This window comes from Mastigoproctus giganteus, chromosome 9, assembly GCF_048544385.1.
Source record: "Mastigoproctus giganteus isolate SK-2022 chromosome 9, ASM4854438v1, whole genome shotgun sequence".
Lineage (NCBI taxonomy): Eukaryota > Metazoa > Arthropoda > Arachnida > Uropygi > Thelyphonidae > Mastigoproctus > Mastigoproctus giganteus.
In genome coordinates, this window is record NC_143583.1 from 71,986,504 (window position 1) to 72,130,682 (window position 144,179).

At 37.3% G+C, this 144,179-nt stretch overlaps 4 protein-coding genes across 6 annotated transcripts; 2 read left to right on the forward strand and 2 right to left on the reverse strand.

The window, feature by feature from the left end:
- Positions 1-3,305: 3,305 nt before the first annotated feature.
- Positions 3,306-45,219, reverse strand: Dera (deoxyribose-phosphate aldolase). Its single transcript, XM_090381144.1, has 7 exons — positions 45,120-45,219; positions 37,681-37,778; positions 35,118-35,262; positions 30,693-30,923; positions 25,262-25,390; positions 11,200-11,312; positions 3,306-3,512 (listed from the first exon to the last, which is right to left on the reverse strand). Exons 1-7 carry the CDS (start codon positions 45,148-45,150, stop codon positions 3,306-3,308), a joined length of 954 nt encoding a protein of 317 aa, XP_090237270.1. The 5' UTR covers positions 45,151-45,219.
- Positions 45,220-45,404: 185 nt separating this feature from the next.
- Positions 45,405-75,719, forward strand: LOC150080442 (transmembrane protein 138). Of its 2 annotated transcripts, none has more exons than XM_090382171.1 (5): positions 45,405-45,691; positions 50,570-50,751; positions 56,194-56,365; positions 66,790-66,865; positions 75,613-75,719. In XM_090382171.1, the coding sequence occupies exons 2-5, from the start codon at positions 50,627-50,629 to the stop codon at positions 75,699-75,701; spliced, it is 462 nt and encodes a 153-aa protein (XP_090238297.1). In that variant the 5' UTR covers positions 45,405-45,691; positions 50,570-50,626; the 3' UTR covers positions 75,702-75,719. The 2 variants fall into 2 exon arrangements, with proteins under 2 accessions (XP_090238297.1, XP_090238296.1); XM_090382170.1 differs by lacking the exon at positions 75,613-75,719 and adding an exon at positions 73,798-73,976.
- A 1,976-nt stretch (positions 75,720-77,695) lies between these two features.
- LOC150080443 (NADH dehydrogenase [ubiquinone] 1 beta subcomplex subunit 2, mitochondrial-like) lies at positions 77,696-92,598 on the reverse strand. 2 transcript variants are annotated; one of them, XM_090382172.1, is made up of 3 exons: positions 92,396-92,598; positions 83,155-83,278; positions 77,696-77,883 (listed from the first exon to the last, which is right to left on the reverse strand). In XM_090382172.1, exons 1-3 carry the CDS (start codon positions 92,473-92,475, stop codon positions 77,809-77,811), a joined length of 279 nt encoding a protein of 92 aa, XP_090238298.1. In that variant the 5' UTR covers positions 92,476-92,598; the 3' UTR covers positions 77,696-77,808. The 2 variants fall into 2 exon arrangements, with proteins under 2 accessions (XP_090238298.1, XP_090238299.1); XM_090382173.1 differs by lacking the exon at positions 83,155-83,278.
- A 40,690-nt stretch (positions 92,599-133,288) lies between these two features.
- On the forward strand, positions 133,289-134,161 carry LOC150080444 (transmembrane protein 45B-like). Its single transcript, XM_090380694.1, has one exon. The coding sequence runs from the start codon at positions 133,289-133,291 to the stop codon at positions 134,159-134,161; it is 873 nt and encodes a 290-aa protein (XP_090236820.1).
- The last annotated feature ends 10,018 nt before the right edge of the window (positions 134,162-144,179 follow it).

Below are 144,179 nucleotides of genomic sequence, written 5' to 3' on the forward strand. Positions count from 1 at the left end.
AAGAGCAAAAGAGACTTCTGAAAGAAATTGGCGTGTAAGCCTTTTCTCAGAGGTGGATCAGCAGATAATTGGCATTTCTGTAGGAGATTTCAGCATTAGGATCAGAAAGAGTACTAATAGTTGGTCTTTAAAAGAGAAGTACTGTGACATATACAGAAACAAAGCCCACAACAGACAAGTGTAGGTCCATAGGTAAACAGTTGTTCAAATTTTGAAGGGCAGAGGTTGACACAATTCAACATGCCCTACAGTCCTGTTAAACACAAGGACAAAAACTATCATATTAAGGCTCTCCAAGAAGGTTCTTATCTACCCATGTGTATTATGTCCATGAATTGTTTGTGTTCTTCTGTCTTTTCTGTGCTACTAGTTACCTAGAAAGGTAACTATGGCAACAGAGTACAACATTAAATATGGAGTGAAATATTCTTAGATAGGTGGAAGAAAGCTGTTCACTTTGATAGAAGTAGAATTTTAGGAGCAGTGCAGAATTTATTAGTGTGAAGCATTCTTATTTTGTTTGCATTTTGCATCAAAGCAACTAAGGCCATGAGGCAGTGTGGTGCATAATATGGATTTTTGTAGAGAACATTTGTATTTATTTTGTCATCTTCAGATTTTTATCTATGGAATGCACCCAAGAATATTGTTTTATATGCAAACAACCCCAAATACTCTGATGAACTGAAACCAAAAAACTGAAAATTTCATTTGCACCACTAATGAACATTCTCATATAGGTGTATCAAACACAAAAATAAGTGAATGTATGCCATGTGGATTATTCAAGCATGTTTTTATTAAATTCCCATTATTTTTTTAATAAAATTTTGTTGTATTGCAAACTGGTTTGCATTTAACTGGATAACCCCATGTATAACTTATCACTCAAGATAAGGCTTTCAATAACTCTACATCTTATTATCTTAGTAGTCAAATATTTCTGGAGAGTAACACACTAGGATAACTCAGAAAATAATGCCTCCTTATTTTTATACAATATGTAAGCCACAACAGTGATGAAGAGTTATTTTCCAATATAGTCCATGTCTTTCTGAGCAGCTCTCTTCCAGTACAGTCAGTCCTCGTATAGCACGATAGTTGTGTTCCTAGAAACCCTCGTGCAATATAAACAACAGGCCCTATGGGAAAAATAGGGTTAGGTGCTGACCACCCAAGATTGAACACACATTTGTAACCAAAACATTACCAAACACAATAAATAATCGTAATAAAATACTTACATATTTTATTACGACTATTACGTAATAAAATATTGCTAATGCTTTTGCTTCTATCGTAAGAAAACTTTTTTGTTTGATTTTATATCTAAACAGATAGCAGCCATTCCATCTCTTCCAATTCTTTGTGTCTTGATCTAATGGATTTTAATTACACTTTGAGTTGTTCCTGCTATGAAAGTTGTTTTTATTTTCTCTGCATTCTTTGTAATTCTCAGCGTTGCCTCATTTAGGCCTGTAGCACATGCAATATCACATGGTCTTTCATTTCGCTCAAAGCGTTTCACAATTTCATATTTTTTCTCTATCGACAGAGGCGGATTGGCCATAAGCCTTTACGGGTGGGCCGGAGGCTGGTGATTTTGACCATAAACACTAGTATGAGGCCACTACAAATTTTCCAGGGGAACAATTTTTGACCTAGTCCGCCTCTGTTTATCAATATTGCTTTTCTTTTTCTCTCTGAATCTGCAGTGTCTTTACCAGGACGCTTCCTTTTCACACCTTTTAAGTATTTTACTCATTTTTAGGGAATAAAGCACAATTACAAAATGAGGAGGCATGCTTGATACACATAAACAAAGCTGTGCACGTGTAGCAACTGAATAAACAACATCGTAAAGGCAAAGACAACTCTACCTCACCAGCTCACATTTTACTAAAGCACATTTCTGGGGTTACTACCATAAAACAATAAAAACAATTTCCAGTTGCATTCCTGCTAGTGGAATCTGTTTTAAACTGGTAGTAAACTCGATCTAATTGCATTTGCGATAATACCGATAGCTGGAATTTTATGTTATTATGGTGAAATGCGTTTCCCCTTCACTGATATAAAAAACATAAATACATTTTCAGAATCTTCTCTTCATTCCTATCTTGTTGCTTTCAGTTGGGGTGATTCTGCGTTCGACTGCCATTTCTTGTAAACACAAAGGCGAATCGTGCATAAGCGAATTCGGTTCGTGTTATATAAGATATCATTCCCCTATTTATAAATCGTGTATGATCGAATTCGTGTAGTGTATATGAGGACTGACTGTACTGAACACGTGCATATATTCCCACCCTGTAAAAGTTTCATTCTTCCTACTGTTCTATTACTGAAATAGAGAATTTTTCAGTATGCTGCCAATATCATAATGATATGCCTACAGACCTTCCTTTCTAGGCCATATAAATTTTGTGATCTTAGTGGTGACTTCATACGTACGTGGGCTCTGGCATTGTCATGGAGGAGCTGCTTCTCATGTGTCTCCACTTTGTTAGCACATTTTGACCAGAGTCACACAGTACTTACATTCACAACTGCATTACCATATAATTTTTTATAGCTATTTGTGTATAGGGCTCCCACTCTCATCTTTGGAAAATAAGGATTCTATCAGTGACTGTTACTTTAACCACACATCAAGTTCCCATATTATCTAATCTACTTCTGTGCTACCATCTTTGAACTGAACTGAAACCAGAAACAAATATGGAATTTTCCAGTACTACACAAATATGACTATCACTTTAAGGCAAAACAGGACAGCACGAATTACTTTTTAATTGTTTGTTGTATGTACAAACTAAAGGCAAAAAAAAAGTAATACAAGGTCTCAAATTTGAGTCCAAACTTATTCTAATTAAAATTAAAAATTTTAATGTTTTAATTTTAAAATTAATCAAATGAAAACAAAAAAAAAAAAAAAAGAAAGCAAAGAAAAGACATGTATCATTGCACTTTTACAAGTATGACAACAACAGTTCAACAGTTCCCTCTTTGCAATTAATTTAACCATGTGTTCCCTCTTTGCAATTAATTTAATCAAATACCAATTTCTCACAATTTCTAATTAAATATAAAAAGTTAAATGCCAATTTCTAAATGCAAATAGAGCACTATCTCAAAATGATCAGTAATTTGTTTTCTATCTATCTCTGTATATATTGTGAAAGTGTGTAATATAAAAATAAATTAATAACAGCAAGGTGATTCTGAAAGTGCTATCTGAAAATTTAATATACACCAAAAAAACTTAAGAAACAACAATTAATATAAGAAAAAAAAATTAAGTTTTAAGAAAGAGGCAGTTCATTTGCAGCTGCAAAACATCCTGTTACAGAATGGTATATCTGTTTCTCAATGTCCCCTAATAATCCACTTGCACCAATACGGAAAAGATTTGGGAACAACCAGTCATTTCCCAATGTTTCTTTCATCAGTGTTTGCCATAAAAGAACATCTCCAGCTGTACGAATTCCACCTGCTGGCTTGAAGCCTACCTAAATTTAGAGAACTAAAATTAAATATCTATCATTACCAAAAATATATAAAAATAGTTAATTCTGTTTCCAACATAATTAACTATTAACCATAGTGAAATCCATTATTAATCATAGTGAAATCTATTATTAACCATATTAACCAATTAAGAATTAACCATAATGAAATACATTGTTAGCTATGGAATAGCTAATAATGGATTTCACTACTGACTATTTCTCATTCTAATACTTTATGTGCTGCTACCACTGAATGCCAGTTTAAGAGAGCAATTCATGGGAAATACTGTACAAATTGGACTCCAATTTGTACAGTAGTCCTCCATGTGCAACAGTATCAAAAGCTTTCCTGATATCCAAGTACATAAAATCAAAATTATTTTTTGCATTCAGTTCCTTTGTGACTACATCACAGTATCTAATCAAATTAGTCAGACAAGACTTTCCCTTAACAAACCCAGGCTGTTTCTGAATTATTACTGTTTGTTTATTTGTTCTTTGGTTTTTAGGAGCATTAGCAACTAGGACCATATTGCTCCGGGGATATGTGGTGGTCATTCCCTGACCTTTCCACATTCTCTGTATTTGGTGGTCACGGGCTCGAACCACAGTCTAATCAAGAAGCATGTGCTACACACTGCTGTTCCTGCCCACCTGGCTACGGAGGCGCCTGAATTATTACTGCAGTCTAGTCTAGATGATTCTGCAATGTTTCTTTAACCAGTGACTCCATTAATTTCCAAACAAAAGCTAAACTAAGTGGTCTGTAATTACTTATGTCACCCTTTGATCCCCCTTTGTGAATTGGGGAAACATTTCCACATCTCCAGTTCATGGAGAGCTCCCCTGAGTCCAAGGATGCTCTCATAATTATTGATAAGGGTTTGCTTACTTCCTTTGCCTCCTCCTTTAATATAAATGGATATATCCCATCCACCCCAGGTGTCTTTTTTATGTTTAACGTCAACAATTTCCCCTCTACTTTGCTCTCCATTATTACAAAATCATTTAGCTTCTTGTTAGAGTTTAATAAGCTTCTATCTTCCACTTCCCTACAGAATTCCTCATGCGTGAATGTAGATGCAAAATACTCATTCAGTTTGTCAGCTATCTGAGCAGGATCATCAACAGTTGAACCTTCACTATAAAGTGGACCAATCCGATTCATCCCCTTTCTTCTAGAGTTTATATAAGTAAAGAAGTCTCTGCTGTTTTTTTTTGCATTCTTTGCCAACGATTTCTTGTAATCTGCTTTCGCTTGCCTAACCTCCTTTGTGACGATTATAGACTAGATTATATCTACCATAGGCTTCTGTGTCACCTGATAATTTATATGCATTCCATGCATGTTTCTTCTCTACCACGAGTCTCATTAGTTTATCTGACATCCATTTAGGCCTAAACAGTACTTCTTAGGTGGCATGAAAAGCCTAGTAGCTTCCAAGATTAATTCCTTGAATGCTTCCCACTTAGAATTTGCTGTTGGTAACATCATCAGTTAGTCCCACTATAGAATTTAAAGACTATCAAAATATGGATGGTTAATAAAGGTGTGTTGTGAAAAAAAAATTATAACCATTCTTTATTGAACAGTCCTCATATTTCTTGTTTTTGGGAGTGAGATGATGTATTCCAAGGATGGTGCATCAACCCAGCAAGTTAGCAGCATAACAAGTGTGGACAGGTTTTTTCTGAGAATAGTGACCATCTGGGGTAATGCCTAAATTGACTAGAAGAATAGATTTTGAGATGGTGAATGGATTCTCTCCAAAACAGTTCTGTTTTGGATAGAAAACCACTGCAGAATCCAATATTCCACTGTTATAAATGCTATGATGAGAGGTAGTGCAGAGGACCAGATTTTGGAGGCATATAAAGGTATAGGTGTGAAATATCTCTCAATGTATTTAACGATCAACTGAATATTGTGATAGCATACAAGTTCATGGCAGTTGGCTCAGAATGCAGCATTCATTATGTGAATCAATGCTCTTATTAGCAAGGTACTGTTTAGTTAGAGTTTTCTTTCTGTGCAAAGTACAGTACTTGTGATAATTATCATTTTGCATTGATTCATTAAATGCTAAAATGTCTGACTTGGTTCAAGCAAGAATGTAAACTTATGTTTACGTGACTGTGCTATCATAATTTGACCTCCACTCTTAATAGTTTGAAAGCTATTAAAAACCTTCTCATTCGAATGTTGTATTTCTTCTGCAGGATGCAGAGTAATAATATTTACTTTAATTTTTTATTTGTTAAATTTCACACAAATGTCTTTTGACCACCATACTTTTGCTTATGTTGTATCAATGATATGTTGTATGATACAATGTATGTTTTATCAACAATATGTTGTTTGATCAACATATTCCTTTCAGCACTATTATTATACATAACTTTTACTTAAAAGTTGAGGTCAGTGATTTTACATTTCTGCTCCTGAATTATTTCACTTTTAAATGATAATTAAAAAAAAAAAAAAAAAAAAATTCTGTACCTGCTTGTTCTAGAGAACTAAATGTCTACATTGAGTTGAGTGTATGTCAGAAGTACACTCAAGCCTTCTGTAGTCAAAATGTTCATAAAGATGCAGCTCACTTTCCTTTCATCAGATGTGAAATTAGGAACTTGTATGCTGATGGTGAAATAACCACTTCCATATGTATACAGCCAATGTGTACACACACACACACACGGTCAATAACATCAATTATCAGTATCTTGGACAGAATTTTTACCATCCTCTTGAATACTGGGCTGCTTCAGGACTGACAGTAATTGGTGGGAACCTACCTGTAATATCAGCTAGTCCTATAACCTGAGCTCAGTAGACGTCAGCTCTGCCAAATATAATTGCCATAAAAGTGAAAGGATTTTATATTAGAAGCATTCTTTCAGGCTGTTTCCTATGTTGTTTGAAACTTCTTTGTGCCAAGACAACTGAGTTTTCAGAAGAATTATACAACACTTCATTGGAACCAACTTTCTTGCCCATGTTGTAAAAATGTCTAAAGGTTTCCTCCCACTGAGACAGGATTTAAATTCCGGCCTTATCCACAGTGTGCTACACGTGAGGGCCAGACTGATTCCACAATTCTAGCTAATGTGTAGTGGAGCAGCACCTTACATAAAGCTTATCTGCTTGAAGATCAAATATTCTCAGAGAACTAATAACAGGACTAAGTAATAGCAATAATGCACATTTGCAACCCATCTGACATTTTCTCACAGAAAAAATTAAGATTTATATCATGACTTTCTCACAGAGAATGGCATTTTGAGCATTCATCATGAATTTGACTTCATCTGGATGACAATTTCAGGTGTTCACACCCCCAAACTGAGTAAATTATACAGTACTTTGCAGCCCAGTGGATGTTTGTCAGCCACTGCTCATTCAAATATGTGCACAACTATGCAAGAAATTGCAGTTCAGACTCATGGTGCTGGTTTAGTACACTATTTTTAAGGATCTGGATTTCAATGTTTCCATACAATAGATACAGGTATCTCAAATTAACAAGGTCCTGCCTGTGGACTACTACCAAGGAAATGGTGTATTGCTCTGAGCAACAGATCTCTGCAATTATTTCTGTTGTGTCATTTTACCTTTAGTCTGTGAAAGATTCAATTCAATGCTTACTGGAGGCTTCAAGTGGTGGAACACATGTTTAGTTTCCAGAGCTAAGTTCCAGTCAACCCTTCCCCATCTCTTCCATCATGCAGTATGACTGATGACTTTTGAGGTTATAATGGACATCATGGCGAGATCCAATCTTCCTTACATTTTGAGGGTACAGCTCGAAATGCTGTTGCCTCAAGACGTTGTGTCAAATTCATCTATTGTCTCTACTGTTCTCCTAACTTCACTAACCACTTGGAGCTCTTTGACTTCTCTTTGCAACTTGACTTTCTCCAGTCCAACTTTCCTGACAGTGAGGTAATTTTTCTTGGTGATTTTAATGGTCACAACTCCAGCTGTGTTCCACTTCTAGTCACACCGACCCAGCTGGTCAAGATGCTGAGGCTTTTGCAATTACTAATGACCTTGCACAGATTGTTCATTTACCTACAAGAATACCGGACAATCCTAACCATACAGCCAACATGCTTGATCTTTTTCTCACAAACAACCCTTCTAAGTACACGGTCGAAGTGAGTGGTCTTTTAGGCTTGTTTGTTTGTTGTTTGGTTTTTAGGAGCATTAGCAACTAAGGCCATATTCCTCTGGGGATATATATATATTTTTTTTGTTTTAGTTAGTTGCTGGAGCTTCTGTGGCCATAATGCCAAGGTTTTTGCAGTACTCTGATCCAAGCCAGAGGTGGGATATGAACCTGCGACCTTTTGCCAGGCAGGCACTTTACCGAGGATATGCGGTGGTCATTCCCTGACCTTTCCGCATCCTCCGTATTTGGTGGTCATGGGCTAGAACCCCAGTCCTTTAGGCACCTCAGATCATAACTTGGTGATTGTCTCTTCTCAAATGGAGCATTTATCTCAAGGCTATTCCCAACATCATGTTGTTTGGCATTACAAGAATGCAAAATGGGATGACATACGAGATTTCTTTTCTTCTTTTCCTTGGTTGGACTACTGTTTCAAAACTTCCGATGTCAATGTTTGCTCAGATCATGTCAGTGAAATTATTCTTGGAGGAATGGAATCCTTTATCCCACACTCCGCTTTAAAATCTCAACCTTTATCTAAACCTTGGTTTTCCAATAAATGTGCTAAGGCTGTTCAGGAGAAGAATGTTGCATATCGTAATTGGCTTGTTTCCAATTCTTCAGTTTCATTTTCTGCCTACACTAAAGCTCGCAAAAATTGTAAAACAGTTATTAATCAGTCCAAACTAGATTTTGAACTGGCTAAGAATAGAAAATTTGCTTCCTGCACTAATGGTAACCAAGCATTCTGGTCTCTTGCCAAAGCTATTGGCCGCAACTTTTGCCCATCTCTGCAAAACCAGATGGTTCTGTTGTCACTTTGGCCAAGGATAAAGCTGACCTGCTAGCATCCATTTTACTTCCAACTCATGTATTAATGATCTTGGTAAAACACCTCCCACCATGCTCCATTCAATGCCTCCTGTACTCTTCCATTAAAAGGATGTCAGAAGGATTTCGATGAATCTTGATGCTAAGAAAGCTCCAGGTCCTGATTTTTTCTCCACTTGTTCTCAAAACCTATGAACTTACTCCTGTTCTTTGCCACCTTTTTTCACTTTCTTATTCTAAAGGTGTTCTTCCTTCTGCTTGGAAATTTGCTCATATCCAGCCAGTTCCTAAAAAGGGTGACAAATCCCCCCCCCATCCAATTATCATCCCACTGCAATTACTTCTACTCTTTCTAATGTAATGAAGAAATCAATTAATTACCAACTCTTAAACTACTAGAAACTTTCCATCTGATCAACAATCGCCAGTATGGATTCTGTTGGTGTTGATATTCTGGCTTATGTTATCCATTTATGGACAAATTCAATGGAAAAGTTCAGAGAAACACAAGAAGTTGCGCTATTCAAAGGCTTTCGATCATTTTGGTATACAGGACTTCAAAACAAGCTTCCATCTTATGGTTTGCCAACTGTGTTTTGTAATTGGTTATCCAGTTTTCTCTCTGATCGCTCTCTGAGGTTGATGGTAGATGGCTCTCTGTCTTCTAACTTCTCCACTAATGCTAGTGTCCCCCAAGGTTCAGTTCTTTCCCCCACTCTTTTCCTCTTGTATATCAATGACCTTCTTCCATTGACTGGAAATCCTATCCATAGTTTTGCCGATGATAGCACATTGCATTCAACTTTCCATTTTGAGAAACCTTGTCCTGCTCAATCAGCTTCAACTTCTCGAAAATCTGCTACCAATTCCTTAAATGCCGATCTTCAGGTAATTCTCCAGTGGGGCAAAGACAACTTAGTTGATTTCAATCCTTCTAAAACTCATTCTTGTCTTATATCTCGCAAAAAGGATTCTTCTGCTCTTATGCTTATCTTTGGTGACACTCCGATTTCTAGGCAAGTTAATATATCTCTTTTGGGATTACCCTAACTTCTAATCTCTCTTGGCAAAAGCACATTACAAATATTGCTTCCTCTGCATCTAAAAAACTTGGTTTTCTCTTTCGCTCTCGGCGGTACTCTTCTTTGAAACAGCTGTTCACTCTGTACAAATCACTAATCCACCCTACCATGGAATATTGTTCCCACAGGACATCTGGAGCGGTGCCCCCAAAACCTCTCTCAGCCTTCTAGATTCCATTCAGAAGAGGGCAGTTAGGTTAATTAATGACTAATCTCTAACAGAGTCTCTCCACTCGCTGTCTCATAGACGTACTGTTTCTACTGATACTTACATACAGATACTTCCATGGGCACTGTTCTTCTGAATTGGCTTCTATAATTCCCGCTCTCTTTTTCAAAACAGTCCGAACACGTGCCGCCACCAGCCAACATCCATTTACTGTCCAACTTGAAAGCCACAGAACCAACTTTTCATCTTCCTCATTTATTCATCCAACTGCCGTTTTCTGGAACAACCTTCCTTCATACATATTTCCTGAAAATTACAGTCTACAGAAGTTCAAGGCTAAAGTCAACAAATATCTTCTTTCGTCTTTTCAACCTCCAACCGAAGCATGGTACTAAGCTATAGGTTATAATACCTCTCGTGTTTGGGGTTTCCATTAAAAAAGAAAAAAAGAAAAAAAAAAGTTATCGTTTCTTTATCAAATCATATACCTTACTGAACTTAGTCCACAGCAGGGATTACGCACCCAGTAAATCTGTATAGTTATGAGTTTGTTGAAGCCTTGAATTTAATGTTTACTAATTTAGCATACTGTATTCATGTCAATTTCAACATGATTGAATGATTGTGTTCCATTTGTCCTTGCTTTTAATTGTATATTTTTTACCACTAAAATGACAATGACCATACAAATTTAACTTCAAAAGAAGCACTTACAGAAATAGCTGAAACACAATAATAGCAAAATTTAAATGATACAATTAAAATACGCACATGAAAGAACTGCAAAATTATAATCAAACTCATCGCGAATTATAATCAAAGCAGGAAAGAACTGGGCAAATCCATTATACATCACGTGTTAATTAACAGGTCAATATTAGTGCCAATTAATGTCTCATTTCTTATAAGGTTGTGTTCTAGATTTTCCCAACCCTATGGACCTCTGAAGCTGTAGAGCTATTGCAAGGAGTCTGTGAATCCATATGTGCACCAAGCATTGTCATTTTGATCTTTATTTAGTTCCAACATGAATAAATAATATATCTTGCACATATCTGTACTACTATTTTTCAAATGTATGTGGATGCTGTTGTGATTAATAAAATACAAATTAATTTATATAAATTAATAAAATATAAATTAAAGCATTACTGAATTCACAGTAGCTTTTTGTCATTATATATTTTCTCAGTCAAGGGGTATTGAAAGCCCGACTATTATCATGTAAGGATCTGTGAAATTTTTTGACTTTAATAAGGGATTCCCATACTACACATGATGGGGAACTACTGTTCTAGATAATTAATTTATTTATTTTTATTGCAAAAGAGCTACTAGAATATGAACTGTATCCTATAGAAATGTCAATAAAAATATCATAAATTATAAGTAATTTTTATTTTAAATATTTCTATTATATTTTATAACCATACCTTGTAACCTGTTTTTTCAAAGTAATCTTGAATTGATCTGGTCATTACTATTCCAATGGGAAGTGTAGCATTTACTGTTTCCTTTCCTGTTGAAGTTTTAATGAAATCAACCCCTATAAAAAACATTGCAAATTTTACAAATATTCAGACAATACAATTTTTATTACAACATATTGTAATAAATGATCATAAAGTAGTATGTAAAAATACTCCATTTGGCTGGGAGTTACAATAAAATAAAATACTTGGATGTGTCCCCAATTGGAAAAGAAAAATAGCTATGATACTGTCAGAGAATCAGGTTTCTCCCTTCACTATCTGTTTCCTTGTCTTGTCATGTGTCTTTATATATGAGTTTTGAATGGAGAGATAAGACATAGTCCTAATATGTTGACTACAACTCAACTCATCCACACAGCAGAAGATAGCCACAACCAGTGCCCTAATAAATCAGACATTCTCACTGTAGCAATGTACACAGATGCAAAGAAGAATTCTGAGTAAAGCAGGACCACTCAAAGTATAGTTTTACAAGCAGTACCTCCATAGCCGAGTCAGGAGTGAGAGTGCAGTAACACACGCTCTTTGAGTAGATCGGGGTTCAAGCCCCTGACTGCTAAATACGGTCGATCTGCCAAACCCGCACTGCACCAGCATGGCATATTATGGTCTATTTTCCCTCAGCATGAATTATTGAGGAAGCTTCCATCCTGCAGTGGGTTGATAATGGCTGTAGTTATTTACCACGGAACAGACCTTACACCTCATCAGTCAAAGTTCACATGGCCTGGATCCATAAAATCCCATCACCACAGTCAATGTTCTTCTTTTCTACCCTACTGTCTCAAAATAATATTGCACAGATTTGTAGAATGAACAAACAGAATGAATGTAGAATAAAATTCATTAAGTAAATATTATTCCCTACTGCAAAGCATAGATTGACCTTTAATGTAAAGATGGCTATCTCACCACTACAGAGCAGAATCATATACAGTATTAATGATTACACTGCATTAATGGTTAAACTCCTTAAGCCAGTCATCTGCATTAATACAGATGACTAGCTTAAGGAGCACAACACTGCCATCAGAGAAATAGACTATGGTATGATTCAGTGATGTCTAGGCATATTTGTGGTGTTAGTCTCTCCAGGAAGGCAGAAATTATTGGTACTTAATATGATATTTCCACAGATGACCAGAAGAATAATTTATCACACAACAACTGTATGATTATTGTAAATATTGGAGAAATGTGATATTCGGGCAACTTACTACTATAGATTGTTGTTATGGAGTTTTATGACACATAGGCTGCCAGGGCCATATTGTGTCTTTCAAACTACTATAGGTAAGGGATAATTAAGGAATAGACAAAAAGTGGTTATAAATGGCCACTACTCATCATGGACTAAGGTGATAAGCAGGACTCCACAGGAAGCAGTGTTGAGCCCTTAATATTTTTAATATTTATTTAATGATATTGATGTAGGTATTTCAAGTTTTATGTCTAAGTTTGCTGATGATAGGTATGGTGGTCATGATTAATGACTAATCAGGGCATGCTACTTTAAGAAGATCTAGATAAAATAAGCAGATAGGCTGGAAAATGAAAACTGAGGTTTAACAGTGATAAACACAATGTACTGCATTTGAGCAGCAGTAATCCCAGAATAACTTAACTTAGTGGAAATATGAAAAAGATTTAGAGATTACCTGTAGTCTGACATAAAATTCTCTGAGTAATGCAAACAAACTGCCAGAACAGCTCATGGAATTCTTTCAATGATATACAGAAACTTTGCTAGCAGAGACGAAAAGGTGATCATCCTGTTGTTTAAGTAGGCTGCAGTAGGCAGTAGTAAGCTGCAGCCTGAAATCTGGAAGCCTCATTTTAGGAAGGATATGGATCTACTGGAATAGGTGCAAGGAAGAGCAACAAGACTAATCATGACAGAAAACAGTACTCTTACCATAAAATACTTCAGTTCTGAAAATTTCATCATCCAGAAACTACGCACCTGCAGGGGGAGGGGGAGACCTGATTTAGGTATTTAAGGCCTTAAATTGATTGAGTAAATTAAATGCAAATAACAACCTCATGTTTGCTGAGATGGCACACATAAGGAGACTTAAATTTAAAAAGGATGGTTGTAGGACTAATGTGAAAAAATTTTATTCCAGCCAGAGAGTGGCTGTCAATCTGGTGTTATGGAGTTTGAATAAATTTAAGGAAGAATTAGAAAAATTGTTAGAAGATTGGACAAATAAGGTGGGTAGTGTTTTATTTATTTTTGATGCTATATAAGCTTGCTTCCATGCATCATTTTATAATACTAATACAAATTTAAATTGGAAAAGGATGACTGCAGAATAAATGTGTGTAAATTTGTACTCAGCCAAGGTGTAATCAATTGTTGGAATAACCTTCCAACTAGTGTTTGTTCTCGGGTGAGCAGTGAAAAAATTAAGCTTCAATTCCTACAATCCTTCCATCCCATGAATATATATAGAGGTAGTTCCCGACTTTACGAGTTAATTCGTTTCTAGTGTGAGCTTATAAAGTGGGAATTACTTTCCCATAGAAGTAATGTTAAAAACCGGGGTTGCGTTCTCAACAATAAAATTTTACCATAGTAATGTTAAATAAAGGTCAACAAACAATAGTTTATGCTTAAACAATGACTTATTTATCCAAAGAAATGAAAACATAGCCTTTAAAATCAAGAACATTATAATAATAAAGAAATTATTTGTGTCATACAAATGTTAAAGAATGTTTATTCTTCATCATCATTGACTAAATCACACTCATTGATGGTTCTTCACTCATTGTTGGCTCGGCACTCATTGGTTGTTGGAAGCACAAGGAGTCGTTTTCTTCTTCGGAAATGCTTCAAGAGTCCTGTGTTTCCAATATAGACTTCTCTTTTCTTTAAAATTTTCATGATAATATGCATAAGCATTGTTTTAAATCTGTAGCAACTTTTCCAGTGCGCTTGAAATTTGAATCTTGTGACTCGAAAATCTTAATTACTTTTTCTGTGTTGAAAAGCATTGTCAAGTCCCTTGAGAGTAAAGGAATGAACAGGACTAGATAATTTGGGCAGATGGGCTAAGAAGTGGCAACTGAAGTTTAACCTTGACAAATGCAAAGTACTGCATATGGGTAGAAGTAACCCCAGAGAAACGTACCAACTGTGTGGTACTACACTTAAGGTGGTAGAAAATGAAAAAGACCTGGGAGTAATTGTGCAGGCAGATATGACGTTTTCTGAGCAATGCAGACAGGCTGCCAGGGCAGGTCATGGGGTTTTGTCAATGATATATAGGAATTTTGCTAGTAGGGAAAAGGAGGTGATTATCCCTCTGTATAAGGCAATGGTCAGGCCACGCCTTGAGTACTGCATACAGGTCTGGAGGCCTCATTTTAGGAAGGATGTAGATTTACTTGAGCGTGTACAGAGAAGGGCAACAAGATTGGTGAGGGGAATGAAGGGATCCTCTTACCAAGAGAGGCTTAAGTTTTGCAAATTGCAGTGGCTGGAGACTAGGCACTGCATACAGGGCTGGAGGCCTCATTTTAGGAAGGATGTAGATTTACTTGAGCATGTACAGAGAAGGGCAACAAGATTGGTGAGGGGAATAAAGGGATCCTCTTACCAAGAGAGGCTTAAGTTCTGCAAATTGCAGTGGCTGGAGACTAGGCACCTGCACGGTGATCTGATTGAGGTATATAAGGCTTTGAATGGGTTGAGCACGCTGAATTCTGATGGGATCCTTCCACTTGTTCAGATTACGAACCTAAGGGGGCATAAATTCAAATTAAGAAAAGACAGATGTAGAATAGATGTGCGGAAATTTGCCTTTAGCCAGCAGGTGGTTAATTGCTGGAACAAACTTCCATCTGTCGTTTGGAAGTTGATAGGTTGAATAAATTTAAGGAGGAACTGGACAGGCATTTGGAGGGAATGGTGTGATTTTTTTTTTTGGCTGATGCTGCATAAGCTCATACACATGCTTTCTTTCATCACATGCCACTACTACTACTACTACTATTTCGTCTATTAAATCTTCTTTTTCCTCAGCCTCTTCACATTTTGCCACTTCAAGGAGGTCTTCATTTGTGAGCTCTCCATTGTGTGTTTGAAACAGATCAGTGAAGTTAGTTGTAGAAGCCTCAAGCTGCAATTGGTTAGCAATATTAACACAATTAGCATCCTCTTGGGTCTAACCCATCTTGAGTTAACCCGATTGCTTCTATTTCATTTTGTACAATCTCTCCTGGTTCTTGAAATCCTTCAAAATTATCAATAAAATGATAACCGAGTTTATTCCAAACACCACGTTCTTCTCTGTAATTTTGTCCCAGGCTTGTTTTATTATTTTGATTGCATCTAAAATATGGAAATTTTTCCAAAATTCTTTAAGAATTGGACCTCCCTTCTTATCTCTGCCAGAACAAATAAACACACACACAGTAGTAATTTATTGTATAGATATGTGCGTGGTTTGAAATGCCATATTTATGAATATTTAGCACATATTTATTGCTATTAATGTTCATATTTTTGATTCTGTTTATACTTGAAAAAAAAGAACTCAGGAACTCATAAAGTGGGAACTACCTGTACACAAAAAAGACAGGCAGATAACTGCTTAATAAGAGAGAGAGCTCAGTTAGCAGAAAACTTTAATAGTTACTTTCTTTCTTTTCTATTTGGAGCTACATCTGTCATCATAAGATGAGATGCTACATCTAAGCATCTCATTTTATGATGACAAGGTATACTGTAAAATGAAAAAAAAAAAAAAACTTTATCAGGTTATATTTTATGCTCAAGTAATCAAGCTCAAGGCTTTTCAAATTATTCTATTGGAGGCTTGTATAAATGGTGCAACATGATTTCTGAGATCCAAACTATTGGTACTCCTCTTCAGTTTATATTTATATTCCCTTGTTTTATGCTCCTCTATGAACAAGAATATGCCATCCTCATTGTTTTACTCATCTCATTTAAAGCTTTATATATCTCAATCAGATCCCCATTTCAAGCATTTAGGTTTCAATCTTTGCAAACATTTTCTGAGTCTTTTCTTATAGGCATTATTTTTTGCAAACATCCCACTAGTCTAGTCACCCTTTTCTGGACCTATTTGAAAAGTCTAATAATCTTTTAGATGCAGCCTCCAGACTTAAACTGTATTGTATTTAGTCTCACAATTTACTTACATAAGAGAACTATAACCTCCATTTACTACATGAAAAGGTCTAGCAAATCACTGAGAAAATATCTTGTATCTTCCACCCAGAGTCCAGATCTCGTTCCATGTGATTTATAGGCATTCTAAATCTTAAACTGTGAGCTAAGAGGACATGAATTTGGTAGTGATATAGAGATGATAAAGCTAGCATTACCATATTGAATAGCATGTTAAAGATCAGCCTGATACAAGTGTGTGAGGACTGATGAACAAAGTATGATATGAATTACATGTGAAAGTGTATATTACGATGTACGGGAAGTTAGTAGTGCTCATGTGTCGTAGTGGATGTCACGTACCTGTTAGCGGATATATGTAAGTATATATATATTGTGGATAACCTGTAACCATATCAGCTGATGAAGGCAGCTGTTGCTGCCGAAAGCTATTGTATAGTGGTTTAAGTGATTTCAACCTTTAAATTTAAAAATTTTAATCAGTGATTTTATATCATCGTAATATACACTTTTATTTTATTTTACTTTATTTCGGTTTTGTTTTAATTATAGTATAATGCAGTTTTGAAGATTTTATTTTATAGTATGTTTTATTGAAAATAAAGTTATATATGCAGTTTTGAGTCAGTGGTCAGTGACATTAAAAATGAATTATCGAATTCCTGACTCCGGAGGCCTCTTTAATGAATTACATGTGAAAGGTTCTTAATGCTCTGGACAGTTGCAATTTTTGTTTCTGATAAACTGAATGAGTACTTTGCATCAATTTTTACAGAAGAAAAACTCACCAGGGCGAAAGGGAACTACATGAGTCATGCCATGCAGTATGAAATTCATGACACTGCAAGTTATGGAAGACTGTTTATAAGAAAAACATCTGAGTTTTTAAAACTCAGTGTTTTCTTATATTGACTTATACAAGAACTATAATCTCCCTTTCTGTACATGGAAAAGTCTGGATTAACCTGTTTAGCTATTTTGAAAGAATCACTCATAAGCTGGATGTAGAAAATAATTTTGAGATGTTTAATTGGATTTCAGTAAAGCGTTTGATTCAGTCCTGCATGACAGGTTACTATATAAGCTAGAAAACATATTGGAATCACAAATAAGATCATTATATGGACTACAGGACAGCTACAGGACAGAAAGGAAAAGTTATGATTAATGATTACTCTTCTGATTGGACTGACATTAGAAGTGGGGTACCTCAAGGACTGGCACATAATTCATCTAGTTCTGATTTTCTTAAGCAACAGTGATGAAACGATTCAGAGTGTGATGTCAAAATTTGTAGAATATGTTAAGATCAGGAGAGTAGTTAGTTACTGATCAGTGTAGCTTCTTCAGGGCAACTTGAATAACCTTCAAAGGTCAGAAAAGGGCAGCTATATTTTAATACAGCAAAATGCAAGATTTTAAATTTGGGGAAAGAGATTTTGAGAAAGAGATTTTGGGGTTATGAAACAGGCAAACACGAAGTTCTCCATGCAGTTTAGACATTTAGTAGAAGGCAGTTGTTCTACTGATGTTTTATCACATATTTGCTTGTAGAGCTTGTAGAGATAACTCAAATCACAATCCCATTGTATACAGACCTAGTGAGATGAACGGAGGGGCAGCTACATAAGGAAAGATTTTGAATATACTGTACAGGCCACAGACTTGGTGACCAGATACCAAGTACTCTCTAAGAGGACATTTGAATGGAGGTCAGGTCTATAAGGCTCTGAGAGGAGATAGTAAAATGTACAAAAGTGAAAATTTTCACAATTATAAATGATACTAGAACCACAGCATATAATACAAATTATGCGGCAAGAGGTTCAGGCTAGGTTGTAGGAAGCTTTCTTAAACCAACAACTTGTTAATCACTGAAATAAGTTATTTACATGGTTAATCGAGGATGATAGCTTGGGGAAATTCAAAGTCAGCTGGATCAGCATCTATGTGAGGATATAAAACATAGGCAGTTATTATATTTTTTTCATTTATTTTTTGACTGGTTCAACAAAAGTTCCTTACAAATCCTTTCATGATAATCACAATATCATTTATTTTACAGTATTTCTTAACCCAAGCACGGTACTAAGTACTATAGGTTCTAATACCTCTCGTGTTTGGGGTTCACATAAAAAAAAAAAAAAAAAAATTCTAGCTCACTGTTATTGGTTCAATCAGTCCTGAATGTAGTACAGGTTGACCATCACTAATCCGGTTCCACCACTAATTCAGACATAATTTCCGCAAACATAATTTCAAATTTCCCTGGTCGGCGCGCCAACCTGCCGCTACTGTTTTGGTGGTGTTGGTTGCAGCATCAGCTGTTGGCGTGAACTCGTAAACACTGGCAAGCCATTCCCACTTGTTTTTCTGCTTTTATTTTTTATTTTTATTATTTTTTTTTTTTTATGTAAACCCCAAACACGAGAGGTATTAGAACCTATAGTACTTAGTACCGTGCTTGGGTTGGAGGTTGAGAAGATGAAAGAAGATATTTGTTGACATTGGACTTGAACTTCTGTAGATTGTAATTTTCAGGAAATACGTATGAAGGAAGGTTGTTCCAGAAAACAGCAGTTGAATGAATAAATGAGGAAGATGAAAAGTTGGTTCTGTGGGTTTGAAGTTGGACAGTAAATGGATGTTGGCTGGTGGCGGCACGTGTTCGGATTGTTTTGAAAGAGAGAGCGGGAATTATAGAAGCCAATTCAGAAGAACAGTGCCCATGGAAGTATCTGTAGAAGAGGCATGCAGCAGAAACAGGTGTGTCTATGAGAAAGCGAGTGGAGAGACTCTCTTAGAGATGAATCATTAATTAACCTAACTCCCCTCTTCTGAATGGAATCAAGAGGCCTGAGAGAGGGTTTTGGGGGCACCACCCCAGATGTGGGAACAATATTCCATGGCAGGGCGGATTTGCGATTTATACAGAGTGAGCAGCTGTTTGGAAGAAAAGTAACGCCGAGAGCGAAAGAGAAAACCAAGTTTTTTAGATGCAGAGGAAGCAATATTTGTAATGTGCTTGTGCCAAGAGAGATTAGAAGTAAGGGTATATCCCCAAAAGAGATATATCATTTTGCCTAGAAATCGGAGTGTCACTAAACATAAGCATTGGAGCAGAAGAATCCTTTTTGCGAGATATAAGACAAGACTGAGTTTTAGAAAGGTTGAAATCAACTAAGTTGTCTTTGCCCCACTGGAGAATTACCTGAAGATCGGCATTTAAGGAATTGGTAGCAGATTTTCGAGAAGTTGAAGCTGATTGAGCAGGACAAGGTTTCTCAAAATGGAAAGTTGAATGCAATGTGCTATCATCGGCAAAACTATGGATAGGATTTCCAGTCAATGGAAGAAGGTCATTGATATACAAGAGGAAAAGAGTGGGGGAAAGAACTGAACCCTGGGGGACACAGGCATTAGTGGAGAAGTTAGAAGACAGAGAGCCATCTACCATCACCCTCAATGAGTGATCAGAGAGAAAACTGGATAACCAATTACTAAAAACAGTTGGCAAACCATAAGATGGAAGCTTGTTTAGAAGACCTTTATGCCAAACATGATCAAAAGCCTTTGAGGTGTCTAGAGCAACTACTTGTGTTTCACTGAACCTTTCCATTGAATTAGTCCATAAATGGGTAACATAAGCCAGAATATCACCAGTGGATCGACACTGACGGAATCCATACTGGCGTCGTTGATCAGATGAAAGGTTTCTAGGTAGGTTAAGAGTTGGCAGTTAATTGATTTCTCCATTACTTTAGAAAGAGTAGAAGTAATTGCAATGGGGCGATAATTGGATGGGAGGGATTTGTCACCCTTTTTAGGAACTCGCTGGATACGAGCAAATTTCCAAGCAGAAGGAAAAGCACCTTTGGAATAAGAAAGTGAGAAAAGGCGGCAAAGAATAGGAGTAAGTTCAGGAGCACAGGTTTTGAGAACAAGTGGAGAAATATCATCAAGACCTGGAGCTTTCTTAGCATCAAGATTCATCAAAATCCTTCTGATATCCTTTTGACGGAAGGAGGCAGGAGGCATTGAATGGAGCGTGTTGGGAATGGTGGGAGGTGTTTTACCAAGATCATTAATACATGAGCTGGAAGAAAAATGGGATGCTAGCAGGTCAGCTTTATCCTTGGCTGAAGTGACAACAGAACCATCTCGTTTGGACAGAGGTGGGAGCAGAGATGGGCAGAAGTTGCGGCCAATAGCTTTGGCAAGAGAAGAGAATGCTCGGCTACCAATCGGGCAAGAAGAAAGTTTTCTACTCTTAGCCTGTTCAAACTCTAGTTTGGACTGATTAATAACTGCTTTACAATTGTTGCGAGCTTTGGTGTAGGCAGAGAATGAAACTGAAGAATTAGAAACAAGCCAATTACGATATGCAACATTCTTCTCTTGGACAGCCTTAGCACATTTATTGGAAAACCAAGGTTTAGATAAAGGATGAGATTTTAAAGTGGAGTGTGGGATAAAGGATTCCATTCCTGCAAGAATAATTTCACTGACACGATCTGAGCAAACGTTGACATCAGAAGTTTTGAAACAGTAATCCGACCAAGGAAAAGAAGAAAAGAAGTCTCGCAGGTCATCCCATTTTGCGTTCTTGTAATGCCAAACAACATGAGGTTGCGAATAGCCATGGGATAAAGGTTCCATTGGAGAAGAGACAATCACCAAGTTGTGATCTGAAGTGCCTAAAGGACCTCTCATTTCGACCGTGTACTTAGAAGGGTTGTTTGTGAGAAAAAGATCAAGCATATTGGCTGTATGATTAGGATTGTCCGGTATTCTTGTAGGTAAATGTACAATCTGTGCTAGGTCATTAGTAATTGCAAAAGCCTCAGCATCTCAACCTGCTGGGTCGGTGTGACTAGAAAACGGAAGCCAGCTGGAGTTGTGAACATTAAAATCACCAAGGAAAATTACGTCACTGTTAGGAAAGTTGGACTGGAGAAAGTCAAGTTGCAAAGAGAGGAAGTCAAAGAGCTCCAAGTGGTTAGTGGAGTTGGGAGAACGGTAGAGACAACAGATGAATTTAACACGAGGTAGAGAGATTTTAAGCCAGAGAAGATCAAAGAGAGGAGATTCCAAATTGCCAAGTCTCTGACAGGGAATATCAGAACGGACATATGCACAAGTACCACCTTTGAGGCGAAAGGAATCATACAGCAAATAATTTGGGCATCTGAGATGAGCAGTAGTTGAATCAACCGATAACTGAGATTCTGTCAGAAAAAGTACATGGGTTTGGCAGACTGCAAGTGGAAATGGACATCGTTGAGATTAGAATTGAGACCACGTATATTTGTGAAATGAATTAGGAAGTCCTTGGGAGGTTTAGATCTTTTCGCAGATAATCTTGCTCTATTAGTTTGACAATTCATGGTGTATTCAATAGAAATAAAAAGTGGGTGGGACATGCTGTATGAAGTAATGAAATTTTTGGATATGGCGTACATGTGGTAAGAATATACTCAGATCCTTGACATATCGTGGCCTCGACAATGCTCCCCACATACACACTACTCGGACTCCCTCCAGTCACTATCTGGCAGAGTAGAGGTAGCAAGATTATACACTAGCTGATCCGGAAGCCTCCTAGAGAGTTACCAATAGGTTCGGTCCGGTGTACTAACTAGCGGCTGGCCTGCAAATACCATTTTAGAGCTGTACCCTCGAAATGTAAGGAATATTGGATCTCGCCGTGACGTTCATCATAACCTCAAAAGTCATCAATCATACTGCATGATGGAAGAGATAGGGAAGGGTTGACCGGAACTTAGCTCTAGAGACTAAACATGGGTTCCACCACTTCAAGCCTCCAATAAGCAAAGTGGTGGTATTTCACTGGTCGATGAGAGTCATCTACCACCTAGTACTGCCTGGTAACATAGAGGGGCGGCATTCCTCCATGTGGTGTGGGCGCCACACCTCGACCCCTGCTTATGTTGGTTCACACCTGTGTGGTCACCCACCATGTACTTGTGCATGGAGGTTATACCCAGGATTACTAACAGTCCCACCATCGTGAAGGTACAAGCAGAGGATTTGGCTGTCACAGACCGTCCGGACTTTGCCGAAATTGGGTCCACTTACTTGAGTGTCACCCGAATATCAGTTCCATTAGCGTTTTAGACTCCCAGGTAGCAAGTACAGCTTGTCTGGCATATCTGAGAGAATGTCTGTGACAACCTCAAGGACCATATTAAGGCCATATTACTTTGTATTATAACCTGCTCGCATTTAGCCCTATCCATAGTTCCAATGCATAAAGGAAGTGCCTCTCTTGGTGTAAAGCGCAAACACCATACATTGTCCATAACAGATAAAGTTGAACTTCTCAAAAAACTCGACAGCGGTGTGTCTGTGAGAAGTTTAACGCTGCTTAGTTGTAAATTCCAGCAATTTCTCTCAGTTCCTCTTATTTTAGCCATTCCTTTTTAGTTTTTTTTTTACAATACTTGTACAAACTTGCGAAAAAACAACACCATATGATGGATAATACAGCTGGTGTGTTATTTGGTTTTTAGGAGCATTAGCAACTAAGGCCATATTGCTCCGGGGATATGCGGTGGTCATTCTCTGACCTTTCTGCATCCTCCGTATTTGGTGGTCACTGGCTCGAACCTCGGTCTAATCAAGAAGCGTGCTACGCACTGCTGCTCCTGTCCACCTGGCTACAGGGGCGCTCAGGATAATACAGTGCGCTAATGAACTTGTTTTCACAAAATCTCTAGCAATACCGACAAACGTATTGTGACATTTTAGAGTTTATTTTATCGCAATTAGTTTTATTGCAGTGCTCACTATGCGTGCAATAAACTAATCACAAATGACCTTTGTATGCCGTAATAGTGTCACACGTATGTGGCCGACATGGCTTCTCAAGAAATAAAGTAACCTACTGGGCCATGTCGGCCACATATATGCGACATAAAAAAAAAGGCTTTTTTTATATTTTAAACAAAAAAATGACAACACTGACACGACAATATTTATTTTAGAATTACTAATCAAATTATTTGCTAAATATTTTTAGCCTTGGGGAATTTTTTTCTTAAACTAGCTTGGCAGTCAACGTGTTAAAGGTAGGATGAGGTGGTTAGCTGTTGGGTAAACTGTATGTGCTAAAGTAACCACCGGTGATCCGGCAAACTCACTAATCTGCCACCTCACGGGTCCCAATGCTGCTGGATTAGTGAGGGTCGACCTGTACTTTCAATTGTAAAGTTCTACATGAAGTACCTGTTCAGCTCATCAGCCAGGCTGTCTATGGGACTACCACTTTCATCTTGTAAGGGACCAATCTGAGTTACTCTTTTCATCTTTGTACAAGTAGAACACTTTGTCTCATATCCATCTCTCTTTGTCATGGACTTCTTGCATTCAGTCTAACCCATTTCTATCTCAATACAGAACAAGTTGTATTTGTTAACTAAATTGGTGTCTCTTGACAAGCTGTCCCATGATTTACTCTTTTGTTGTATTAAACTTATCAGTTACCTTGTAATCCATTTTGGCATCATACTGGTGGTACTTCACTAATAGTAGAGACAGGAATGTAGTAAGAGATAGGAATAATAGTAAGGAATGTAGAGAATAATCCCTCCCCATATCCATTAAGCTTTTTAGACCCCAAACTTTTAATTCTAATGTCCAGCTACAGGACCGAAGAGAATAATCGGTCCATATTTATTTATTAAGCTTTTAGACCTCAAAATTTAATTTTATGTCAATCCACATAATGGTTTCCTTGCTGCCAGAGGTATGGTGTTTGAAGACAGAAGTCTTGAACGCTCAATGTTGAGACCAAGGGGTCTGAACACTAAGGTTCTGACAGTGGGGGAAGTTGTCCCACATTTTTTGTAAAATTGATATCCCCTTCCCAAAAAATTATTAGCGCGTTGGACTAGGAGAGTTGGCTGGAAAAGAAGCTTCCTATATCTAAAATAAAGGTAATCCCTGTTGTTTTCATAATATAATAGAATATAGGAATTATCAAGCCCTTAATAGCTCTCTATTATCAATTCACTAATAGTATAAATGTGCATATGGCTTCCGGGGTGAACCCCTTAAAAATTTCCCATAATTAATTTGCAATCAATGTATATGTATCTCTCCCACTAGAGACAATCCAAGGGAGACTTTGTTTTAATCTCCCCTCACTTGAAGTCGAATCCCTCACAGTTTTCTCTTAATTCTGATCTCTCCTTAGACACAACCCATTTCCAGCTAAATGGATTTGGTATTGCCATATTTATTATGCTGTTCAAAATGATGATATACTCACTACTTGTACACTCTTTAACAAGCTGAAATAAATAACAGTCAGCTGGCTGGTTCAAAAAACTATTGAAATCGGGTGGTGATAAGTCTACTTCCATAACACAACAACAAATGATATTCTGCAACATTAAAATTCCTTTATCCTGGATACTAGATATACAGCTGAATAGAGGAGGCTTGACCCCTCCTTTTTTAGTATGAACTTCATAATGAAAAAAATTATTAAATTGAAATGAGAAAGAACAGGACTTCTATTCTTTTCTGTTTGTGAGGGAGGAACCATGCAAAATTCAACTAGTACAGTGGGCTTGTGCAAGAATGTTATACAGCATGTCTAATAATAAATAAGGATATATTTATCAAAATCATTTCCTACATTTCCAATTCATACATTTCTTAGATATCTATATAAGAGAACCAGCCAAACTATGCTTGCCCATAAAAGATTTCTGCCCCCCCCCCCCACTATGCTTTGACCATGATCAAAAAGATAATAGCAAAAATAATGGGTGAAAAACAAAAAAAAAAAAAAAATTATACTTAACTTACCAGCCATCATACAGACCATGCTTGCTTTATATACATTTGCTAGTGATCCTAGCTCACCTGCAGCCACAATGGCTTTTAAATGTGCTTCTCCACAGGCATCTTTCATAAGTTTCACTTCATAATACAGTTCTGAGGAAAATAAAAACCCATTATAAACAGCAAGTGTTATACAGAATACAAAACAGTTTTAATTGTTTATCATAATTCTTTATTTTTTATAAAAGAACATAGAATATGGAGATCATTCAAGCAGTTGATTCCCAGATTCCTGGGTTGGCCAAAATGGCTGATAGGAATGTTCATGTGAATGCTGGAACTACAGAGAAAAACATTTTTCTGCTAAAGACAATTATTAAAGGAATTTAGAGTACAGAAATTCAGGCAAATGTTTTGTTAGAAGAACTTCCTGTCTCTCCTTTTGAAGCAAAGAAGTCTAACTACATGCATTGATACTTAAAAAGTGATTAAAATTAAGTAATAAACTACTTATAGAGTAAAGCCATTAGTTCTGTTACTGATCTCACTGTGCAAGCTGTGCAACCAAGTTTGGTCCTTGAGGTTGTCAGAGACATTCTCTCAGATATGCCAGACAAGCTGTACTTGCTACCTGGGAGTCTAAAACACTGATGGAACTGATATTCGGGTGACACTCAAGTCAAGTGGACCCAATTTCGGCGAAGTCCGGACAGTCTGTAACAGCCAAATCCTCTGCTTGCACCTTCACAATGGTGGGACTCTTAGTAATCCTGGGTATAACCCCAATGCACAAGCACGCTGTGGGTGACCACCCAGGTGTGAACCAATGTAAGCAGGGGTCGAGGTGTGGTGCCCACATGGAGGAATGCCGCCGCTCTGTGTTACCAGGCAATAGTAGGTGGTGGTAGATGACTTTCATCAACCGGTGCAAAACCACCACTTTGCTTATTGGAGGGTTGAAGTGGTGGAATCCATGTTTAGTCTACAGAGCTAAGTTCCGGTCAATCCTTCTCCATCTCTTCCATCATGCAGTATGACTGATGACTTTTGTGGTTATGATGAACATCGTGGCGAGATCCAATATTCCTTACATTTCGAGGGTACAGCTCTAAAACGGTGTTCGCAGGCCTGCCGCTAGTTAGTACACCGGACTGAAGCTATTGGTAACTCTCTAGGAGGCTTCCGGATCAGCTAGTGTATAATCTTGCTACCTCTACTCTGCCAGATAGTGACTGGAGGGAGTCCGAGCAGTGTGTATACGGGGGGGGGCATTGTCGAGGCCACGTTATGTCAAGGATCTGAGTATATTCTTACCATGTGTATGCCATATCCAAAAATTTTATTACTTCATACATGTCCCCTCCACTTTTTCTTACTATTGAATACCACCATGAATTGTCAAACTAATAGAGTAAGCTAATCTGTGAAAAGATCTAAACCTCCCAAACACTTCCTAGTTCATTTCACAAATATACGTGGTCTCAGTTCTAATCTCAATGATGTCCATTTCCACTTGCCCAAACCCCATGTGCTTTTTCTGACAGAATCTCAGTTATTGATTTATTCAACTACTGTTCATCTTGCTTGCCCAAATTATTCGCTGTATGATTCCTTTTGCCTCAAAGGTGGTAGTTGTGCATATGTCTCCGTTCCAATATTCCCTGTCAGAGACTTGGTAATTTGGAATCTCCACTTTTCGATCTTCTCTGGCTTAAAATCTCTCTACCTCATTCTGTCAAATTCATGTGTTGTCTCTACTGTTCTCCCGACTCCACTAATCACTTTGACTTCCGTCTCTTTGCAATTTGACTTTCAAAAAAATTTGACTTTGAAACTCTACTTTCACAAATAATTGAAATAAAACTTTCAAAATTACTGAAATAAAGAACATTTAAAATTACAGAAATTAAATTTAAAAACATATTATGCAAAAATTTTGTCTACCAGACATCTGATCTTAATCCCCCTTTAGTTAATCCACCAGAGTCAACTTAAAACACACTTTCTCCCTTCAATTGACTACAGTAGAAGGAACATTAAGATCACCAAGAAAAACTGGGAAGTTAACTGAAGGACATTGGGCTTCAAAGAAAGGCAAATTCTTATAGTTCTGAATGATTTGTTAAATTGGATGATCAATATAAATAGCAATAAATTTGACAGATTGAAGTAGGGAAGTTGAACTAAAGGAGATTAAGTAATGGGATTTCAGATTAGGAGGTCTCACCAATGAATATTAGAGCCGACATATGCACCAGTACTGCACAAATACTTTTAAAGGTGAAGGAAAAGTATGAAGTACGAATTTGGACAAATTAGATTGCAGCAGTTAAGAAAACCAATAGTTGAGATTATGCTAGAAAAAGTAAGTGAGGCTTAGACAACTAAATGACAGAATGATCATATACTTGAAAATCTGTACATGGACATCACTAAAATGAAACTGAGATTGCACATATTTGTGAAATCAATTAGCAAGTTTTTGGGAGGTATCAAACTATTTACAGATAAGTTTTTTCCATTAGCTTGCCTATTTGTGATGTAAGATGTAGATGAGGTAAAAGTTGCGAGGAGTAAATATATTATAAAAAGAAATTTTTAGTTAATGTCCAGATGTCCTAGAATGTTACCAATAGGTTCAGTCTAGCAAGTAATTTAGCAGGGTGACCTATTAAACTTGTACCCTTGTAATACAAGAAATGCTGGGTCTTACCATGATGCCCATCATAATTTAAAAGACAAGACTTCAATCTTTCTAGGAGTCAAACTAATTCAAGGATAGCACTTGCTCACACAACCATATATGAATATCATAACTACCAAAAGGATTTAATACAGTTTTTCCCTATATGTCTCATTCTATTTTCCTCACTTTCTGCAGTGATATTAACATCTTAATGGATGTTTTAGGTCACAAGCATAATTCTGAAAACTTGAGACTTTTTCATAAACTGACTGACAAAATGTAGTTTAAAAGTCATGCTGTTGCACAATAGAAATATCTATCCATTCATACCAATTGGACATGCTATCCTTTTGAAGGAAATCTACTCAAAAAACTAATTACACTAGGAATAACTGGAAAATGTGTTATGACCTGAAAATGGTAGAACTTTTACTTGATTTCACAAAATTTTGCTATTTCTTGTGTGAATGGGGACACCATTATATGGAGATAGTATTTGGAGACTTATATATTCTCATCACAATGAGAATATATTCCTGGAGAGAAGAACGTTTGCCATCCGCCAATACTTGATAGAGAAAAGATTTTATTGCTTCCTCTTCGTATAAAATTAAGTGTAATGAAAAACTTTGTAAAAGTGCTGGACAAAGGACATAAAGGAGTTGTAATACCTGAAACAAAAATTTCATTGATTTACTTATATGAAGATAAAAGAGAGAATATTCATTAGTCAACAAATCTAGCAGTTAGTGGAAGACAGCTGATCTTTTTACATCCTGAACATACACAAAAAAGCACTGTAAAATGCCTTCAAGGTACTCTGAAAAACTTTAAGAAATCAAAGATCACAAATTATGAGGAGCTTGCCTACCAATTTCTGCAAGTTACAAAAAACTGGGTTGTAATATCAGCTGAAGAACTTAAAATTTCATTTTCTACATTGGCATCTTAATTCTTCCCTGCCCCCAAACTTGGGTAATGTCAGTGGTAGAAAGATTTAATCAGGGTATTAGAAAACTAGTATGAAAACTAGTATGAAAACAAGTGGAGTCTGAACATTTTTGGAAATTACTTTGGAGACTTATAAGAGAAGCCAGGGAAGCAACATACAAGTGGAAATCAGAACTCAAAACATTTTAAGCTCATAAAAAATCACATTTTGTCCAAGCTTGTTAAGTGATTTGTCAATACACTTTTTATTTTAATAGTCTGAAATGTTAAATTCAATTTTTTTGAGCAAATGTTAATTTTCACAAAAACTATAAATAATAGCAAAATTTTAAGGTCATATTCAAAATGCATAGGGACACATTTTACCATTAGAAAAAACAAAAAAATTTAAATTTTAGTATCAGAGATGTAAAAACTGGATCATTATTAAACACGTGGATGATGTTGTGCTATGAAACAGTGACTTTCAAGAATAGCTTATATGTTAGATAAAGGTTAAAAGAATTTTGAATAGAAATTAGCTGCACAAAAACAAAAATTATAAAGGTTGGGAGAGCCAAGGAAAATTTAATGTAGGCTAAATAACTGAAAACTGGAACATGTTAGTAATTTTGTATAGTAAAAAACAATCTTTAATAAAGATGGAAGATTAGATTTGACACAGAAATAAACAGCAGAATTGGTAAAGAAGGGAGCAGGAAGCCAGCTAAACAAATTCATTTGAAAGAAAAGAGATGTTAGCCAAAAGACAGAATTGGTTGTTTATAACAGTTTTTGAGTAATGGAAATGATCAAAAATATGAATATTCAGAAATGAGAGTTACCAAAAAATAAATAAATGGAACTAAATTTAAAATATAAAGGCCAAAAAGCACTTTGTGATTGCTAGGATCGACAATTTTGGCAATGATAACACTGGACTACATTGGAATTGCATAATTTATATATTTAATGGATACTAACAAATTACATAAAACTATCTTATGTTTCAGAGCTCTGTGGCTCCTTCCACAGAGCTCTGAAATAGGTAGATATACTTCTACATAATAAACAAAAATAAAATTACTATTACATCAATTCAAATTTTTGGTCCTAATCAGTAAAACAATGAAATGAAGATGAACAAAGACAAAGGAGATGTTCAGGAGGAGCTGTATCCTGAGAATTTTAAAGAGGCCTCTAGCTTTGCAGGATTACTTGAACAGATTAGACTGAGGATTGTCCGGTGGAGTATTCCAACACAGAGCATAGCGTCATTACCAAAATAGAACAATACAGTTATCCTGAAAGCAATGGTAAAGTTATATTAAAAATGACAAAAGAATAAAAATATCTTGGGTAACAAATATCTGTGGTCTCCATACTTAGTATTCCAAATGGGGTCTCACAGTTGCTTTATAGAATGGAATTATAAAATCCCTATCTCTATAAGCAAATGTTCAATAAATCATCAACAGGGCACAATGAGCTATTTTTGTTGTCTGCCTATACTATAGACAATACCATTTCTGCTAGGATCTGATATACTCTCAAAATCCCTTTGTTCCTATACTCTTTTTTTTAAATCAGCTGCTGCAATTGTGTGCAAGTTATTCTGGATTCTAATTTCATTGGAAATACCTATCAAGAATGGAGCTATTAACTATAATCAAGCAATTAAATGATTTTTCTAAGAGATTATATAATATTAATTAAGAGTAACAGTATTTTCAGTAAAATATATCACTGAGTTCAAACAGATTCTATGTATATACTGCAACAATGATATTTTATACAAAACAAATAAGAAATTTCATAGTTATAAAATTACTAGCTTGCCTTTCCATTTTCCAGTAAGAACATAGCACCTATTAATAACAATATCAATTTCAGAAGCTCCATTTTTCACAGCATCTCTAATCTCTTCTAATCTGGTCTTAAAGCAATATTGACCACTTGGAAATCCTGCAGCTACAGCAGCAACAGGAATATTGATTCTCAGCTTTTTTAAAGTCTTCACACATTCAGATACCCTTGCTGGATATACACAAACAGCTCCAACAGTAATTCCTTCAAAGGATAAAAAAAAAAAAAAAATCAAAATCAAAATTAAAGATTTAAAAGAGTCAAATGGCAGAAAATGTCATAAAATAATAATTTTAGAAATGAATAAGGTTAATGGTTTTAGAAAAGGCAGCAATACAAATAAGGTTGCTATTCAAAAAATTTGGTGCACATTACTACATGAGGAACTTCCTGCTCAATCAAAAGATTGATGCCAAGAACCTGACACTAAGACTTGGCCTTATGTCCAACTTAGACACAAGTACCATTATTCATGGTACCACGTTGCTAATATCTTTTTAAATTGTAATTTAAAAGTTACTTTTGTAATAATAAAAAAATACATAAGTATAACTTAGTGTTTTTATTTATAAACTTACTAAACTTTTTTTTTTTAGTCTTCAGAACTGTATTTTTGATAAGTTCAAAAATCCAAACAAATCGGAAGTCCGAACTACCCTCAGTCCCAATTAGTTCGGATTATTGACGCTCTACTGTACTGTTCAAGGAATTACCTCACAAAGTGAAGCATGCCAATTAACTCACACTGGCAAATGTGAGTTAATTCATTTCTTTACAAAGATGCAGTGTTTACAGCAGTCACACAATTATTTGAAATCGAAAAAAATAACCCAAAGCATGTGATCATGGAGTATACTATGACCTCAATTTTTAATGACTTTTTTAATACAACAGTTTTAGTATGAACAAATGAAATTTTTTATTTAATCATAGGACAGGTTTTATGGAAGATGCCTAGAAATGGGACAAATTTGTTCATCCATGTTTTATTCCTCATTCCACCATAAACTCTTATGTTTCATTTAAATTGTGCTTTCCCAAAAAAAAAAAATGTCCTAACATTTTTTTTTTTTCAGGATATGAATAAATTATATCATAATTGCATTGCATCAAAATCTGAAAATTCCCTTTACTGCTTAAACTAAAGCATGCAATAGTCATAAATGTGTTATTAATAAATCACATCATTTTTAAAAGTCTATAAAGTAAGAAACTCTACTCTTTTCAAATGGTAGTCAAATATTACTGTCAAAGTCACTGGTTTTAACTTTTCAACTTCTGTCCATTCATGCTTTCACCTTGGTTATTCCCTGTGACTGTGATATTGCATCTTCATCTAAAGATTATGATGACTTCTTACTTTTACACTAACTCTTGCATTGATGACTTTGATAATATCCTCCTGCCATAGCAAACACAACCCACTCAATAATCACTTGGTTTCCTGAGATTAGAAGAATCCTGAACAATCAATGTCAAAAAATCTCCAAGCCCTGATGAAATTTCTCTTCCTGTTCTTAAAATTTGCACTCTAGAGTTAACTCCTATTTTGTGCTGCCTTTGCATACTTTATATCATCGAATTCTTCCTTCTGCGTGGAAATTCGTTCATACCAGCCAATTCCTAAAAAGGGTGACAAATCTCTCCTCCTCTTATTGTCCCAATTCCACTTATTTCAACGCTTTCCAAAGTAATAGGTAAATAAATCAACCGTCACCTTTCATACTATCTTGAAACCTATATGATTTATGACTGCTGATATGGATACCACTAATGCCAATCTAATGGCAATACTGAAACTTGTGTTACTCAGATCTGGAAAAATTATGAAGAAACTTAAGCAATTAAACTTTATACTTCAAATGCTTTTGATCAGGTTTAGCATAAAAGCCCTCTAAGTATAAAAGCATAAAAGCTTTAGCATAAAAGCCCTTTGTTCCATTTACTAATCTTGTTGCCCTTCTCTGTACCCGTTCCAGCAGCTCTACATCCTTCTTGAAATGAGGCCTCCAGACCTGTATACAGTACTCAAGATGTGGCCTTACCATTGCCTTATTCCCTTGTATAAGGCAATGGTAAGGCCACATCTTGAGTACTGTATACAGGTCTGGAGGCCTCATTTCAAGAAGGATGTAGAGCTGCTGGAACGGGTACAGAGAAGGGCAACAAGATTAGTAAATGGAACAAAGGGTTGCTCTTACGAAGAAAGGCTTAAGTTTTGCAAATTACAGAGTTTGGAGACTAGGCACCGGCGAGGTGATCTGATAGAGGTGTATAAGGCTTTGAATGGTTTGAGCATGCTCAATGCCAATGGGATTCTTCATCTTTCTCAGAATAATCACCTCAGAGGGCATGAATTCAAATTGAGGAAGGACGGATGTCGGATAGATGTGCGGAAATTTGCCTTTGGCCAGCGGGTGGTTGGTTGGTGGAACCGACTTCCATCACTTGTTGTTGAAGTTGATAGCCTAAACAAATTTAAAGCTCAACTGGACAGGTATTTCGAACGAACGGAGGGGTGAAATGGGAGTGGGTTTTTTTTTTTTTTTTTTGGCTGATGCTGAATAAGCTTGCTTTCTTGCATCATATGCCTCTGCTAATGCTAATGCTAATGCTAAGTAAGATTCTATCTTATGGTTTCTGCCTTCCAATTTTTCGATTGGTTGGCCAGTTTCCTGTTTGACAACTTGTGTATGATGGTAGATGGCTCTGCCTTCTAACTTCAGGAATGGCTAACTAACATTGGGTTCCCCAAGATTCTATTCTTTCATCATTAATGAACTTCTCCCACTGATTAGGAATAAATTTAACTTCTATCCTTCCTTGGCATACATATATCAAAAATATTGTCCCTCCCCCATCCACCTCAAAACCACAAGAATTTCTTTTTTGTTCTTGTCATTACTTTATTTCTAAATGGCTGCTAATTTTGGACAAACCACAAATTCATCCTGCTTACAACCCTCCCCCTAAATTCAGACTCTATCCAAAAGAGGGCGGTAAGGTTAGTTAATGATCTCTCTCTCTCTCTCTCTCTCTCTCTCTCTCTCTTACAAAAACATCACATGCTCTCCCAAAATGTTTTCAGTTTCTGCAGAGTTTTTCATAAGCACTCTGATTGTGAATTAATGTGCATAATTCTACTTTTTTTTCCAAACCAAACCAAATGCAATAGTTAGTCAACAGCCATTCACTATTCAACTCCAAACTCTTCAAGATAACTTTTCTTCTTTTTCTTCATTTATTCCTTCTGCTTCTGTTATCTGGCATAATCATCTTTTTTATATACTTCCTTATTAGGAAGTCTGTGGAATAATAGTGTACAAATGTGTTGTATATGGATTCAAGTTAAACATCAACAAATATCTGTCTTCTCAGCTCACACATAATACTAGTGCACTATAAGCTCTAATAATGTTTCATGTTTGTAATTTGATCAACAGATGAATTATGTAGCCTGAAAGCACTGCCAACCCACTTCCCCTAGGTTTCTTAATATAATTCAGTGTTAAACTTCTTTTGCAGAATTATGTTAAAGAGCAAGTGCATGTTCCACCTCTTGTCAGTAAATGTTTGGAATTTGAATGACTGCATATGCCATGCCATTTCATTTGTTGAGTGTTACAGCATGAAAGCTATTGAAGAAACCAGAATATTACTTTCAGGTTTGTAAGTGATTTAAGAAGTCCATAATGAACACTTAAACTTCTGAAGTAAAAAAGAAACTGTCAGTAAATGTATAGTGATAGCTAAAAGATTGTGAGTGGGGCTAATAACAACATCTTTTGAGCATGAACCTGCTAGACTGGAACCTAACATCAAGTTAAAACTTGGTGTTATATGCCAGTCTAGCAGAAAGCTAATTTGAATGAACATTTGCTCTTTTTATTTGTGGTGTGTACTGAAAATAAAATTTGAACATGTGAACCCACACTCTCTGGAAATTTTTCACCAACAAAAACATTTCATTCGTGCTGCATCCACCTTATTCAATTGATCTGGCATCATGTGACTTTTGGATGTTCCTAAAATTAAAAGAGGACATGAAAGGAAAATGATGTGAATTGATTCAAGAAATCCAATCAAATATAATGGACAGCCTAAAAGCATTCACAAAAGAAGACTTCCAAAAATGTTTCAATCAATGGTAGGATTGATGGAATAAGTGTGTAGTGGTATATGAAATTTGACCAATGCATAAATAAAAAAGTTCTGCTTGCTATTCTATTAAATAAAGCATTAATAGAACAGAAAACATTATGTTTCCTATTCATTAACATTTTATGTTAATTTTAATAACTGATAATTTATATCTGTGTTATCCATTTTTTATATCACATACAAAGAATCATAATGACAACTAGAGTTCATAGAATATTTAAATTTCACTTAACATACTCTTGTCCAAATTTAAAACTTCAAGTAGGTCATCTCGAATGGGATGTGCTGCTTTGTGACAGAGTCTCTGTACATTACTTGATGTGTCATCACCAGAGAGAGTTGTCAGATCTATACATGTCACAGCTTGCAGAAGCCATGCAACCTATTTAGGATATAGGTATTCATTAACACAGGTTAAATTTCTTGAGTTATTATCAAAGTTTCAATTGTTAACTTTAAAACATATTTAGTATGCAAGATCAGAATTGTTAGAATAAACAATTTCAAACAATTCTGATCTGATTTTCAACTTTATTATATTAATAACATTGGTATACATTTTTTTAAAAAAATTCTGCTTTTTTTAAAAATGTTAATTGGTGAACTTATACAATTTTTAGGTGCCGATTCCAAATCTGTAATTGATTTTGCTCTACTAGGTCAACTTTTTGCACAAAATGAAAAATAAAGAATGTACATCTATAGCAAAATATAAATGTATTTCAAACAGTCAGCAAACTGATTTCAGTAGTTTAGTGCAAGTGGTAATCAAAATTAGTAACCCTGAGAGCTGCACAACATAATCTTTGAAAGCTTGAGAACTACACAAAATAATCTTTGAATAATCTTGAGAGCCATAAGCCTTTGAACTGCATAGCTGACTTTAATTGCTCTGTCACTGCTGAATGCCACTGGAGTGAGCAATGCAACTGTGATCCTCACCATAATGTTCAGATTATTGATGGCTCACGATGGCTCAGAGCACTTCATATTTTTACTACAGGTCCTATTATGACTAGTCCACATCCACCCAATTATGGATTCTGCTATTTTGCAAAATCACAGAATATGCATTATTCTGTGTTAATAAGACACAGAATAATATGCATTATTCTGTGTCTTATTAACATTTTTTTAACACTCTTGTGCTTAGTCATTTATGTTACAGACAACCACATATCATATAAACCTCTGGTTGTACCAGTGTTAAAAAACACTAATTTAATTAAACATAGATATCAAATTTTTATTTAATTTGCATTTTGTTTTATTTAAATGCCTTATTTATATTTATGATTATTAGTAAATTAATAAGAGGAGTTTACCTCAATATAGTACGTGGAACACTTCCGTATGATACCCTCCAGAAATTAAAACGGAAAAAACGAAAAAAATCACAGGAATTCCTGTGATCACGACAGTCGGTCGAAAACCATTGTCAGCTTCAGGAAGGAAAATCGTTTTGGAATATTTTCGTTAGATTCTTTTAATTGCGTTAATTTGATTTTTAATTGTTTTAAATTGATTTTGAATTGTGTTAAATTGATTATTTAATTATTTATATTTTACTTTAATTATTTATATTATTCTTTAATGTACCGGTAAGTTGTCGATTTTTTCGTTTTTTCCGTTTTAATTTCTGGAGGGTATCATACGGAAGTGTTCCACGTACTATATTGAAGTAAACTCCTCTTATTAATTTACTAATATTATTATCAACGTAGAACATATTGAGTATTACAGCTCTGATTCATACTATCTAATTTATGATTATTATATTTTTTATTAAAGCTTTGATTTTAATTCTTGTATATTTGTCAGTCATCATATGAAATCCTTCTTGTCATGTTTTTTGATAACCAAGGCCTTTTTTATAATATTCCTTTGTGCTCATCACACAAATCCCATTTAAAACACCAACAGTAGTCTACCATCATTGTTTCATTCTATTTACTCTAGTACCTATTCCACAGTTAAACTGTTTACTCTGACTAGTCCAGAAAGACTTGGATAAATTAGGCAGGTGGGCTGAAAAGTGGCGGCGGAGGTTTAAGATTGATAAAGAATAACAAAAGAATTGAGTGGTAATACAGACAAGGTAATGAAAAATTAAAAAGAAGAATGAAAATGAGAAAGGCAGCATGAACAAGGCACCGATTATATTATTGTATAAATCATGGTCAGGCTGCATCTTGAGTGTTCCATACAAGTCTGGAAGTCTCATTTTAGGAAGGATGTGGATCTGCTGGAATGGGTACACATAAGAGCAATGAGATTAGTGAGGGGAACAAAAGGGTATTTTTACTAAAAAAAAAGACACAAGATCTGTAGATTTCAGAATCTGGAAACTAGGCCTCTGAGAGGAAACTTGTCTGAAATGTTAATAACTTTATATGGGTTGAGTAAATTAAATGCTGATAGCATCCTTACTCTTCTCTGGATGACACACGCACCCACACAAAATTATACTGGAAAGAATGGTTGCAGGATAAATGAGCAAAAATTACTTTCAGCCAAAAAATAATTGTAAATGAATAGTTTGAATAAATTCAGAGGTTTGTGGGAATTTTTTTTTTTTTTTTGTTTTCGCTGATATTGTTAAAACTTGCTGCTTGTATCATTTTGTCATCACTAATACCGATATAAAATATTAATAATTTCTTCATTTACACGTAGAATATTATAATGAAATATGAATACATTTGAGACATTCTGTATATATTATATATTTTTAAGGAAGGCAGCTTACATATTTTTATAGAAGAATATATTTTAGTAACTATAAAATAATAACACAAACCTGCCATTCACCCGTAATACTTCTTTGTGTAGAGAGCACAGTGGCATAATGTCTGACTGATGGTAGGTTAACAGAAATGGTTTCAAACCAACTTGGATCTACAAGAAAAAGAGATAATTGTGCTATCTTAAAGTTATTTCATATAACTTTATCATATACATATGAAAGGCTTTTAATACTGTTGCACAAATTGGAGCAGTGTGGCATTGGAGGCAAATTGCTGCTATGGATAAAGGGTGGTCGAGGGGGAGAAGACAGAGAGTGGTAATCAATGGACACTGCTCATCGTGGACTAATGTTATTAGTGGAGTCCCTCAGGGTTCAGTGTTGGGTCCATTATTGTTTTCTGTATTTATAAATAATATTGATGATGGTATATCAAGCTTAATGTCCAAGTTTGCAGACGATACAAAGGTTGGCAGGGTTCTACTGACGCTATGCTGCTGCAACAGGATCTGGAAAGGTTGAGCAGATGGGCTGAGAGGTGGCAAATGAAGTTTAACATTGACAAATGTAAAGTACTACATATGGGAAACAGCAACCCCAGAGCAACGTATCAACTCTGTGGTACTACACTGACAGTGGTAGAGAATGAAAAGGACCTGGGGGTTATTGTGCAGGCAGATATGAAGTTCTCTGAGCAGTGCAGACGGGCTGCAAGAGTAGCTCATGGTGTCTTGTCAATGATATACAGGAATTTTTCTAGCAGGGAAAAGGATGTGATTATTCCCTTGTATAAGGCAATGGTCAGGCCACACCTTGAGTACTGTATACAGGTCTGGAGGCCTCATTTCAAGAAGGATGTAGAGCTGCTGGAATGAGTACAGAGAAGGGCAACAAGATTAGTGAATGGAACAAAGGGTTGCTCTTACGAAGAAAGGCTTAAGTTTTGCAAATTACAGTGTCTGGAGACTAGACACCGGCGAGGTGATCTAATAGAGGTGTATAAAGCCTTGAATGGTTTGAGCATGCTCAATGCTGATGGGATTCTTCCTGTTGCTCAGAATAATCACCTGAGAGGGCATAAATTCAAATTGAGGAAAGACAGATGCAGGATAGATGTGTGGAAATTTACCTTTAGCCAGCGGGTAGTTGGTTGGTGGAACAGACTTCCATCCCTTGTTGTGGAAGTTGATAGCTTAAATAAATTTAAGGCTCAGCTGGACAGGTATTGCGAACGAACGGGGGGGGGGGGGGGAGTGAAGTGGAAGTTTTTTTTTTTTTTTTTGGCTGATGCTGCATAAGCTTGCTTTCTTGCATCATATGCCTCTACTAATGCTAATGCTAATATGATCTGAAAAGCAATATAACACGTATTTGCAAAACAATGACTATCAAAAGGCCATCCATTTTTTCCCCATTCATTTCAGAGATGGAAGACCACAGGTCATCTTCCATTTCTAAATGACATGTCGTCTTGAATTTTGAGTGGTTCAGACCAGTCATGGTTGTGCACATGGAAAGGTTAATAATGTGGCATTGTTTTAATGGGGTGTGCATTTTATGTTCTTTGTATTTACCTATCTCAAAGACACAAAGTAAAACAGTATGTTTGCAGTCATGAAATTTTATATTTAATTAATCTATACTGCATCCCTTTTAACATAACATCCCACAAAAAAGTATTTATTTATTTTACTGTGTTTGTCTCTAACTAACTTTGTGTTTGAGCCAAGTCTCAGTTTCCATACTTTAAGATCAGAGGTTTTGATACACTTGGTGTATCATTTGGTATAAATTATCTGTATTGAAAGTTCAATTAAATATAGCATAGAATCTCATAATATCAAAACAATAAAGTATATCTTAGCAACAAAGCAAGATATGAACAAATTTCAGAGCAGTTTGTTTAAGTAAAAAGAGATTAAAACTACTCATAACATTAACTTCTTGATTAAAACTGACTGTTTTACTGTTATAAGCAGTAAAACAATTTAAATAAGTTTCCTATACAGATATAAGAGCTTCAGTTTCTTTCTAAACATTTAGGGTAATTAGCAGATGAATGATGTATTTGTAGCCAATCTGGTGTCTAAAACCATAAGCATAATGTTTAACACACTTTGGCAATTTTTTTTGCTTCAACATAGCAAAAAACAGTCTGATGAAATCAAACATTTAGTTTCAGTTTCTGTTTTAAAGTTACAAGTGGTAGCTACTTTCATTCGAATAAAGTAGTGTTCCATGACTAGGGGTTGCAGGGGGAAATCCTGACAATGGTGCATTTAATAAATAAAGAGCATTATTAAGGACAAAAGCTTTGTCCTCAATAATGCTTTTTAGTTTTCAAACTTTTAATTATGAACCTTTTTTTCTTCAAAGGTAGCAAACAACATGATCCAATTAAAGCATGATGCATTCAAGCTATCCTATCTTTGAATGTTAATTCAGTTTACTAGAGTGACAGAATCTGACAATTGTCTTTTGCTGCTGAATGCTCATTTATGAAAGAATGTAATTTACTTCAAACTCCTATTAAACTACAAGTATTTAGGTTAAAACCTAAATTTAAATCAGCACAAGTTAATGGCTACCACTGCTTCTTTTTAAAACTTTTTACCTTCTTTTTTCATTTTTACAGTAAAAAACGTTGAGTACTCATTAACACTGGCATATCACACACAACATAAGTGTGATGATAAAGGCATTGTTCATAAGACTGCAAAGATATTTAATAAATTTAACTATGGCCTTTTAATACAAGGAAATTATATTAAGATTGAAATACTGTTAGCTTTTATTTATGTATAACAAAGAAAAGTTAGAAAGCTCTATAATTTTCATATATAAAGTTCCTGAGAATAAAAGAAACCTTTTTTTTCAGAAATAAATGACTTTAAATGACTTATCTAACTTCTTATAAGTTAGATAAGTCATTTCTCTCCACAGCATCCAACCATTGTCCCAGATTTAAAGTCTAAATTTAGATCCACTGCTCGTATTGACTTCTAATACTACAGCTGCACAGGCAGACCTACTAAGATTTGTATTGTGTCTGGGCCAATACACATGCATGATATGGGAGGGGGACTTCTGGCACAGTACACAATATTCCTGAAGGAGTGTTCAAATACTTTTAATCCATATATAATGGAAGTAGAATTATAATATTCATGTGATAATTTTGTTTTTATAATTAGCATTAGCATTAGTAGAGGCATATGATGCAAGAAAGCAAGCTTATTCAGCATCAGCCAAAAAAAAAAAAAACCCTCTCCCATTTCACCCCTCCGTTCGTTCGAAATACCTGTCCAGTTGAGCTTTAAATTTGTTTAGGCTATCAACTTCAACAACAAGTGATGGAAGTCGGTTCCACCAACCAACCACCCGCTGGCCAAAGGCAAATTTCCGCACATCTATCCGACATCCGTCCTTTCTCAATTTGAATTTATGCCCTCTGAGGTGATTATTCTGAGAAAGATGAAGAATCCCATTGGCATTGAGCATGCTCAAACCATTCAAAGCCTTATACACCTCTATCAGATCACCTCGCCGGTGCCTAGTCTCCAGACTCTGTAATTTGCAAAACTTAAGCCTTTCTTCGTAAGAGCAACCCTTTGTTCCATTTACTAATCTTGTTGCCCTTCTCTGTACCCGTTCCAGCAGCTCTACATCCTTCTTGAAATGAGGCCTCCAGACCTGTATACAGTACTCAAGATGTGGCCTAACCATTGCCTTATACAAGGGAATAATCACCTCCTTATCCCTGCTAGAAAAATTCCTATATATCATTGACAAGACACCATGAGCTACTCTTGCAGCTCGTCTGCACTGCTCAGAGAACTTCATATCTGCCTGCACAATTACCCCCAGGTCCTTTTCATTCTCCACCACTGTCAGTGTAGTACCGCAGAGTTGATACATTGCTCTGGGGTTACTGTTACCCATATGTAGTACTTTACATTTGTCAATGTTAAACTTCATTTGCCACCTCTCAGCCCATCTGTTCAACCTTTCCAGATCCTGTTGCAGCAGCATAGCGTCAGTAGTGTCCTTAACGACCCTGCCAACCTTTGTATCATCTGCAAACTTAGACATTAAACTTGATATCCCATAATCAATATCATTCATAAACACCGAAAACAACAATGGACCCAACACTGAACCTTGAGGAACTCCACTAATAACATTAGTCCACGTTGAGCAGTGTCCATTGATTACCACTCTCTGTCTTCTGCCACTCAACCATCCCCTTATCCATAGCAGCAATTTGCCTCCAATGCCACACTGCTCCAATTTGTGCAGCAGTCTTCCATGTGCAACAGTATCAAAAGCCTTTATAAGATCCAAATATATAATATCAAAGTTATTCCCTGCATCCAGTTCTTTTGTGACTACATCATAGTATCCAATCAAATTGGTCAGGCAAGACCTGCCCTTAACAAAACCATGCTGCGTCTGAGCTATAACTGAATTCTTGTCTAGATGATCCTGCAGTGCTTCTTTAACCAGTGCCTCCATTAATTTACCTGGAACAGAAGTTAAACTAACAGGTCTATAATTACTTGTGTCAGCCTTTGATCCTCCTTTGTGAATTGGGGTTACATTTGCACATCTCCAGTCTATGGGTACCTCCCCTGAGTCCAAAGAAGCTCTCATAATTATGGCTAGGGGTTTGCATACTTCCTTTGCTGCCTCCTTTAATATAACTGGATAGATCCCATCCACCCCAGGTGCCTTTTTTATGTTTATCCTCAACAATCTCTCCTCCACTTTCCTCTCAGTTATTACAAAATCATCCAGCTCACTGCCAATGTTTACTTTACCTACATCATTCTCCTTCCTGAATAACTCCTCATGCGTGAATGTAGATGCAAAATACTCATTTAGATTGTTAGCCACCTGAGCAGGATCCTCAACTGTTGAACCATCAATATCCAGTGGACCAATCTGATTCATCCCTTTCCTTCTCGAGTTCAAGTATGTAAAGAACTCCTTTCTGTTTTTCTTTGCATCCTTTGCCAAGGATTTTTCGTAGTCTGCCTTTGCCTGCCTAATCTCCTTTGTGACTTGGTTACAGACCAACTTATATCTATCATAGGCTTCCATGTCACCCATTAATTTGTATGTATCCCATGCATTTTTCTTCTCTGCCACATGTCTCATTAGTCCATCTGACAACCATTTAGGCCTAAACCTTGAACAATATTTCTTAGTTGGTATGTAAAGCCTGGTAGCCACCAAGATTAGTTCCTTGAATGCTTCCCATTTTGAGTTTGCTGTTGGTAACATCATCAGTTGGTCCCACTGTATAGAATTTAAATACTGTCTCAGACCATCATAGTCGCCTTTACGAAAACAAAAACCCTTCCCTTTACCTCTGATGGTAGTTACCTCCTTGAGTAAATCCCACTTCAACACACTGTGATCACTGCCACCTAGTGGTTCATTTATCTGCAGGTTCTTAATGCATGAAGAATCACTACTGATAATCAGATCAAGAGTATTGCTCCCTCTTGTTGCCTCACGAACATGCTGATGTAGAAAACAATCATCCAATAAATCCACAAAAGCCTTGCTAGTGTGCGAGTGACCAACCCACAAATTCCAGTCAATATCTGGGAAATTAAAATCCCCCATTATAAGACTCTCTGATTTACTGGCCCACTCTATTTCCCTGTACAATATATTATTATACTCATCAGAGTCATTAGGCCTATAGCACACTCCTACTCTCAATTTTGATTTCCCTATGCTTATGTCACACCAAACTGACTCGACACTGCCCTGTCCATCGATGTCAACTGGCTTCACTTCCTTTGACTTTATGTGTTTCTTAATTAATAGCATAACCCCTCCTCCCCTGTCTATCCTTTCTATATACATTGTATTCCCCAAATTCCAGTTCCGCATTACTTATATCTGTGTGACACCACGTCTCTGATATCCCAACAATATCTGCCTTTGATGTTTTGAGCAATACCTCAAATTCATCAAATTTATTTACCAAACTCCTAGCATTGGTGTACACGCAGGTATACATGCACCTGTTTCTATTCTTAGCTACCCTAACACAACCCATGTGTTTACTTGTAACGCAATGACTACCAGCAGTCTCTGAAATATCCTGCATCTTGTTTTTCAGACTTTTGCTCATTTGAATAGAAGCAGTGCAAGAATCACTTCCACCTCTGCCAGTGGCTACTGTTAATCTATTAGTCCTTGTATCCCCCCCAACTAGCAGTTTTCCAACCCACCTAACACTGCCTCGACAGCATCAGCAAAAATTCTTGCACCCTTTCTATTTAAGTGTATCCCATCCCTGTAGAAGCAATCTCTCCTGTTAACAAGTACAGTCCAGGCTGAAAAAAATTCTACCCCTTGAGCCTTGCACAATCCCTCCAGGGCCGAATTGATCGACAAGGCTCTCATCATATACTCCCTCCTATCGTGTCTGGGCAGAATTGCAGACACTTTCAAGTTCAACCCTAATTCACGGCTTTTTTTCAACAGTGACCTGTACTTGCTAAGTAATTCCGCCGGTCTCCTACTCTTAATATCATTAGTGCCAACGTGTACAACTATATCACCTTTTGTGCCCTTAAAAGATGATATCCGTTAATTAAGTATTAAATGTGTCAATCTGAGTAAAATTAGAAGAAAAATTCCAGATAATCAGAACTTATTGTATCCAGAATTCTTCTGTACTTATCCAAATTTCCATTAAATTTTAATTCATTTACATATATTTAAAAAAAAAAAAAAAAACTTGGGTTATTTTATGAAAGTCATATCCCAATATATATTCTCTGTACAGCATAATGCAGACGCCTGCTATATAGTGTGAGAGAGATTACACTTTTCAATGGCAAAATTATCATAATTAGCTACATGATGCAAGAAAGCCTAAGGCTTTCGCTGCAATACTGCACAGGAAAAAAAAAAAAAAAAAAAATCTGAGGTACCCTGAGTGAGAGAGAGAGAAAAGGAAATTACCAAGAAAGAGAAGAATGATGATTTCCAGCTCAGGACCCTGGGTGTACCAAGCCCATACTCACCAGATGTAAGCCCCTCTAGGTCTATCACCGTTGGATGGGTGGCATGGTAGTTGCGCTACTGTCATTATACACCTAACCATTATAACCATGTTATTATTTATAACCATTAATGCAGGGAAAATGTAACTATCAAAAAGAAGTCGTATGTTGAAGGACCTAATTATGGATCCTGCAAATCTCAGATATGAAATTGTGAGCAATTGATCATACCAAACAAGCCACGATGTAAAAATATAGCTTACGTGATTATTGCAATTATTCTGCTTCTGATATATGAATAATGTTCATAATAAAATTTATAGGACCTCCCCGTCCACTCAAATGCAGCGAAAGAATTAGGTGTACATTAGTAACAGAGGAGTTACACCTCGTAAACTCCTAGCATTGGCTCTAATACCTCAATGAAACATTTTTGAGGATTTCGATATTTATTATACGTACCATAAGCACAACCAAGGTTTCTAAAAGCCATGAAAGCGATTTCCTACTCTGCAGACACAAAACAGATTGATATTTTTTTATTAGCTTTCCTTTCTTGGTTTTTATTATTTTTTTTTCGTTCCTCAAGTATTCACAAAAAAAAAAAAAAAGATAGAAAGGAGACTATCAAAAACCAGATGATATAACTAGACCAATACGGTTAAAACCATCTAGATGTAGGCGGCGTTGGGTGACTGCGCGTTTATGACGTACAACACAAGTACTGTACTAATCTGTGATGTACAAAGTAGTAAGCTGTATCACTAGTTTGTGTTGTGATGTTGGACTGAGTTCTTTATAGCATCGACAAGTTTAGTAGTTACGTATGCGTATTTATGAAGTAATAAATAGCGAGAACGAAATTAATGATTATTATATATCGTTTTAGACTGGTACGAAAAACGGATGCTCGATGCCGCCAGTTTTGATTTTCCGACGATCAAGCAAAATGGAAAATTGCAGCTCTGTAAATAAAAATTTTGAGATTTGGACAGATCATACCAAGTCGTACCTGGTTTACACTGCCAATAGAAGTAATGTTTCTTGTGCTGTTACAGAAATTCATTAATAACTATCGTGCACGAAATGCAAATACATTATTCTGTACTAATTAAGAGCGATAAAGCTCAATATTCCCCACTAATTTTATTATTATAAACTATAAAAGGAAACCTCATACCTTTATGTAGGAACAGAATTCTCTCAACACTCACGTTAAAAGGATTGTGATTATATAATTATACGAATTAATTATATAATTATACGAATAAATGTCCCATATTTAATATTAAATAAAATCAATTACGAAAATTGCATTAAAATTATATAAATAAATACTTATTAAAAGATTGTCTTGCATTCAATGTTCATCCCCAACGTAATGCATCAAGAAAAGCCAGGAGAAGTCGACAGCCACCATACCCCCAAAAGGATAAATTCGACAATTGTTTTTCAGTTCTCATGTTAACATGCGGTATTGGTTTGGTTTTTGGGAGTGTTGATGGCTGTCGACTTCTGGCTTTTCTTGATGCATTATGTTGGGGATGAGAATTGAATGCAAGACAATCTTTTAATAAGCATTTATTTATATAATTTTAATGTAATTTTCGTAATTGATTTTATTTAATATTAAAAATGAGACATTTATTCGTATAATTATATAATCACATAATCCTTTTAAGGTGAGTGTTGAGAGAATTCTGTTCCCACATAAAGGTATGAGATTTCCTTTTATAGTTTAATTATTCTGTACGTATCTTATAAGAATTGATGAGAATTGAATGCAATTTGGTTTGCTATACTATACATAGCAACTTGTTTTCACTACTTTTATCATAATTGTATACTTTCCATAGCTTGAAGTATTATAACTAAACTTATACGCATTCAGTTAAATCATAATATAATAACTTTAACTGTTGCTGCCATCTAAAATGTGATAAAATTTATTCAACATACAAAATCATAATTTATTCCAGAGTTGGTTTTTTTTTTTTTTTAAATGTTTGATTTGCTCGTAGGTTTAAATTCTTCCTTGAATTTATTTAAAACTATGTGAACAGTTTAGTTATTACCAGTGTCATTGTTTATCTATTTATTTATTGTACTATATTTAGTACAATTATACTACTATTATTATGTATTTATTTAGTTTATTTATTGTACATATATTCAAATGAAACAATATACAGCAATACCTCGCTTAGCATGGCTTCAAACAGCACAAGTTTCACTATAACATGGTTTTCAATTAATTTACTGTACATATTAAAACTCATTCAGTAGCCTAGACACGTACTCTAGATATATGCTATGTTGTCGTAGCCTAGGTTTAAAATTTACTGTACATGTAATCTACATGTATGCTGCATTGTTGTAACCTAGGTACACGTACATATATGTTGCAATGCCAACTCTATTGTCTCACATGCACATGTGCCAGTATCTTCAGGCAGACAGTAGCAACATGCAACAATGTTCAGCATTCTTAATTCCATCCTGATGAGACGACGTGACAGCTTTTCATTTCGCAATTTATTTTTTACCTCTTTAAATATGAAATGAGTCAAAAAAGGAAAAGTACTGAAAGTGGTGGAGCTACTAAACGTAAATGGCTTATGTTAGAAAAAAAAACGATATTATCAAGTGCCATGAAGATGGTGCATTGAATGCTAAATTCATGCAGGAAGATGAAATGAATGAAGCATCAGTGCAAACAATTATTCAAAAGAAGGATCAGTATGAAGAACAGGGAATTTTTACAGCATCTTACATGATGAAAGTGATAACTAAACAAAGAAGTTTGCTATTCGTTAATATGGAACATCTTTTATTAATATGGATAGAAGATTGTAATCAAAACAGAATTCCTTTGAGTCAAAACATCATTCAAGTGAAAGCCATGAGCCTTTATAACACACTGAAGAAAAAAGAAGAAAATGAAGAGAAGAGAAGACTAAAGAAATATTACAGCCAGTCGTGGTTGGTTTTTCCGCTTTAAAAACAGTGTTAGGCTTCACAATGTTCATTTCTCAGGTGCAAGTGCAAACAAATGCACTGCTGCAAGATTTCCCAGAGAATTGAAAGATGAAGAAGGTGGCTACAAGGACGAACAAATTTTCAATGTTGACGAAACTGGACTGTTCTGGAAAATTCCCTCAAGAACTTTTTTAGCTTAAACGAAAAGGCCCAACCTTGGATATAAAGCATCAAAAGATCGTTTAACAGTTGGTGGAAACTCATCTGGGGATTTTAAACTGAAGCCTCTACTCTTGTTCAGAGCAGAAAACCCAAGAGCTCTAAAGGGTTATGTAAAAAGCACATTGCCTGTAATTTGGCGATCCAATAAGAAAGCATGGATTACAAGAAAATTGTTTGCAGAATGGTTCACAAATTATTTTTGTTCATTGGTTGAACGTTACTGCAAAGATGAAGGGATGGAGTTCAAAATTTTGTTGCTTTTAGACAATGCACCCACAAGGCCATCCACCTAAAATTTTTGATCTTAATGAAAATGTAAAAATATGCTTTCTTCTACCTAATACAACATCTCTCTTACAACCCATGGATCAAGGTGTAATTACCACATTCAAGGCATATTATTTGCGGTGAACTTTTTCTGAAGTGATTGAAGCTTCAACAGGAGTGGAATCATCATCTTTACCAACATTTTGGGAAAATTATAACATCAGGAATCTGATCGAAAATATATCTGCATCTTGGCTAGAAATCACTGCCAACAACATGCGTTCTGTTTGGCAGCATGTTTATCCCAGTTTGGCAAATGATTTCACTGGTTTTGAATTGCAAGTTCAGACAAATGCCAAAGACATTGTGAAGATCAGAAAAGATTTGGGATTCGAAACTTTGGATACTGCCAATGTATGTGACTGCATTGACTCACCTGCAAATGACTTAGATGATGCAACTTTCCTTCGAATTGATGAGCAAATGGCAAATGAAGAAGAGGAAAACAATTCTCAAGTGGATAACACTGAAGTGCCACCAAAAGAATTTTAAACAGAAGAATTGGAGAAAGTTTTGCAAGGGGGGGGTTGACATGGCCTGCGAGGCAACTATGAATGGAGATGCAAATGTTTAATGTAGCAAATTTTACAAGATGAGATCCGATGCTACAAAGACTTGTATACCAAGAAAAAGAAGAGATTACTTCACCAGACTTCGTTATTGAAATACCTAAATAAACAAAGTTTTTTTCTCATCTCTCATGATGTTACCTTTTCATTAATAAAATTTTTGCAATATTTTTTATTCCAAATCCTTTTAGTTGGCTATCAAGTGCAAATTATTTATTCCAAATCCTTTTAGTTGGCTATCAAGTGCAAATTATTTATAGATTTATTATAATTTGTTTATAGATTGTTTCTCTGGTATGCATTCAATTAAAACCCATTATAATTATACCTCAATGAGCACAGTTTCACATAACATGGAACAGTTTCGGTACCAATTATCAGTGCTGTGCAGGGTAATTCTGTATGTTGTTTCATTCAACTTCGCAACCATGATGGCATGTTTGCATTATCAGGGTACCAGGCGCCTCTGTAGCCAGGTGGGCAGGAGCAGCAGTGCATAGCACACGCTTCTTGATTAGACCGGGGTTCGAGCCCGTGACCACCAAATACGGAGGATGCGGAAAGGTCAGGGAATGATCACCACATATCCCTGGAGCAATATGGCCTTAGTTGCTAATGCTCCTAAAAAAAACCAAATAACAATAACATCAGGGTACCTGCCTGCCCACTGATGAGTGAGCCAACACCCTCCAAAATGCATCTGGGTGGCGGTGCCCACTGACAATAAATAACAGTAGTCTCCTCTACTAGAGAAGCATTATTTATTTGAAGTAGTGCAATACCTGGTATCTTTGAAATGGTTGCTCCAATCCATTTCAAAATTTCAAGATTTATTTAGAATGTTTATAGAGACTTTTGTGTCCAATTTCATGTTGATAGGTCCTTACTTAAGAAGTAGGCCTACACAAAACCCACCACATGCATCTAACCATATGATAAACTTTTGAATGTAATGTAGGAGTTTCTACCTGGGAACGTTATTATTACTGGATTGCTATGGTAGGATGGTAGCAAACATATTAAATATTTATCTGTATACAGGGTATGCCAAAAGTCACAACTATGTATGAAATCAATAACTAATAATGATTGTGTTGATTAATTTCAAGTTCATATGCTAAATAACAACAGGTTTTAAAATATTCCACAGTTTATTTATAAGCATTTCTTGATTTTAAGGATACATGATGTATCCTTAAAATCAAGAATATCCTTTATGCTTGAATCAGTTCTTTTATTGTTATTTCTGTGAGTGATAGGTTGAATTGTTAAATTTTTTCAATTTAACAATTCAACCTAAATATTAACCACGCTGCCTAAGTAAGCCATTGCAGATTAATTCAAGGTGAGTACAGCTTTTTAAGCTTTCGCTATCCTTTACTAGTCTATTAACACGGTACTTGAAGATCTCTGAAAATTTCGTATTGTTATTTCTGCTAATTGTGTATCCTGCATTATGAAAGCAGAAAGTGATTGTAGCTTAATAGTGCCAAAAGGTTTTTTTTTTAAATAAATACCTCAGACATGAAAGGTATTAGAACCTGTTCTGCTTAGCGCTGTGTGTGCTTTGAAGGTTGAGAAGACAGAGGGTATCTGTTGATTTTAGAAATGGAAAAAAAAAAAAATTAAGATGGTCCAAGAACTATCTATAAGTACCTTATCCATAAGTCCCAGTTTATATCCTAATGGTAGCATGCTCTTGCTGTTTTTTTTTTTTTTTTCTCAATTTGTTTTTTTAAAAATCTGGTTGCAGCAATACTGAAATTGTTTTAATATTTCAAAGTTAAATTTTTTTTTTTTTTTTTTTTTTTGTAGGAAGATGATAGATGTGAAGCTATATGAAGTCAAATTAAAGCAGAGAGGGATTTAAATATGAATTCTGGCAATTTCTTTCCAATTTTATGTCTTCAGTACGTTTTACTTTCAATAGATCTTCTCATTAACACATTTAGTGATTTTTTTCGTGTTCCCATAGTGACACAATTAGTTCTGTTTATGTAAGTATATTATTCATTTATCACTTGGTTATTTTATAGTTTATCAAAATGTATGAAATATAAGTAATGTTCAAGAAATTATTCATTAAATCAGTCAACTTATTTACTTAGTTGTGACAGTACTCTGCACATATGCTCATTCAAATAAAAGGAGGCAGGACAGTTGTACAGTAGCAGTATGCTACTGCAACAGGATCTATAAAATTGAGCAGATGGGTTGAGAGGTGGCAACTGAAGTTTAACATTGACAAATGCAAAATGCTGCATATGGGTAGCAGTAACCTTAGAATAACATATCAACTGTGTGGTATTGGAGAATGAAAAAGACCTGGGGTAATTGTGCAGTCAGATTTGAAGTTTTCTGAGCAGTGCTGGCAGTCTGCAAGAGTAGCTCATGGTCATGGTGTCTTGTCAATGATATACAGGAATTTTTCTAGCAGGAATAAGGAGGTGATTATCCCCTTGTATAAGGCAATGGTCAGGCCACACCTTGAGTACTGTATACAGATCTGGAGGCCTCATTTTAAGAAGGATGTAGATGTAGAGCTGCTAGAATGAGTACAGAGAAGGGCAATGAGATTGGTGAATGGAACAAAGGGTTGCTCTTATGAAGAAAGGCTTGAGTTCTGCAAATTGCAGTGTCTGGAGACTAGGCACCTGCAAGGTTATCTGATTGAGGTGTATAAGGCCTTAAATGGTTTGAGCAAGCTCAATGCTGATGGAATTCTTCTTGCCCAGATTAATCACCTGCACAGACATAAATTCAAATTGAAGAAAGACAGTTGTAGAATAGATGTGCAGAAATTTGCCTCTAGCCAGCGGGTGGTTAATTTCTGGAATAAACTTCCATCTGTCATTGTGGAAGTTGACAGCTTAAATAAATTCAAGGCAGAACTAAACAAATATTTGGAGTGAATGGATGGGTGAAATGGGAAGTTTTTTTGGCTGATGCTGTATAAACTTGCTTTCATGTATCATATGCCTCTGCTAATGCTAAACCTTGAGGGTATCTGTGCTTATAACTGTAGTGTACTGTGATGAATTATCTTTAATGACAACCTCCCTCCTCTTCCTCCTCCTCCTCCTGTTCTTCATTCATTCCTCAATCCATTTTAGGACCTTCACTGTAATGCAGTATGCTCCTGCTTGTAAAGCAATTTCCATGTGGGACTGCATCAATTACTTTGGTAAAGCTCAAGTATATAAGGCTAGAATTGTTTCTTGCATCCAATTTTTGTGTGACCATATTATAATAGTTTGAGGTTGGTCACTCAAGATTTTACTTTTACAAAGGCATCTTGTAATCTATTTAGGATATTATACTGAATTAAAATATCCATTTAAACACATAACAGTTATTATGTGTTTAAATGGAACTTTTATTTCCATACATTGCTTGGCTGTTCACTTAGAACAAAATACATTATTCACAGTTTGGCATACACTTTCTAATAGAGATCACCTGCCACCTGATGGAACTCCAGAAAGATTCAAAACAGCTGTCTTGGCATTGCCTCAGATTTTTAAATGCATAATGGATTCGCCTTTTGAGGCGATGTTGTACAATTTAAATAGAGATCAGCAACCCAAGCGGAACTCTGGATAATAGTATTCATCTCTAAGGTGAACATAAGCTAAAGCCTTATGGTTGAGTACTCAGCCTCAATTTTCAGTGGGAATGAAAAGATCCCCTGTGATTAAAATCAAATGCAGTAAATCATGCAAATTTTATTTGATATTATATCAAATGCAGCTGCACTGCATGATGGTCATGCAGTGCAGCTCTGACCATAGCCCCAAGATCTTTTCCATCATGTAAGTTAACTTAACTGGTCTATAGTTGCTCAGCTCTTTATCTCCCCTCCCTAGATTGGTGGGATTCCAGCACTTCTCTAATATAAGGGGGATTAACCCCTGAATCTAACTATGACCTCACAATTAACTTTAACGAATTGGTACCATCCTTGGCAGCCTCTTTCAGTATGACCAGGTAAATGCTATTAGTATCTGGGGGTCTTACCCAGATAAAAACTTAGTGGTTTATCCATTAGGGTAAACCACTAAGTTTGTATCACTCATCTTAGTGTTCAGGTGTACTAGTACAATATCTCCCAACCCAAAAGGGGCTCTCTGCTGCAGAAATAGATAAGTATCTAACCAGTTCACTGGCCACATTGGCTGGATTATTTATGATTTTATCATTTATACTTTTTAAATGCCCTCTGTGTTTTACTCATTTCCTCTTTGTGTTTAATGTCTTTGTATTTAATTTGTTTTATGAATAAAACTCCTTGTCACATCTTTGTGATTTCTTTAATTCAAGCTTAACCTGTCTAACCTCCTCTTTTTTACAAATCAAGTTATAACTCATATAATCCATTATGATCCATATAAGCCCCATAACTTGGTATTTGTTCCATGCTTCCCTTTCTGTTCTATCACGCTTGCTGTATCCATTTTAACTTATCTTAGAATCCTACTTATGTGGTATCTCCTAAATAGAATGAATGCACCTGTGGTTTTAGTGATGAATTATTTCTTACTGTACATTCCTGCTTGTATAGTTTATCCCATTTTGAATTTAAAACCTTTACACCTGACTATTGAAATTTCATTTGTCATTGTCCATTTTAAGATGCCATGGTCACTTTCTGCTGGCAGTTCTTGTGCTATCATATTTTCAGTATTAACTGGTGATGACTACGTCAAGAATATTCATGCTTCTTGTACTCCCCCTGACATGTTGAAGCAGGACCATGAAATTGGCACTCCATGAAAGCAGATGTATGCTGAGGTTTTTGGCATCCTGAACTATCTAGGCTACCTGTATTGATGGAATGTCCGTGGATAAAGATAACCGTCATCAAGTTCATTTAGATAATTTCAGCTATAGGTTGAATTACTAGTCCACAATATCCAATTAAAGAGTGGCAAGTTGAAATCTCCCATAATTAGGCACTCAGGCTTACTTGCCCATTGAAGTTGTATGCAGAGACTCATTGTAATTTCACATAATTCACCAATAACTAATTATGTGTGAATTCCTCACTGCTAGGAATTCTGAGAGTGAAGCTATCTGTCTTGGTCACTAGTCTTGTGAATTTGTGAAAATCAGGTCACTTTTTGTTATAATTTTGAGTTTTTACTTAATTAATGTTATAAATTGTTGTAAAGGATTAATTTTAAATGTCCTAATCACATAGGTTTGCTTATTTTGTATTTATCAAAATATTTAAAAAGTTACAGCTAAATATACATACAACTGTTACTGCTGATAATTTTGACAGTGTCTTCATAAGGCATTCTACTCGGTGTCCCCTGCCTCAATGGTTTTTTTGACAGAAGACTATTAGAATAATTCTGAACAATCTTGATCCAAGGAAGCTTCCTGATGGCATTTTCCCACTTGTTCTCAAACCTGTACATTTAATACAGTGGTTTTCAACCCGGGTGCCGCAACAACATTCCAGGGGTGCCATGTAATTTGGGTTTAAGTTACTTAAACTTTTTAAAAAATTTATATGTTTATTTCATTATAAAAAGGTGTACAGTATCTTTTTAATTTTGTGGTGATCTGTAATTGGTTTACTTAGTACCTCTATATAAAGAATAAAATTATTATATACTCTATATATATATATATAATTTGTATTATGAAATGTAATTTTTATAATTATATTATTGTAATAAATATCGTATAACATATATATATATATTTACTATTATATATATATATATATATATATACATACACACATAGAGAAAATTGGATCTAACAGGCAGAAAATGGAGTAGGGGTGCCGCAAAACAAAATAAATTACTTAGGGGTGCTGTTATTAAAAAAAGGTTGAAAACCACTGATTTAATATATAGAAGTAGCAATTTCCTCTTTATTTTACTTAAATGATGACTTTAAAATCAATAATAAACAAATAGCCAAAATAGCCATACTACAAAAGTAAAATATTTGTTCAAAGATCATTTTGAAAGCATATTGTATATATAAGAAATACTATATCATATCATATATAAAATTTTAATAATGCACACTTTCAGAAATACTGTAGCATAAACAATCGATCATTACTCTGCACACACTTGAATATCTCAGTTTTTGTTTTTAATATTTAACTATTTTTTTTCACACTAATACAATTCAAGTTTAGTGTAGACAAAAATGTGTAGATTCATGTTTTGCTAAGTTAAATTACATTAATAATTGTAAGGTTATTTTTATATGACAAATGAATGAACTGTTTTCTTCAATCTTGATAATTTTCTTTTCTTTTCTGTTGGGAAAATGTAACTAGTAAAGTATTATGTATACCAATTTGTCATATTGGGGGGGGGGGATGAAAAAGTGTTGATACACTAAAAAATTAAATTTGAACATAATCATTCAAAAATCTGGAAATCTTAGATGTTGCAAAAGAACTTCTTTTGCTGCATCTTTTAAAACTTCCATTTTATTTCTTTAATGGAATCCTCCCATAGCTGCATTTAAATATGGGGTAATTTATAATTTTCATATGTGTAAACCAATATGTTTTAGGCACACTTGAATTTCAAAAATAACTCGTATGGAATTTTTTTTTCAGAACCATTCTCTCAAATGACATTTATAAGGCATTATTAATAAGGGAAGTCATCAGGGACCTGGAAATAATTTCAATATAGTGAAATTTTCATTAAATATGTATTTGTTGCAATGAGATTTAATGTAACTACTACTTAGCTCATCATTTACTTAATATTTTTTATTTTAATAGTTGGAGTAAAGTATATTTTTCACAGTATAATCAGTAAACTGGTGTTCATTAAATTATTTCAATAAAGAAATAAATCATGCTTTTTTATTGTCAATTAACACATTTGCTGCTGCCTATATTTAAGAGAGTGTATTCTGTGTGGCATAATTTTTGGAATGTTGAGGAGCAACCCCCTTAATATTTGCCTAAAAATAAATAATGGTTGAAAAGTAAAAGTGTGGAATTCATAGCTAAAAGTCAACATTTACTTTTGGGCTGAGATGTAAATTAGAACAGGCCTCAAAATTTTATGAAAAGTTTATTATTCCATGTATGTAAATTAAGCTTGACACAAGCAAAGAGCATATAAAGCTGTAGCATTTCAATTTTCCGTAGACTGTACAGTTTACAATAAACACAAATCAGGCATTGGTGCAAATAGTACAGACTTCAGTCAGTGTGCTGATGTCGAGAAGTTAATAAATTCACATGCTTTTTCAGTAGTCATTTATCGACCATATAAGAAGGATGCATATATGAATCAGTTGACACATCACTTGGGTACTGTTCGAGATGTATATGTGTCAAGCAGCTGCAAATGTGTTAAATATATTTGAAACTTTTAAAAACTTTAAATTTTTTAAGTACTCTTTAATAATTAAAAAAAATTAAAAATAAATATTTATATTTTCAGAGTTCAAGATATATGTATCATTTTTACTATTATCATTATATTCCTCATGTTCTTCAATACATATGTATTTCAAGCAGGATTAATAGGAATCCTTTTATCCCGATTTCGTTTTACTTTGCTCACAGCACTTTTGTACCTTTCTCTGTCAATAATATATCATGTGTGGAGCTTGGTAAGTTGTTGAAAGTCTTATATTTAAATTAATTTTTAAGATTTATTTCAAATAAATATATTTATGTACAGTTGTCTATTGTGTCATTTATGTATGGGTAAAAATTCACAAAAAAAGCATAACTTGTGCTCTCCAATTTTTCTGTGAAAAATTTATTTAGAAAAAAATTTTTAGATTGTTATTTTTGAACATATCATATACAATAAGAACTCCAGGATTTGAATTCTGCCATCTCTTATTTTAGTTTGAAGTTATAAATACACAACAATATTCTTGCTCCAAATTCTAAAATAAAACTATCTGAAGTCACGGTTTTTTCTATTATTATTATTTTTTTTTTCATGGTAATCATGCTTCAATTGGAACAACATGGTGAAGGTTTGAATGTGGTATCACAAAATTTTCAGGGCATTATTTTTTATGACCATTTTTGGTTAAAAGAATGTGATGCACAGAAATAAATAAATTAATTAATTTCCTTTTATATGCTGTACAGCTGCAATGACCAGAGGAGTTTACAGTGTCATTACTGCTTTATTACTGTTGGTAAATAAATTTGATGAATTTGAGGTGTTGGTCAAAACATTAAAGGCAGATATTGTTGGGATATCAGAGACATGGTGTCACACGGATATAAGGAATGCAGAACTGGAATTTGGGGAGTACAATGTGTACAGGAAGGATAGACAGGATAGGGAGGGAGGAGGGGTTATGCTATTAGTTAAGAAACGCATAAAATCGAAGGAAGTGAAGCCAGTTGATATGGCTGGACAGTGCAGTGTCCAGTCAGTTTGGTGTGACATAAGCACTGGGAAATCAAAATTGAGAGTAGGAGTGTGTTATAGGCCTAATGACTCTGATGAGTATAATAAACAACTGTACAGGGAAATAGTGGGCCAGTAAATCAGAAAATCTTATAATGGGGGATTTTAATTTCCCAGATATTGACTGGAATTTGTGGGTCGGTCACTTGCACACTAGCAAGGCTTTTGTGGGTTTATTGGATGATTGTTTTCTACAGCAGCATGTTCGAGAGGCAATTAGAGGGAGTAATACTCTTGATCTGATTATCGGTAGTGATTCTTCATGCATTAAGAATCTGCAGATAAAGGAACCACTAGGTGGTTCACAGTGATCATAATGTGCTGAAGTGGGATTTACTCAAAGAGGTAACTACCATCAGGGGTAAAAGGAAGGATTTTTTCTTTCTTAAAGGCAACTGCGGAGGTGTGAGACAGTATTAAAATTCTATATGGTGGGACCAACTGATGATATTACCAACAGCAAATTCAAAATGGGAAGCATTCAAAAAATTAAATCTTGGAAGCTACTAGGCTTTTCATACCAACTAAGAAATATTGTTCAAGGTTTAGGCCTAAATGGATGTCAGATGAACTAATGAGACACGTGGCAGAGAAGAAAAATGCATGGGATACATTTAAATTAATGGGTGACACGGAAGCCTATGATAGATATAAGCTGGTCTGTAACCAAGCCACAAAGGAGGTTAGGCAGGCAAAGGCAGATTATGAGACTTTGCATCTTTTTCCAAAGAAATCTTTGGCAAAGGATGTAAAGAAAAACAGCAAAGAGTTTTTTACTTATGAAAACTGTAGAAGGAGGGGGTTGAATCAGATTGGTCCCCTTGATATCAATGGTTCAACTGTTGGTTCATCCTGCTCAGGTAGCTAACAAACTAAATGAGTATTTTGCATCTACATTCACACATGAGGTTATTCAGGGAGGGGAATGCCAGAGGTGAATTAAACTCTGGCAGTGATCTAGATGATTTTGTAATAACTGAGAGCAAAGTGGAGGAGAAATTGTTGAAGATGAACATAAGAAAGGAACCTGGGGTGGATGGGATCTATCCAGTTATATTAAAGGAGGCAGCAAACCCTTAGCCATAATTAGGTAAGCTTCCTTGGACTCAAGGGAAGTATCCATGGACTGGAGAAGTGCAAATGTGACCCCAATTCACAAAGGAGGATTAAAGGGCAACACAAGTAATTACAGACCTGTTAGTTTAACTTCTGTTCCAGGAAAATTAATGGAGGCACTGGTTAAATAAGCACTGCAGGATCAGCTAGACAAGGCTTCAGTTATAGCTCGGACACAGCATGGTTTTGTTAAGGGGAAGTCTTGTCTGACCAATTTGATTGGATACTATGATGTGGTCACAAAGGAACTGGATGCAGTTAATAACTTTGATATCATATATTTGGATCTTAAAATGGCTTTTGATACTGTTGCATGTGGAAGACTGCTGCACAAATTGGAGCACTGTGGCATTGGAGGCAAATTGCTGCTATGGATAAAGGGATGGTTGAGTGGGAGAAGACAGAGTGGTAATTAATGGACGCTGCTCTTCATGGACTAATGTTATTAGTGGAGTCCCTCAGAGTTCAGTGTTGGGTCCATTGTTGTTTTCTGTATTTATTAATGATGTTGATGATGGTATATCAGAATTAATGTCCAAGTTTGCAGACGATATGAAGGTTGGCAAGGTTGTTAATGACAGTACGCTGCCGCAACAGGATCTAGAAAAGTTGAGCAGATGGGCTGAGAGGTGGCAACTGAAGTTTAACATTGACAAATGTAAAGTACTGCATATGGGGAGCAGTAACCCCAGAGTAACATATCAACTGTGTGGTACTACACTGACAGTGGTAGAGAATGAAAAGGACCTGGGGGTAATTGTGCCGGCAGATATATCTTGCAGACTGTCTGCAAGATTAGCTCATGGTGCCTTGTCAATGATATACAGGAATTTTTCTAGCAGGGATAAGGAGGTGATTATCCCCTAGTATAAGGCAGTGGTCAGGCCACACCTTGAGTACTGTGTACAGGTCTGGAGGCCTCATTTTAGGAAGGATGTAGAGCTGCTGGAGTGAGTGCAGAGAAGGGCAACAAGATTAGTGAATGGAATAAAGGGTTGCTCTTATGAAAAAAGGCTTAACTTTTGCAGATTACAGTGTCTGGAGACTAGGCACCTGCGAGGTGATCTGATTGAGGTGTATAAAGCCTTGAATGGTTTGAGCATGCTCAGTCCAGATGGGATTCTTCCTCTTGCTCAGAATAATTGCCTGAGAGAGCATAAATTCAAATTGAGGAAAGACAGTTGTATGATAGGTGTGTGAAAGTTTGCATGATAGGTGTGCAGAAGTTTGCCTTTAGCCAGCATGTGGTTGATTGCTGGAATAAACTTCCATCTGTCGTAGGAGTTGATAGCTTAAATATATTCAAGGTAGAACTAGTCACACATTTGGAGCGAGTGGATGGGTGAAATTAGAAGATTTTTTGTCTGATGCTATATTAGCTTGCTTTCTTGCATCATGTGGCTTTTAGATCAGATAAACTAGTATAACAGTTGACTTGCATTTTTTGCAATAGGATATATGTCTGATCTCTTGGGTAGTAGTGTTCATATACATTAACTCAGGGACATAGACAGCTCTAATATTGGTTTTCAACTTAAGGCAATTAATATTATATAATTTAGAGAGTTTTTTTTTTTTTTTTTTTTTATGTTCTGTTCTGCTCTGTTCTGTTCCAAAGGAATTTTTTGCTAAAGCTTTTTGCTAATGCACATTGTGATGCTCTGGGAGAAAAGAAACCATGTACACAATTGTAAATTAACCCATATATATACCACATGGTATTTGAAGTGAACATAGTTTAAGGAATGTGTATAATTAAAAAAGAAATTCTTTTTAAAAGATTCGCGTTTCTTTTACATAGTAATTTTTCTTTAATATAATAGCTGCATTGGCAGTTTAATTATATGGAGAACACAAATGAAATGGTTTAACCTGTTTATTACCATTATGTATGCCAACAAATGTAAGGTATTTAAGATAAAGAGACAATAATGATGAAACATAAGAAGAAAAGTCAATCACAGAACACTTTGTATACCTTGGTAAGAGTAAAATTGTTTTGCATATATATCATATTAAAAGAATACAGAATTCATAATCATAATACTAACATGCATTATAAATTTTTGATTACAGTTGATTTTTAAAAAGTATCATCAAGTTAAACACATGAACAGTTATTATCGATTAATAATATATTAGTGAATTTCATAATATGTAATTTGTCATAAAAATGACATAAATTAATTACTGTCTTCCAACAGTAATTAATTTATGCCATTATCATTCATTTTGGAGAGGTCTGGATTTGAATCCTTTGTTGATTGAAGGGATTTCTAAAGAACTTTTTGACTGGCACTGGAAGTAGCTGATCCAAGGTGGAGAGAATAAGAATTTTCCCTGTGAGGTATTCCAGGTTTTTTTAGCCCATACAACAAGAAAATTGGCCGAAAAACATGCATACATATAGTGATACAAATACAGTCCCTGGGATTTATGACCAATATCCCTTGGAAAGGACTGATGAATAATAATAATAAATTAAAAGTTTATGAATTTGAAGTACTGGTAAAGTTAAATGCTGACATAATAAGAATATCAGAAACATCATGTGCATGCTAGCTGTGGAATTTGAGTATGGCAAATGTAGTTTATATAGGAAACAAAGTGAATCAAATAACTTCAAAAAGGCCATAAGAAACACTGGAAGAAATGTAACTGGATAATTTCTTTACATCTGTTCTGCTTGCTTTAGATTTGTTAAAAAATTGTTAAATTTTTTAGCGACTGTAATGCATAAGCAGCCTGAAATACTATCTGAATTGAAAAACACCAGTTTACTGTACTGATTTAAGTTTAAAGGACAGTATGACTGTATGTAGTTATACACTGAAAAAAAGGCATTGTTTAGTGCAATTGCATCATTCCTATGTTATAATAATGATGCTTAATATACAAACTGCAGTTTGTCCTAAAATTAAACTATCATTTAAGTTGCATAAACAACATAGTTTAGCAGTGGTTGTTGTCTTAAGTAGCTGCATACAGAGGCATCTCAGGGAGGGCCAAAGAGGATAATGCCCCCCCCTCCTATGATCAAAATAATGTGGATTTTTTTTTTACTATTATATGATGGTCAACGATTCCTTAATGATTCCACAAACACTGTCCCAGTCTCTATCCCCCTATGAAGGTTTTATCAAGTTAATTTTTTAAGAAATGATATTTCTTGCCATTTGTTGTAGGGTCATGTGCAGACATTTAAAAGGGAGAGGGTTTTGACCCATTAAATGGGGGTGGGGTCTGGATTAGATACCATTATATTAAAAGAATTTTATATGAGCAAAAATGATGTATATGAACTAAAACTAGCAAGTGATCATTATCTATAATGAAAATGAAATGCTCTAAACAAGGCAATTTATAATCACTTTAGTAAAAGTTAATTATATGTGTTAATAAATGTTATTTATTAAAAGTTAATTATGTGTTATATACTAAAAGTTAACTGAAACACAAATGTATACAATGATAATCAAGAAAATAACTCTGATTAAGCAGCCAGTGTTACAGTGAATTTCATTTTACCAAATTGTTGAAACTGATAGTTTCAACAATTTGATAAATTTGTGCACTCGTGGGTAGCACAGTCGGTATAATCACCATCCTCCCCACATTGGGTGAAAGAGACCAGAGTTCGAATCCTGTCAGTGATGTGGAATTTTTATGGGTCTTTTTCACAATGTGACTGAGTTAAGGACTCAGGCGAGGGTAGCATCTTTTTTCTCCCATAAACTTAGGCTTTTGTCCAGCAAACAGTGCAGATCGACCACAGAACACATGCAATTTATAGACATTATATATGGTGCAATATGGTTTAAATTGCTGATGTGCCTAAAACTCGACTACAACCAGCCAGTCAACCTGACTATGCTGACCTCGGCATAGTGGACACCTCTGTATAGTAAGCACTTTCTTCTGACTCAGTATCATCTGCTTTAGAGCAGTTTTACTGTGTGTAAGATGGAAATTTCATTCTACGGACAAATGTATGTTGTGACAAATGCTTTTATAATTTTTAGAGCTCAACATCCCAACTATTACCATAAAGTTAACCATGAAAGAAAGATTTGTGCAAGATTTATCTTATGAAATTGTTAGACCTTACTTGAAAATATGATGTCAACATGCAGTGCTATAGAGAACAATTTTGGTTGTGATGAAATGATATGGAAGTATGCAATTTGTCCTTTAACCAAAGATAGGAAGACTTTAGTGAGTTATTACATAGCAGTATATTTTAAAGCTATAAGTATCTAATGTAAATATAAAGCAATGGTCTGATAAAATACTGTTAGTCTGTTAAAACGTTGCAGTGGTCTGTTAAAATGTTGCTCATTCCCAGGTCAGATTCCTAAAGACCCAAGTCATGCAGTGGCATATATTTTGTGGATCATGCATTTCAGATTTATGGTTGTAAAAGTTAAAATTGTTGGAAGCAATCTAGGAAACCATTTTAGGCCACTGCTTTAGCACTTTTTCACTATCTTTTTAATTCAGTCATGACGTTATCATCCTTGAATTATATTAACCTTTCACTTTTGTGTCATTCTTGAAAACAGCACTTGCTGTAACAATGTAGGCATTGCAAATGGCACCTTTTGTAACAGCACACATTTGGGCAGATGGGCTAAGAAGTGGTAACTGAAGTTTAACCTTGACAAATGCAAAGTACTGTATATGGATAGAAGTAACCCCAGAGAAATGTACCAACTGTGTGGTACTACACTTAAGGTGGTAGAAAATGAAAAAGACCTGGGAGTAATTGTGCAGTCAGATATGAAGTTTTCTGAGCAATGCAGACAGGCTGCCGGGGCATGTCATGGGGTTTTGTCAATGATATATAGGAATTTTGTAAGCAGGGAAAAGGAGGTGATTGTCCCTCTGTATAAGGCAGTGTTCAGGTCAGGCCACGCCTTGAGTACTGTGTACAGGTCTGGAGGCCTCATTTTAGTGTACAGAGAAGGGCAACAAGATTGGTGAGGGGAATGAAGGGATCCTCTTACCAAGCGAGGCTTAAATTCTGCAAATTGCAGTGGCTGGAGACTAGGCACCTGCGTGGTGATCTGAGTGAGGTGTATAAGGCCTGAATGGGTTGAGCACGCTGAATTCTGATGGGATCTTTTCACTTGTTTAGATTATGAACCTAAGGGGGCATAAATTCAAATTAAGAAAAGACAGATGTAGAATAGATGTGTGGAAATTTGCCTTTAGCCAGCGGGTGGTTAATTGCTGGAACAAACTTCCATCTGTCATTGTGGAAGTTGATAGGTTAAATAAATTTAAGGAGGAACTGGACAAACATTTAGAGGGAATTGTTTTGTAAAATTTTTTTTTTGGCTGATTCTGCATAAGCTCAAACATTTGCTTTCTTGCATCACATGCCACTACTACTACACATTTGATTTTGGTCTGATTGTAAATAATATAAATTTTACCTTTCCCATATCTGAAAAACAAAATGTGCTACATCTTGTGTAATTGAATATGACATTTTTTTTATTTCACATGTGCGGGTGATTTATTGTGATATACAGTAAGTGCTGGTTATAGCGATCACTTTTGCAAATTTAATTTTGATTCTAATAAACGGCAATTCTAGTAAGCGAAAATCAATGAATATTATCCACAGGCTATAAAAATAAATATATAAAGTACAAGTTTACACCTTATTACCAGAAGTTTATTACTAATTAAATGATATGTGAAAATTGAAAGAATATTATCCACAGGTTATCAAAATAAAAATAAATTTATATTTATGTACATAGCTTAATTAATATACATATTAATTAAACATAAAACTTTGTAATATGATTATAATTTAAAATAATCACTTATTTTAAATTGTTTTAAATTTTCACTGCAGTCTATAGAGTTTTCAATATTGTATAACAGTCTATATTCATGATCACTTGCACCAGTTTCTTTCAATGCTCTACTCAGCTTGCCGTTTTGTAAGTGGAATTTGTATGGGTTCATCTTCATTTTCCTCCTCGGCAAAATTATCAGTAACAGACTGGGAAATTTCTTCATCTGTTAAAGCTGTAACTTATAGATCACCATCTATGTCCACCCAGTCATTAAATTCCTGTTCACCCATGTCTTCCGGCTTTTCATTGTGATCAGTATTGTGACTTAGTTGACCATCATGAATAATTAATCCACATTTTTTGAAACAGTTGCTAATGCAGGTTTTGGAAACTTCATTCCAGGCACTCACTGTCATCTGATGTTCCCAAACCTTCATCTATAGACTAGATGATTCTTTGCCTCATATCCGATCTATAACAAGGTCTTAAAGGTTTTTATTATTCCCTGGTCGAGCGATTGAATCAGTGATGTGGTATTTAAGGTAGAAAAACTAATTCATTGTTTTTGAAAGTCAACTTTGGATGAGCTGGGCTGTTGTCCAAAACCAACTTTTTTTGTTTTTCTTATCCAACTGCAAATCCCATTTATGAAGATAATCTTCAAATAAAGAAGCTGTCATTCATGCGTTGGTGTTATTGGCATATTCAGCTGCACCTGTTTTTTACTCCTTTAAAACACCTAGTTGATTTACTCTTGCCTAACTAATGGCTTCATCTTGATCATTCCCATCTTATGTTGCATGTTAAAAGAACTGTAATGCTGTATTTGATCTTCTTTCCTGCAGACACAGAGGAATTTTTAAAAATCATGTAATGGTCTGGGGTAGCCCTGTAGTACAGGGCTAGCCCTGTAGTACAGGGCTACCCCAGACCAAACAACCCTGTTTCGTCTGTATTAAAAATGTCTTCGGGATTATAAGTGCTTAACACAGTTTGCTAAGAGGTGTTCAACCAGTTGTCAGCTGCAGAACCATCAGAATCCTATTTTTCTCCATGAAGTTTTTTGTAAACAATATCATTCCTCTCCTTCCATCTTGTTGGCCATCCGTCTGTTGCCTTAAATTCTTCATGTAGTTTTTCAGCAAAATCATTAGCTTTTTGAAGAAGAATGCTACGATTGATTGGTGCATTAAATGAGCTGTCCTGTTGGAACCAAACAAACAGAGCTTCATCTACTGTTTGGAATTTCCCTTCGGGCTTCCTTTTTCTGGTTTCACTAATCACATTAGTGTTTAATGTGTAATGTGATTTTAATAATTTTGATAAAGATCGATTGAGACACTCTTAATTTTACTGCTAACTTCCCTCTGAGACATATTGCTTAAGTTTAATTTGTTGTATACTTCTATAATTCGTAACTTATCTTTTACACTCAAATTCAGTCTCTTTCTGTTCAATGACATTTTATGGTTAGTAAAATTTAAAACACAGTAAAAAAGATAAGCCTCAATCAATAACAAAGCACACGGCATGCACAAATTGGAACTAATACAATACGTGCAAGTGAGGTACAGAGTAAAAAGTTTATGAAGTTTAGATATAGGAATGAAGACCAGATTTCAGTGAAGGGGAAACACATTTCGCCATAATAATGTAAAAACACACAGAATTTCAGCTATCAGTATTATTGCAAATGCAATAAGATTGAGTTTACTACCTGTTTATAACAGATTGTGCAAACAAAAAAAAACAGCTCGATAAACCAAAAACTGCAAATTGTTTTATGGTTGTGTCCTCCAGAAATGTTTTTGGTTTATTGAGGATAATCACCTCCTTATCCCTGCTAGAAAAATTCCTGTATATTATTGACAAGTCACCATGAGCTACTCTTGCAGACTTTTCAATGTTAATTATCTTTGTTATCAATATCACAATACAGAATCATTACAGGTTTCAGAACATGACAAATAATCAAGATAATTATTGTGGTGTAATACTTTGTGTGACTCCTAATTAACCAATACCTTTCAAGCCCAAGTGCTGGATAAACATTTTACTGTATTATTCATGATTTAATTAATTTCATGTTATGGTGTTCTATCATAATAACAAAGGTACAGGGTGGGTAAAGTGCCTGCCTAGCAACCCAAAGGTTACGGGTTCGAATCCTGCCTCGGGCTTGGATATTACAATGGTGCTGTACTCTCCGGTTGGACCTCACGGCCATGATACACGAAAGAAGCAGGAAAAACTGGTTCCTTCGCGTATTGCTCACATCATACGATAAAAAAACAAAACAAAAACAAAGGTACAGTTACTTTTTGTGCATAGGTATGGCAGTGACAGGCTCTATAGTCTGCACTGCCATACCTATGCACTCTAGCAGTATGGCAGTGACAGGCTCTATAGTCTGTCACTGCCATTCTGCTAGAGGTGAATTAAAAAGAAAAAATCTTGAATTATAATTTACGACTGATACATTAGCAGAATATTTAATTTTAAAGATCAAAAAATTAGGATCGTGATGAATAGCAAAATTAAACCTTTTTAATGGACTTTAGGCTGAGACTATTAGAATTCAGTATAATTAATGTTAATATCAGTAGCAACATGCTTCTACTAATTTATTTAAAGATTGATGTTAATAATATCATGCAATTGTTTATTGCAGAAACTGAGATGGTATGAGCCACTTAAATACATATGGAGTAAGGAAATTCACATTCTGTATGTTCTGCAGAGAGGAGGTAGGTAATTTGATTTTGTTGTGCAGATCTATTTCTTGAAAACAAGAAATAGAGAAGACTGTGACTATGTAAATGAATTGGTAGAATTTATTGAGTCCTCTAATTTAATTCCTTAAAAGAGTTCTCTAATTTAATTCCTTAAAGGAATTAAATTAGAGAACTCTTCATGTACTCGGCTACCTACCATAACATTAGAGGCTACTGTCATTCATTTGGCTGTACAGTTTAATCACTACTACAAACAGGATGATTCAACCGTACAGCCAGATGTACTGGATGTTCAGGAGGTAGTTATTCTTGGTGCCTCTATTGTCAGGGAAATATTTTATACAATAAGGATAGGTGGAATAGAACCAGGATTTGTCTTCCAGGAACAAATGTTGGTGATATTGCAGAACAGTTATTTTTTAACTGTTCTATTCTTATTATTATTATAAACTTTTTCTCTTTTATGGGATATTTCTGCCCCGTTACGGATACTGGTACTAAGTGCATGGGGCAGATGGTTGTGCCCAGTTACCATTATTATTGTTATTATTGTTGGTCAAAGAACTCTCTTCCTATTCTACAGGTGTTCAGGATTGCAGCTTTCTGGAGTTTCATGTAATTGTCCTCTTGGAGGTCTATTGCTGCTAGGTTCATAAGGATGCTATTTAGCACTATGCCAGTGGTTGACACAGTGATGGGGATGGTCATTACTTGTTTCATGTGCGGCATTTCTTTGACTTCTTGTTTTAGGTCTGTGTACTTCCTGGTTTTTTCTTGTAGGTTTTCTGGAGGTTGCTGTGTTGATCAGGTAGGTAGCCTTTTCCTTCTCATCAGTGAGGGTTACCTCTGGTCTGTTGTGCAAGATCGGCTTGTCCGTTATTATGGCATGGTTCCAGTATAGTTTGTGAGCAGAAGTCTCTAATGTGGCCTGAGGTTCTTGTAATATGGTACACTTTCTTTAATCAACTGGATAGCTTCTGATGTATTATCCTGGCCACCTGGTTGTGTCTGTGAGTGTACTCTGTCTGGGTGATCACCCTGCATCCTGCTGTAATGTGCTGGATTATTTCTGGGGTCCTTAGTAATGTATTTCTTGCAGTTCCAGTGTCGATTACGTGATCTTGGATGGCAAGATCAGGTAATCATCTTATTCCAGGGTCCTTGGTAATGTATTTCTTGTAGTTCCAGTGCTGATTATCTGATCTTGGATGGCAAAGCATGAATCCCTTGGTCTCAGGGAAGAGCTTCCTGTTCGTGAGCCAAGCGTTGGAAGCCATCTTATCTATGTAGTCTTGATGGGGATTATTATAGTGTCTTCCATGGAGTGCCTTATTCGCTCATCTTTTAGTCTTTGTTTCTTCTGTCTGTGTGAGTGGGATCTCATGTAAGGTTGAGTGTTGTGTGCAGAGGCGGAATGGGTCAAAAATTCTTACCAGAGAAAACTTGTAGTGGCCTCATACTAGTGTTTATGGCCAAAGTCACACTGGCCTCCAGCCCACAGGAGTTTTCCCAGTAAATCTTATAGCTAGTCCACCGCTGGCTGTTTGTCTTTCTTATGGCTTAGTAGATTGGTGCTATGTTTTCCTGGAGGTAATCCCACAGGTTCTTAATCACCTTCTTCTCTTGTTCAGTGAATCCTCTCCCTCCTTTCCGGGCTATGGTCTCTCAGTGGCTAACTTCAGTTGGTGGCTTGGTCATTATTATCCTGGTCGATCTCATAATTTCCTCCTGCTCAGTGTTAATCCAATCTATGATCTCAAAGGAGTTTGTTAGTACTGAGTACACAGTACTAACAAACTCCTTACTAGTAGTAGTTAGTACTGTGATCATGTTCCTGCCATTCAGCTTTGATTTTAGGAGGCTTCTCAGTCTCTGATTTGGTGCCTCCATAGCCAGGTGGGCAGGAGCGGCAGTGCATAGCACATGCTTCTTGATTAGACTGGGGTTCGACCCCATGACCACCAAATATGGAGGATGCGGTAAGGTCAGGGAATGACTGCCGCATATCTCTGGAGCAATATGCCTTAGTTGCTAATGCTCCTAAAAACCAAATAACAACAACAGTCTCTGATGTTATTTTTCAGTCGGGTGAGCCTTGATCTCCTTGTATTCTAACTAGTGAGCTTCCATCATCCAGATATTTTTATCTCTCCCTTTGGCATGGCTTCAATCTCTTCAGCTGGTTGGTAGTTTTGTCCAATTGGATGTCCTTAATGCAGTCCATGGGTCTTGCAATTGTCTATGCCAAATTGCATCCTGATGTCAGTACTGAGTTTTTCAGTGATTCGAAGTAGGTGTTGGAGTTGATTCTCGGTTGTGGCATAGAGTTTGATGTCATCCGTGTACATCAGCTGAGATAGGATGTACAGGTTCTTCTTCCCTTCTTTTAGGGTATACCCATACTTGCTGTTATTGAGCATTGGGGACAGTGAGTTCAGTGATAGACAGAACTATAGTGGACCCACAGCATCACCCTGCAAGATTCATCTTCTGATGGGTATCCGTCTTGTCATGATGTTCCCAATCTTGATGGTGGTCCTCCATTTTGCTATGGTTGCTTTTAGGAAGTGTCAGTGTTGGGTTGACTTTGTAGATCTTCATTGTCTCTGTCAGTCAGCTTGTGGGGCATGGAGTCAAAGGACTTGCAGTAGTCAATGTAGGCTGTGTACAGTTTGCAGTGCCTCTTGTGGGCTTGCTCCATAACTGCAGCATCAGTGGTCAATTGCTCCTTGCATCCTTTGCTTATCTGCTTGGCTTGGCTTTGGTGTGATATTCTGGTTCACCAAGTGGTTCGATATCTTAATTATTCAGCTGGTCACGATCTTGTACATTGTTGGGAGACAGGTGATTGTAATACACTTTGCTGGGTTTGTGGTATCTTTGTCCTTAGCTTTCAGGTAGGTGATCTCTTGAGTCAGAGACTCTGGGATTGTGTCAGGGTGCTTTATTATCTGGGTGAACTGCTTTGTTGTGCATCTGAATTTCTTGTACCAGTAGTTGTGGATGTTATCTATTCCTGGGGTTCACAACTGGTGAAATTGACTTGTTTTTCTCCCGAATCTCCCATCGCTGGTATGCTCATGGTTTTCTTCCTTTCTATATGTATCCTATCCAGGGACATAGCTGTCATGGATAACTTTGCTGCTCCACAGGTTTCCTCAGAACTCCTCAAGTACCTCCTAGTTGGGGAGTCCATTGCCTTCCTTCTCTTCTTGTCTGATTTTCCTCTAGAAGGCTCTCTAATTTTCATCCTGTTGTGTGTTTCCTCTGGGCACTCTCCCTGTAATGGTGAAGTCTCTTGCTGAATGCCAAGAGTTTCTGCTTGAGAGTGTCAAGGTATTCTTCAGGGACATAGCTGTCATGGATAACTTTGCTGCTCCACAGGTTTCCCCAGAACTCCTCAAGTACCTCCTGGTTGGGGAGTCCATTGCCTTCCTTCTCTTCTTGTCTGATTTTCCTATAGAAGGCTCTCTAATATTCATCCTGTTGTGTGTTTCCTCTGGGCACTCTCCCTGTAATGGTGAAGTCTCTTGCTGAATGCCAAGAGTTTCTGCTTGAGAGTGTCAAGGTATTCTTCAATCCTCTGATTATAGGTCTCATGTTTGCTTTGGATGTTGTTTTTCTTGAGGATGGCCTTCACCTTTCTGATCAGCTTCTTATTTCTGTTACCCCTTTTATTAGTGTCTATTCCACTGAAAGAACGATTTCAAATTGTAGTAAAACTCTGATCAGACTGGCTTCTTGTTTGGCTTAATATGATGTACACTTGGAGTATAATTGGTACCAGTTCAAATGATAAGAAATGGAGTAGGAGATGTGGGTGGGAAGGTGTTCTGGAACTTTTGTTTAAAAAAAAAAAAAAGTTACACTACCCATTTTCACTTTGAAATGCCACATCTATTTTTACATTTCCTTCTGAATGCTACACTGTTTTAAACTTATTTGTTTGTAAATGTCCAATTATATCATGTTTCCCACCACTTGAAACTGAGAAATAATATCTACATACAAAACAGGTTTTTACCTTTTCCAGATTTTATAATACACTGAAAATCTTGCGTCTTTTTATCCATACAAAAAAATAAAAAAATGTAATGCTACACCTCGCACAAAGTGTGACATTTCATTTTGTGCATTCCTATGCAACATAGATTAGCACACATAATTGTCAGTTTATTAGTTACAGATGAATAACAAAATTTCCAAATTTAATGACAAATCCTAGTTTTACCTTTTTTTTTTTTTAAAAAAAAGAGAAAACTGGGTTGGATAATGAGAATGGATCAAAAAAAAAAAAAAACAGTCTGTCACAAATCAGAGATTTGACAGCTGTGTGAATATTTTTTTAAAATTAGAAATGTGAGTTCATTTATTTTGCTTAAAGATGTAATAGAATGATCAGCACTTTCCTGAAGTTTTTTGTTACTGGAGGATTAAGCTTCTACGTGTTTTTTTAAATATGGTATCATTTCTAATTGTATTATACTAGAATTTTAAACAAAAATGAGAGGGGAAAACAGAGAGAATCCAGGTGTTCAATCTGATCTTGATAGAAAGTTCTTTAATAGCTAGTGCCTGTTTCAAACATTTCTGATTCAATTTAGAAAATTTGGCCAGATGGGCTGAGAAGTGGCAACTGAAGTTTAACGTTGACAAATGCAAAGTGCTGCATATGGGTAGAAGTAACCCCAGAGAAATGTACCAACTGTGTGGTACTACACTTAAGGTGGTAGAAAATGAAAAATACTTGGGGTTTTTTTTTTGATTTGGTAGTTGTTGGCGCATCGGCTTCTGTGGCCATATTGCACCTCCCAAGGTTTTTGCAGTACTTTGATCCAAGCCCGAGGCGGGAATCGAACCCGCGACCTTTGGGTTGCCGGGCAGGTACTTTACCCACTCAGCCTACTTGGGGGTAATTGTGCAATCAGATATGAAGTTTTCTGAGCAATGCAGACAGGCTACCAGGGTAGGTCATGGGGTTTTGTCAATGATATATAGGAATTTTGCTAGTAGGGAAAAGGAGGTGATTGTCCCTCTGTATATAAGGCAATGGTCAGGCCATGCCTTGAGTACTGCATACAGGTCTGGAGGCCTCATTTTAGGAAGGATGTAGATTTGCTTGAGCGTGTACAGAGAAGGGCAACAAGATTGGTGAGGGGAATGAAGGGATCCTCTTACCAAGAGAGGCTTAAGTTCTGCAAATTGCAATGGCTGGAGACTTAGGCACCTGCGCGGTGATCTGATTGAGGTGTATAAGGCCTTGAATGGGTTGAGCACGGTGAATTCTGATGGGACTCTTCCACTTGTTCAGATTACGAACCTAAGGGGGCATAAATTCAAATTGAGGAAAGACAGATGTAGAATAGATGTGCGGAAATTTGCCTTTAGCTAGCAGGTTGTTAATTGCTGGAACAAACTTCCATCTGTCGTTGTCGATAGGTTAAATAAATTTAAGGAGGAACTGGACAAACATTTAGAGGGAATTGTTTTGTAAAATTTTTTTTTTGGCTGATGCTGCATAAGCTCATACACTTGCTTTCTTGCATCACATGCCACTACTACTACTATGCCAGATATCCCACTTTCAATATAAGCTTTCTACATGTATCTAATGCTCACATTTGGATCATCCAAAAAAATATGTACTTCATTAACAAATGTAAGATATAACTTGGTTATTGTGGAAAGAAAATTCAGGCATATTGAAAGCTGTGAAGTGGGCCAAGAAAAAACAGATTTTAAGTACCTTGTAGAAATATTATTTGATAAATTATCCAAATATCATATAATATTCATTTGTCTTATTTGACATGCGTTTTTGAGACCTGCGTTAAGTAAAACAACAAAGTTACAGTTCTTCAGTTTTTTACTTAACCACTTGAAAGAAAGGACCCAGTCCATATAAGTGATGACTTATCTTTCTTCATTTGGAATTTTTTGGCATTTAAACTATCTGGGAGTATATAATTGAAAAATAAATCAACGGTTCATTGCATTGAAATTTGAAGAGTAGTTCATTACTTTGTTAGTGTCCAAATAATTTCTGTATGTGCCACCTCATCAGCAGTCAAGAAATTTGAAATCATCGTGGAGAAAGCAGGCTGTCTTTCTTCATACAGATGGGAGATGAGGAAAAGCAGCCTGTTTTTGTTGAAAGCTGAAACATGGCTTTTATTTTTTGGAATTGCTAATGTTTTCTCCCATCGATATAAACTTTTCCAGAGCAACACCACTGCACCCCACAATTAAGCTTTGTGTTTATCAGTACTGACTGGCCTTAATCAATTTCCAGTCCTTAGGAATACCTAGCCAACTTTTCTTCGTAATTATTTTCCAGCATGCTAGATAAAACTCAGTAGTCTTTATTAAGCTCTGTAAAAAAAAAAAATGGTAATTCATTTTTCAATAAAATAACATTAGCAAGTGCTACTCAAAAAAAAAAAAAAAAAAAAAAAAAAACATTCCCACCCACCTCTCAGTAATTCTTTATTTGGGAATGAAATTTGGTGCACATAAAAAAAAATATACAAGTAAAAAAACAAGAAATTCCATTACTTCTACAGAGTAAATATCCTGTATATAGTCAAACCAATCTTTGGGGGTGATTGAGAAAGCTGAATATTTATTTTTGGTACTGCATTATTTTTAGAATAAACTATAGAAGAAAACTTCAGTTTTTAGCTCCATTTTGTCTAACAAAATTATATTGAACCTTTTCTATATTTTTCAGAATACCCAAAATTAAATGTTCAAAATTAATCAAAGTACTTTAGTTACTGAACTTCTGGTTTTTATGCAGCTCTGGGTGAACAATGACTTTCTTGTTTCCTCTTCTCCAACCCCACCCCCCAATGTTGGTTACTGTTTCAGAAGTAATTTAACAGTAGAGTTAATAATTTGTCCAAAAGTTATTTTGCCTTAGCTGATATGCAATTTTCTTCTAGGTGCAGTTTTTCACTATTATTTTTATAAGCGCACTGCTGTTCGTGTTGTTGACCCCCAATTTTATGAAGATAGTAAGTGGTTACGCAGTGAGCTTGCAAGAAGACATTAACTTAAATGATTTTTTAAAGTATTACTTAAGTTGTAAAACTAATATTTTAGGGAGAAAGTCTCAAACTATGTAAAAACGCAGTGAGCTTGCAAGAAGACATTAACTTAAATGATTTTTTAAAGTATTACTTTAGTTGTAAAACTAATATTTTAGGGAGAAAGTCTCAAACTATGTAAAAACGCAGTGAGCTTGCAAGAAGACATTAACTTAAATGATTTTTTAAAGTATTACTTTAGTTGTAAAACTAATATTTTAGGGAGAAAGTCTCAAACTATGTAAAATTCAAACTGTGACATTAGTGCGTTTGCATCATTAATATATAGTTGAATTACTTATACCTCTCAGTACCTACCCGCTCACTGACGAGAAGACAAATAGCTTTGAAACAGTGCTGTCTGAGTGGTGGTACTCAACTGAAAATAAGTAACAATAGTCTTCTCTAAAGGAGAAGCATTACTTATTTGAATTATAAGGAGGGCAACTCATGAAGGAGTTTACAGTATGAGATGTTACAATAATGATGCCCATGTACAAACTTCAGTTTGTCTAAAAAATTCACCTAAGTAGTAATCATGCAATACACTAATGGCATCATTTACTTGTAAAAATAATGTTTTTGGTACTTTCTGATATGAAAAGCTGCAAAGAATTTGTTTTTTGCCAAGTGCACCTGAAATAGAAAAGAATGTAAATAAAGATCACTACTTCATGTTTTTTTTTTTTATATTAATTATCAAGTGGATGCACTGGTGTACATATTCACAACAAAACAAATATTTTTTTGATTGTATATTCCTTCATCATTAATATATATTACTGCGTAAAAATTCAGAATATTATAGAGTCAGATCTTATCATTGGTGTACTTGTATATGCAAACATGTTTACATATATATTTTTAATTTATATTTGCATCTGTTCTTAACAAAAAGATGCGTACTGCACCTGACAGGTACCCCCATTTTTTATTTTATTTCTGGGGAAAGTTTTTTTTTTTTAAATTCCACAGAGTATACCAGTGACCATTTTACTAATGGATTGCATTAATTATTGATGTAATTTTTTATTTCATGAAAAGTTAATTTTTTTTTTTTCAGTGGAACAAAACTCAAATTCTAATTAACTAGTTTTTATCAAAACTAGTTAATTAGAATTTAATTAGATAAAAACTAGTTTTATCAAAAACTAGTTTGACAGCCACCATGGCTGTTATTTCAGTTAATTACATTCATTTTGCATAATGGTAAACTATTTTAATATTTTTTATCATTTTAAATCTAAATGGCAAATATCTTAAAACAGTGTGCTTGGTGGGTGCAATGTTGGGTTGGCACTTTTATATTTTTAAGAAGTTGGAGGGTGCCACCAAAAAAAAAAAAAGACAAAAAAGTGTAAGAGAGAGGGAGTATATAAACTCTACTGCTTCTTACATTATTTTCTGTTTTTATATAATCATGTGTAATTGTAAAATATTTGCAATTTTCCATAGAGAAATAAAAGTAATTAAATGTATTTCAATTGATTTTATTTATTAATAATGCTATACTATATAATTAACTGAAATTAATTATTGCTTGTGCACATTTATAGGTGGATTTTAAATAGTTCAAGTTTTTTAATTTTCAATAACATAACATTATTGTAATAATACAGGCAAGGAAAAGAGAGGAAATTTAAATGCTGAAAACACTTAATTTTATTTCAGACCAATTAATTTCTGATACTTCCATCTTAGAATTTTCTCCAAACATGCATTCTCAGAAGAGTGGTTGCCAGTTTGTGGGTGCCACCTGACCTTACTGAGAGCATCATACCACCCATGGGAGCCATGTTGGACAGCTCTGCACTAGAGATCTAATTTCAAATTGCACAATATAGTAAAAGTTACATCTTCAAGTACTGTCATTCTGGGTTGAATCTTCCTTAGTGGATGTTTTGTACTACTTGGACTAAGGAACAAGTACCAGTACAAAAAAACAATTTTTTTTTTCGTATGACTGCCAAACTACATGCACCAATATAACACTTGCGCTAAACATGTTCATCATATTGAAAATTATGTCCACCATAAACAATTCTGATCCACTTGCAGTCACTTAAAGTAATGGCACAGAACTGTGATCTGCCCTTCATACTTATATATATTCTGATAATTTGAAAGTAATATGTAATTAATGATCACAACCAAGCTATGTTGCTGAAAAATGAATTGGTTGCAATTATTGTCTGAAAAATAGTGACTAAAGCTTAATGCTTCTAAGGAAAAATAAGTCTTCCCTTAAAATTATTTTATGGTGTTATCAGATAAAAATGAAGGCCATATCAGAACTTTACAAGAACTTACTGCACACACAAATACCCTCCCTCTACCACATGGAGATTTTTCCACCCGTTCTTCCCAGTTGTGAGAGGCAAGCCAAGAGCTAGTGCGTGGATGCAGCCACTTTCATGCTTATGTGGTACTGGCTATGATTAATTGTATTCAGTACTCCACAAACTGTGGGGTCCCATGATGCAAATAAGGATGGTTGTACATTGGTATCTGAGGCTCAAGTACACCAACCACTAAGGAGTAATTAAACACTAACCAATAATGTTTCACAAATACCTCAAAATACCTGTAACTAGTCAGTTTAAAAGTGAATACAGGTAGTTCACATTCTGTTCTCTGAAGTTATTGAAAAATACCCCTTGTCAACACTGTATTTGAAAATATACAATCCTAAATTTTAAATATTTGTTGGAATAGGGATGATTCATGGTTAATGAATTATAAAGAAAGGAATACAAAAATAAGTATAAAATTTATTGAAACAGTTACACAGATTATATAAACACCACAATACTGGGTGACCACAATTAAGTTAACCCTGTTTAGTTTAGGTAACCTAAATGCTATTCCAAAGTGGCCACGGGATATTCCGTGTCTATATTTTAATTGGCTGAGTTTTAGCATCACTTGTTTACAGTTGTTGCTTGCAGTGGAGTTTGGGTTAAACTATAAAACATTCTGCAACACACACACAGTTTCATATGGAATATCCAACTGTCTTGCTATTACATGTGCACTGCTCTGCGAGCACATCACTGTCCACAGATCATTCCATGACTACAGTATCAATATCTGATAGCAATATCTCCTGCCTGTGCATTTTTGAGGTATTTTTGCCCTTCTTGTGTTCACTCCTAGACATCCTTAAATTGTGCAATCATTTTTTTGATGCCAAATGTCACCATCAGACCTCTTCCCTGATGCTTGCATTTCGTGGCTTTCATAAGGTGGGAGGTGCTATGCTCCTAACACTATGATATCCTCCAGTATTAAATTGTGCTTCAAACGGTTCTAAACAGGAATACTTTAATTATGACCACTTGGTACTTAACTTCAATGGTAGTGTTTCAGAATTCAACTGAATCCCATTATCAGGACACAGGAAAGCAACCAGTCCAAAAAAATTAACACATGCAGCTTGAGCTTGTATTGGGGTGGGTATATAATCTCTGTGCAACCATTTCAATACATTTAATTGTCAGTTCATCATAATTCATTAATTGAAATTAAGTTTCCTGATTTTTCAACACTTCTGAAAAGAATGGTGTGTAAACTGTCACTTTTTAACCTTATATCCTTAATTCAGTTTCTATATTAAATACCAATATCTGGAATGAAAACATCCAAAATATTTATCTAGTATGAATGTCACCAATTAGTTATATGATAAAAATTGGTAACCGTTTAAACTCATTAAACAAGGTTTCACAATATCAAACAATTAAATACTGACAAATTATTTAAACTTACATTTTTATTTACAGAATTTCTACAAAAAATTATTCAACTGTTGCCTCTACATTAATTTCATACAATTTTTTTCTTTCTCTAAGCATGTTATTATCATGATCAATCTTCATCAACTGGAGGAATGCCCAATTCTTCATCTGTCCACAAAGAAGGATCTGGCCGTATATATTCTCCCTGTGGAAAAACAAAGGAGAAAACTGTTACACTTTATTAAGCTAAATATAGGCAATAAGTGTAAAATAATGCACTGTTCAATCAACAGCTGAAATGTTTTCACCATTACAGCAGCCTGGGGAAGTTACTTGTAGGTCATGAGGTCTCTGAAATTAGTCACTTTTCTAAATATATTAAGATAATGTTAATAAAGCAATCAGAGCATTTCAAGATTGGATAAGTAGATATGAGCATTAGCAACATATTACTTGAAATTTCACACCCCAATAAAACTAGTCTGAACGAAAGCCTCCTGTGGTGGGAAGCAACAGCAACGATAAATTCTTTACTTATTTCCAACCAAAGTACAATGATGAACTAAAATTTAAAAATGTGTATTTTCAGTAGTATAAAAAACTTTTGAGGGGAAAAATTAAGGTGAAAATGAAGGAAAACAAATGGTAGCTTTACACATCTATGACACCTTTGTCAACCTTAAAGAGAACAGTGATATTATAAAAAAAAAAAGTGGTCTACTTTCCCCATTATAGGAATATCACAAACCAGTACTGGCTCACACTTATATTGAGTAATAGCTTGTTCAAAAATAGCATTAATTCTGCAGTCTCAGTTACTATTAAAACAAATGGGGAGTATAATATTAAGCAGTTTCAACTAACAGCAATGATTTCAGCCTCATTGTCACCATCCACAGCATTCATTATTTATTAGTGGTCTCACATGTTAAGCCAGCCTAGAGGTAGTGTATCATATAGACTGCTTGACCTGTGATTATATAACTGGTCACAGATTTGTGGCTACTATTCACAGGAGGCAATGTTTAGGATTTCTTTAGCTGAGTGCTATTGAATACAGAACACTTAATCCTAATTTAATTAAGTCAGGCATTTGATTTAGGGATAAATTTGAAAGTGTCTGCAATTCTGCCCAGACACGATAGGAGAGAGAGTACATGATGAGAGCCTTGTCAATCAATTCGGCCCTAGAGGGAATGTGCAAGGCTCATGGGGTAGAATTTTTTTCAGCATGGCCTGTGCTTGTTAACAGGAGAGACTGCTACTACAGGGATGGGAACACTTAAATAGAAAGGGTGCAAGAATATTTGCTGATGCTATTGAGGCAGTGTTAGGTGGGTCAGAAAACTGCTAGCTTGGGGGGGGGGGATTCACAGACTAAAAGGTTAAAAGTAGCCGCAGGCAGAGGTGAAGGCGATTCTTGCACTACTTCTATTAGAATAAGTAGCAGCCTGGAGCGAGGGGTGCTGGGGGTTTCAGGAACTGATGACAGTTATCGTGAAACAGGTGGGTATATGGGATGTGTTAGGGTAACTACAAATAAGAATAGGTGCATGTATACCAATGCTAGAAGTATAGTAAATGAATTTGAGGAGTTTAACTTCCCAGATATTGACTGGAACTTGTGGGTTGGTCACTCGCACACTAGTAAGACTTTTGTGGAATTATTGGATGATTGTTTTCTGCAGCAACATGTTCAGGAGGCAACCAGAGAAGGTAATACTCTTGATCTGGTTATCAGCAGTGATCATTCGTGTATTAAGAATTTGCAGATAAAGGAACCACTAGGTGGCAGTGATCACAGTGTACTGATGTGGGATTTACTATCAGGAGTAAAGGAAAGAGTTTTTGCTTCCGTAAAGGTGACTCTACACTGGTCTCAGACATTTTTTAAATTCTGTACAGTGGGACCAACTGATGTTACCAACAGCAAATTCTAAGTGGGAAGCATTCAAGGAATTAATTGTGGAAGCTACTAAACGTTTTATACCTATTAAGAAATATTGTTCAAGGTTTAGGCCTAAATGAACTAATGAGACTCGTGGCAGAAAAGAAAAATGAATGGGATGCATATAGATTATCAGGCGACACAGAAGCCTATGGCAGTATAAGCTAGTCTGTAATCAAGTCACAAAGGAGGTTAGGCAGATTATGAGAAATATTTGGCAAAGGATGCTAAGAAAAACAGCAAGGATTGCTTTACTCATATAAACTAAAAGGAATGGAATGAATCAGATTGGTCCACTTGATATTGATGGTTCGACTGTTGATGATCCTGCTCAGATAGCAAACAAACTGAATGAGTATTTTTCATCTGCATTCACTAATGAGTTATTAAGGATTGAAAATGCCAGAAGATTATCAAACTGTAGCAGGGTGTTTAATGATTTTGTAATAACTGAGAGCAAAGTGGAGGAGAAATTGTTGAAGTTAAACATAAGAAAGGCACCTGGGGTGGATGGGATCTATCCAGTTATATTAAAGGAGGCGGCAAAGGAACTAAGCAAATCCGTAGCCATAATTATGAGAGCATCCTTGGACTCAGGGGAGGTCCCATGAATTGGAGATGTGCAAATGTATCTCCAATTCACAAAGCGGGATTGAAGGGTGACAGGAGTAATTACAGACAGTTAGTTTAACTTCTGTTCTGGGTAAAATAATGGAGTCACTGGTTAAAGATGAATTGCAGGATCATCTAGACAAAACTGCAGCAATAATTCAGACACAGCATGGGTTTGTTAAGGGAAAGTCTTGTCTGACAAATTTGATTGGTTATTATGATGTGGTTACAAAGGAACTGGATGCAAAAAATAATTTTGATATCATATACTTGGATTTCAGGAAAGCTTTTGACACTGTTCTGCATGGAAGACTACTGTACAAATTGGAGCAGAATGGTATTAAGGGTAAATTGCTACAATGGATAAAAGGATGGTTGAATGGGAGAAGACAGAGGGTGGTAATCAATGGGCGCTGCTCTACATGCTAATGTTATTAGTGGAGTCCCACAGGGTTCGGTGTTGGGTCCACTGTTGTTCTGTATATTTATCAATGATATTGATGAAGGTATATCAGGCTTATTGTCGAAGTTTGCAGATGATACAAAGGTTGGCAGGGTTGTTAATACAGTAATGGCGGTGTGCTGCTGCAACAGGATCTAGAAAATTTGGGCAGATGGGCTGAGAAGTGGCAACTGAAGTTTAACCTTGACAACTGCAAAATACTGCATATGGGTAGAAGTAACCCCAGAGAAACGTACCAACTGTGTGGTACTACACTTAAGGTGGTAGAAAATGAAAAAGACCTGGGAGTAATTCTGCAGTCAGATATGAAGTTTTCTGAGCAATGCAGACAGGCTGCAAGACCGGGTAATGGGGTTTTGTCAATGATATACAGAAATTTTGCTAGCAGAGATAAGGAGGCGATTGTCCCTCTGTATAAGGCAATGGTCAGGCCACACCTTGAGTACTGTGTACAGGTCTGAAGGCAAGGAAGGATTTCAGGAAGGATGTAGATTTGCTTGAGCACGTACAGAGAAGGGCAACAAGATTACCAAGAGAGGCTTAAGTTCTGCAAATTGCAGCAGCTGGTGACAAGACACCTGCGAGGTGATCTGATTGAGGTGTATAAGGCCTTGAATGGGTTGAGCACACTGAATTCTGATGGATTCTTCCACTTGTTCAGATTACGAACCTAAGGGGGACATAAATTCAAACTGAGGAAAGACAGATGTAGAATAGATGTGAGGAAATTTGCCTTTAGCCAGTGGGTGGTTAATTGCTGGAACAAACTTCCATCTGCCGTTGTGGAAGTTGATAGGTTAAATAAATTTAAGGAGGAACTGGACAAACATTTAGAGGGAATGGTTGTGTGAATTTTTTTTTTTTTTTTTTTGGCTGATGCTACATAAGCTCATACGCTTGCTTTCTTGCATCACATGCCACGATTACTACTACTATTTCATTGTTTCTGATTGGAGTTGCTTTTATTCTCAGAAGTAACCCCATTTTCAAACATGTATTACCCAAATCGATAGCTTTGGCATTACAAGATGTGGTACAAGCAGTTAATGGTTTACACAATCTTTTCAATCTTGCACTAGTGCCAGTTCATTTACTATAGCATTGCTCTCCACTTTAAGGTCTTTACAAAAACATCCTAGGATGCTTTAAAGCATTTTCATTTTATCCCCTTATAAAGTTTTCATGTTACTGATTATACGTAAATATACGTTTTTATTTTTACCTTTGTTTTATTTCACCATTGTAATAAAGAAATTTTATGCTGATAAATAATCTATTTTCACACCTGGTGAGTATGGGCTTGGCACACCGAGTGTCCTGAGCTGGATATCATCATTCTCTTTTTTGGTGATTCCCTTCTACTTCTCTTTCTCTCTCAGGTTGACTCAAATTTTTTTTTGGCTGGTGTAGCATAAGCCTCAGGCTTCCTTGCACCATATGACTAATAATAATATTTTAAGAAAAAATAGTTTAAAAAGCTACTTCCTTACTGCATTTAAGTTATGGTCTTTTCAGTTTGAGGTAGCTCAGCTTCTCACATTTTTATGTGTTACTTAACAATATTGACAGCTTTTTTTCATTAGTATACATTCACTGGTTATCAGTATAGACTATCTTCTTTACAGCTGTACACAAATATTTATATGATAGAGTTTACACTGGGTATAATTTGGTACTCAGTACTGGTAGGGCACATCATGAATTTCTCACTCATCATTCACTCATTTTATTAACATCAATCAAATGGGTGAGAAGTCCGGTTAGGACAATTAATGACTATGTAAATTGGGTGTCACCCAGAAATAGGAAATGATAAGTTTCACTAAGAGATGTACAATATAATCAGGAAGGACAGACAGGAGAGGTTGGACAGGATGTATGTGGGGGGGGGGGGAGGATATCAACATCAAAAGGAGCCTATGTGCAAAGAGAGGGATGCCACTAATCTGACAATACCCCTTTAAGTAGCTTGTAGCATAATAATTGACTATTATCTTATCAAAATCTACATTCAGACTGAAAACTAATATCTACACCAATTAGTACATAAATATTCCATGAAATGCAGATACACATAAAAATAAAACAGTCTGGAAATGCAAAAAACATTACTTATGAGATGACCTAACATATTGTGGCAGATTATAAATATGAATGCAGTTCTGAAGAATTACAACTGATCTACTCCTGTGAATAGCTTATAGGCTGTTAATTAGATCCCACATGGAAATAAATTCTGTTTTTTTTTTCGAGATGGCCATGTAGGGTCAGAGGAGTTCATTAGATAGAGAATACAAGAACATTACTGTATTTTATGGTATACGTATATCATAAAATATAGTGATGTTCTTGTAAATGTGATTCAATTAATTGTACTGGCTTGCTATCAAATCATTTAAAAATTATTGTACTTTACATATTAATGAAGCCACTATTAAAGAAACTGTACTTACAGTAAGATGTTCATGTTGGTACCAAACATGAGTTAAAACCCACCACCACATAAAGCCACAAATTACTTCTCCAGCAATGACCCAACGCTTCTCAGGAGCTGCTGGTAGTGTACGATAAGTCCCTCTGCAAAAAAAAAATATCCACAGAGGCTATGAATAAAAACAATTAGGAAAGACTAAAAAGATTGGTACATGTAATTATTAAAAGTAGTGAAAAAAAAACTGATACATCAATAATTTTTGAATTAGCATGCTAAAAATATTAGATAAGAAATTTCAGATAAAAAACTGGGGCTTGGTGGGTTCTTCAGAGTTATAAAACTATTTCTTGTGCTAAAAACAGAAGGGGCACTAATGCCAAGAGTCTGAATACCTTTTGACAAACACTGAACTTCTATATGATAAGGAAAAATTAGTATTAGTAGCATATTAGTATTAATAAAATGATGCAAGCTTACACAGCATCAGCAAGAAAAACTTTTACCATCTCATATGTTGATCATTTCTAATCTGTTCAATCATACTTTAAATTTATTCAAACTACCTGCTTTCAACAACACCAGGTGGAAGTTTATTCCAAAACTGATTACTCTTTGGCTGAAGGCACTTCTACATAATTACAGACCAGTTAGTTTAACTTCTGTTCTGGGTAAAATAATGGAGTCACTGGTTAAAGATGAATTGCAGGATCATCTAGACAAGACTGCAGCAATAATTCAGACACAGCATGGGTTTGTTAAGGGAAAGTCTTGTCTGACAAATTTGATTGGTTATTATGATGTGGTTACAAAGGAACTGGATGCAAAAAATAATTTTGATATCATATACTTGGATTTCAGGAAAGCTTTTGACACTGTTGTGCATGGAAGACTACTGTACAAATTGGAGCAGAATGGTATTAAGGGTAAATTGCTACAATGGATAAAAGGATCGTTGAATGGGAGAAGACAGAGGGTGGTAATCAATGGGTGCTGCTCTACATGCTAATGTTATTAGTGGAGTCCCACAGGGTTCAGTGTTGGGTCCACTGTTGTTCTGTATATTTATCAATGATATTGATGAAGGTATATCAGGCTTAGTGTCGAAGTTTGCAGATGATACAAAGGTTGGCAGGGTTGTTAATGACAGTAATGGCTGTGTGCTGCTGCAACAGGATCTAGAAAATTTGGGCAGATGGGCTGAGAAGTGGCAACTGAAGTTTAACCTTGACAAATGCAAAGTACTGCATATGGGTAGAAGTAACCCCAGAGAAACGTACCGTGTGGTACTACGCTTAAGGTGGTAGAAAATGAAAAAGACCTGGGAGTAATTCTGCAGTCAGATTAAAGTTTTCTGAGCAATGCAGACAGGCTGCCAGGGCAGGTCATGGGGTTTTGTCAATGATATATAGGAATTTTGTTAGCAGGGAAAAGGAGGTGATTGTCCTTCTGTATAAGGTAATGGTCAGGCCACGCCTTGAGTACTGTGTACAGGTCTGGAGGCCTCATTTTAGGAAGGATGTAGATTTGCTTGAGAGTGTACAGAGAAGGGCAACAAGATTGGTGAGGGGAATGAAGGGATCCTCTTACCAAGAGAGGCTTAAGTTCTGCAAATTGCAATGGCTGGAGACTAGATACCTGTGCAGTTATCTGATTGAGGTGTATAAGGCCTTGAATGGGTTGAGCACGGTGAATTCTGATGGGATTCTTCCACTTGTTCAGATTACGAACCTAAGGGGGCATAAGTTCAAATTAAGGAAAGACAGATGTAGAACAGATGTGCGGAAATTTGCCTTTAGCCAATGGGTGGTTAATTGCTGGAACAAACTTCCATCTGTCGCTGTGGAAGTTGATAGGTTAAATAAATTTAAGGAGGAAATGGACAAACATTTAGAGGGAATGGTTGTACGAATTTTCTTTTTCTTTTTTTTTTTTTTTGGCTGATGCTACATAAGCTCATATACTTGCTTTCTTGCATCACAAGCCACTACTACTAACACCATCACATGCCACTACAACTACATGTCTATTCTGCAATCGTCCGTTTTCACATTATATCCCCTTGTGTATATATCATCCTCCAAAACCTTATTTTTTTAAAATTATTTATGTTAAATTAAATGCTCAGGCATGACAAGAAGGACAACATGCAAAAAGCCTTATGGATTAACTTAAGGCTTAGGTAACTTGGAATACATTTGAACAAAGTTAGTGCAAAAGCCTTTGCCAATTTCAATGAGGAGGTCTTACAGTTTCTGGGGAATTGTTGGTTGGGGTGGGGAGACAGAGATAAATATAAATATGCATTTATCTGATCATATGGGTCAAAGTAATCCTTGGACAGATTTCAAGAGTACTCGTGAGTGGTCAATGCAAGAGTGCAATATCACATGCATTTAAGTTGACTTGTTGGGACCCATGTCACCACTAAATATGGTTAACAACTGTATTCTTGTCAGAAATGATTAGCTGCAAACTATTCTGACCTACATGGTCATGCAGGAGTATAAACAGAACAAAAGCTGATATTGGCAAGATGTAGCAAAGGCAGTGATGTGTGAAACAAATGGGGAGCTAATGCTAAGGTAACAAGATTAAATAACTCCAAGGGGTATGTTAGGGTTGCAAACAATACAAATAATAAAAATCATTAAACAATACGTCTTAACTGTGTCTACAGTAATGTTATGAGTGTTGTCAATAAAAATGAGTGATTTGATCTCCTTGTTAGGGCAATTGACATAATAGGGCTATTAGAAACTCGGCATCATTCTGAAATAAGGGACAATCAGCTTCACATGGCAATATAATGTATTTATGGAGATGGGGAGGGGGGGAAGGAATGGTACTTCTTAAGAAAAGGAGCCAGAGCTAAAATTTCTCTGTTGCATCATAAAATGCAAATTTCACTGCTGGCATGCATAAGTTCCAAGTCCATGATTTATAACTTGTGCATGCCAGCAGAGAATCTATGTTGTGAAGTACTGGAAGCAAAGGTAAGCGAGTGGGGGCACACTACAGCCTAGAAGATTGTGAAGAGTATGTTGAGAGTATTTTGTCTACATGCAGACAAAATGGGTGAGCAACTGTGATTGCCTTATTATGGGAGACAAAAGTAAATTAAATGACTGTTATTTATATCACCATATTAGAGAAATGCTATTGAGAGGAACAGTCTAGACCTGATCATCATTTGCAAACCAGATGATCATATAGCTGACAGTGCAAGAACCATTAGTGGGGAATTGATCAGAGTTCCAAGTTGGACAATGAGGAAAGAGAAGTCGTGGTTGCTGAAGCCAAAGACGAGTTTTAATTTCGCAAGGAAAGGAAACTATAACAGTTTAAGATGCTACGTGGCCTCTCATCAATTTGGCAGATAGCACAGGGAAATTGAATACATTAGGATTTTGCAATATCTTTAAAGCAGCAGTCACAGAAGCCATAAATGTATATATACCACAGAGAGGATGCCAAGATGAATTAATGATGATGTAGTCAAGTTAACCCTCCAGCTGGCACGCCAGTTATTTTTAATCCATACACACATACCTGGAAAAAGTAACCCCATTTTAGAACTAATTATTTTTTTAAAAATATCCCCCCAATGCATTTTAGACATGTTTTTGTAACAAATTTTAATGCTCAAATTTGGGCATTGTGTTCAAGTTGGCAAGCAGAACAGTAAATGAAAAACCTACATATTCTGGTAACTGATTATATAACAGAGATATATACATCTGAAGCAAGTGCTATTGGCTCTGCCTTTTGAATAGGAGGATTCATTAACAGTTTTTTTTTGTGTATATATTGTAATGTCCTCACAGAAGAGGGTAACTGGCCACTGGGAGGTGCTGCAATAAAACATGAAGCCAGCATGCTCAGTAATTGTATGGGAGAGATGCTGCCAATTTTAAATTCTTGTGTTATAACACTTGATAATTATATGCAAGAATAGGCTTAACAAAGCCTAAATGCACCATATGTCTAATGCTAATATCAGTGTTTGTGATTGCCCTTGAAAAAATCACCTGTACAAGGCAATTTTCACTTCCGTTAAAGATATTCAGCAAGTTTAAGCATTTTGCATTCACTTGATCATTGGTCAGTAAATGACAGGAACAAAAAATTTTTTCTTTACTTTTTTTTGGATTACAACAATTGCACTGCACTGGACAGGAAACTACAGTTGTACCTAAAAAAAAAAAAAAAAAAAGACATTAAGAAAAGAAGAGCAGCCTCAGGAGACCAAATTTCTTTTTTTTTTTTTTTTTCTTTGTCACTTACAACAGAGAGGCATTTTATCCAACACTAATCTAAAACATTCTTAGTTCTGGAATGTTCACTTACCACGCCCAAACGACTGCTCTGAAACTGTCTGACTGAGGGCACAGGTAAACTTTCCACTGGCTGCAAGCAGACAGCATGAATGACAGTTCTAGATATTTCACTTCCACTACTTTTTTAAAATATGATATAAATATTGATTCACGGTATTCCAAGTTCTCTATTTATAGTAAATGTATCAAAACTTTTTTAATTATTGAAAAAAATATTTAAATCTGGTATGGATTAGTGGTAGTTCCAATTACAGCAATTGCATTGTACTTGACAGAAAACTAGTTTTCTGTTTTAGTGCATGCAGCACTAAAATTTTTACACATGTATCCTGAAATCATCCCTTTTTCAATTTAAATCCCATTATGTGCATCATCTGAGAAAGAGCGAAGGATGCTATAAGCATTTAGTTTAGTCAATCCATTTAAAGCCTTAAACAATTAAATTAGATCTTGCAAGTGCCCAGTTTCCAGTAGATGTAATTTACAGAGCAAGTCATTCTTTGTAAGAGTACCATTTCTGTGTCCCTGACTAATCTCGTTCTTTGCACTCATTCCAAAAGATTCACATCCTTCTTAAAATGAGGGCGTGCATGCAGCAATGAAATTTGGCCTAGCCATTTCCTTATGCAACAGGATAATGCCTTGTCCACGTTGCCAAAATTCTTGTATGTCATTGACAAAACCCCATGAGCTATTCTGGCAGTTAGTTTGCACTGATTTGAGAATTTCACATTGGACTGTACAATTAACCTATAGGTATTTTTTGCTTTCCACCCTTAAGTTAGTATCACTGAACTGGTATGTTATTCTGGGATAACTGCTTCCTCAAATGCATTGCATTGCCTTGCATTTATCAAAGTTAAAACTCTCAACTGCCACATCCCAACCTATCTTCCTAGTTTATCTAAGTCTTGTTGCAGTAGTATACCTTGATTCCTGTTATTAAATGCAGTGCCAATATTTGTATCATCAGCAAACTTCAACATTAAACTTGATATAGTAGTAGTAATAGAAGCATGTGATGCAAGAAAGCAAGCATATGAGCTTGTGTAGCATCAGCCAATAAAAACAATTTCACACAACCATTCCCTCTAAAAGTTTGTCCAGTTCCTCCTTGAATTTATTTACACTATCAACTTCCACAACAACAGATGGAAGTTTGTTCTAACAATTAACCACCCACTGGCTAAATGCAAATTTCTGCACATGTATTCTACAACTGTCTTTCCTCAATTTGCATTTATGTCCCCTCAGGTTCGTAATTAGCATTAGTAGAGGCATATGATGCAAGAAAGCAAGCTTATGCGGCATCAGCCAAAAAAAAAAAAAAAAACCGCTCCCATTTCACCCCTCCGTTCGTTCCAAAATACCTGTCCAGCTCAGCCTTAAATTTATTTAGGCTATCAGCTTCCACAACAAAAGATGGAAGTCTGTTCCACCAACCAACTACCTGCTGGGTAGTTGATTGGTGGAACAGTAATCTGAGCAAGCAGAAGAATCCCATCTGAATTCAGCGTGCTCAACCCATTCAAGGCCTTATACACCTCAATCAGATCACCTCACAGGTGCCTAGTCTCCAGCCACTGAAATTTGCAGAACTTAAGCCTTTCTTGGTAAGACCACCCTTTCGTTCCACTCACCGATCTTGTTGCCCTTCTCTGTATTCGCTCAAGCAAATCTACATCCTTCCTAAAATGAGGCCTCCACACCTGTATGCAGTACTTAAGGCGTGGCCTGGCCATTGCCTTATACAAAGGGATAATCGCCACCTTTTCCCTGCTAGCAAAATTTCTCTATATCATTGACAATACCCCATGACTTGCTGTGGCAGGCCTGTTTGCATTACTCAGAAAATTTCATATCTGACTGCACAATCACTCCCAGGTCTTTTTCATTTTCTACCACTCTAAGTGTAGTACCACACATTTGGTACATTCCTCTGGGGTTACTTCTATCCATATGCAGTACATTGTATTTGTCAATGTTAAACTTCAGTTGCCACTTCTCAGCCCATCTGCCCAAATTTTCTAGATCCTGTTGCAGTAGCACACTACCATTACTGTCATTAATAACCCTGTCAAACGTTTGTATCATCTACAAACTTCAACACTAAACCTGATATACCTTCAATATCATTGATAAATACAGAAAAACAACAATCGCACAACACTGAACCCTGCGGGACTCCACTAATAACATTAGTCAATGAAGAGCAGCATCCATTGATTACCACTCTCTGTCTTCTCCCACTCAACCACCCTTTTATCCATTGTACCAACTTATCCTTAATACCATACTGTTCCAATTTGTACAGTAATTTTCCATGTGCAACGGTGTCAAAAGCTTTCCTGAAATCCAAGTATATGATATCAAAATTATATTTTGCATCTAGTTCCTTTGTAACCACATCATATTATACAATCAAATTTGTCAGGCAAGACTTTCCCTTAACAAACCCATGCTGTGTCTGAATTATTGCTGCAGTCTTGTCTAGATGATCCTGCAATGCACAGTGATGCCATTATTTTACCTGGAACAGAAGTTAAACTAACTAGTCTGTAATTACTTGTGTCACCCGTAGATCACCCCTTTGTGACTGGGGATACATTTGCACATCTCCAGTCCATGGGGACGTCCCCTGAGTCCAAGGATGCTGTCATAATCATGACTAAGGGTTTGCTTAGTTCCTTTGCCACCTCCTTTAATATAACTGGATAGATCCCATCAATCCCAGGTGCCTTTCTTATGTTTAACTTCAACAACAATTTCTCATCCACTTTGCTCTCAGTTATTACAAAATCATTAAGCACCCTGTTGCAGTTTGATAATCTTCTGGCATTTTCCTCCCTTAATAAACTCGTCATGTGTGAATGTAGATGCAAAATATGCATCTACATTCAGGTAAATGCATGTATATGCTTTCACTGACATCATTAATAAATAGTGAAAACAGTAAGGGGCTAACACTGAACCTTGAGGGACTCCACTGGTCTATGAAGAGCAATGGTCATTAATAACCATTCCCTATCTCCTACACTTCACCATCCGTTTATCAACAGTAACCTTCTCCCTAATGCCACATTGCTCCAATTTGAACAGCAGCCTTTTACGTGGAACAATATCAAATGCTTTACTAAAACCTAAGTATAAATCTAAATATAATGTCAAAATTTTTTTATGTATCTAGTTCCTTTGTGACTACATCAGATTGGTCAGATAAGATCTCCTTCTTAACAAATCAGTGCTGTTTGCGGTATAACTTTATCCCCACCAAACAGATCCTGTATTACTTCTTTAACTACTGACTCCAATATATTTATTGTGACATCAGATAAGCTTACAGGTTGATAATCAGTTGCTTTGTAGTTAGTCTTCAGTATAAGGCCCATGGATCTTTGTAACAATGAGTGATAGGCAGGTCTAGCTCTGCTCACTGTTTATCACCATGAATTTGCATTAAAGTGAATGCCGTTTTGCAAGTGGGTACAGCCAGCAGGAATATGATGTACAGGCCTGGAAAAAGGTTAGGTTAGTTTACAGCACCAATTTGGGATGGATTCATGCGTAAAATGGTTTTCATAATCTATAGTATACAAGATTATGGAGACAGTACACAGCACGTTTTTTGCTCGAATCTGTCCTGCCCGAATTGGTGGCATAAACTAACATAACTTTTTAAATAGTTAAAAATGAAAGTGTACTAAAAACGATAAATTACTCACAGGACTACATCTTCCAATCAATAAAAAGCAGTGAGCGAGTGGAGCTAGACCTGTCCATCACTCACTGTCGCAAAGATCCATGGGCCTTGTACTGAAGACTAACCCACTTTGCTCTTTAATTATCCTCTGTGAGAAGGAGAGACACTGGAACAGCTCCAATCTGTAGGGACCTCCCCTGAATCCAGGTATGCTCTCATAGTGATGGCTAATTGCTTACCTCCCTTGATGCTTTCAATATAACTGTATAGATTCCACAGCACCAGGCACTATATTTACTTTTAGCTTCAACAATTTCTCTTTTGCTTTCTTCTCAGTTATTACAAAGTCACTTAGCTTCCAGTTAAAATTGGGTGAAATATTATCCTATAAATTCAACTGGGTGAATTATTCAAGCCAGAAGAGAGGAATGCAAGCAGGAGACACTGTGCATGTTTGAAATCTTGTTTGAATTCTTTTGGATTGCTTTAACCAGAAGTTTGTGATTAAGAAGTTCTTTTCCTTGAGAAGTTCAACTTTTTTTTTTCACCTTCTCAATCATGAAATGAATTCAGACATGAGTGAGTACTACTCACTAATAATAGCCTGTTGCATTTTTTAAATTTGTAACTGAAAATGGTTGCTCATATGGCATTTCTCACTACTCCTAATCTTATATTTGACACTGCTCTCTGATAAATGGCAAGGCAGTGGGGGTGGGGGGGGAACAGCCGGAAAAGAAGCAGAGGAATATTATACTTTTTTGGTGAAAGGGATATACCCATGCCTTTATTTAAAAGTTCCAAAAGTGAATGAATCATTATCTGGAACATGTTTTCAATTCCCCAGTTTCCTTCTTTTTCCCCCCCGATTAACAGTTAGTAACATTGGACTTAACTCTTCATATTTAATTATTAAGTACACATCCGAAATTATTATTATTAGCCATATGGTGCAAGGAAGCCTGAGGCTTATGCTGCACCCATTAAAAAAAAAAAAAAAAAAAAAAATTCCCGAGTTATTTCCAACAAGTAGAAAGGAATCACCAAGAGAAGAATGATGATATCCAGCTCAGGACCCTAGGTGTGCCAAGCCCATACTCGACAGATGTGAGCCCCTGGGGTGAAATTCGGACACCACGAAATCATTCTCATTGAAACTTATATATTTGCTCAAATATGTTATGAAATTAAACCAGAAATATCTAAGTCATTATAATACATACGCGTGTCCAAATCTTTTTCCAATTGTAAGTGTTGGTCTGACACTTCGAATTACTGCGTTTCTAACTGTTGCTGCAATCATGATGCCTCTTCAACCACAATGCATAACAGATTAAATACACTAACAGCCAGTAAATAACGACCAAGCAATTAGAACCCAAACGTTACAGAATATTTGTCTCGACCATTTAATATGTAGTTTATGACACAACCGCCAGGTGGCTCTTCGATACACACATATCCTATCATTTTTATAAAATATCTTTTATGGTATATCTTATATCGAGAAAGGAGTCGATAAACAATTAAACTTTTTTATTTTTAATGGATGACTACTTCAAGGAAGTAAAGATTTATTTGGCAATAAAAACCTACTTTTATTGAATAATTGTATTTAGCAGTAAAACCAAACGCAGCAAACAAAATACAATAAGCACATTTTAAAAGCTAAATAAGATTTAGATGTCATAGTGGATCGAAGATAGGTTTTAATTAGTTTAATTTTGATGGATTTTTAGCAGTTGTTAAAAATACATATATATATGAAAGGAATGTGTTAATCATATTTGCGTAATGAAATGAACGTTGAAGAAATTCTTGTGGTTAACCTTTCTCCGTAGACAGAACAAAACGATGATTTTTTAGCTCACCACAGTGATTCAGATCCCCCTCCCCTCACTCAGTCTTGAGTTCGAAACCCATCGATGACGTGAGGAATTTTTATGGTTTTTTTTTCACAACGTGGCTGAGTGAGCTGAATCAGGTGAGCGCAAAACGTTTTTTTTTTTTATCCCCGGGTAACTTGAGTTTTTCATCCAACAAACATGTTAATCGACCATGAACACACGCAGTTTAGTAGTGGCAAATGATGCCAGTAAGCAGCTTATACAGAATCACAGAATCAGCGAAGAAAAGCGAAAAAGTACTTCCCACATAACCTGCCTATTCTCCCTAACAATTTATCTAATTCTTCATTAAATTTATTCCAAATGCCTACATTCACAGTCTGCGCGGGTATCACAGTGGTATCGTCACCATCCTCCCCACACCGGGTGGAAAAGACCCGGGTTCGAATCCTGTCGATGATGCGAAGAACTTTAGTGGACTTTTTTTCACTCCGTGGCTGAGTTAGTCGGTCTCAGTAGTAGACAGCAAGGCTTTTTATCCCCAAAAACTGGATTATTTTTGCTCCACAAAAAACAGGCAAATCGACCAGAGAACACGCGCAATTTGCAGACACAAAATACAGGGTTATGTAATGAATTTGGGTTACTCTAATAATTTGACTTTTTTTTTGCCCACATCCACAACGCTAGATGGAAGCTTGATCCAACAATCATTACCTGGATAAAGCAAATTCTGTACAACTACCAGACAACCATCCTTCCTCAATTTAAATGTATGCTAATTTATGTTTGTCGTCTCAGCAATCTGTAAGAATTCCCTCAACATTTAGCTTACTTGTTCCATTCAAAGACTTAAACACCTCAATAAGATTTACTCGCAGGTGACTAGTTTCCAGACAAAAAAGACTCAGTTCAGAAAGATTTCAGTCTGCAGACCTGAAATCTTTCTTTGTAAGAGTATCCTTTTGTTCCCCTGTAACCGTTCCAAAAGATTCATATTTGTTCTTAAACTGAAGCTTCTAGAGCTGTATGCAATATTTAATATGTGGTCTAACCAATGCCTAATACAACCATTTCCTTGTTTTTATTGGCAAAGTCCTTATATATCATTGATAGAATTCTATGAGCTGTTCTGGCAGCCTATATGCACTATTCAGAGAACTTCATGACGGACTGTATAATTACCCCTAAGATTCTTTTTTTCTCCACCACTATGAGTGTGATTCTAACCTGCCCTTAAGCACTTGGTGTGTTATTCTGGTTTAACTGCTCTCCATATGCAGTACTTTGCATTTGACAATTTTAAACTTCAATGTTATGTTGCCGCTTCTCGGCATATTTGCATTATCTTTCTAGATCTTTTTGCAGTAGCATACGATGATTACGGTCATTAGTAACGCTGCCAACATTTATACCATCTGCAAATTTGGTATAAATTTGCAGATGGTATAAATGATTTGCCGTCATTTATGCGTTTAAATAAATATTGTGAGCAGTAAGGAGCACAGTACTGAACCCTGAGGGGAACAACCATAACCATCCATAACTCGCATTTATAACTATCCTCGGTCTTCTAACACTAAAGTGCCTAAACCATGCTTTTATTGATAGCAGTAACTTGTCTCTAATGTGACACTCTGTCAATTCTTTCACATGTTACGATAGAGTAGGCATCCCCAAAAAGTGCCTACTCTATCATTCTCTACTCTATCGTCTCTGTCATACTTCGCCTGGTGGGGTTCGTCTCCACCAGGCGAAATATGACAGAAACAGAGACCAGTCACCTCCCTTCTCCTGCCCTGGGATGGGGTTTTAAAGGGAACCGAGTTAGAGTACCCAGTTCAGATCGCCTAATGGCATGTCGGCAGCAAAGCCGCAATATGTCTTCGTCGGTGATGGTTGTCATTAGCATTAGCAAGACCACAGGATGCAAGAAAGCCAGCTTATATAGCATCAGCCAAAAAAAAAAAAAAAAAAAACCCTTATTTCACCCATCCCCTCGCTCTAAATGTTTGTCAAGTTCTGCTTTGAATCTATTTAAGCTATCAACTTCTACAACGACAGATGGGAGTTTGTTCCAGCAATCCACCATCCGCTGGCTAAACGCAAACTTTCACACATCTATCCTACAACCGTCTTTCCTCAATTTGAATTTATGCCCTCTCAGCTGATTATTCTGAGCAAGAGGAAGAATCCCGTCAGCATTGAGCATGCTCAAACCATTCAAGGCTTTATACACCTCAATCAGATCACCTCGCCGGTGCCTAGTCTCCAGACACTGTAATTTGCAAAACTTAAGCCTTTCTTCGTAAGAGCAACCCTTTGTTCTGTTCACTAATCTTGTCCTTCTCTGTACTCGTTCCAACAGCTCTACATCCATCTTAAAATGAGGCCTCCGGACCTCTATACAGTACTCAAGGTGTGGCCTGACCGTTGCCTTATACAAGGGGATAATCACCTTCTTATCCCTGCTAGAAAAATTTCTGTATATTATTGACAAGACACCATGAGCTACTCTTGCAGACCGTCTGCACTGATCAGAAAACTTCATATCTGCCTGCACAATTACCCCCAGGTCCTTTTCATTCTCTACCACTGTCAGTGTGGCACCTTTTACAGACACGAATACGGGTTAATGTATTTAATTACGGGAAACCCTAAAATAATAATTTGAAATTTGTCAGTGTGGCACCACAGAGTTGATACGTTACTCTGGGATTATTGCTTCCCATGTGTAGTACTTTACATTTATCAATATTAAACTTCATTTGCCACCTTTCAGCCCATCTGCTCAACTTTTCTAGATCCTGTTGATTCCTCTATTAATTTCCCTGGAACAGAAGTTAAACTAACAGGTCTCTAATTACCTGTGTTTCCTTTGATCCTCCTTTATGAATTGGGGTCACATTTGCACATCTCCAGTCCATGGGTACCTTCCCTGAGTCCAGGGAAGCTCTCATAATTTTGGCTAAGGGTTTGCTTACTTCCTTTGCCGCTTCCTTTAATATAACTGGATAGATCCCATCCACCCCAGGCGCCTTTGTTATGTTTATCTTCATCAATTTCTCCTCCACTTTACTCTCAGCTATTACAAGATTATCTAGCTAACTGCCAGAGTTGAATAGACCTCTGGCATTACCCTCCCTGAATAACTCCTCATGTGTGAATGTAGATGCAGAATATTCATTTAGTTTGTTAGCTACCTGAGCAGGATCATGAACGGTTGAACCATCGATATCAAGTGGACCAATCTGATTCATCCCCTTCCTTCTAGAGTTTACATAAGTAAAGAATTCCATGCTGTTTTTCTTTGCATCCTTTGCCAAAGATTTCTCGTAATCTGCCTTCACCTGCCTAACCTCCTTTGTAACTTAGTTACAGACCAGCTTATATCTATCATAGGCTTCTGTGTCACATGTTAATTTATATGTATTCCATGCATTATTCTTCTCTGTTACATGTCTAATTAGTTCATGTGACATCCATTTAGACCTAAATCTTGAACAATATTTCTTTGTTGGTATGAATGCCTAGTAGCTTCCAAGATTATTTATTTGAATGCTTTCCATTTTGAATTTGCTGCTGGTAACATCATCAGATCAAGAGTATTACTCCCTCTAGTTGCCTCCCGAACATGCTGCTGTAGAAAACAATCATCCAATAAATCCACAAAAGTCTTGTTAGTGTGTGAGTGACCAACCCACAAATTCCAGTCAATCTCTGGGAAATTTAAATCCCCCATTATAAGACACTGTGATTTACTGGCCCACTCTATTTCTCTGCACAATAGATTATTATACTCATCAGATTCATTTGGCCTATAACACACACCTACTCTCATTTTTCCTTTCCCAGTGCTAACGTCACAACAAACAGACTCAACATCGCATTGTCCACCAACATCAATTGGATGCACTTCTTTAAATTTTATGTGTTTCTTAAATAACAGCATAACCAGTCCTCCCTTTTTGTCCTTTCTGTACACATTATACTCCCCAAATTCCAGTTCTGCACTGCTTATGTCTGTGTTACACCATGTCTCTGATATCCCAACAATATCTGCCTTTGATGTCTTGACTAGCACTTTAAGCTCATTGAATTTATTTACTATACTCCTAGCATTGGTGTACATGCAAGTATATATGCACCTATTTCTACTTTTAGTTACCCTAACACAGCCCATGTATTTACTTGTTCCACTATGACTCCCAGCAGTCCTGGAAATCCCCATTTCCTTGCTTTCCAGGCTGCTGCTCAATTGCATTTCAATAGAAGTAGTGCAAGAATCACTTTTACCTCTGCCAGCGGCTACTGTTAATCTGTTATATCCCCCCCAAGCTGGCAGTTTTCCGACCCATCTAACTCTGCCTCGATAGCATCAGCAAATATTCTTGCACCCTTCTATTTAAGTCTATCCCATCCGTGTACATGACATCCCTGTCATGTCCATTTAGTGTCGAATCCTGTAGGAAGGTCAAACTGTCCATCCCGCTCTGGTGGTGGAACACGTTTGCTGGCAGTGAGGAACCCACCAGGCAAAGGGGTGGGAGAGACACACATTTACTTCATTCATAATCTGCATTCTCACTTTACCTGCATTCTGTTTTTATACTTTTTTCTTATTTTTTTATTTTTTTCCTGTTTTTTATATATATATATTTTTTTCACTCACTCATTCATTATTTTATCACACACCAAGGGTGGATGCAATGATGTATAGTGTAAATTTAAATACTAATTAAAACTATGGTTAGTGTGTTCTTAAGTGTAGCATTTATGGTTTGTGTTCTTTTTCTCACACACTTACACTCTCTTTCATTCTTCTGGCTTTCATTTCATTTGTTCGACTCTTGCTTTCTGCACTGCATTCCCTGGGCACCTCACCTTACTATTATTCTTCAGTTGTGGTGCAGGCCTAGCCCCAAATTTTTTGCAGGCCAGGGGAAAATGCAGTGATAATGTTTGCGTCTTTAGTAAATGTTTGTTAGTATATATAAAGTAATGTAAGTTATTAGTATTAGTATTAGTAGAGGCATACGATGCAAGAAAGCAAGCTTATGCAGCATCAACCAAAAAAAAAAACCGCTTCCATTTCACCCCTCCGTTCGTTCCAAATACCTATCCAGCTTAGCCTTAAATTATTTAGACTATCAACTTCCACAACAAAAAATGGAAGTCTGTTCCATCAATCAATTACCCGCTGGCTAAAGACAAAATTACCCCCAGGGGCTCACATCTGGTGAGTATGGGCTTGGCACACCCAGGGTTCCGAGCTGGATATCTATCATCATTCTTCTCTTTCTTGGTGATTCCCTTCTACTTCTCTCTCTCTCTCTCTCTCTCTCTCTCTCTCTCTCTCTCTCTCTCTCTCTCTCTCAGGGTAATTCAGATTTTTTTTTGCCTGGTGCAGCATAAGCCTCAGGCTTCCTTGCACCATATGGCTAATAATAATAATAACTTCCACACATCTATCCTACAACTGTCTTTCCTCAATTTGAATTTATGCACTCTCAGGTGATTATTCTGAGCAAGAGGAAGAATCCCATCAGCACTGAGCATGCTCAAACCATTCAAGGCTTTATACACCTCAATCAGATCAGCTCGCAGGTAACTACTCACCAGACACTGTAATCTGCAAAACTTAAGCCTTTCTTTGTAAGAGCAACCTTCGTTCCATTCATTAATCTTGTTGCCCTTCTCTGTATTTCGTTCCAACAGCTCCACATCCTTCTTAAAATGAGGCCTCCAGACCTGTTATTATTAACTTTGTATTCTTTTGGCCAATTACATTTGCTCTTCTACTCATTCTCATTCACTCTCTCTTTTCCTCATGCTAGGTCACTCTTTCTTTCAACCATAATTCCTAGTTCACTGAGTGCCCAGCCTATACATTCTGTCTTTTATTCTACATTGCATCCCCTTGCAATGTAGAATAAAAGACAGAATGTATAGGCTGGTATAGCTAAGCTGGTATAGACAGAATGTATAGCTTACTGATATTTTTCAGCTAATCTGCTACCCTGGCTGCCTGTACATCTCCCTCCCCTATGTAATTACTTATTTGGTGTGGGGTCCCAGGTTCCTACACATGGCAGGGTAGTTGGGGGAGGAGTTTCCATATCAGGTTTCTGTCAGGGCACAGAATACTGCTATCCTGAAAGATTTTATGTCATCGTCTGGGCGTGGTGGGAAATGTGGGTAATTTTAACTATTGATTATTGTTTAATTGCTGAAGGGCTGAATTGCCATTCTTTATACAGTTCTGCGCATTTCGAATACTTTCTGTGTGAATGATGTAAAGGCTTTATAATTTTATTCTTCTATGATGAGCAGATGTTCTTCTCCCCTGGGAAGTGGGCCAATCTGTCTATTAGCTCTGTTCTGGGAATGTCATTTATTATACATTCATATAGAATGTGTCTTCACTGTCGCCACAGGTGCAGTTTGGGTCATCAGTCAGCCCTAAGGAGGTAAGTTTCGCCTTTAGTGAGCCGTGACCTGTCAATATAAATGTTGTAAAAAGTCCAGGGGCTTACTACTTAGGTGGCTTTGGGCATTTCCACCTGTGGCAAAAAACTTTTGTTAACCAGACCTCTGGTTTCCTTCTCCCACTTTGTTTGCCCTAGCTCATGTAGCTTTGTGGCTATTCTTTTTTTTTAAGCATTGAAGGTGTTGGTTGTAACAAGGGCTATCACCAGAAATTCAGTGTGAATGCCCTTTTTAAGTCTATAATACAAGCCTCTTTTGGCTACTTCCAGGTAAAGTTGGAGAGCTCCGGCCAGCAACTGAAGTGCAGGTGTGGTAATAGTAATACACGCTCTGGTAATAGTAAGTAGTATTGTCCTTTGTATCGATTCTAATTTATTCCTATGTATTATTACTATGGCCGAGCGGGTGAACCACGCATCGGCTCCATAGGTGATAATAGGTAGGAACATTGCACGGTATATGATTGCCAGGGTCTTTCTTTTGAGCCCCCAGTCTGCTCGACTGATCACGGGGAGCACAGAGGGGAATAAAAACCTCCCCCTGCCCATGGGGATGGAGATTAAAAGTGAACTGGGCTAGAGTGCCCCGTTCAGGTCACCAATGTCACTGTCAGGTAATGGCTCCATTATCCCAGACAAGAAGTACATTCAAGAGGCTGCCCATACTCACCAGATGTGAGCCCCTGGGGGGGGGGCTCATATCTGGTGAGTATGGGCTTGCCAGTATGGTTCCTCGATGTTCCCAAAGTTGGTTAATTTTGCTTTGAATGATCCGTGGCCGGTCAGTAGGTAAGTTGTGAATATTCCGGGATGGAACCAAGTTGGGGGCTTTGGATACACCCTATCAATACTGGGCAAGAATTTTTTCTGCTTTCCTCTTTTGTTGATGCAGTCCATCGATCCTGCCATGCCTGCTGTACATGCTTTTGGAGTCTAGCGTTCTCTGACTTCTGATTCGCTGTTGGGTCTAAGGTGAAATTCAAAAAGGAGCAAGGCAATCACTTGGCAATGTAATATGCCATACCACAGCGGATTATCTCAAGGTCCAGAGGGAGGGCTCCAGCAAGGACCTGGAGGGCGTAGGTATTGGATGTATGGCAGGCACCGGTGATGGTGAGTAGTACCAACCGTTGAGTTGAATTGTGTCCGATGTTCTTCGGTTTACTACGGTTGCAGCTTTACGGAACTAAACAGGAGAAGCGTAAGTTATTGCAGGTAGGAATGTAGTCTTATAATAGAGTGACAAGGTGCCCTTTTTGATTCCTCAATGGCATCTTGTGATTCTGGCAACCAGTACAGAGTATTCTTAATCTTTGTTCTTATGTGCTTCAAGTGGTGTTGAAATGATAGATTACGGTCCAAGATGATGCTAAGATATTTTAGCTGGTTTACCAGTTTGATAGTTGTATTATCAACTTTTATCTGTGGTGGTCTCTGTAGGTTGAGGGTTCCCTTAAGTAAGACGGAGGGCGTCTTGGTTGGTGAGATTTTTATGAAGTGGGTTTGTGCTCAGTCTTGTAGGATCCTCAATGCCTGGTTGCCTTGGTTTCGAGCTGGGCCCTGCTATCTGCAGCGATCGTCAAAATTAAGTCATCAGCAAAAGCCTGGGAGCTGACGTCACCAAGATCCATAGCCAGGAACTCATCTAAAATCATGTTCCACAGGAGCGGCCCCAGAACATACCCCTGGGGGCAGCCGCTGCGAACCAGTCTGGTCAGCTTTTTGTACGGTGCGATGACATTTATTTTTCTCTGCAAGAGATAACTGGAGTGTGGGTGCATCTTAGCCTGGCCAGGACGCTCGGCCACCAGATGGTGTCGAACGCTCCGGCGAAATTAATAGTTACGACAAGGAAATACTTCTTGTCGCAAGTGGATGCAGAATTGAGGAGATTTCTCAGAGCTTCGAAGATGAAACATCCAGGTTTGAACCCAAATTGAGTTGGCACAGTTAGATTTGCTGCTTCTTAGTGGTGGCTAATCTTTTTGTGCAGTAATGCTCTCAAAGAGCTTACTACTATTATATTTAGGCCACCCGAATAATTAAATTCTTCTGCCGTGCTGTGTCTTATGTCTGTTAATTGCATGTGTTCTATGGTTGATTTGCCTGTTTGCTGGAACAAAAATCCCAGTTTATGGAGAAAAAACCTTGCTATCTACGCCTGAAACCCACTAACTCTGCCACGGAGTGAAAAAGGTCCCTTAAAGTTCCTCGCGTCATCGACAAGATTTGAACCCGGGCCTTTTCCAACCAGTGTGGGGGAGGACTGTGACGATACCACTGTGCTAGCTGCGCAGACTTAAAGAGCTTACTGACAACTGGTAACAAAGCTATTCGGCGATATGAATCCGGTACGTCAGGGGGCTTGGAGGGATTTTCAGGATAAGTTTTTATGTTCGCTGTCTTCCATTCAGTTGGAAAGGTCTCTGTTTTGAGAATGGTATTAAATAAAGTGAGGAGGAGATTCGGTGTAGTTTCTTCTACTTTTTTGATGATTTTTGGCTCCAGGACATCACAGAGTATTATGGTGGAGATGCACAAATGTTCCTGGAGCGGTCGTACAGAAGATACTATACATGTCTACATAATGCTCTATATCATTGGACCCGCACTGTGCACGAGTGGTTCGAGGAACACAGTGAAGATATCATCTATCTTGATTGGCTTCCAAATTCTCTTGACCTCAATCCAAATGAGCACCTATGGGATGTTTTGGAAAGGGAAGCGAGGCGTCTGGACACGCAGCCATCATTTATTCCAACACTGTGGAAAGCCTTGGAGATAGCATGGCTACAGATCCCTACGCACGTCTTCAGACAGCTTTTGGAGTCAATGTCTAGCCGAATAGCGGCTGTTATCTGTGCAAACGGTGGCCCAAATCGGTATTTAGTAGTAGTAGTAGTAGCAGTGGCATTTGATGCAAGAAAGCAAGTGTATGAGCTTATGCAGCATCAACCAAAAAAAAAAAAAAAAAAATCACACCATTCCCTCCAAATGCCTGCCCAGTTCCTCCTTATATTTATTCAACCTATCAACTTCCACAACGACAGATGGAAGTTTGTTCCAGCAATTAACCACCCGCTGGCTAAAGGCAAATTTCCGCACATCTAATCTACATCTGTCTTTTCTTAATTTGAATTTATTCCCCCTTAGGTTCGTAATCTGAACAAGTGGAAGGATCCCATTAGAATTCAGCGTGCTCAACCCATTCAAGGCTTTATACACCTCAATCAGATCACCGCGCAGGTGCCTAGTCTCCAGCCACTGCAATTTGCAGAACTTAAGCCTCTCTTGGTAAGACGACCCCTTCATTCCCCTCACCAATCTTGTTGCCCTTCTCTGTACACGCGCAAGTAAATCTACATCCTTCCTAAAATGAAGCCTCCAGACTTGTACACAGTACTCAAGGCGTGGCCTGACCATTGCCTTATACAGAGGGATAATCACCTCCTTTTCCCTGCTAGCAAAATTCCTATATATCATTGACAAAACCCCATGACCTGCCCTGGCAGCCTGTCTGCATTGCTCAGAAAACTTCATATCTGACTGCACAATTACTCCCAGGTATTTTTCATTTTCTACCACCTTAAGTGTAGTACCACACAGTTGGTACGTTTCTCTGGGGTTACTTCTACCCATATGCAGTACTTTGCATTTGTCAAGGTTAAACTTCAGTTGCCACTTCTTAGCCCATCTGCCCAAATTATCTAGATCCTGTTGCAGTAGCACACTGCCATTACTGTCATTAACAACCCTGCCAACCTTTGTATCATCTGCAAACTTCGACAATAAGCCTGATATACCTTCATCAATATCATTTATAAATATACAAAACAACAGTGGACCTAACACCGAACCCTGTGGGACTCCAAAAATAACATTAGTCCAAGAAGAGCAGCACCCATTGATTACCACCCTCTGTCTTCTCCCACTTAACCATCCTTTTATCCATTGTAGCAACTTACCCTTAATACCATTCTGCTCCAGTTTGTACAATAGTCTTCCATGTGCAACAGTGTCAAAAGCTTTCCTGAAATCCAAATATATGATATCAAAATTATTTTTTGCATCCAGTTCCTTTGTAACCACATCATAATATCCTATCAAATTTGTCAGACAAGACTTTCCCTTAACAAACCCATGCCGTGTCTGAATTATTGCTGCAGTCTTGTCCAGATGATCCTGCAATGCATCTTTAACCAGTGATTCCATTATTTTACCCGGAACAGAAGTTAAACTAACTGGTCTGTAATTACTCGTGTCACCCTTCGATCCCCCTTTGTGTATTGGGGATACGTTTGCACATCTCCAATCCGTGGGAACCTACCCTGAGTCCAAGGACGCTCTCATAATTATGGCTAAGGGTTTGCTTAGTTGCTTTGCCGCCTCCTTTAATATAACTGGATAGATCCCATCCACCCCAGGTGCTTTTCTTATGTTTAACTTCAACAATTTCTCCTCCACTTGCTTTCAGTTATTACAAAATCATTAAGTATCCTGCTACAATTTGATAACCGTCTGCCATTTTCAAACCTTAATAATTCCTCATGTGTGAATGTAGATGCAAAATACTCATTCAGTTTGTTTGCTATTTGAGCAGGATCATCAACAGTCGAACCATCGATGTCAAGTGGACCAATCAGATTTATCCCCTTCCTTTTAGAGTTTGTATAAGTAAAGAAATCCTTGCTGTTTTTCTTAGCATCTTTTGCCAAGGATTTTTCGTAATCTGCCTTCGCCTGCCTAACCTCCTTTGTCACCTGATTACAGACTAGCTTATATCTGCCATAGGCTTCTGAGTCGCTTGATAATTTATATGCATCCCATAAATTTTTCTTCTCTATTACAAGTCTCATTAGTTCATTAGATAACCATTTAGGCCTAAACCTTGAACAATATTTCTTAATAGGTATGAAACTTTAAGTAAATCGCACATCAGTACACTGTGATCACTGCCATCTAGTGGTTCCTTTATCTGCAAATTCTTAATACACGAATGATCACTGCTTATAACCAGATCAAGAGTATTACTTGATATTGATAATAACTGCAGCTATTATCAATCTACTGCAGGATGGAAGACTCCCCAACGGTTCATGTTGAGGGAAATGGACCGTAATCTGCCATGCTGGTTCAGTGTTGGTTGGCAGATCGACCGTATTTACAGTCAGGGTCTAGAACCCCGGTCAACTCAAAGAGCATGTGCTACTGTACTCCTATTCCTGGCTACTGAAGCCGTCTAAAACGTAAGAGGTAAGCAGCAGCCATTATCATCACTGCAAGATGGAAGCCTCCTTAATAATTCATGTTGAGGGAAATGGACCATAATCTGCCACGCTGGTCCAGTGCGGATCGGCAAAAGGACCGTATTTAGCAGTCAGGGGCTTGAACCCCTGTCTACTCAGAGAGCGTGTGCTACTGCACTCCCGCTCCTGACCACTCGGCTATCTCAGGCGTAGATAGCAAGTTTTTCACCCGTAACCAGGGGTTTTTCGTTCAGCAAAACAGGCAAATCGACCAGAGAACACACGCAATTTACAGACAAAATACACATGGCTAGATGAAGTAACTTTCTGGGTTACCCTAATAAAGGTTTTTGACCACTCGGCTATGGAGGCCGCGGTATGTAGCAGGTGACCATAATTCAGTGATCGCCGAGCATGTATATATAAAGACACATACATATAAAATCCAACCGGGCGTCCACTGGAGATAGTGTTATACAGTGGTGAAGGTAAAAAACGAATGCCACCATCGATAGTTGAAACTTTTTCGTTTCGAAACAAAGCCATATAGGGCAATTTTTGCTCTTTTGCAAAATTTAGGAGCAACGAATCACTATGTATATTACTGTTTAGTATTAGTATTAGCATTGGCCACAAGTTGTAAGGAAGCCTATGGCTTATGCTGCACCTGCCAAAAAAAAAAAAAAATAATAAAATAATAATAATAATAATAACAAAAAAAAATAAAATGATAAGAATAAAAAAATAATAATAATAATAAAAAAAATAAATAAGAGAAAAGGAAATGGAAAACCTAAGCGTTTCCCTCCTCCCCTAGATAATTACCAGCTGACCTTTGAATTTCCCCAAACTGTTAACCTCTACCACCCATGTAGGTAACTTTTCCAGTAATTCATAACTCGCTGGCTAAAATAAAACTTCCTGCAATGCAGTCTAAAAATCTCCACCCTGTAACTTGAAATTATGGCCCCTAGTTGTAGAATCATTTATAACCGTGAAAATTTCGTCCTCATTCATTTTACTTATGCCTCTCAGAGCCTTAGACACACACCTCAATTAAGTTTCCTCTAAGGTGTCTAGTTTCCAAGCTCTGCAACCCACATATTCGAAGTCTTTCCTCATATGGACGCCCTTTTGCCGATCTGAACAAGCGATTTACCCGTCTTTGGACCCTTCCTCTCGACGTGGGCACCTGTACGTGGTGAGGGGACCTCCCAGTGACGCTGCTGCACTTCCAGACTAGCATCACTGGGATCTAACGCCCATACCTTGGTTCCAGGATTACATCGTTGGAATCCGGCGTGTGCAGCCGTGCGCCGCGACCCGTGGAATTCGGAAAGGGGGATCCTGGTGGTTAAGGGGCCCAGCCTTAATACACCACTTTGGCTCCTGCTTCGACAAGACGGGTGGTTCCGGACCGGCCCGACTGGGATCAATCGGCGGGCGGTTCTTACTGATAGGATCAACTGCGTTCCAATAAGCCTCCCTCCCTTTGGTCCTGGGACGGGACCAATGCTTATTGGAAATGTGAGTATGGTGCCTCTAAGCTAACTTGGCGTCCCATTCGTGTACGCAGTATCTGCTAGTTCACGAGTGGGCGTCCCATCGTAGGGCTCCGTGGTGGGTGAGGTACTTAGGGCATCGGAAATTTTTATTTTACTCCTATGAGTATTATAAATTCAAATTCTTCTGGGGCCCCAACAAGGCCCCTACCTAATCGAGATGATGACGCAGACAACACCTCTGCAAAAAGAGCCAGGACTGAGGATAAACCACCACCGTCAGTGACACCGCTTTTCCTCATTCTCCATTCCACCGGAGAGCAGTCAATTGGAAAGATATCACCCTTCTTTATCCAGAAAGGATTAGAAGGGTTGGCAGGTTCACCAAAATCCGTTAAACGACTGCGTTCTAGCGACCTTTTGGTCGAAGCTACAACTATTAAACAGGCGGGAAAAATCCTGAAAGCCACATCAATAGGGGGAATACCTATCATCGTAACTCCCCATAAAACTTTGACCTCTTCACGAGGTGTCATTTCAGAGTGGGACTTTCTTCATGTTTCTGAAGAAGAGATCTGCTCTGAATTGAAAGAACAAGGAGTAACGGCTGTCAAAAGAATATCAATGAGAAAGAATGGGAATCTCGTCCCTACCCGAGTTCTCACCCTAACATTTAACACCCCACGGCCTCCAAGTTCCATCAAGGCAGGCTATCTAAACTGCCCAGTGAGGATTTATATCCCAAACCCACTGCGGTGTTTTAGATGCCAAAAATACGGCCACTCACAAACATCTTTTCGTGGTAACCCTGCCTGTGCTCGATGTGGTGTTAAAGACCACGAGAGCAAGGAATGTTCAGTTCCAAAACCGATCTGTGTCAATTGCCAAGGAGAGCACCCCGCCTACTCTAGAGCATGCCAGCGGTGGAAGGATGAAAAAGAAATCCAAAAACTGAAAACAGAGCTGAATATCTCCTACCCAGAGGCCAGAAAACGTATCCAACCAATAAATAGCCGGAAACCTTCATATGCCCAGAAGGTTTCTGCTAAGTGCACTATCGGCACACAAACTGAGATGACTATACCACCAAGAGAGTCATTCACCCTGATTGCACGCTATTTATTGAGTTCACAAAAGCCCACCAAAAAAAACACAGTCAGCTGCCACTCCTATATCCGTATCTCCTAGTGTTCCACCACTACCAAAACCAAGTGGTAAAGAGCCTCCAGTAATAACAGAAACAGTGGATGTAGAGAACAAGGAGGTACCGAATGAATCAGTCTTGGAACTCTTTGCGGAGGAAGAAATGGACACGGGACAGCGTCCATTCTTCCCCAAAAAAGATAAATCTAAGACTGACAAAAGCTCCTCGGAAGCCGCCTGATGGACCCACCAAGCCAAAATAATGGCTAAATTCCTACAATGGAATTGTCGTGGATTCCGGCGAAATACAGATGACATCAAGGCCCTCCTGCAAAAGCACGAGCCAGATTGCTTTTGCTTGCAGGAGACTTATCTAAAGGCAAATGATAACCCCACCATGCATAACATAACATTTTTTTGTAAGGACAGAATTGCGGATGGTCCTGCTCATGGAGGAGTGGCTATCCTTGTGGGCAACCAGACCCCAGTTCAGCCCTTGCTAATTACAACTAGCATAGAGGCTGTTGCAATTCGCCTTAAAGTGGGATTTTTATTAACTGTGTGCTCTATTTATTTGCCACCTGGGACTGACATCTCCGAGGATGACCTTGATGATCTCGTAACGCAGTTGCCTTCCCCCTTTCTTACTTCTTGGTGATTTTAATGGACAAAACACCCTGTGGGGTAGTGCTAACATCAATGGAAGGGGACGAGTCTAGAGCGTACGCTAAATGACAATGACCTTTCCCTTCTAAATACTGGAACAAATACCTTCTTCCACATGCCTACCCGTACGTTTTCTGCCATTGATCTCTCTATCTGCTCCCCTTCTCTACTCCCTTCACTCACTTGGGAAGTGGAGGAGAACCCATACAGAAGTGATCACTTCCCTGTGATAACCTCGTTACACAGTGGGAGACCGTGTCTTCCTTTCAGGTTACCACGGTGGAAGATTGATCAGACTGACTGGACTGCCTTAGTATTAGTATTAGTATTAGTAACGAGATTGCTGACGAGGCACTAGAGACGGTCGTGTTCCAAGCCGCTAAGTGGATTTTTCTTATTTATTGATTAGAAATTATTGTTTTTCTAAAACTTTGATTTAAATTTAGTAGTATAACATTATTTTGTGATTTTCTGATTAACTTGGTGTATTTATTCTTTACTCGGCCTTGTAATTCCATAAAAGTATCGGTAAAGGTTTCCACGTGTTTCAACTCCGATACCGTTCGTAAATTTCCCGCCATTGTGATACGATAGTTGTATGCCGTACTAGATAGCGTTAGTTGAACTTCGTTAGCAGTTAAATTGTACGTTTAAATAAATACATATAACGACTTAGACTACAAACGTAATATAATTAATTATATATAACATAATTAATAACTTAACATAATTAATTATAATTAATTAATAGAATCATGACTCAGACCAGAGCAGCAAAGCAAAAGGCTAAAGCTAATGGAAGAGCTGTGGCTCAGAGCAGAACTGAGGGGGGCAGTTGTCCTCTGACTCACAGCCTTATAAAATGCACTGTTTGCTTGATGTTTGCAGAGCAATCGGGTACGGGACATGATACTGCCAAGGGGGATGTCTTTGTGTGTGCGCGATGCAAGGAGTGTATCGATATCAGGCAACAACTCGGCGTTCTTGTGGGCCTATATGAGAGCTTGAAGGACAGGGTGGATGCCCTCGAAGGAACTAAATTGAGGGGCCCATCAAGCTCTCAGCTGCCCACATCAACGCCAGAGCTTGCACTTGGGCATCGCGTGACACAGAGACAACCCCCAAGGCAGAATGCGCTGGTCCCGAAGGAACTAGTAGTTGTTGGTGACTCTATTGTCAGGGAAACGGGGAACATGCTTTGTAAAAAAGATAGGTGGAACAGGACCAGGGTATGTCTGCCAGGGGCAAAGGTTGATGACGTTGTAGAGCGAATATCATCTTTTAAGGGCACAAAAGGTGATATAGTTGTACACGTTGGCACTAATGATATTAAGAGTAGGAGACCGGCAGAATTACTTAACAAGTACAGGTCACTGTTGAACAAAAGCTGAGAATTAGGGTTGAATTTGAAAGTGTCTGCAATTCTGCCCAGACACGATAGGAGGGAGTATATGATGAGAGCCTTGTCGATCAATTCGGCCCTGGAAAGATTGTGCAAGGCTCAAGGGATAGAATTTTTTTCAGCCTGGACTGTATTTGTTAACAGGAGAGATTGCTTCTACAGGGATGGGATACACTTAAATAGAAAGGGTGCAAGAATATTTGCTGATGCTATCGAGGCAGTGTTAGGTGGGTCGGAAAACTGCTAGCTTGGGGGGAGACAAAGACCAATAGAGTGACAGTAGCCACTGGCAGAGGTGAAAGAGATTCTTGCACTGCTTCTATTAGAATGAGCAGAAGCCTGAAAAACAAGATGCATGGTATTTCAGAGACTGCTGGGAGCCATTGCGGTACAAGTAAACACATGGGTTGTGTTAGGGTATCTAAGAATAGAAACAGGTGCAGGTATACTTGCGTGTACACCAATGCTAGGAGTTTAGTAAATAAATTTGATGAATTTGAGGTATTGCTCAAAACATCAAAGGCAGATATTGTTGGGATATCAGAGACGTGGTGTCACACAGATATAGGGGATGCAGAACTGCAATTTGGGGAGTACAACGTCTACAGAAAGGATAGACAGGATAGGAAGGGGGGAGGGGTTATGCTATTAGTTAAGAAACACATAAAAACCAAGGAAGTGAAGCCAGTCGACATCGCTGGACAGTGCAGTGTTGAGTCAGTTTGGTGTGACATAAGCATTGGGAGATCAAAATTGAGAGTAGGAGTGTGCTATAGGCCTAATGACTCTGATGAGTATAATGAGAAACTGTACAGGGAAATAGAGTGGGCCAGTAAATCAGAGAGTCTTATAATGGGAGATTTTAATTTCCCAGATATTGACTGGAATTTGGGGGCTGGTTACTCACACACTAGCAGGGCTTTTGTGGATTTATTGGATGATTGTTTTCTACATCAGCATGTTCGGGAGGCTACTAGAGGGAGTAATACTCTTGATTTGATTATCAGCAGTGATTCTTCATGCATTAAGAATCTGCAGATAAATGAACCACTAGGTGGCAGTGATCACAGTGTGCTGAAGTGGGAGTTACTGAAAGAGGTAACTACCATTAGGGGTAAAGGGAAGGGTTATTGCTTCCGTAAAGGCGACTACGATGGACTGAGACAGTATTTAAATTCTATACAGTGGGACCAACTGATGATGTTACCAACAGCAAATTCAAAATGGGAAGCATTCAAAGAACTTATCTTGGAAGCTACTAGGCTTTACATACCAACTAAGAAATATTGTTCAAGGTTTAGGCCAAAATGGATGTCAGATGAACTAATGAGGCATATGGCAGAGAAGAAAAATGCATGGGATACTTACAAATTAACACATGACACAGAAGCCTATGATAGATACAAGTTGATATGCAACCAAGTTACAAAGGAGGTTAGGCAGGCGAAGGCAGATTACGAGAAATCCTTGGCAAGGGATGCAAAGAAAAACAGCAAAGAGTTCTTTACTTATGTAAACTCTAGAAGGAAGGGGATGAATCAGATTGGTCCACTTGATATTGATGGGTCTACTGTTGATGATCCTGCTCAGGTAGCTAACAAACTAAATGAATATTTTGCATCGACATTCACACATGAGGAGTTATTCAGCAAGGGGAATGCCAGAGGTGTATTGAACTCTAGCAGTCAGCTACAGAATCTTGAAATAACTGGGAGTAAAGTGGAGGAGAAACTGTTGAAGATAAACACAAGAAAGGCACCCGGGGTGGATGGGATCTATCCAGTTATGTTAAAGGAGGCAGCAAAGGAAGTAAGCAAACCCTTAGCCATAATTATGAGAGATTCCTTGGACTCAGGGGAGGTACCCATAGACTGGAAATGTGCAAATGTGACCCCAATTCACAAAGGAGAATCAAAGGCTGACACAAGTAATTATAGACCTGTGAGCTTAACTTCTGTTCCAGGAAAATTAATGGAGGCACTGGTTAAAGAAGCACTGCAGGATCATTTAGACAAGACTTCAGTTATAGCTCAGACACAGCATGGTTTTGTTAAGGGGAAGTCTTGCCTGACCAACTTGATTGGATACTATGATGCAGTCACAAAAGAACTGGATGCAGGGAATAACTTTGATATTATATACTTGGATCTTAGAAAGGCTTTTGATACTGTTGCACATGGAAGACTGCTACACAAATTGGAGCAGTGTGACATTGGAGGCAAATTGCTGCTATGGATAAAGGGGTGGTTGAGGGGGAGAAGACAGAGAGTGGTAATCAATGGACACTGCTCATCGTGGACTAATGTTATTAGTGGAGTCCCTCAGGGCTCAGTGTTGGGTCCATTATTGTTTTCTGTATTTATAAATGATATTGATGATGGTATATCAAGCTTAATGTCCAAGTTTGCAGATGATACAAAGGTTGGCAGGGTTGTCAAGGACACTACTGACACTATGCTGCTGCAACAGGATCTGGAAAGGTTGAGCAGATGGGCTAAGAGGTGGCAAATGAAGTTTAACATTGACAAATGTAAAGTACTACACATGGGAAACAGCAACCCCAGAGCAACGTATCAACTCTGTGGTACTACACTGACAGTGGTAGAGAATGAAAGGGACTTGGGGGTGATTGTGCAGGCAGATATGAAGTTCTCTGAGCAGTGCAGACGGGCTGCAAGAGTAACTCATGGAGTATTGTCAACGATATACAGGAATTTTTCCAGCAGGGATAAGGAGGTGATTATTCCATTGTATAAGGCAATGGTCAGGCCACACCTAGAGTACTGTATACGGGTCTGGAGGCCTCATTTCAAGAAGGATGTAGAGCTGCTGGAACGAGTACAGAGAAGGGCAACAAGATTAGTGAATGGAACAAAGGGGTGCTCTTACGAAGAAAGGCTTAAGTTTTGCAAATTACAGTGTCTGGAGACTAGGCACCAGCGAGGTGATCTGATAGAAGTGTATAAAGCCTTGAATGGTTTAAGCATGCTCAATGCTGATGGGATTCTTCCTCTAGCTCAGAAAAATCACCTGAGAGGGCATAGATTCAAATTGAGGAAAGACAGATGTAAGATAGACGTGCGGAAATTTGCCTTTAGCCAGCGGGTGGTTGGTTGGTGGAACAGACTTCCATCCCTTGTGGTGGAGGTTGATAGCCTAAATAAGTTTAAGGCTCAGCTGGACAGGTATTTTGAACGAACAGAGGGGTGAAGTGGAAGTGGATTTTTTTTTTTTTTTTTTTGGCTGATGCTGCATAAGCTTGCTTTCTTGCATCGAATGCCTCTACTAATGCTAATGCTAATGCTAACGGCCGCATGGTGCAAGAAAGCCTATGGCTTATGCTGCACCAGCAAAAAAAAAAAAAAAAAAAAATTCGAACAAAACAATGATAAAAACAAAAAATAAAATAAAATAAAATAAAAAACTAAATAATAATAATTAATAAAAAAAAAAAAAGGAAATTAAACCTATCATATGCGCTTTACTTACCCGAAAGTATCCAGATGACCTTTGAATTTCCCCAAACTGTCGGCCTCTCCCACCCATGAAGGCAACTTATTCCAGTAATTTATAACTCGCTGGCTAAAATAAAACTTCCTGCAGTCTAATCTAAACATTTACCCCGTAACTTGAATTTATGTCTCCTAGTTCTAGCATCATTTATAATCTTGAAAATTTTGTCCTCATTCATTTTACTGATGCCTCTCAGAGCCTTAAACACCCCAATCAAATCTCCTCTAAGGTGTCTTGTTTCCAAACTCTGCAACCCACATATTCGAAGTCTTTCTTCATAAGGACGCCCTTTTGCCGATCTCACCAGGCGAGTTACCCTTCTTTGCACCCTTTCAAGAAGCTCGATGTCTTTCTTCAGGTGCGGTCTCCATACTTGAACACAGTATTCCAAGTGTGGTCTAACATAAGCCTTATATAATGGGATTATCACGTCCCTATCTCTACTTGCAAAGTTCGATAGATCATCGATAGGACACCATGGGCCTTCCTTGCAACCTGTTTACAATGCTCAGAGAATTTCATGTCTGACCGTATCGTAACACCCAAGTCCCTTTCTTCCAGTACTGGGTTTAGTTGAACTCCACCAAGTGAATAAGTTTTTTTTGGGATTACTGTTTCCCAGGTGTAATACCTTACACTTTGTTGACCTTCCAACATCAGGCAAATTTTGACCTCAGTACCGTCAGTCAGGAGCCTATCAATGATGCAGTAACGTACATCACAGAAATTATCGTCCAAGCAGCTGCGAATGCTGTTCCAAAAACATCTGCCCGGTTTCCACCATTTCCGAAACCTTGGTGGAATTCACAATGCACAGCAGCAAAAAAGGATCAAAACAAAGCGTGGAGGATATTCCGCCGATATCCTACCATGACCAACCTTTTAGCCTTTAAACGCACACGAGCCAAAGCACGCTACATCCGCCGTCAGAGTCAAAAGGAATCGTGGATCCGTTTTACTCCATCAATTACTCAGTCCACTAGTACTAAGTTGGTCTGGGATCAAATCCGGAAAATGAAGGGAAATTATACATCCCACCCTTCTTCAATCCTAGATTATAATGGATGCACTATTGCAGATCCAACTGCAACAGCCAATTCTCTTGGGGAAACATTCTCTAACAAATCTGCAACATCTTCGTATTCCCCAGAATTCCTGGTCTTGAAACATAAAATTGAAAAACAGGCACTTAATTTTATTTCTAAGAGCCTTTATCCCTACAACGGGGCATTCACTATAGAGGAACTGAAAAGAGCCCTCACTCTTTCCAAAGCAAGTGCTGTTGGACCAGATGGCATCCATTATGAAATGATTAAGCATCTTTCACCAAAATCTATTGATTATCTGCTCCTTCTATATAACAGAATCTTTATTGAAGGGCAGTTTCCGGATTCCTGGCGCAAGGCAATCGTTCTTGCCTTTGCTAAGCCAGAAAAGGATCCAAAAGTCACTACTAATTATCGTCCTATTGCTCTGACTAGTTGTCTGTGCAAAATCCTGGAGAGAATGGTTAATTTTCGTTTAATATGGTATTTAGAATCAAATGACCTTCTCTCCAACATCCAATGCGGCTTCCGAAGGAACCGGTCCACTTTGAACCATCTTATTAGACTGGAAACATCCATCCGGGTTGCTTTCCTAAAACATGAACATTTAGTGTCTGTATTCTTTGACATGGAGAAAGCGTATGACACAACTTGGAGATTTGGCATCTTAAAAGATTTGCATAGCCTTGGTCTTAAAGGGCATCTCCCCATTTTTATTAAAAACTTTTTAACCAATCGATCTTTTCAAGTTCGTCTGGGATCCTCACTCTCTTGTTCCTTCAGCCAAGAGGAGGGAGTACCACAAGGATCAGTATTAACAGCTTCCTCCAACTGTAAAGAGTGCTCTCTATGTTGATGACTTTAGCATATTTTGTCAGTCATGCAACATGAGGGTTATTGAAAGACAACTGCAAAAAGCCATTGATCGCCTTAATTCCTGGGCACTTGCTAATGGCTTCAGGTTCTCGCCGGAGAAGACCGTTTGCGTACACTTTTGTCGCAAGCGTAATCTTCATCCTGAACCCGAATTAAGGCTCGGACAAAATGCTATTCCAGTAGCAGAAAACACAAAATTCTTGGGACTCGTATTTGATAAAAAGCTGACCTTTCTGGTCAACTCCGCACAAAGTGCACAAGAGGTCTGAATATTCTGCGCTCTCTCTCTCCTCTACATCTTGGGGTGCTCATCGATGCACCCTAGTACGCATTTACCGTGCGCTTGTACGATCCAGTCTAGATTACGGATCCCTGGTATACAATTCGGCCAGAGACAGTGTACTTCGTTGGCTGGATTCTGTCCATCATCAGGCTCTCCGTATCGCTATTGGAGCATATAGAACATCTCCTGTCTAGAGCTTATACGTCGAAGCAAACGAACCACCGTTATCGATTCGACGTAAGAAGTTGTCTTTAAAGTACGCTCTAAAACTGAAATCCCTGCCAGAACATCCTACGTGGCCATCCGTTTTTGAGCCGCGATGGGAAAATTTGTACAACACCCGTAAGACTGCCAATCGTCCTTTTGGTATTCGTCTCCAAGAGCTACTCAAAGAACTTAATATCAAGGTAGACAAGGTTGCCCAAACACCAAAGCAACCCCTTCCACCCTGGCATGCTCATGTTCCAACATGTGACTTGTCCCTTAGGAATTGGGGAAAGTCGAACACTCCATCATCTGTCTACCTGCAGCTTTATTCAGCGCATCGAGCTGAACATTCTAACTTCGCGCCGGTTTACACAGACGGTTCGAAGTCGGAATCATATGTGGGATCTGCTGCTGTCTTTAGAGACACCACTACATCGGAGCAGATTCCCTCTGAATGCAGCATATTTACTGCAGAGCTGCACGCTATAGAGTTAGCCTTGGATCACATTAGTAAATGCCAATACCAACGGCTCATTTTATATTCCGATTCTCTCAGCGTATTACAGGCTTTAATAACTGTGAGATATAATTCTCATCCATTTCTGTCTTGCATTCAGCAGAAGATTCATTTCCTCCATGAACGTGAATATGATATCTGCTTCTGCTGGATTCCCAGCCACATTGGGATTAGGGGAAATGATTTGGCTGACACCGCAGCCAAAACAGCAATTCCCAATAATAATCGCTGCCTGTCAGTCCCCTATACAGACTACAGGCAAATAATACACCAGAAAATACACTCCCAATGGCAGGATTCGTGGAATAGACAGACTACGAATAAATTATATACGTATAAAGCCTGTAATTGAACCGTGGCAGTCTAGTCTGCGCAGGAATTGTAAGGAGGAAGTTGTTCTTGCCCGGACCCGCATAGGACATAGTCATTTTACACATTCGTATTTGCTGAGGGCTGATGATCCTCCTATGTGTGAGTTCTGTGGCACAATTTTAACAATTAGACACATTTTAATTGACTGTCCAGATTTTAGCAATATCCGTTTTACCTATTTTAATCATCTGACTGAGCCGTATACACTCAGTCAGATTTATCCGACAATGACAATGTGTCTGCTGTTTTTAGCTATTTTAAATCAATAAAGGTTTTTACTTGTATTTAAAATTTACGTGTTATTGTTATTTCCTTATTGATTTATCTTTTTTGCATTTTATACCTTTGTTATTTTATATCTTGACATGGTGACCTAAGTAATTAGGTCAGTGAAATTAAAATTTTTATATATCACCTGGTTTTGGCGCATTATAGCCTTAGTTGCTAATGCGCCAATAAAACCCAACAACCAACCAACCAACTGGCCCCTTTCAAATGCCTTTCTTTAGGTGCGCTCTCCATACCTGAACACATTATTACAAGTGTGGTCTAACAATAGCCTTATACAATGGGATTATGACGTCCTTATCTCTACTAGCAATTGTTCGATTAATCATCGATAGGACACCATGGGCCTTCCTTGCACACTAATCACACTAATCTTTAACTAATCAAACAATCTTTAACTAATAGGAAACACAGCGACCTGCCTACCCCCATCGAATTGAGTCAATTACCTGTATTAGAGCACCCTTGTGAACCTAGGTGTGATATCGATTATATATCTGAAGCAACCGTTTCTCACAATGAAGCGTCTCAAAATGCTCCATGCCTACACTCAAGCTTGAGTGGTGTCACCAATAAAAAAACCCACTTATGCACATATTGTCTCCCAGCAGTCATCCGTCAAACGATCGCGACCTAATTCCCCTTCGGAAGTGTCATTAACGATCAATAATCCAACTTCTCACCAAGATAGGTCTGTAAATAGATTGGTAGCCCAGGGGACCGGTCCCACTCAAGAAACATCACCAGCATACCCCAACAAAACCACACCAGTCAACCAATCCAACGTATTGGAGAAAATGTACAATATAACATCCGTCCAAACAAAATCGAAAATCTTCATTTCGAGACTTGGACCGTCCATAACCGATGCAAATATATCTAAATTCTTTGAGGAACAAATAGTGATCAAGGTGGCTGTGAGACCTGTGAAAACAAGATATCCCTCCTATTCTTCATTCACAATTACTTGTGAAAAACAGGATGAACTAAAAGTGCTAGATACCAACACCTGGCCGCCAGGAACTCTAGTAAAAATGTACAAAGAACGAACATCTTCCGCATCCTACCGCACAAGATCGACAATAATACAGGGATAGCAACCAATGTCAGCCTCATGCCAACCTGTCTCAATAACTCCCTTTAAATGCTTCTACCAAAATGTACGCAGTATCAGCAATAAACTACACCCCCTACAAACCATCATGTTACTAGCTGAATATCAGTTCATCTGCTTGACAGAAACCTGGTTATCTCACGGAAGGCAACTGGATGTCATAGGTCAGCCTCTTGATTACCTCAGCCTCCATAATTCCAGGGATAGCAGACGCGGTGGAGGTGTTGCGTTACTGTACTCATCCAGTTTCAAGCAGTCCAGATTTCAGGTGACCAAATCAGATAAATTCGAAGCCCTATGTGCCACATTAAGAAAGGATGCCATACAACTACAAATTTGTCTTGTATATCTACCCCCCTGACCACACAGAAGATTCACGAAATGAACTGATAGCATGGATAGCAGCCAACTTAGTCCCCAACATCCCCACCTTCATTATAGGCGATTTCAACATGCCTACGCCTAGACATGATGAGGCCACTGAGGATCTCATATCAGCCATTGGCACGTTTGGCTTATTTCACCAAACCACACCTCCTACCAGGGGAAACCAGATGCTGGATCTATTATTCCACAATCTTCCACACCTAGGTCTGACCACTGAACACCACAGCTTCCCCTCCGATCACTCTCCCATCACGTTTGAATTTAACGTCACTGTAAACTCAAACACTGATGAAACTCTCAGGAACCAGAAGATTACCAAAACAGTATTCTCCATCAAATATTTAAACCCAGAGATCATCCTTGCACGTCTCATAGAAATAAACTGGAAGGATCTACAGCAGGAATCAATAGACACTGCTATATCTAACCTGGCTAACCAGCTGCTTGAAATTGCCTCCCAAGGAGCTTCCAAACAATTAAAACTCTCTGATAGATCCAATACATGGTTCAATACCGAAGTCCAAGTAGCATTCAAGAGGAAACAAAAAGCATTCAGAATATGTAAAAAGTACCATAACTCAGCTGACTACCAGATGTACAAGAAAGAGCGGGCAACCTTCCTCAAATGTAAACGAAATGCAATCCGGCAGCTGGCACTCAACAGAATAAACCGCTCGAAACGTATTACATCCAAATGCAACAAAGATTTCCATATCGATGAGAAGGTATTTCAGGAATGGGTATCTTCGACTTTCAACGAGTTACCATTAGACCCAAAAACCCCAAACCTAAGTGATTTCATCATGCACTCCAGACAGCCCCTTTCAACTATAACGCTAACAAAACAACAACTTATAAATACCATCAATAGACTTCCTAATAAATCTACAATTGGTCCTGACGGCTTCCCTCTCTTCATGGTTAAAGTGTGTAGTGCCTTCATTGTGGAGCCCCTTCTTGTAATCTTTAACCGCATATTGAAGTCCGGATCAATCCCGACAATGTGGAATCACTACAGGATACAACCCATACCCAAAAGAAGAAACCCAAAGGAACCTAAGGACTTGAGACCGATCTCAGTGGGTTGCTCTCTATTAAAAGTGTTTGAGAAAGCTATCTTATCAGCACTGATCGCCCAATGCTTCTCTCATAGACCGAAACATCTGCACACCGTGATCCCCAAAAGATCTACATATACAAACCTACTGGATACCCTATTTAAAATTCAAACTGCTCTCAACAGTAAATCTCAGCTAGACGTCATCTTCCTGGATATTTCATCTGCTTATGATAAGCTCTCAATTCCCGCTCTCATCAACATTCTGGAAAAGTACTTTGGCATTACTGGAAGCCTGCTAAAAACCATCAACCGCATCCTTACACCAAGACAACTCATCATCAGCTATAAATCCTTCCAACAGGAGTGCAGTATAACGAGAGGAGTACCACAGGGAGGTGTCCTATCCTGTGTACTGTTCGCCGCTGCCCTTGAACCCTTCCTCGCAAGGTATACTGATTTCTCATCGTATGCAGACGACCTCAAATTATACATAACGTCTAAAGAAGCTGAACAAACTCACCTGACTAATCAGCGAGTCTCCGTCCTGATCGACAGCCTTGTAGCATATCTACTGCAGATAGGTCTGGAAATAAATGCATCAAAGTCAGCTCAACTTACCTTTACAAAAAAGATAATAAAAAATGACATCACAGCCTATCACAACGGAGTGCAGATAAGGAAAGTGAAGTCTCACACCGACCTCGGCTTGACTTGGGACGAGGGCCTCACTTTTCAGACCCACTTCTCGACCATGACAACTAAGACTTTCTCGGCGATGTGGGCAATTCGACAAGAGCTGACGGGGTTACTGAACGTAGATATAGTCGGAGGATACGTCCAGCGGTGCCTACAACCTATCGCATTGTATGCATCACCAATCTGGTCTTCTGCCCCGACGTCGTACATAAATAGATTCCTCGCAGTCGAGTACTGGTAATGCGATGGATGAACAGGTCACGGGCAATGCTTTCACCATCTCCAGGGCTGTTTTATACACCAACTTAAATATCACTCCCTGGAGAGTTCACATTGCATCCAGGAATATTCTTCTTCTTTCTCAGATGCTTACCGGTGTGATTGACGCCCCCAGTCTTCGAGGACTTATCTCTACTCCACGTGCTGGATGCAGTAATGACAGTCCCTACTTACCTTTGCATTCTAAACTATCCAACCTGTGCTGTCTGAAGAACTTCTTCCCAAACAACGCAGTGAACCTTTTCAACTCACTGACAATAGACCCTGTGAAATACTCCGAAAGCAAGCAGTACAGAGTGAAGAGCATCTCAGAAGCGCACTGCTTACTTCAACTATAATCTTGACAATGAGTGAACTTGTAAACAATATTGTAAATATACGCACTTGTGTAAATATTGTAAATAATTGTATTCGTGCATTTTTGTACACTCTTCTTATATTGTACATACTGTAAATAATTGTAATTTTTGCTTTTTGTACACCCTTCTTATATTGTATATAATTGCAATTCTTGCATTTTGTACACCCTTCTAGCCGGTCGGCTGTGTATAAGGGATGAAAGCAAACACTTGCTATTTTTTAATAAACGGATTTTAATAATAATAATTGTCTACAATGCTTAGAGAACTTCATATCTGACCGTATCGTAACACCGAAGTTCCTTTCCTCCCCTACCGGTTTTAGTTCAACTCCACCAAGTGTATAAATTATTTTTGGGTTACTGTTCCCCAGGTGCAATATCTTACACTTTGCTGGATTAAAACATTGCTGCCATTTTTCTGACCATCCCTGAAGTCTATCTAGGTCATTCTGAAGAAGCTCTGCTTGGCGGCGATCATTAACTACTCTGCCAATCTTTACATCATCTGCAAATTTAGACATCACGCCCTCTGTCCCTTCATCGATGTCATTTATGAAAATCAAACGCAACAGTGGTTCTAATACTGATCTCTGGGGAACCCCACTTCTTACATTAACCCAATCTGCGGAATAACCATTTATCACAACCCTCTGCTTCCTCCCCTGAAGCCATCCAGCTATCCATCTAAGGACTTTCCCTCTGATTCCAACCTGTTCTAGCTTATAAAGTAACCGCTCATGTGGGACTTAGTCAAATGCTTTGCTGAAATCCAAATAAACAATGTCGAAATTATTCCCAAAGTATGCTGTTATCGAGGATGTCGCAATATCTCTCCTTCTGCAAGGCAACATCCACCAAAATTACCTGTTGAGTAATACTATGAAAATAAATTGGAAATAATCTGAGGGTGTCACAACTGTTCCTCATGGCAGGGATTGTGTAGTCCTTTTAAAAAAGTTTTTATGTGTTGGCATTATATCCAAGTTCTTTGATCTGATCAAAACAGTATGTATCGAGATTGGTTATTCCACACAACTCTCTTCCATTCCTCCAGAACCTAGTTCCTTCGAGAATTAATCCCCTTGCACCCTTCTCACCCATAATGTGCATTAACGTTTGTGATGAAAAGCTTATGGGCTGCGGCTCAACTGTGAAACGCCTGTTGTTGTAATTTTCTGATCAAATACAAATGAAATATATTATGCACACAGACAATTATTTTAGTTTCGGGAACTCTCCGGTGACCCTTTGGCCTTTAGGCATAATTTTTCGAATCATTAGTCAGACGGTGGTTGATTGCTGGAATAAATTTCCATCTGCCGTTGTGGAATTTAGCAGATTAAATAAAATCAAGGAAGAACTGGACAAATTTTTGGAGAGAATAGATAAATGGGAAGGGTTTTTTTTTTTTGTTTTTTTTTGGCTGATGCTGCACAAGCTTGCTTTCTTGCATCATATGCCTTTACTAATCCTAATTCTCATGCTAACTGTTTACAGATCGCTTGTTTTGAAAATACACGATCATCCTGGTCCATGTTCAGCTTTGGCATTTGTCAGTTACGTTTTACTTGCATACGATGTCCAATCGGTGTCTTAAAAATGCTGAGAACTTCGAAATCCATCTGGTACAGAGTGGTTTTAATCACCGTCTCCCCACACTGGATGAAAAAAGGTCCGGGTTCTAATACCGTCATTGAAGCAAAGGCCTTTTATTCACTCTGTTTCTGAGATAGTCAGTCTCAGGGGAGGATAGCAAGGTTCTCCCCTGACACTCAGGTTTTTTCTACAGCAAATCATGCAAACAGAATAGAGAGGCATGCAATTTACAGACATGACACACACACACGGGTTGGATGAAGCAAATCTCGGGGTGCCCCTGATATGACATTTTTTAATGGCTTCTCATACCTGTCCAAAGTCAAATTTGTTAAATTCGTGTACATGTCGAGGAGCATAAGTGCCACATCTACGCTCTTAGGTTTCATTTATACCACTTTGGTATTAGTCCATTGGTTAATGTCCCATTAATTAGAGTATAATTGATAACAATCTTATTAGCTGAGACCAACTGCTAGGTTTGGCAAGCCATTCAAGAACTAACAGCAGGCGTGTGCGAGTCGTGCTGAGACGTGGCATGAACGAGCGCATACACATAACACACCTCTACTTGGAAGTAAAATCTATTACAGGAGCCACTAAGCTTAGCAAATCTTAAATCTATTATAGGAGCAGCTATGCTTAGCAAGCTACAAAAGATAATCTTTCGAAGTTTTTGGCTGGAGAGAGCCAAACATAATGATTTTCATACACTTGTCTGTAAATCATCATGCCTTTGTAGATCCTGGACACTCTCAAAATCGCATACCCATAAAATAGATCAATAGCAAATATTTGTATTGTATAGAATGTACAGGTCAGAACACTTCCAGAACCATAGCTGGAAGTGTTGAAGAGCTATGGTTCAACAAATGTTGAACCATAGCTCTTCAACATTTACAGATGTATTGCAGTTGTAATGAAAAGGTTTTACAAAATGTTGTATTAAAGAGAATTAAATTTGAAGTTTGATTTAGCGTGAGCATTGATTTTTTGAGTAGTCTGGAATTTTTTGGAGCTTACGATTAGACCTCGACCACTGTGCTCATTGTGCCTAATGGATAATCCAACCCTCCTTGTGCGGTATATTTTTAAAGGGCAAATAGAGATATTTTAAGAGCACGGAATAAAATTTTTCCATATACTGTACGGCAATTTTCTCTTGATGTAGGATGCGCTTGCACAATAGTATATGCAATAAGGCAATATAGAAATGCAGTATTTTTCGCCTTGCTTTTGTCTTTTTGTTTTAATGACTATGATACGCCATCCGAAATCCGGAAAATTCCAAGATCCAACATGTGTCAGATCCAAAGATTACCAGATTTCAGAGATTCGACTGTATACGCCAATGTTTGGTATTTATTCGTACTTAATAAGAAAGCATGACTAATTTAAAAAAAAAATAAAAAAAAGTCCTCTTCTATTATGTGCTATAGAAATAAGATTTGTATTATTTGATTTTATACCAGATAACTATAACAGGGATTTGATTTCAGGGTAATTTTCTTAAATATCAACACGCATTATTTTGGTTTCTTTATAAATAATAACCTTTTAATAATTTTAATATTTCTGTCGATAGGTTGCGTGATTTAGAATTTCAATCTCTATTTATTGTGCCAACAATTGGCGCTTTTTTTTTAAATATCAAAAAATATTCTAGAAAAGACGATAATTCCAATCGGTCTGGGAATGCAATGTAATTTCAAGGAAACGTCTGTATTCAGATCAGTGATAATAATTTCATATTTCTTTTTATTTATCGATATGCTTATATGCATCTATTTAAAATTTTGCAACAGTTAACAGATTTCGCAATTGAGAATAACATAGATTAAGAAGTATAGACACAGGTATATACTTCAACTACAGGATTCGTTAGAAATATGTTACTTTATTGTTGAAGCTTTTACAGCGTCTCGCCATCGACAAATTTTGAAATTTTGGTGGTAAGTTATTCACAAGTCTTTGCCATGAAAATTTAACATGCTGAAATGGGTCGGAAAATAAGAACAAATAATAAGCGCCAAGCAGCTAGCTGAGAGGGACATCAAATTCATTGGACTGTGGTAAACTGGTAAGCTAATGATAATAAAAATTAATTAATAATAATTACTTATTAATTAATAATAATAAATAAATAAATTAATATATAGTAACAGATTACAAGTATGCGTTAAACATTTGCTGTTCATTACAAAGGATTCTTACATATGCTTTATGACAGTATTGTTATATAAATCAGGGGCGTATTTAGGGGTGGGGAGAGGGGACATGTGCTTCCCTTAATTAAAAATTTGAAATTAAAGAAAAAGAACTCAGGAGGCCTTCTAAAAAATACCTAAAAGCCTGGTCGCCATGCCCCCCCCCCCCCTTTCCCCCTTACGATGATACCTAGTACGCCACTGATATAAATATCAGGTTTTCACATTGGGCAAGAAGGGAGGGGGTTGCTCAAGAATTGAAGTTGATCGCTTTAAGGTTTTAGTTTTTAATTTGCTATAGTTTCTTAACCGTTAGAGGTAAATTACTGTTAGATCAGATTTTAACCACTAGAGGCAAGTCAAATTTATTTTCACATTTATTATTATATTAGAGACTAATTTAGCACAAATTAATTTTTAAACAAGAAGGCTAAAATCTGCTGAACTCGAGATTAGGGTACCCCGTCCAACATGGCGAGGAAAAAAGTGATTGACAGGCACTTCCCACTCAGTGCTGTTATTGACGGTCGAGTTCTGTGATTGGGTGATTGTTGTGGAGGCGTTTTCTTTCTGATTGTTTTGTGTCATCGAGGTTGGGGGGTGCTTAGCTTAGGTAGGGTGTTTATCCCCCCACCCCGCTGTTTTTATATCGGAAAACGAGTTCCCGATATTAAAACAGCGGCAATCGCTGCCTTCTTCCTGACGTTTAGTTGAAGTATAGAGAGGTACCCAAGATCTGAATATTTACCAACAAGAATAACAATATAGATTACAAGCAATTTAAACACGTTATAGTGACCACTAATGGCTTCAGTTTCTTCTGAGTTTATTCTAAAGAACCACTAGTAATTGTGATTAGAATTAACATAGTGCTCGTTAAACAAAACCTCTGAATTTAATAAGCGCCTAAACAGTTATTACTGCTGGGGTTGAGCTGTGTTGTTATTGGGCTGGGTTGTTTAGAGCGTATGCAGAGGAAACTAAGTCCATGAAATGTATTTGTAGAGTTTCTGTAAATTGCATATATTTCATGGCTGTTTGCCTTGTTTTGCCTGCTCAAAACTCAAGTTTCCAGAAAAAAACACTATGCAACCCTCGCTCACTGGAGATTACTGTATACCAACTTGGTATAACAAAAATATTCCCCAATACCTGAAACTGAAAACTTTTTTCTACGAATACAGTATTATATATAAAAAAAGGGGGAAATGCTTTACTTATGTGAGTTTTTACGGAAACATAATACATTTTTAACATTGTTTTAAAATTTTAACCCTGAGCCCGTCCAAAGACGAACAACGCGCTGGCGAGATCACCAAGAGGGCGTCCATATAAGGAAAATTTCGAATGTATAGGCTACATAGCTTGGAAACCAGGACCTCAGAGAAGACTTGATTGAGGTGTAAAAAGAAATGTTACATAGAGTATGCAATTCTTGATCTTGTTGATTTTGCTACTTGTTCTAATTGTAAGTACGTCCTAGCCCACTTCATAGATTTTGAAGGGGCTTTCGATACGGTTTGGTACCCCAGTGTTTTGAAATCTTTGAGAGCTTTGAACTGTCCTGATTTGTTGTTTAGGACAATCAACAATTACTTAACATATAGAAGAATTATAGTTAGTTCTCAACATTTGAAATTTGAGACAGGATTTTTTTGTCAATTGTTTTTGCAGGCACCAGAAGAAAACTGATGCGGGATTAAACTCTTGCAGTTGTGTTTTTTTTTTTTTTTTTCCTTTCTTATTTTATTTTATTTATTTATTTATTTTTCTTTTTGTGGCAGATACTCAGGTGGTGCCTGCTCCCTGGTGGCAGAGAGGCCTTTTTTATATAACATATTACACACATTTTACACTGCAGGCCCATTTGTAGAGATTCTACTTGAATACAGAATATACAGGTGGAGATGGACGTTAGTCTGAGTGCCACCTTAGACAAATACATACATAATGAATACTAATGAAACGATTGAGGTGTATAAGGCACAGAGGTGAAAGTAAAATGTAGGAGGGTGAAATTTTCACTGTTGTAAATGATTCCATGGATTCAAATTCCGAGGGAAGAGGTTTAGTCTGGGTTATAGGAAGGTCATTTTGCTATATTCCTAAGTAAGGAGCGAGTAAAATAGGCGGTTTATTGTATTAATTATTATTATTATTATTTATTTATTTTTGGTGGGTGCAAGAGAAGTATAGGGTTTCCTTGCAGCGTGTGGCTAATACCAAAAAAAGTATGAAGCATCTTCTGCCTGAAACGCAAGAAAATCCCCCCCCCCCCTACTACACCAACCTAATAGGCAACCACAAACGCGAAAAGACGATCACCTAAAAAAAAAAAAACACAAAAGAAAGTTTAGAGAAACCTCAGTGACCACTTGTTTTAGGCGGAATTGGCTTTATGGAAATTCCCTGAGGATGCGGTCTCGTGGAATCAATTTCACGAGACTGCGGACGGTATCCTTAGGCCAGCGGTTATTACGTCGAAAGGCGGCCCAATACGCTGTTAGTTCGGTAGTCATAATGTTTTGGCTCATGAGTATATTTCTTTACACATGATTATATTTTAATATCCTTTAGTGATGATGTATCCAAAGCAACATGTGATCAAAGGTAATTAGATAAGGACGTCTGCGTGCATGTATTTACTTGTTAGAACAGTACTTGACGGTTCATGATCCACTTTGTTCCTGTGACGAAGTATCTTTACATAATCTACCACATGTTTTGTTGTGAGTTCTGTGTCTGTGTTGCATGACCGGCCTCTTAGCAATCAGGAAGCTGCAATCACTTGAAAGACAGCTTTCCGATTTCCGTCTCTAGTCACAAGGAGATGGGCCATCTACTGAAAAAATAAAACTCGATTGTTGGCTTCCTTCCGCCACCGTAGGGTCTTGAAAGGAAAGTCCTTGAACGTCCAACGCCTTGAGGAAAAGTATACAAGAGTGATAGTAGAAGAGTCGGGGGGAGAAAGGGCAGGTGAAAGGACGGTGAGAATGGAGAAGTCTAACCCCAGAGGAAATGTAAATCCTGTTAAATCATTTGCGCAATCTGTTACTTTTTGTTATTTGTTAGTCATTTGTAAGTTGGACATAGATTTTTGAATGAGTAATGTATTATTATATTAACTGTGTGTGGATTTGGTAATTCTAAACTTCTATTTTTACTAATTTTTAACATTTTATCTAGTTCAGTGGTTGAAATATTACCTATTGAATGCTCACCATATTTGCTATATTTCATTATTAATTTTGAAGAGCTTTGTGTCTATAGTTTTCTTATTTTCAAATATTTCTCTAACTGAACATGATACACAGCGTATCAGGTGCCATATTGGCCAAACTGACCCTAAATAATCAATCGTCCATTCTGCCTGTACTTCATGTTTCATTCTGTGTTATATATAGTTTTTTGTTTTTTTTTTTCATGAAAACCCCAAACACAAGAGGTATTATTAGAGTTGAACTTTTCTAGATTGTAATTTTTAGGAAATACGTATGAAAGAAGATTGTTTCAGAAAACGGAAGTTGAATGAATAAATGAGGAAGAAGAAAAGTTGGTTCTGTGAGTTTGAAGTTGGACAGTAAAAGGATGTTTGAAGGTTGCTGTACGCGTTCGGACTGCTTTGGAAGAGAGAGCGGGAATTATAGAAACAAATTCAGAAGAACAGTACCTATGGAAGTATCTATAGAAAAGGCATGCAGCAGAAAGGGAATGTCTATCAGACAGAGAATGGAGAGACTTCTCACCAACAGATTGTCAGATTTTAAAGGGGGTAAAGAAAATATTATTATTCATGTGGGGACAAATGATATTAAACGTACACGATCTGACGATTTGTTGGAAAAATACAGGACCATGCTGAGGAAATGTCGCGAGCTAGGCCATAATGTCTATGTGTCTGCAATTCTGCCCAGACACGATAGGAGGGATTATATGTTAAGAGCCTTGTGGATTAACTCAAGACTTGAAGGAATCTGCAAGGCTTTAGGGGGTAAATTTCTGTCAGCATGGCCCACACTTGTAGGTAGAAGGAATTTGTTTTGTAGAGACGGGATACACTTAAACAAAGGTGGTGCAAAAGTTTTTGTCAGTATTATCAATGGGTTGATGTAAGAAGTGGGGTTCCCCAAGGATCAGTATTAGGACCACTGTTGTTTTTAATTTTCATAAACGACATTGATGAAGGGATAGAGGGCGTGATGTCTAAATTTGCAGATGATGTTAAAATTGGTAGAGTAGTTAATGATCACTGTCAAGCTGAGCTTCTTCAGAGAGACCTAGATAGACTTCAGGAATGGTCAGAAAAATGGCAGCTGTGCTTTAATCCAACAAAGTGTAAGGTATTACACCTGGTAAACAGTAATCCCAAAATAACTTATTCACTTGGTGGAGTTCGACTAAACCCAGTAGTGGAGGAAAGGGACTTGGGTGTTACGATACGGTCAGACATGAAATTCTCTGAGCATTGTAAACAGGTTGCAAGGAAGGCCCATGGTGTCCTATCGATGATCTATCGAACTTTTGCAAGTAGAGATAGGGACGTGATAATCCCATTATATAAGGCCACACTTGGAATACTGTGTTCTTGGAATACTTGGAATACTGTGTTAGACCACACTTGGAATACTGTGTTCAAGTATGGAGGCCGCACCTAAAGAAAGACATCGAGCTTCTTGAAAGGGTGCAAAGAAGGGTAACTCGCCTGGTGAGATCGGCAAAAGGGCGTCCTTATGAAGAAAGACTTCGAATATGTGGGTTGCAGAGTTTGGAAACTAGACACCTTAGAGGAGATTTGATTGAGGTGTTTAAGGCTCTGAGAGGCATCAGTAAAATGAATGAGGACAAAATTTTCAAGATTATAAATGATGCTAGAACTAGGGGACATAAATTCAAGTTACGGGGGGGAAATGTTTAGATTGGACTGCAGGAAGTTTTATTTTAGCCAGCGAGTTATAAATTACTGGAATAAGTTGCCTTCATGGGTGGTAGAGGCCGACAATTTGGGGAAATTCAAAGGGCATCTGGATAGTACTTTCGGGTAAGGGAAGCGCATAGGATGATAGGTTTAATTTCCTTTTTATCTATTTTTTATTTTATTTTTTTTATTTATTAATTATTATTATTTAGTTATTTATTTTATTTATTTATTTATTTTTTGTTTTTATCATTGTTTTGTACGGATTTTTTTTTTTTTTTTGGCTGGTGCAGCATAAGCCATAGGCTTTCTTGCACCATGCGGCCGTTACTAATACTAATACTAATACTTTGTTAGAGATGAATTAACATAACTGCCCTCTTTTGAATGGAATCTAGAAACCTGCGAGACGTTTGTGGGCACCGCTCCAGATGTGGTAACAATGTTCCATGGTAGGAGGATTTGCGATTTGTACAGAGTGAACAGGTGTCTGGAAGAAAAATAATGCCGAGAACGAAAGAGAAAACCCAGATTTTTAGAAGAAGCAATATTTGTGATGTGCTTATGCCAAGAGAGAGAGATTAGAAGTCAGGGTAATCCCCAATAGAATCAGAAGAACAACAGAAGAATCCTTTTTGCGAGATATAAGATATGGTTAATTCAATTAATGAACAGGTTCTTTTGATGTTAATATATCTTTAGTTAGACTGCTTGTGAGAGGCAATTTTTTTTCAAGCATCCAGTCAATGACGAACTTGTTTAAAAATATGGTTTTCATCGGTCGATGAAAGTGTTAGTGGATTGCTGAAAGAATCCCCAAACCGTTTTCCTTTATTTATAGCCCTTATATTTATAATGCTCCACCATTTACAAAATACCCATATTGAAATGTTTCATAAAAGTAACTTAAATTATTTTTCGCACCCTTCTGCAGACTTTCAGCCATGATTTCTGAACATTTGAAGCATCAGCTTTGTATTCTCTAAATTTGATGGCGATAAACGTTTCCTTGTAAATCCATATCCATATTTCAATTAGTCTTAAATACTATGTAATATTTTTCAGAATTAAAAAAGATGCTGCTTGTAGGGTGAATTTATCTTTTGCAGTTCATGAAATAATGGATAAAATATCCATTTCACTGGGAATTTTGATTTAATTAATTGTTACATACGGATTTCAGCAATTCTATCCTGGGTACATGGATCAACGTGCATACTCCTGTTTATTCTTATCTTCTTTTACCGTAGGGTAAGGAAATTTGCCGAATTAAGTTTTATTTAATGCAAATTAAGTTTTTATTTTCTGAATAAAATCGAATCTTTTATAATATTTTCCATTTTGATCCGGTAATCGTTTATAATAGCTCATAACTCTACGTATCTAATAATATGACTTTATTTCATATTCATTCATGTTCTTTGAGCTCGTAGCAGTTTCTGTTATAAAAGGTACGAGATGGGTACATGATGGTGGTGTGGTGCTCCATTCGTTTTTGTTTGTTGTTTACAAAGTTATTGGTGGCTAGCAAAGTGCGATAATATTTATACAAGTACTTTTCTGGAAGGTTCTTAGGTAAGTAGTAAATATACTCATAAAAAGGTCATCAATTATGATCTTTTTAATAAATAGAAATATTTTATTTATTATTATATTTTAATTTAATTTTATTTAATCCACACATAACAGATTGAACCCGTGTAGATGGATGAAGACTTTAAATGTTAACTATATTAAAATTATGCAATATTTGTAATATTAAAATTTAGTTAAAATTAATAATCAATTTATATGAAAATAAATGTTCAAGGTAACGCTAATATCAAAGTAAAATGCAGTTCTAAGTTAACCACATTTGAATTGTTTGAATTGTGTTATATTAACGTAAGATTGCAACTCGATATTCCTCTTGTGGATAGCATAATTGGTAGGATTGCCGATCTCCTCACACCGGGTGGAAAAGATCTGAGTTCGAGTCCCATCGATGACAGGAGGAATTTTTATAGGTCTTTTTCACAACGTGGCTGAGTTTAGTCGGTCGCAGGAGAGGGTAGCACGGTTATTTCTCTCGGAAACTGGTTTTTCGTCCAGCAAACAGAAAATCGACCTCAGAACACGCAATTTACAGACAATATACACGGAGCAATATGGCCTTAGTCGCCGATGCTCCTGAATCCCTACAACAGCAATTTGAGATCACATAAATTGTTTTAGTAAGTCAGAAACAATGGAAGAGAAAAAGAATGCCTAGAAATACTTTGCGCATTTTAGTAGAGAATAAGAAGAGATCTAATTTGATATGGAACAAAGGTTCAAATTTATACAGAATCGGTCAGTTGGCTAAGAGCCATGTGAGTGAGAGGTGGGACAAGGATATGGCGACCAAGTCACGTGCATTAGGTGTAAGATTGGAAAAGGCAAGAAGAGTTAAGAGTTAAATGGCGCTGGTTCTTATGATATAGTTAATTGGAAGGGGGAACATTTCCGAATAGCTGCCTCGGGCGCCGAAATACCTGTTTCCAGCGCTGATACAAACAAGAATAAAAGAAACATGAAACGTCACCTTCACGGCAACACATTTGGACCAATTTTTATTTATATTGAGATCTCAATTAATCATTAAGTCAGTAATCTTCATTTCCAAGCTCTTCTAAGTTTATAGAGGTGTTCGGAACTTAAAGAAAATGGGTATGAATTACAAAGTATGTCTTTGTAGAACATTCCAGGCATGTTTCGCTAAAGGTAATTTCAAGGTAATTTGGTGGAATTTTCACAGGAATCTTTTAAGCAACCCCCCGCTCCATGATTTATCTTCTGATTTTTGCAACTAGGTGGTAAGTTGGTGTCCAGTTGCTCATACATGTTATGATAAAAGCAACACCAAGACAATCTAAAAATAAAATAATAAATGTCACACTAGGGCCATCTGGAATATCAATTCGTCTGCCCAAAGGTATTATGTTCGTTAATTGAGTGTGTTATCTGGTCGATTTGCCTGTTTTGCTGGACGAAAAGCCCGAGTTTCCATGAGAAAGGAACTCTGTTACCAACGCCTTAGACCAACTAACTCAGCCACGGAGTGAAAAAAGCCCATAAAAGTTCCTCGCATCATTGACTGGATTCGAACCTGGACCTTTTCAATCCTGTGTGGGAAGGATGGTGACGATGCCACCCGTGCAGATCCAAGCGATCTGGGTCCGATTCAGATTGCCGGCCGAAGTTGAGAAATCCTTCCCTTCAGAACAGAGAAACTTTAGTGAACACTTCTTCACGCACAGCCGGGTTAGTCGGTCTGCGGCGGGAATTGCACAGCTTTTCAATCTAGGAAAGTTGAAAATTTCGTTCCATAAATCAGGAAAAAACTAACCGTAGAATACAAACGATATGTTACCATGGCGCTGTATACCTTGTTGCAAATTCTAGATAACACAGTGATGATGGAGTCATTGATGATGCAAATCATCATTGACGAAACAGCAAAGTAATAGGAACAACATTATTCACTGACCTACCAGTAAGTCTTGTAAAGTGGCCGCGAAGTTTCAGTTCCACCTCCTGAAATCACTGGTAAGCTGAATCTCTGTAGATATTGAGGTGGGCACAGCCAGAAAAGATGTATTTAATTTTAAGGTTTTCAAAGGTCATAATAAGAAATTATGTTTATAAAAAATATGTGTCCTGATTCCTTGGTAATCCCCACTGTGATCCTAATTGAAATGGTTCAGTTTCTTTTAGGCATTTGCTGCATACTGACATAAATTTTAATATATATTATTATAACAATTATTAAAAATATAATAATGATACTTTTTAAAAAATTAAAAAAAGAATCTACGCACGTTAACGCTTTCGAACCATAAAATGCAGGGAAATTTTGGGCAACATTTTCCAGGAAGAAAAGTGCATATTATGGTCCGAAAAATAAGGTACAGTATATACATTTTTTTATATTTGAATATTTGCTTATTTTATTAGGGAAATGTCCGTCGTATTCTTATAAACCCAATAAATCTCTTTTTTTTATTTTAGAAGTAAGCGAGAAAAAAAGATCTTGGTGGCAAAATATATATTGTATTGCCGTATGTGAACCTCACTTCAACAATTCATGGGTTCCTTCATTGGTCATGTATTACCTGGCTCAGCATTTCTGTTGATTGCTATATGGTGGACATTTGCTTTCTGTGACCGCTATGTTAGACTGATAATAATGAAAGGACGAGCAAGGTTTCGCAGTACGGCAACATTTGCATCACCATGCTGTAGGACATTTCCGATGGAAAGTATCATTAAGATAACGTTCTGCTGTATTGGAATTATAGGGGAAACGTATACTGGCTTTGTAAATGGATCCTTTGTAAGTATGGGGAATGCACAACACATTGCAATGTTCTTTTTCTTCGGGCTGAATGGTTTGACAGATATTTTAATGTTTTACAAAGTTCCTCTTCCGGCCGATTCTGATTATTTTACAGGAATCATGGGATTCTGTGTAGAAGCTTTGTTGTTCAGATTTCATTTAGAAGGTCGCAGCAAATTGGATATTCACGTTCATATGCTACTGTTATACGTTATAATTTCAACCATATTTGCAGGCATCATGGAGATGAAGTATCGGAGTGCCATCTATTCCGTAGTTCTACGAATTTTGCTCACTTTGGTACATGGTAGCTGGTTTTTGCAAATTGGATTTATCCTTTATAATCCGATTCCTCATGCAGAATCGTGGAACGAATCCAGCTTCGACCAGATAATGCTGGTGACTGTCATCTTTATTTGTCATCTAGGAATATCACTGTTTTTCATTATTTTTATTGGAATTTGTACTTGGATGAGATACAAATATATAAAAGTTTATCGTGTAATCGCAGATATTCATAAAAATTTGAACGTAGAACGATGTCCGGTGTTAACCACAAACTATACACCCTTAATGGAAAACAAAGAGTTACCTCCTCAGTTTGCGGAAGAGAATTGCTAATGTTAAACCTTACGCTTAGAACGAGAAGAATTTTGACATTGTTATCGAAGATAAATGGAACCAAATAAATAGAAAACAAATAAAAGAAAGAATTTTGTAGAAAAAAACAAAAACTTAAGTTTTTGGATTGGATAAACTTTTTGTCAAAAAATTGTATTTCGTAAAATACTTCTCTACCTGTTATAATTCTATCTACCCCAATAGTCATATTAGTACTAGTTGAGAAAATTTCTCTTAACCTTATTGTTGCTAACTTCTAATATTGTTGATATCGTCTGTCTAATTGAAATCTGTATTGATATCTTCTGTTTAATTGAAATCTGTATTGATATCTTCTCTTTAATTGAAATCTGTATTGATATCTTCACTTTAATTGAAATCTGTATTGATATCTTCACTTTAATTGAAATCTGTATTGATATCTTCAGTTTAATTGAAATCTGTATTGATATCTTCTGTCTAATTGAATTTGTATGGATATCTTCTGTTGAATCGAAAAGCTATTTGGCTATTTTAGTTTTTACTATAATAGCTAATTCTGTGAAATAGTTCTTCATGATATTCTTATATATTTTATGATATGCATGTATAATTTTGTTTATTAAATGTCATAAAACTCATAGAAACTGCAGTTTGTTATTTTTATGATGTTCTGTACTGCACAAGCGTACAAAGGTTAAAGCTGTACAACCTTAGGTCCAATCGATGATCTAGAATAATTACGGAAAGATGCTTTAAAAGGACGTCGTTCAGCGCATAGTTTGTTAGTCCCCTCCCCTATAGTCAGCATTTTAAATTGATGATTGATAAGAGAAAGTACGTAGGCCTATTAGATTAAGTAGCCATTATTTTATGTCGGAATTACAATGTGAATATGAGTTTAAGGAAACAATGTTGAAGATAAGGTGGTAGATGACTTTCATCAACCGGTGAAATACCACCGCTTTGCTTATTGGAGGCTTGAAGTGGTGAAACCCATGTTTAGTCTCTAGAGCAAAGTTTCCGGCATCCCCCCCCTACTTCTCCTCCAACCCATGCACGGTACTAGGTACTATAGGTTTTGATACCTTTCGTGTTTGGGGTTTTCATAAAAAAAAAAAAAAAAAAAGATGACTTTCATCAACCGGTGAAATACCACCACTTTGCTTATTGGAGGCTTGAAGTGGTGAAACCCATGTTTAGTCTCTAGAGCAAAGTTTCCGGCATCCCCCTCCCCCCCATACTTCTCTTTCAACCCATGCACGGTACTAAGTACTATAGGTTTTGATACCTTTCGTGTTTGGGGGTTTCATAAAAAAAAAAAAAAAAAAAAAAAAAGATAGCATACAGTGTCATTATAGTGAATTATCGAAAGGAATTTGTTAACTTTTATTAGGTTTAGGTTAAAAACACATTCAAGGTTTTAGCCAAAAATTTGACTGTAATAAAAAAAATACAGTATATATTTCGCTTATTAGCTATTCCACAGACTTCCCTTTTGGAGTAGTATCCTTGCGAGGTAACACAACTTGTCTAACGATTCTGCCATTGTTGGAAGCACTTTTTGAAGCTCTGTTTCGTTATCTCTTGCAGTACCTTTTTCGATTTTTGTTAGATCGGTAAATCATTAAATCTGTACCCTTTGAGATTAAATTTTGATCTCGGAAACAAAAAGAAATTACAGGAAGCAATATATGATGAGTGCAGAGGATAGGGACCCAAGTCCCTTGTCTGGAAATCGTACCACCCTAAAGTGTGGACGGTTGCGTTTGCTCCTTTGATTTGTCAAAATGTAGCAACCAAATTCCATCGTGACTTTTTCTTGAGGAAAAAAGAAACGAAACTTTTATTTTAGGAAAAAAAAAAAAAATATATATATATATATATTTATTTGGTTGCTGAAATTCACCATCGTGTTGATATTTTAGTTAGCGTCCTCTGTATATAACAAAACTTCTACCTAGGGGTTTAGGAATTTGATAATTGATTTGAACTCATTCCTAGCCCAAGATCATTTCTGTTTTAGGGATTAGTACTATTCTTGTGTTACTTGCACCACAAATATACTGATTTTTTAAATAAATTAATTCTATTATTAAAAGCTGATAAGTTTTGAAAGCATCTAGGGGGGGGGGGGATCAGGATTCTGATTAAAAATGTCCTTGTTTACACTTCGGCACTACCACAAGATCAGAGGAGTTTACAATAAATCATGGATACAATCGTCAATCGTATTTAAAAAAATATTTTTTTTGTTTATACTCCATAGTCAGAGGAGTTCACAAGATCGAAAGAATACAAGAAACAGCACCGTATTTAGCAGTCACGGGCATGATCCCTGGGAACACAAAGTACGTGTACTTATGTACCTTCGCGCTTGACCACTCGTATAGTCACGCTGGCTTGAACCACGGCCCACTCAAAGAGCGTATTCTATTGCAGTCCCTCTTTTGACCACTCCGCTACGTCAGAGCTAATGTTCGCTAATATAAGCATAGAAATATATTTTATCTTGTGTCCTGGCAGTACCAGAAATCTCCTTATCCGCCTGTTTACTCTGACGTGAAGCAAGAATACTGTTAAGCTAGTCATGCACGTAATGTGAGGTTTTGCAGAGTGCTGTTGTGTTGTTAGACTAGACACTTTTCAACCGGGGGGGGGGGAGCTACACAAAGAAGGTCCTTCCTGGTTCCCGTTCCAACCACCAGAAGGCGGACTTTACTTTCGTCTATATGTAACACACGTGCATGGCCTTTCCATTTCACAAGAGCAAGAAAAGGAGAGCCAAAGAAAAGGAGAATATCCGAGAAATGTTAACAGATGTATAGAATAAAATAAACTTATTTTCTATTTAATATCACTGATTATGTTTTGAAAAACATAATAAAATTAATTTAATTATTTATAGAGGTTGTTTATTGTTAGGTCCTTTCCAAGCGTCATATTTCAATCATTATTGAAACGTTCAGGGTTAAGACTTTTAAGCGCCCGGATGCAAACAAAACTCAGCCCTCCGCTATTTTTTTCCCCTGAGAATAGCAGGGGCAGAAAATAGCAGGGGCCGTGAGGTGACTCCGTTGTTATGGAAACGGAAAATACGTTATTCAACAAGGATAGGGGAATCTGACCAAAGTATATCTGGCGGGGGCAAAAATTTCATAAGATTGTAGAACTGTTATCTTTAAGGGCATAAAAGGCAATAGGTTTAGATGATATTAGTATTAGTATTAGTAACGGCCGTATGGTGCAAGAAAGCCTATGGCTTATGCTGCACCAGCCAAAAAAAAAAAAAAAAAAAAAAAAATCCGAACAAAACAATGATAAACACAAAAATTAAATAAATAAATAATAATAATTAATAAATAAATAAAAATAATAAAATGAAATTAAAAATTAAATAAAAAGGAAATTAATCCTATCATCCTATGCGCTTCCCTTACCCGAAAGTACTATCCAGATGACCTTTGAATTTCCCCAAACTGTCGGCCTCTACCACCCATGAAGGCAACTTATTCCAGTAATTTATAACTCGCTGGCTAAAATAGAACTTCCTGCAATCCAATCTAAACATTTCCCCCCGTAACTTGAATTTATGTCCCCTAGTTCTAGCATCATTTATAATCTTGAAAATTTTGTCCTCATTCATTTTACTGATGCCTCTCAGAGCCTTAAACACCTCAATCAAATCTCCTCTAAGGTGTCTAGTTTCCAAACTCTGCAACCCACATATTCGAAGTCTTTCTTCATAAGGACGCCCTTTTGCCGATCTCACCAGGCGAGTTACCCTTCTTTGCACCCTTTCAAGAAGCTCGATGTCTTTCTTTAGGTGCGGTCTCCATACTTGAACACAGTATTCCAAGTGTGGTCTAACATAGGCCTTATATAATGGGATTATCACGTCCCTATCTCTACTTGCAAAAGTTCGATAGATCATCGATAGGACACCATGGGCCTTCCTTGCAACCTGTTTACAATGCTCAGAGAATTTCATGTCTGACCGTATCGTAACACCCAAGTCCCTTTCCTCCAGTACTGGGTTTAGTTGAACTCCACCAAGTGAATAAGTTATTTTGGGATTACTGTTTCCCAGGTGTAATACCTTACACTTTGTTGGATTAAAGCACAGCTGCCATTTTTCTGACCATTCTTGAAGTCTATCTAGGTCTCTCTGAAGAAGCTCAGCTTGACAGTGATCATTAACTACTCTACCAATTTTAACATCATGACATCACGCCCTCTATCCCTTCATCAATGTCGTTTATGAAAATTAAAAACAACAGTGGTCCTAATACTGATCCTTGGGGAACCCCACTTCTTACATCAACCCAATCTGAGGAATAGCCATTTATCACAACCCTCTGCCTCCTGCCCTGAAGCCATCCTTCTATCCATCTAAGGATTTTCCCAGTGATTCCAACCTGTTCCAGCTTATAAAGCAACCGCTCATGTGGGACTGAGTCAAAAGCTTTGCTGAAATCTAAATAAACAATGTCGAAATTATTCCCTAAATCCAGCTCGTGAGTGACCCTTTCGAAATAGCGAACCAGATTTGTTAAACATGATTTTCCCTTTACAAAACCATGCTGAGTATCCTTAAGAATTTCAATTCGATCCAAATGATCCTGAATTCCACCCTTGATCAATGCCTCCATGATTTTCCCTACTACTGAAGTCAGACTGACAGGTCGATAATTTCCCACTTCACTTTTAGAGCCACCCTTATGTATGGGAGATACATTTGCACTTTTCCAATCCAAGGGAATATTAGATGATAAATGATGCATAAATGATATTAAGCATGGCGATCTGAGGATTTATTTCATAGTTATGAGGAGATGGTCAGAAAAAGCGACGAGTTAGAACTGACTGAAAGTGTATGGAATTTTTTTTCTTCCCCGAAAATATTACAGGAGGAAGTACATAATCAGAGGAAATACTTCTAGCCGCTCATGATGCTTCGTGAATTGCATGAAGCTCGCGAGCTATGCGTTGCTAACTTAGGTCTCTTTTACTAAAGCATCTCTATTCTATCCCATTTCTTCTCCTTCAGATAAAGGTTCACAATAATTGTTCTGTTTTAGCAATTTCATTCAAGTACCTTCTGATGATCAATAAGTGTCTTCTAATGTCAGCAAGTATCTTCTGTCTTCTCAGCCTTTAATCTGTGCACAGTACTAAGTACTACAGGTTCTAATACCTTTCGTGTTTGCGGATTTCATAAAAAAATACGCGCATTCCAGAAATATTGGCATTCCTATATGTTTTGTGTGTAGTAAGTGATCTACTTCTGCTATAGTAAGGAGAAAAAGCGATAGGCGGAACAAGAGTGAGGAGAGCAAAGTCTAGTGACTCGACTTTCTCAGCATTAGCTGAACATTGCACTATGGAAAGACTGGACAGCGGTTTTCAGGAAGGGATGAACGCAACAGTGTAACCTTTCGTATTGCAGCCTGTTAAGTTTTTGATCTTTTGGGAAGCTCGTAATATGACCATTTTCCTTTAATGAATTAGCAATCCAAATAATCCAAATAGCCTACTTTAAATACTAATAAATGCTGTTTGTACATTATTATTGAGTTCACTGCCAGTTTAAGGTTCTGGGGACTCTGATGGATATTTGCCAGGAAACCCGGGATCCTATCATTTGACTTAAGCGTTAAATTATATCCGTGACATTCACAAAGGCCCCAGGTGCCAAGCGATTTTGTGATCAAGTGTCTTTGCCAGTGAATTGCGCTCTCTTGAATAAGTAAAATCGTCTTCTTTATTTCAGCGTTACACTAACAATCAATTAAATAAGCTTCAGTAAAGAAATCACTTTACTTGAACAGGAGGAAAAGTAACCTTCTTTCTTTTTTTTCCCCTTTTTTCTTTGCATATTACTACTAACCCACTACCGCTTGGTCACAAAGGTGGCACTGCTCCTGCCTCCACGTGGCGGGGCTGGTAACCTGGAGGGGAAAAGGTCTCCCTTCCAGGGCGAAATGGAGCAAGAAGTCCATAAAACCCAGAAAAACACTGGGTACACAGAAGAAACTCTGACAAGGCAAGAACAAGAGGAGTCTGGTTCTGTCGCAGCAAAACGTCAAAAGACTGACGTAGGCAGAATCCGAACCCCAACCTTTTTTGATTATACATTCAACTCAAGAACAACCAGTTGGAAAACTCTCCCCTTTCCTAGTGCAAAAATGCCTAGAAAGCTTAATAGGTACTCCCAAGACAGTTCGTCGATTAAGATCTGGAGACCTACTGGTTGAAGTTGTCACTGCCAGACAATCTGAACAACTACAAAAATTACAATCCTTTGGTGGAATTTCGGTCAGCGTTTCACCGCATGTTTCCTTGAACACGTCAAGAGGTGTCATCACTGAGTGGGACCTCATCAATTTGTCAGATGAAGAACTCAAACAAGAATTACGAGAAGAAGGAGTCATCAATGTAAGGCGAATTCTCACGAAGAAGGATAATGTACTAGTTCCTACCCGGAATATAATCCTTACTTTTGATAACCCTAAACCACCAACATTGATCAAAGCCGGTTACCTTAACTGCCGAGTTAAACCATACATACAAAATCCATTACGCTGCTACAAGTGCCAGAAATTTGGACACTCACAGACGGTCTGCAGAGGAGCAGCTGCCTGTGCCACATGTGGATCCACTGAACATTCTACAAATGACTGCACTAACACAACTCCAAACTGCATTAACTGTAAAGAAGCCCATCCGGCGTATTCGAAGGAGTGTCCCCTTTGGAAACGCGAAAAACAGATACAGAGATACAAAACTGAACATAATGTAACCTACCAAGAAGCTAAAAAATCTTTACCAGTTCCAAATACTAACAAGCCAAGTTATGCCAAAATAACCAAAAATCACGTATCAATTGCTACCCAAACAGAGGTAACTATACCACCAACAAAGTCACTAGCTGAATGGGCAAAGTCAGTATTGTCCCCAGTGCCAACACCCCAAACAAAAAGCAAGCAAAGCAAAGGAATAAATACGCGATCACAATACAACCAGATGCCACTCAACTGCAAAATACTACAGTGTCTACCACTCCCGACTCAAACCAAACAGACTACATGGATTCAGAAGATAAATCAAACGAAGATGGACAGATTTTAGAACTGTTTACTGAGAGAGGAGATGGATACAGCGAAACCTTATTTCCCAAAGAAGGGAAAAGGTAATTTGAGCGATCTAAACCTTCTGCACCTCGAAAACAAATCGAGGGGCCCCACTAAACCAAAATAATGCTTACTTTCTTACAATGGAACTGTAGAGGCTATCGCAGTAATTTGGCTGACATCCGAGATCTCCTTTCGCAGTATGATCCTGTTGCCTTCTGTCTACAGGAAACCAATCTAACACCAAATACAATTGTTTCCCTTCAGAAATACATAATGCATCGGCAGGATCGTGTTGCCCACAATCTGAACAACGTTGCACATGGAGGAGTAGCACTGATCATTCAACTCCCAGATACCCTCAAAAGCAATCCCACTAAAGACAAATCTGAAGCAGTTGCTGCACGAATCAATGTCAACTTTGATTTAACCATAGTCTCATTATACTTACCACCTAACCAAAACATAAGCTACGCTGAATTAGAAGAACTAGTGATCCAGCTTCCCAAACCCTACTGTATCCTAGAGACCTGAACAGTCACCATCCGCTATGGGGAAACCATAACCTGGACAAGCGTGGAAAAACTATTGAAAAATTACTTGATCAACACAATCTGATAACTCTCAATAATGGAGCGCACACCTATACGCATCTTCCTACAGGATCTACCTCAGCTATTGATGTCTCTTTATGCTCAGCAACCATATACCCTCTGTTCGGATGGACTATCCACAGCAACCCACTGGGCAGTGATCATTACCCTGTGATATGCCGCATTGATACAACCGTTCCCCATACTTCTTATCGAATTCCAAAATGGATATTCTCCAAAGCTGAATGGGATACGTACAAGCAGCTGGCTACACTAGAAGAAAAACAAGTCCAACAAACACCCATAAACTTGGCAGTAGAACATATATCTAACAAAATACTGCAAGCAGCGGACAAAGCAATTCCGAAACGATCCACTAAAATATCGGCCGCCTCTAAAGTGTGGTGGAATAATGAATGTAGTGCCGCAAAAAGAGAGAAGAACAGAGCATGGAACATCTTCAGAAGGTTTCCAACAACAGAAAACCTTATCTGCTTTAGAAGGCAAGGGCAAAAGCAAAACGAGTTAGACAGACCAGCAAAAGGGAAGCATGGAGGCGTTTCGCTTCCACAATTACAAAAACGACAAAAACCCAAACAATTTGGGCCAAAATACAACGTATGTATGCAAAACATCCAAGTGTCAACTGTCCCATTCTGACTGTAAATGGCTCTGATATTACAAAGCCAGAGGAAATTGCAAACGCTCTAGTAGATCTTTCATGGAAATATCAGCTGTGGACATCATACTCGCCACAATTCCAGACACTCAAAGCACAAGCTGAAAAACACTCAATTAATTATGAATCAACATCCACTGCTGCATATAATCTCCCTTTTACAATGTCAGAATTACATCATGCTCTAGCCTCCACTAAACTCAGTGCAGCAGGGCCAGGACGGAATACATTACATAATGATAGCAAAACTTACTGAACCCGCACTCAAAACACTTTTATTGCTCTACAACAGAATATTCAAAGAAAACACTTTTCCTGACAAATGGCGGCATGCTTATGTTTTGGCATTTCCAAAACCTGGAAAAGATTCTTCAAATCCGCAGCATTATCGACCTATTGCACTCACCAGCTGCATATGCAAGGTATGGAAAAAATGATCAACGCTCGGTTATCCTGGTTTCTAGCTCGAAATAACCTTATGAATCCAGTGCAATGTGGCTTTCGTGAAGGTAGATCCACTCTTGACCTTTTGATTAAGACAGAAATAAACATCCGTGACGCCTTCGTACGCAAAGAGCATCTTGCGATGGTCCTATTTGATATTGAAAAAGCGTTTGACACTGCCTGGAGATATGGTATAATGCAAAACCTATACGATCTGGGGACTACGCGGACACCTACCACAGTTTATAAGAACTTCCCTACAACACCGCTCATTCCAAGTTCGATTTCACAATCACTTATCTTCAAAGTTCATACAGGAAGAAGGAGTGCCACAAGGATCAGTGCTAAGTGCTACCCTCTTTAATATAAAAATGAATTCAATAACACAGGACCTGCCACAAACAATATCCACTACCCTGTATGCCGATGACTTTAGTATCGCCTGTCATTCGCCTAATATGCGAATGGTAGAGCGACAGCTGCAATGTGCAATCAACAAAATAGCAAAATGGGCCCAAAACAACGGTTTCGCTCTCAACCCAAAAGACTGTCGGTATACACATTTGCAGGAAGCGTAATCTACATCCACACCCAGAACTTCGACTAGAAAATCAAATCATACCAGTTGTCCCTAGTGTCCGCTTTCTTGGTGTGATACTGACCAAAAACTCACCTTCCTGGAACATATAAAAACACTTAGGATTACCTGTCTAAAAAAGCTAAATATTTTAAGAGTTCTATCAGGCACAACATGGGGAGCTGACCGATACACACTATTACAATTGTACCATGCGCTAATACGTTCACGTCTAGACTATGGTTCTCTGTTTTATAAGCTCTGCTAGACAAAGCGCTTTACGCTGGCTTGATCCTGTGCACCACAGTGCTCTTCGTCTTGCACTGGGGGCATACCGTACATCACCTGTCCACAGCCTATATGCTGAAGCACAGAAACCTCCCTTCAGCTACGCAGACAAATGCTTTTACTACACTATGCAGCAAAACTCAAAGGACATCCAGACCATCGCACTTGGAACGGACTTTTCTCCTAAATGGGTAAACCTATTCCAAGCGTATCCATCAATCAATCCACCAACCGGGATAGCTCTTCCGCATTGCAGGCCGATTGCAAATTGACTTTAGTAAAATACAGCCCACTGCCTCTCATACAGTCCCACCTTGGACATGTA

Bases quoted from the DNA above. Each gene is read 5' to 3' on its own strand.
- Dera (XM_090381144.1), bottom strand. From the start codon at position 45,150: ATGGCTTTTAGAAACCTTGGTTGTGCTTATG. The intron at 35,263-37,680 runs GTTTGTGTTATT...TATCCTAAATAG, and splicing joins GTATTACGGGTGAATGGCAG to GTTGCATGGCTTCTGCAAGC. The intron at 25,391-30,692 runs GCAAGCTAGTAA...TATTTTCCTCAG, and splicing joins TCTTACTGGAAAATGGAAAG to AACTGTATTATGAAGTGAAA.
- LOC150080442 (XM_090382170.1), top strand. From the start codon at position 50,627: ATGAATTCTGGCAATTTCTTTCCAATTTTATGTCTTCAGTACGTTTTA. The intron at 50,752-56,193 runs GTAAGTATATTA...TTATATTTTCAG, and splicing joins ACACAATTAGTTCTGTTTAT to AGTTCAAGATATATGTATCA. The intron at 66,866-73,797 runs GTAGGTAATTTG...ATTTTCTTCTAG, and splicing joins GTATGTTCTGCAGAGAGGAG to GTGCAGTTTTTCACTATTAT.
- LOC150080443 (XM_090382172.1), bottom strand. From the start codon at position 92,475: ATGATTGCAGCAACAGTTAGAAACGCAGTAATTCGAAGTGTCAGACCA. The intron at 83,279-92,395 runs GTATGTATTATA...TTTTTTTTGCAG, and splicing joins GGAAAAAGATTTGGACACGC to AGGGACTTATCGTACACTAC. The intron at 77,884-83,154 runs GTAAGTACAGTT...GTTTTTCCACAG, and splicing joins ACCAACATGAACATCTTACT to GGAGAATATATACGGCCAGA.
- LOC150080444 (XM_090380694.1), top strand. From the start codon at position 133,289: ATGGGTTCCTTCATTGGTCATGTATTACCTGGCTCAGCATTTCTGTTG.